The sequence below is a fragment of the Patagioenas fasciata genome, chromosome Z, assembly GCF_037038585.1.
Source record: "Patagioenas fasciata isolate bPatFas1 chromosome Z, bPatFas1.hap1, whole genome shotgun sequence".
Classification (NCBI taxonomy): domain Eukaryota; kingdom Metazoa; phylum Chordata; class Aves; order Columbiformes; family Columbidae; genus Patagioenas; species Patagioenas fasciata.
In genome coordinates, this window is record NC_092560.1 from 11,094,525 (window position 1) to 11,216,420 (window position 121,896).

The 121,896-nt window shown below is 39.0% G+C and overlaps 3 protein-coding genes across 4 annotated transcripts; 1 reads left to right on the forward strand and 2 right to left on the reverse strand.

The window, feature by feature from the left end:
* Positions 1–43,158: 43,158 nt before the first annotated feature.
* On the forward strand, positions 43,159–101,453 carry SHOC1 (shortage in chiasmata 1). 2 transcript variants are annotated; one of them, XM_071802362.1, is made up of 29 exons: positions 43,159–43,236; positions 45,075–45,152; positions 48,903–49,032; positions 49,625–49,706; positions 55,509–55,690; positions 59,571–59,733; positions 61,083–61,185; positions 61,894–62,044; positions 64,105–64,212; positions 67,328–67,457; positions 68,324–68,418; positions 69,397–69,639; positions 71,605–72,054; positions 74,419–74,544; positions 77,278–77,454; positions 81,082–81,189; positions 82,926–83,113; positions 87,860–87,932; positions 89,292–89,361; positions 89,899–90,083; positions 90,525–90,630; positions 92,390–92,501; positions 93,477–93,598; positions 94,511–94,604; positions 95,609–95,740; positions 95,952–96,101; positions 97,191–97,362; positions 97,583–98,140; positions 100,442–101,453. In XM_071802362.1, the coding sequence occupies exons 2-29, from the start codon at positions 45,108–45,110 to the stop codon at positions 100,540–100,542; spliced, it is 4,356 nt and encodes a 1,451-aa protein (XP_071658463.1). In that variant the 5' UTR covers positions 43,159–43,236; positions 45,075–45,107; the 3' UTR covers positions 100,543–101,453. The 2 variants fall into 2 exon arrangements, with proteins under 2 accessions (XP_071658463.1, XP_071658462.1); XM_071802361.1 differs by lacking the exons at positions 97,191–97,362; positions 100,442–101,453 and having other exon boundaries at positions 97,583–97,724.
* Positions 101,454–103,790: 2,337 nt separating this feature from the next.
* Positions 103,791–110,743, reverse strand: GNG10 (G protein subunit gamma 10). The gene is made up of 3 exons (XM_065861453.2): positions 110,557–110,743; positions 106,475–106,606; positions 103,791–104,673 (listed from the first exon to the last, which is right to left on the reverse strand). Exons 1-2 carry the CDS (start codon positions 110,635–110,637, stop codon positions 106,481–106,483), a joined length of 207 nt encoding a protein of 68 aa, XP_065717525.1. The 5' UTR covers positions 110,638–110,743; the 3' UTR covers positions 103,791–104,673; positions 106,475–106,480.
* A 2,516-nt stretch (positions 110,744–113,259) lies between these two features.
* DNAJC25 (DnaJ heat shock protein family (Hsp40) member C25) lies at positions 113,260–121,574 on the reverse strand. Its single transcript, XM_065861452.2, is given in 5 exon segments — positions 113,260–114,201; positions 116,722–117,192; positions 118,848–119,000; positions 120,849–121,309; positions 121,312–121,574. Coding segments are annotated over 5 exon segments (1,362 nt in total). The 5' UTR covers positions 121,466–121,574; the 3' UTR covers positions 113,260–114,078.
* Positions 121,575–121,896: the final 322 nt, after the last annotated feature.

Below are 121,896 nucleotides of genomic sequence, written 5' to 3' on the forward strand. Positions count from 1 at the left end.
TCAGTGTTGGTGATACCAACCTAAACATCAAGGAAGAAAGAGTGGGAACAGCTGCAGGATCCATCAAAATTTTGCCTTGTACAGGAGCATGATCTGTTTTTGTTTATTGAAAAACTGAAGGGCAATTTCCCTCACTTCCTTTGAAGTCTGAGACCTCAGCCCAGAGCGTGAAGGTGAAAACCACAGGGTTAGCACTTGATTTTGTCCTCCTGCTTGTCTGTCTGTGCCAAAAAGCCCCGTGGCAGACAAAACTGCTCTTCAATAGGTTTTTCCTTGAGTGAGCTTGGAGATGTTGTGGAAGCGTTGGCACCATGTCTGTGAGACACGGCTGCTGTGCCCTTTGCCTAAGGACAAGAAGTTTAGTCCTTCACCAGCAAATCACGACTGGGTGGGTTACCTGAAATACAGGGAACAGGTTCATTCTGCATACTTGTCATTGTGAATCACCGTTGCGTTGTGTCATGTATTCCAACCCAGTGGTGTCAGTGTAAGGTGTGACGGTTAATTTTGATAAGTAGGAAGCAAACGTCTACAAATTACGGCATCCTCTGAAAGGGGCTATTACAAGATTGTATCTTCTCATCCATTTCTTAGTGACTTGCTCTGGTTTTTATTATATCAGGCATGTAGTTGTGGTAAGTTTGGATATGGAAATACTACATTTTACTTCTACTATCACACCCTTAGGGACCAAGGCATCTGTAGAAGCCAGTAGGGATTTTATTCTTTAGCTGACTCCATCACAAACATTTTGTGTGCCCCGTCCTGCACTTTCTTTTTTGCTCTCAGGCAACAAATATGTTGTGTGTGTGTGTGAGAGAGTTCAAACATTAGATATGGCTAAATGCACAAAGTTGCTTGGCAGTCTGAAGACTGCACGTGTGTTTATGTGCTCATACAGCCTCCACTTGCTTTTCATTGGGGTGTGACATACTCTGTCAATACCATGAGAGATTGGGAGGCTCACCTAGGAGGCTTATGTCATACAAACAGGTGTGTCCAACAGGAACTTATTCTCCTCTGAGTCTTTTCACAGTTATCTACTCACAAGAATGGAGCTGGTAAACAAACTCTCACTGGGAAATAAAGCTATGCATAAAATCATAGAATTATGGAATCGTTTGGGTTGGAATGGACCTTCAAAGATCATCTATGCATGGCATGAAGTAATCTGTTTTCCCAAAAGGCAAAAAGAAAAACTCAGACTTCTCTGGCTGGTCTAGATATTCACATGGCAACTTACTTCCTATTTGAGATCCCTTTGTAGACCCTTGATTTTTAAAGAGAGCTAGCAATTGTACTCCAGCCTTAATGATACAAATTACAGTAAAATGAAGTACATTGTAAGTCATACTTAAAATACAGGGTTTGAGATTTTCTGCTATAGGTGTGGGCCAGGCAAAAAGAAGGTCATGGTAGCTATAAACTCTCCAGATACTTAGCCCTGCAAGACTAGATGAAGCCCAGAAAGCCTCTGGCATGTTCCTATGTGCTGCAGGTCTGTCTGCAGCTTCCTCACTATCCCCAGCCCTGATCTGCACCAGGGTAGGTTTTCTGAGGAGGTCTGTGGCTCAAAGATCTGTCTTCTGAAGTGCCTGCATGGAAAAAATCCTCTCCTGGTTAGATACAGGAGTTTTCCAGTCCCGTTTTTATCACTCTTGCCTTACTTAGATCTGCTGGAAAGGAGCAAAGAACTCACCCCACATAGCTGAGAACAGAGGAGAGGTCTCATAACAAAAAAAAAGAGGATGAAATGAAAGGGTGGTTATAATCAAAAACCAAGCATAATTAAAAAACAAGCAAAGAAACAAAACCACCAAAACCCAACAATGACAACAAAAACCAGAAACAAAACCAATAAATGTTTGTTATTACAGAGCCAGCTTGGGTAGGCAATGGGAAAAGTGGGTCAATCAGGGAGGTGGAGGCATTCATAAGTCTTGACGGTCACTGAAATACATTCTAAGAATGTCATTCAGAAAAATACATGGCAAATGTGTTTGGAAATAGAGCCATGTGCCGTATGGGTTTGGGGCACATCATTGTTTTTACAAAGCCCATGTGTATGTCTGGCTTGCAATAAGCACTGTGTGTGCAGCTTATCAGAGAAATCCTGATCACCGTTCTGCAAGCAGGATTTCTCACCGAAATGAATGAAGGGCCTGCTGGCATAGCAATGTGCAGGAATGTTTGGCCCACAGAATTACATATTTCTGGTGATATGTAATGAAGTGCAGCACTCGGAGTCATTACTGACTAAGAGCTTTACTGAGAATATCTGCAGCATACACTTGCGTATCTCTCGTGACTGTGATTGTGATGCACGCTGTGCCAACCATACCATCAGCAATACACAGGACGGAAAAAAACCTTCTCCCTCCTTCCCCAAGGTTCAACATGGTTTTCCCACCTTTTTTTTCCAACTTATATTGATGTATGTTTGTTGTTGTTTTGGTTGTTTTGTTTTTAAATTTCCTTCTTTTTCAAGTATACCAGGTCTAGAAAAAACTAGTTTTTGTGCAAGGGACAGGACTGAAATACTGTGCTGATTTGCAGCCAGTTCAGAATGGAGTAGGGTATGTTTCCAGTCCTTCTGTCAGGGCAGAACTTTGGTTTTCTGACACTAAAACCATAGTTGCCATCACCCCACAAGAACTTTTTCCCATTACAAACATTAACCTGAGTCCCAGAATTATGTGGTCGGTCTACCTTAAGAGTCATGCCTTTAAACATCTTTAAGAAAAGTTTCCAAATGTATGCCCAGACCTTTCTTTTTCACTGCCTTTTAAGCCCGTGCCCAGATGGTACATGGTATTTTAGTGCTAACAGTCCATTGCCTTCCTCTTCTACATACACAGCAGATTATTCACAAACCTGCTTACACGTAAGATGATCATATTTATGCAACATCTTTTGCAATCTTAGGTTTTAGAAAAAAGCTTATTTTTGTCCCTGTCAGAGAACATGAATTCAAATGGTGTGAAATTTAGTAGTGCTTAATCAAAACCTGACCACATCGATCTGTATTTTCTGGCGAGGGAAAACATGAGGTTTTATTCCATGCAGATTTAATTCTTTGGCTCTAGCAGATAGGAGAAGCAGGAGAAAGGCTAATCAGAAGAAATTTAACTCAATGCCTGGGAAAAATGAAATGACAACCATTTGGCTGCTGGACACCAGCAAAATATTGACATGAGATGCCCTGACCAAGATTTTAACTTCTCTCTATTACTCTACATCCATTTGGCATTGTTGGATTTTGACTGTAGGCAGAGGCCTAGCACGCCCAGAGCTCCTCATTTTGAGGAACAGACATACATACATTTTAGAAAGTGAAAGCCTTTCTGTATGGATGCAGAAAGCAATCTCAACTTGAGAGTAATGTGCCTTCAAGTGATACCATCCATACCAACAGCCAAGCACTGTCCGTACTGCAGTGGTTTACATGGCAGGGCATGTATCAGGCAATTCGAATGTAAGACGGTAGTGCATTTTGTGCTGTTTTATCTTGCCCAGTGCCTTCTGATGCTTTACTGTCTCTATGGCATTTTGATGAGTCCAGGTGACAGTAATATCTTTCTGTGCCTTTCTTGCTTGTACATGGGTGTATGAACGTGCAGAACCTTGTTTCACTGCTTGCACAGGTGAAGAAACCATGTCCCATTTCCTTTGCAAAGTGTATCACTATCTATAGAGCTCTGCAGTTTACAAATATTGTTAGCAGGACTACATCAACCATAGTATCTCATAACTGCTCCCTATGGAAGTGTTCCCAGGTACCAGGGTGTTTTCAAGGAGGCCTGGGAGGAATACTACCTAAACCCATGATAAGCAACAGCAAATAGACGAGTAGCCCTCTTTTCCTTCGCTCTCGTGTGCATTTCCCACAGCAATCCTGACGAGCCGTGAGCGGGAGTTGCTGCAGGGCTGGTCTGCACTGGAAATCCTGCCCGGGAGTGTCTCAGCACTGTTGTCATCTGCCCGGCTGATTTTGTCCTGAAGTGATCGCTATACTGGGTGAGAAACAGTGGAAAGCTCACCCCTGGAAGCAAGTTTTAACTCTGATCTTTTCTTCCCTGTGCTCCTTTGTGGTTGTTTGGCTTTTTTTTGGTGAACGTTAACTGTTCCCTTCCCTTTTTGAATGTTTAAAAGGCATCCGTTGTCAGCCTGCAAGCTGATTATGAGCAATAATTTATTCTCACAACCCTTCAGTGAGGCAAGCAGGTACAATTATCACCATTTTACTGAAAGGATAATTGAGATGCAAAGTTTAATGGACTACTTAAGGCCACATGACAATTAAGGTCTTATTTTTATTTACAGTTTTTGAACAATTTGGGAAGTCACATTCAGAGAAAAGAATCTCAAAAACATTAATCTACTTCGTAGAGCTGTAAAGATCATTGACCCCAGTCTAAATTACTTTTTTCATGTTAGCCAGTGAGATCAACACTTGGTATAATTCACTTAACAGTCCAGCTGTCTCCCTCCAGACCCTATACCATCATCCTCCTCTGTGGGAGGGGGACTCAGTAGCACAAACTTTAGATTAGTTTGAAAGCAAGGTCATGCTACCAGTGTGAAGTCTTCTGTCAGTCATCTTCACTCAGAGTCAACCTTTCTTCTGTCACTCAGTTCACCTTGGTGATGGACTTCTTAAGCCACCTCACACTTACTGGAGAATAGGAGAACATGCACAACAAATTGTCTTGGAGTAATGATAGTATCTTCCCTCTTCTCACAGATGTTTTACTCCCCTGTATCTACATGACCCAACCATCCAATGTAGGAAGAAACCCCAGAAGATGCGAGCTTCTGCGCTTCTATTTTCATCTTTGCGTCTTATCAGCTATAGAGTAGGGTAAAACTGCGATATCTTGCCTGACAGTCTGTTTCATGGCAAAATAAAGCTGACATGCCAGCCCATGCCCAGTGGAGACCATCATGCATGAGTCAGTCCACGTGCTAGCAAAAGTATCAAACTACATTGCCAAATATATTCCTTTCTGAAGTTCTTTGAGATGCTTCTACATAAGACATAATAGATGGAGTATTTTTTAAGTCCACCGAAGTTGAGACCTCCCAGGAAAGCAGGAATCAGATACCCATTTAGCATTATTTCCTTTAATCCTGGCAGGATTTATCCAAGAATATTGCAAGAACAAACTCACCAGTAAGAACAGTGGTTTCCAATTTTTGTATTATAATTAATGCTTCATAAAATTCCAGGATACAACTGCGTGGTCTTAATAAATATACCGTACAAAACTAGGAAGTTTTGTTTCAGAACAAGTAAGTTCCCCTTTTTGTTTTCATAGAAGGATTCAATCCACTGAGCTATTTCTTCATTTCTATATATATATTTATTTCAAGTCACATTTGTCCTTGTCTATTGTCAAGTCATTATATATTGCTTTCTGTACTTCAGAGGTGACATTCCCTCATTGGGTAACAGTTTTAGTAGGACTGAAAGCACTGCCAGCAAACACCCTCAGGAAGCCCTGCCCCAGCTTTTATTTCTTCCGGGCAAAAATGTACTCCTCATGTGTATGCCCAACATTAGCACTGGTAATAAAGGAGCAGGGGCTAGTGTAATATACAAGAGTGTCATGCCTGGCACTCAAGGAGTCCAAGAAATACAGCGTATTGCAAGGGAAACCCTGGATTGTAGCCAGGCACAGTTTCTCCATGCTCTGGTCAAAGCTAAGGATGCATTGCTGCTTCTTAGTGCCACATGCAATGTCTGTATTACTCATACTTTATGCAGTAAAGTAAATTTTGCCTTTAATATGGCAGTTTTCATAATGCATGGAGCCATAACTATGCTACATACTTTCAGCTGAATTCTACTCTGTTTGTACCGATGGGATCAATAGGCTAAAATATAGATAACTGTTTTTTTGTGGTATACAGATTTCATTTAAAAATACTATAATTTCTTCCATCCTGTGTCCTACTAAAGCTTCCTTTGTTCCTTCTCCTCTATGCTTCATGAGCAGCTTGCAGCTGCTCTTTTAAACTGGCTTAGCTGAACTTTCTGAATCTTTCCTTTCTCAGTTACCAGCAACAGAGCCAGAGGTTCCCGTGGAAACACTGGGGAAAACAAAGAAAAGCTTATAGGAGAGCTGCCTGATCCCCAGCTGTAAGTGGAGCTTCACAGTTGTATTGCGGTTGTGCAAGGGTTGGTGTTTGAAGTGCCCATGCTAAACTGTTAAAGAACAGGCATAGGACAGCACACTGACTTTGGGGATAAGAATTATACACAGACCTACACATTTTTGTCTAGTATCCTGGGACCACTTAAGGAAAGTTGCTATAATGTATGTTTTTTCTCCATTGTCCTGCATGTCCTTGTAATTCTAAGAACAAATCTATTTTCCTCATTTCCATAGCAACACCCATTAGTGAGATGGAGCTCTTCAGCTCATTCTCTTTTGCTGCTGATTTTACCCAAAAGGCTGCTTTTGAAACTAACAGCTAAGAAGAAACATCCAGTTTGTGGTCCTTATGTCTCTGCTCCTCATGTAATAAGTACTGTGGAGACTGGGCAACGTGACCTCTTCCTTCCAGCCATTACATGCTTTATCAGAACATTAGAAAAAAATGAAATTTTCCAACTGTGGTTTTCAATATAAATAATCTTAGCAATGGTATCTTCATTTCTTTGCTGTTACAAGGACTTGGGCAGGACCTATGTCAACTCTAAGTCTTGAGCTTGCAGACTTGTCTGTGTCCTATGAGTAAATTCAAGCTCAGGATCATTAATTTCTCTCCCTTCCTTGAATAACAGTTTCACTGTCTTCCTGAGCTTCCAGAGCTGGCTTGTCACCAGATGGGGGCTGGCTGAATGCCTGTCTTGTCAGTGTGAACTCATGAGTCCCAGGTTCCCATTTTGTATGATGTACAAGTAAACCTGGGGTATAATACCTCTGACAGGAGTACCTGGGGGCTGTGGCCACAGGATTGGTGGCATCTTGGTCATGCATGGTTTGTCAGGTCTATGTTGTACACTGCTTCAAAGTTCGAATGTGATCACAGTGGTGTCATCTGGCCGTGCAGTGTATGGGTCCTTAATCCTTACCCCTGAGCAAGCTCTGTAGTATCTACAGATTAATCCAGGACCATTGTTGCCATTGTTCATATCTAAAACTACGAAAAGTTAAAAAGGGGGCAAAATTCTGTAAAGGGTCTGACCTGAGATTTATAGTGTCCTACTTAAGAAGGGAGGAATCCACAGTTCTTTATGAACTACAGACATAAACACTCCAAAAAAATCTCAGTTGCTGGCACACAGGAATAAAGCAGACAGACAGCACTTACTCTTCTTCTTAGTATTTACATTCTGCATAATGCATAGAAGCTCCAGGCATAGACAAAGATGCCAGAATGGTTGATGTTGCACTGACAAAGGATGGAAAGAGGGCCCCTGCTCTAAAGAGCTTATAGTGTTGTTCTCCACACAGCAAGAAGTGACAAAGAACAGTGAGTGAAATTTGTGATGCAGTCCCTTGCTGTCTGGACAGTGGGGCATTGCTGATGCCAGAGGCTGTGTATCTACTGCCTGTGTGCGCAGAAGAATGGTGCTCAGCTCACACTGAGCCCTGCTGCAAAGGCAGGTGTGAACCTCTGTGCAGGTGTTCTTCAGCAAATAAACTGTGTGTGTAAGTGATAAAGGAAGCAGACTTGATCTAAAAACATTTCATATTCATGGAGTTTTTCTTTTCCCCAAGGGAGACCCATGAGTGCAGATGCCTGAGAAGAGTGCACTGGATTTGTGTATCCCACCATAGTGCCTGCAAAAGGGCTCCAGTAGCTGCAGATTAGAGGTGAGGTCACTGGCTGGTGGGACTCCTGCGGCTGTCCTGCAGATAGACATGTTCCCACAAGATGCCCTGTTCTTATGTCAGAGCTCATGCCATAGATGTCACATATGCGGACAGTTTATTGCAGTGACATGGCCTTTCCCCACAGCTATTGGTGACACTAAGGTCCAGCTGGCCTGAGGGTTGATAGCAGGCTGAGCAGTAAGATGTTCGCTCTCCTCTGTGGCCTTCCAAATAGTAAGTACTTCAAGAAGAGAGCCACAAACAGAAATTTGTCCCCCAAAACACATCCCTAATCAGATGCCTATCCTGGTTCTTAACAGGTGCTGGAATCCACCTATTCTGTGAAAATGAGGTGACACTTTCATGATAGCCAGGAGCTGTTGTCTCTATGAGTACTACATTATTTCCAACTCCAGGAATTTAAAATAAAATAAAATAAAATAAAATAAAATAAAATAAAATAAAATAAAATAAAATAAAATCTTGAAGGATCTGATCTAAATTCTTTTAAGTTTGACTGTTTCTTTCCAATCATTTCTTTAAGAGCATTTACCTTTTAATCATCTCCAAGAGCAAATAAACCAATTTTTGATGGAAGCAACAGCTGAGACTGTAGTGTAACCTCAGGACTACAGAACCTGAGAACTGAAGACAAACAGCACCAGTTACAAGAGTCAAAGAGAGGGTTGCCAATATTGTTTATCTAGCAGTAGTGCGTTAACCCCCCAAGGGTTCTGTTCTGCGAGGTATTGCGTACACCACGTTGAAGGGTGGTCCACCCCCAAAGAGCTAAACATTGAGCTGTAGGAGACAAGCTGAAAAGAGGAATAACTATATTTTAAGCACAGTGTTATAGATAGTCAACTTAGTTTAAACTCAAACTTCCAGATAATATGTTTAACTAAGACCTAGATACATATTACCTGCATCTGATCACACAAGCTAAATATCTGTTCTAAGTGAGCCAGTAGATTTATTCAGTGTTCAATGGAGAGGGGGACATGTCTGTAGAAGGGCATACAACAAAACTTAAATACAGGTGAATAATGCCTTTCTTTGGGAGTAGCTTGTACAAGTAGTTTGAATTAGACATTACTTCAGCAATAGCTGGGTGGGATGAATCACTGTATTTGACTTGCGCAAGTTACACAGGAAGTTACTGATGGACTGTGACCTAGAGTCCTCAGTCCAATACCTCAGCCCTAAAAGCATATGTCTGTTTTAATGTTCTGTTTTTAACTTAGCGTGCTTCAGTTTACCTGTCTTCTGATCCAGCAGAATGTTCAAGTTGTTGATGTAGCCTAAGAAGTAAATGGAAATTAAACCAAAATGTTAGTAATCTTGGGTCATTTCTGTTCCGTCTGGAGTAGCAAAAGATAATTCTTTTCACAATAATTTAGTCTGGGAAAATACTATGGGGTTTCCTTTTCATCTGAAGGTTTCACTAAAGCTCTGTGTGCTGTGCAATGTAGTTTAAAAAAATACTGGTACTGAAGTATGAGGCCAAATCCACACCCAAATCCACACTTAAAAGCAGAGAACAGCTTTTTAAATTTCAGTATCAAGAGAAGTTACCTTTCCTCTGTACTGCTTTCATCACTGTGTGCTTATAAAAATGCTCTAATATTTCTGGGCTGATCCCTCCCTGCCCTCTGACAGTAAGAGATCATCTGTGGTTATTGGAGACAGGCTAGGTCAACGTCAGGCTGGCATTTCATTTAGCAAGTAGGCAGCATTGTGTCATCCCCTTCCTATTCTGAGGAATGCAGCTGTCATGAGTGTCAGGGGCTCGGGGAATGACACACTGGTCACTCATGTAATCCTCTGGTAATGCTCTGGAAGTGCAAACAGAAAAGATAAGGGCTTGTTGTTCCCTGACTGAGGTCCTCTGGCACTGCATTGCACAGAGGTTGCCCTAACATCCTTGCTGGCCTTCAAATCTTTCAGCTGGTAGTCACCAGAAGTCTGTCACACACCTGTGCTTCTTGAGGCTGTAAGCAGAGCATTGAGAGCCTCTCAGTTCTCTCACATGGGAAAAGCTAATGAATCTTGAACCAGATGGAGATTTTCCAGAAGCTGTTCGTCACAAATGTGCAAATATCATGACCAAACTCATATAATCGGCGTTTTAAGATGAAAGGTAGTAGTGAAAACTACATAATACTGATGTCTGCAAAGAGCATAACCATTTCCTAACACCAGGCATGCAGGTGTACTGGAGAGAGGCCTGTGGTTCTGCAGACACAGCTCCAATTCTGGCAGAAGATCATCCAGCTTGCCCAAATTCCTTTTCCTGTCTTCTTTATTTCTTTTTTGTTTGAAAGAGACCCTCAGACCATTGAATCCAACCATTAACCTAACACTGTCACTAAAACATGTTCCCAAGAACTTAATCTATACATTTTTTAAACCCCTCTAGGCATGGCGACTCCACCACTTCCCTGGGCAGCCTGTTCCAATGCCTGACAACCCCTTCCATGAAGAATATTTTCTTAATACCCAATCTAAACCTCCCCTGGTGCAACCTGAGGCCATTTCCTCTTGTCCTATCACTTACTACTTGGGAGAAGAGACCAACCCCCTCCATGCTCCAGCCTCCTTTCAGGCAGTTGCAGACAGCGATAAGGTCTCCCCTCAGCCTCCTTTTCTCCAGGCTGAACAGCCCCAGTTCCTTCAGCTGCTCCTCATCAGACTTGTGCTCCAGACCCATCACCAGCTTCGTTCCCTCCTCTGCACTCTCTCTAGTACCAGATTTGGTCTCCAGTTCCAGAGGAGTTCACAGAGTTTCCCATGATGTTTCCCATGTCAAGGCATGTTTCTGTCAATGTTCCATGCAGAGAAATTGTAGAAGTTGCATGAGCAGTGACATTTCAGACTATTTTGTTGTACAACCTCCCCACCACGATTGAAAGAATATGGGAGAGATCGTGGAGGGATGCCAAAAGCACTACTCTACTGGAGCAGCTTTCTCCACAGTGCAAAATGAGAAAAGCCTACTGACACTGGAAGGAAATGTAAATTTTTATCAGCGTGCCTCAGCAGAGGAGTCATTCACTGTGCTGTTTGGTGGTGGTTTCAGTAAACCTGGGTGGATGCTCTGAGAATAGCTGGGGCTGTGATTACCATCTGGGCTCTTTCATACCTGGAAAATAGCATGCTATGATGAATCTTGCAGTATTTTTCCACAGGTAATAAAAAGCTGCTGTGATCTTAGGGTGAGGAATTTTTCATTGAATTTTTCATTGTACCTGAATTTCCACCCTATTTTTTTCCTCCTAGTTGTATGCCAGTTTTATGTCATCAGTGTCTGGGCTAAAAGACTGTGTGTTTGTAAATAGCTTATTTGCTTTGTTTTCTGTAACTACTCTTATTACAGGAAGAATTTTACACTGAAAATCACATATTTACTGCTTCCTTGAAGAGTTTCTATTTCATAAAAGACTGAAGAAATGCTGCAACTTTCTGCAGAGTTTGCTGGGATATCCAAATCACAGACACATGCTTGTGCAGGATCTGTCATCATTTTGCAGCCCACCTTCTGCAGTTATAACGCTCCCAATATTATGATTTAAAGAGAGAATATATGAAGGTGTTAAAATGCCAGCCTTCTTTTTCCTTTGAATGTTGTTGATTCCTGACCAACCTCTCCTGATGACACTCATAGCTCTTTTCAAAACCAGCGTTTCTCCAGATACACACATCCATGTTGGTAAACTGACCAGATATAAAAACATCTGCAGAAGCCACATAGCGTCGTCTGGGTAAACAATTAGTACAAAAGGCTCAGTTAGATGAAGAGTATCCTTGAATTTTATTTGCTTTTCTCTTAGCAAAAGCTATACAGTTCAAAACCATGAAGTTCTTTGTGCTCCCTGGTTATCTTTTTATTTGAGAGAAGATCATGCAAACATAACTTCAATGCAGGATACTATAGATCATGTCAAGAAGAAAAATTTCTTCCTTCTTGGTTTAATTCCATGAACAAATATGACTAAATGCCTCTCTGATCCTGATTACATTGAAGTTTATATTTGTGACAAATAACTCTCTAGATCACTTTTCTCACAGTACAGGCTTTCCATGTTCTTCAGCATGTGAAGGTTCAATATTTCAGTAATGAAGTTCTATGTCATAAGCAATTGGCTATATTGCTGGGAGAAAAAAAATAAACAAAAAAGAATCCGTCTCCCACCTGTTCACCTGCATTAATTCTGTTCAGATGAAGCACACAACTTCTAAAATTATATGAATGTTGTGCTTCTGATAGACCGTATCAAGAAAACCCAGGAATGTCTCAGCTGTCTTGCATGCTCTATGCTCTCCATAATGAGATCTGAAAATTTAAAGATTGTCAGATTATCTTATTTTACAGTAGGGTTTTTTGCATCTTTTTACCCGCTCTGGCAACATAACAGGAGTAAATAACAGCACTTTGAGCAGGGGACACTTCATCCATGGAATACTTGTAAGGACCATTATTATACTTAATTATAAGAAGCACTGCAAAAAGTTGGGTTTTTTTAGTGTAACTGTAGCCTGTTGGGACACAAACACATACAGGATGTTGACAAGCAGGTTGCTAGTTTTAATAAAAAGCACCATGAGCAGAAGAAAATGGAGTGAAAAAATAAGAGAAATGCAGACCCTGTCTGTTTATTGTGGGCTCAAGTATCGTGGTGACACTCATCCCTTCTCTAGCTAGAAATCCAAGCTCATCTGTGTGGCAGGACTGTGAACCTGTTGCGCTTGCCTGTATGATACTGCCCTCACTTAAGATATCTAAATAATAATACATGCCATATCAATAGCTTGGACATTTCATGTTTCCCACCCACCTCTGCTTTGGAAATGATGCTGAATGAGAGTGACCAGTTTGAACAGATCTGTGCTCCTTTCACACACCAGTCTACCTTTGTGATTATGTGAGCTGTGCTGCTATTAAAATCAATGATTTGTGTATACAAGAGACAGCACAAAACTCGGAATGCAGAAAGCCCATACTTGGGACAGTTTCCAAGCCGGAATTTTCCCAAATGCACTATGCCACATATTTTCTAAATTTTGGGTTTAAATTATGAACACATACAGTTAAATATATCTGTATATATGTTGAACCATTTTACCAAAAAAGTAATGAGTCAGGACACCAAAATTATGATCTGGCTTAAAAATGGTGAAGTTTGCTCTTTTCTTAGTAAAACAAATAGATACCTAGTTGTATTCAGAGTTTTAAACATCTTCAATTTGAATTTTTGACCATACATCAAGGTAGCTCACATGTCCAGGCTTCTCTTCACTTTGTAAAATATTGTATTTGTGGAAAAATCTCAAAAAAAAAAAAAAAAAGGCATCATGCTAAGAAGAAGGATCTTGCATAAAAACAGTGCAAAATATGGCAAAAAAATAAGTTCACTCTGAAAATTAGTATTATTTTTTCTTTTTCTTTGCAACATGTTTACTACACCAGATCATCTTAGTGATCTTACAGTTCAGATGGAGTTTTAGCCCTATGTGTCATTTGCATGATAATGCTAGAAGCCAGTTTCAAGGTATTTTTGCTGATGAAACCTAGTTATATAGGCTTCAGTTCAAAGGAACACTTTAGTGTAAAGCAAACTCAGTGAAACTGCCTTTATGTTTGGAGCTACCTATGCATCTAAATGGTGTCAGTGCCTTTCCTGTTCTTCCCCTTTCCACAAGAAAATGGTCAATATGGGGAAAAGAGAGGTGCACAAAACCTTATTCAAATTCTTCTAGAGGTTATACTTACTTGTGGCACATCTTCTCCGTCACTATGTGCAAAGCAAAAGACAAAAAACTTTTCAGCTAAGATAAACAGAAAAGATTGACAAGCAGAGTCTCATGGCCTTAGAAGGAGTTTTTCTAAAATATCTCACTAGATTAAATAACTATCTTGTATTGAAATCAAGGAAGGTTTGACAATTGTGCATATCTTTACATCTTATTATCATCCAAATGCTTTTAGAAATTCAGTCTGCACATGAGCTTATGTGTTACTTGTTCTTGTCTATCTGTACAGGATACTATATGAAGCAGTAGTTGGTACAGTATTTATTTAAAATTAATAGAATTGTAGAATAGTTTGGGTTGGAAGGTACCTTCAAAGCTAATCTAGTACAAACTCCCTGCCATGAGCAGGGACATCTTCACCCAGATCAGGTTGCTCAGAGCCCCGTCCAGCTTGGCCTGGGATGTCTCCAGGGATGGTTCATCCACCACCTCTCTGGGCAACCTGGGCCAGTGTTTCACCACCCTCACTGCAAAAAATCTCTTCCTCATGTCCAGCCTGAATCTCCGCTCTTTTGTTTAAAACCATTACTGCTTGTCCTATCACAACACATCATGCTAAGAAGTCTGTCTCCATCTTTCTTGTTGGCTCATTTTAACTACTGAAAGGCTGCAATAAGGTCTCCCTGGAGCCTTGTCTTCTCCAGGCTGAACACCCAAACTCTCTCAGCCTGTCCTCCCAGCAGAGCTGTTCCAGCCTCTGATCATCTTGATGTCTCCTCTGGCCCCTCTCCAACAGGTCCATGTGTGTCCTGTGCTGAGGGCTCCAGAGCTGGACACAGGACTCCAGGTGGGGTCTCACCAGAGTGGAGCCTCTAGAGGGGCAGAATCACCTCCCTCCACCTGCTGGCCACGCTCCTTTTGATGCAACCCAGGATACGATTGGCCTTCTGGCCTTCGAGCACACATTGCTGGATCATGTCCAGCTTTTCATCTGCAGACACCCCCAAGTCCTCCTCCGCAGGGCTGCTCTCGATCCACTCATTGCCCAGCCTACACCCATGTTGGGATTGCCCCGACCCATTTACAGGAGCTTGCATTGGGCCTTGTTAAACTTCATGAGTTTGCTCAGACCCACCTTTACAGCCTGTGGAGGTGCCTCTCGAAGACATCGCCTTCCCACTAGAGTATCAACAAAGAAATACTCCTCTGTAAAAGACTCTGATCAGTATTAATCAGGATTCTTGCAAGTTGCTTTCATTTTCCATATATCAGACATGTAACAGTCAGTGAACGTCAAGCTGGTTTTTATTGTCACTTGCTTCAACTGAGAAAATACTTATATACGTTGCACTTCCAAATTATGTGGGGTGTTACCTGACATGGGTGTTCAGTCACCTGCAGCAAATTATCTTTCACTCAGATATAAAATAAATCAGGAAAATAAGTGAGAACATGCAAGCTATCGGTTGCCTGCACTGAGCTCCTTTTTTTCCATCTCATGATCCCAGATTGCACAGTTTAGGACCAGTCTCTTGTACAAATGAGGAGGCATGTGTGGAGAAGAAGTAAAGGAAGGATATTTCCTTTTTTTTCTAACAAAACTCCATCTCTGTTTCCAGGAAAGCTGCCTCACATCAGTGCCTTTCTATCTTCTGTCTGTGAAAGACATTTCCTACATAAAATATTTCCAAAAGCTTTTTTACAGCTTGCAGTTCTTCAAATAAGAGGATTTCCAACTCTTCCTCCATGTGATCACCCTCCAGTCGGAAAGATGTCATTATGAAGAAATGTGTTTCCTGACAACCTACCTACGTATTCTTTAACTCAGTTTATCTTGTTATGCTCTATTGTATGATGGAAATAAAGTGTTTCCTGGTCTTACACCTCTAGCCAAAAGGCTTGCTAAGGCCTGCTAATATCTATGAATATTATTAGAACTACAGGACTGAGCTTGGATGTATTTCAGTAAAGCTGCTAAAAATTAAATCTTCACAGTGTTCTACGTGCTAGCAAGTCAGACTTTACATTTAGCAGTAAATCAAACTTCATATGTAGCACCTAATATAAAGAATTGGGATTTTTTTTATTTCTTGTGTTTATATGTTCACTTTCTTTTAGTTGATTAAAAAGTCTTTTTCTCACCCTCTGTTAAGAAAAGAGTTTTCAGCTTAATCTTCCCCATTTCTTTGAATCTCATTAGTTGTTTACTTGAATCTCTTTCCTGCTAAGAACTGGACTTTTTGGTTTTGTTTGGTTTGGTTTGGTTTCTAAATTTGGGGTAAAAGGAAGACAATGAGCTATACATATTGGCTTACAGAAAAAAAATACTAAAAAAGTTGTGGGTTGGTTTTTTTTAGATCTTATAGGTTCTACATCCCTTAGCTTCCAATGTTTTGTGTGTATGTGTGTGTGATTCGTGATCCTACAACTAAAAATGAGTCTCTGATGGGATGTTGCATCAGCTATGGTGATGTGTAGATTGAGAACAATAGAGCACACCTGAATGTGTTCCCACAGCATTTTTCAGCCAACTGATTTACCTTTTGCAAACATGCTCTTCTTTAGGTAAGACATAATTTTTTAACAGGAACTACGGTACTCTGTTCAAAATTTTGAAGATGACTGAAGGGTGTAAGTTCAGGAAAAAAAAATCAGCTTCAAGCTAGTTTAAACAATATGACAATGTCTTTTATCACATGCTTGTACTGAGGATCTGATCTCCACCATAGCCTTTCAGGGGCTCTTTAATGCCAAGGACAGAAATAAAAAGACATACTTGCAATTGATTTAGGCTAAGAAAGCAGCCTCCATGCAGACTGAAATTATTTTACATGCACTTAGGCAGTCTATACCTGCCTACATGTAGAACAATGACAGACTACCTAAAAACATGAGAATATGAATGAAAAAAATCAAATAGAAAAATCAAAGATAGGCACTAAACAATACTTGTCTTTAGTTCTGTCTTCATCCATGGTGAAACATGTTTAACAATATATATTACTGCCTCCCCAACTTACCTGGGTGGTTCTTTGACCAATACAGTGGAGATTCAAACTTTCACAATTTGAGCCAAATTATACAGAGAATTGTTTGTTGGCTAGAGATCAAACACAAACTATGGATATGGTGTCCAGGCCCTTTTTATATGGAAGTATGAAGTGACTCTCTTTCTCTCCAAATCACCTTACCACTCTGCATAGTGCTCTAAAGCTGAAGTGCTTTAAAATTAGGTCATAGGATAATTTAGATGGGAAAATACACATATAGATCTTTGGTCCCACCCTTTCTCAAAGCAGAGCAACAAGTTGCTTGTGGTCATGCTAGAGCTTCAGGAATATGGTTTCAAATTATTAAAGGGAAATAATCACATCCATTAAGCTGGGAGCACGTTCCTGATCAATGTGTTCTCTATGTCAAAGATGAATACATGCTGATTTTACCAGTCCTCACTGAAACACTGATTATATTCTTGCAAAAAGTTTCTACCACAGGACTGTCTGGATTGTTCCTGGAGAAGCTGATGCTGGCAAAACAGTGTATTAACTGAGATGCAAGAATTCTGTATTTTTACAGTCTGGAAAACAGGCCAGATGGGCCATCTTGGCTATAAAAGACACATTATGGAGCATTTGCTGAGGACTGAGAGTACAAGGTATTGCTCCTTAGCAGAAAGAGACTATCTACAAATTGCTTCCATCAACCACCTTGAAAAACTACTGTCTGAGTATCGTATCTTCATCACAGCAAGACCAGAATTTAGCAGGATATGACAGCTTCCTTTGACATTTATTAATGAACAAATAAATTATTTTCTTGCCCTTTGAAAACACCAGTGTCTTCCAAGGTGCATCGTAACTCTGACTGTCCCTCATTTTAGGTTTAAAAAAAGAAATAATAATAATGCAGCATAGGCATGGGAAACCTCATAGTCTTATTAGAAGAGTGGAACTGCATTTGAAACATCTTAGCTAGCCACCCTGAAAAGTAAAGACCTATGCCAACCAACTAGGGACTTCATGAGAAGGCCCAAAACAGGCTTTTCCAGGCAAATCTGTCATCTTCATAAGCCTAAAGGCTCTATACGCCAGGAAAAGAAAGGCCTTGGACTTCGTAACACGGTCAGCACATTTGCAAAGAACAAGTAGAACCTTTTTCTTCTACCACTGATGTGCTGCACTGACCCGCAGGCATGGAGATGATTTGTATAAGAGAAGTGGTCTTCAAAGGCCAAAGAAAGACCAGAGGAGAAGGGGTCTTCTTCTCCTCACGGAAGCCACAACAATGAGGAGCCATTTGTGCTGAACAGTGTTTAACTTCTTCCACATCCTGACACAGAGAGCAGCCAATGAAAATCTGTGTAGAAACTGCCAAGCTACTGAGCAAAGCATTGGCTTGGATCTAATGTTAAAAGCAGCCATAATAAAAGATCCTGTCAAAAGACAAACAAATGCAAAAGACCGTAGAGAATTTCAAACACCAATGTCTCTTCGTCCTTGACCTTCCTCCTGTGGGTTGTCTTCATCATATACATGTCACTATTTTTCAGTCAGCACCCTGCTTCTGAGCCTCCCCAGAAAATACATGTTAATTCTGTGTTTCCCCAGGATGTCTGTGAAAGCCTTCATTTGTTGAACTATTTTCGGGAACACTAAATACTCTTACATTATTTATAGCATAGCTGAAGCTGTTTCCCAAATTGTAGCTGTTCTGTAATTATTTTCCTTCTCCTTTTATTCAAGGTACATGGCAATTACTGTAGCATTGCTCTTGGAAAATGTGCCAGAAACTCCCATCTCTGGGATTTATGTTTTCTTAGCTTTTGTTTGCTGAAATATTTCTAGTATAGAAGTATTTTAAGCATATGCCACCATACATATTACACAGAAACAATTAATAAATATCCTTTCAGAATATTATTTCCTCTATTCCTTCATACATGCAAATTCATAAAACCTTGCTGATCCAATGTATCTTTTACTAAAGTAGATATAACCACTTACCACAGGGACAAAAGTTGCTAATACTGTATCATAATATAACTCAATCCATCCTGATAACTAAAAATAAGAGGCCCAGCATAACTGGGCCCAGACATAACCAAACAGGAAAAAACACAAGCAGAGATTCTTGGTATGTTTGCAAATTCTTCATATAGACAGGAGCACACACCTGCAAAGCAGAAGGAAGACTCTTCAGTAGTGGATATGCCAAATAGCACTGGAGTTCCTCTAATACCTTGAGCAGACACACACTTCATCCAACAAGAGCTCTGGGTGCAGTGGCTTAAGCTGCCAGGCACACACACACAGATATTCACATTCCTCTCTCTCTTTGCATTGTCAGTGCTTCTTCAAACACTCACTGATGAGACGGAAAAACCAGTCTTGTGTTTGTTTCTGCTTTTTGGTGACATGACACATAGCGCAAGGAACTCAGACTGAAAGGAAGAAGGAGAGAAAGACTTCAGCCAAAACTATAAACTGCATTGGTAAGTTGCAGTGCTGTGGCAGTGTAAGGAGACCCAGCTGCTGGCTGTGCTTTCTGGGTCTGCAGGTTTTCTCCCTCAGCAAAGGGTCCAACAGGTGCCAGAGCTGGCCAAGGGAGGGGCTGGGTTGTACTCTTAGGGTGGAGGTCCAGCCAGGATGGTCCTGTGTCACAGTGATCACCAGGATTAACACCGAACAGACTCATTCCATAGCTTCACAAGGAGGAAGCAAACTGTGTGTTAAGTCTTGGAGCTGAGACCTGCATTAGCTGATATCATCACCAAAGTCAGTGTCTTTTAAATCCAACTCTCATATCCCTTCCAACCAACAAAAAATCAGCCCTTATATGTGAAATAACCCTATAGACCTCTGCAACACCAATATGGAGCCCTATACAGTGATCAAAAGTGTCTTCAATTACGAAGAAAGCATATGCAGGATGTTTAGCAGTTTACACCACAGACTTTCACATTTGCAGGTATGTCTGAGAACAGACATTTTATTCAAATAGGGAAGTGGTTTCAAAAGAGAATGGTCAGAGCTGATATATACTGAAAGCAGGAAGACAGCTATGGGAACTACATCAAAACTCAGAGACACCAAAGGGAAGGGGCAGCGCCTTTCTCTGAACCAAAAAATAAAATAGCTAAGATATGTACATTCCAAATACTCATGGGACAACATTTTTTTCTGTAAGAAAACACGACAGTAAAGCTAGTAGGATAATGGAAAGTTAGGAAAACTACATGACAGACCAACTGACAGTACTGCGTACTGGGTAAGCACACAGTAATGAAACCTATCTTTGTGTAGCTGCAGTATTTGAGGCGTTGTATACAGTTGTGATGCATTATTATAATTACAGTCAGTTGAACAGTGGCAATACTTGGATAATATGTCCTACAATTAAATATCTTCTGATATTTTCTCATCACAAAAAAGGTGGATGACTCATTGATACATTTACTCCAGTGCTGAAGGTTCCCTGAGAACCTCCTGCATCCCTGTTTCTCCTGCTCTGCTGCTTGTCACTGCCCTCCAACACCCCTACACTCTGCCCTGCAGCTGTCTGGGGGCTTAAGAAATTACCTGGGTTAAGGATCAACCATTTTTTCCTATCTGAGAGGGCTTATTTGAAATGCAGATAATTGCAGAAGTAAATCAGATCTGCTTAAGTGTCCACACTTTGCCCCATTGTACTGTCTGAATGCCAAACATGTCATTTGACAAGCCTTACTTATGTTCCGCCTCACCAGAATTAAGGGGTGGGACTCACTATTATAAGTAACACCAGTAATGTGTGTGGGGTAATCCCGAGGTGGATGGTCCATGTAGGTGCCCATGAGTCACCTACACAGTACAAACAATAAATATTAATACTTACCAAATGACGTTAGCTGTTACTCATCTTTGCTGCAGGAAAAGAGGAAGTGCATTCAAGTGGCTGCCTCGTCGGCCTCAGTAAAGACAGCTCCCAGGGTTAGGGTGCGGTACAGGTGAACTACTCTAATTTTGGGCTGCTGCTGAAGAGATCGGTTAAATTATCCAGCTCACCTGATCTCTCCCCTATTCTGTGCTTGCTGCTCCTCTCTCATCATTATTGGTGCTTGTTTGATCAGCCTGATCATAGAGCTGAACTGATATAAAAACCAGCCCTACCAAATAAATAAGTGAGTAGTTTTATCCTTGTTTGGCTTCCTAAACTGACTCACCTCACTCAATTGACTCCTTCAGTGGGTCCCAGTTATTATGCAGTGTTTACCCACCATAATCATGACAGCAGTGCCCTATCTCAGATATCAGAAAGTATCACCATTAGCCTAAATGTATGTAAGCCAGCAAATATTGTTTTGATTTGCCTGGATTTGCTAGCATTTGATCTGAGCATATCATCTTTAAAAGCAACTATGTAATACTGAGGAAATGTTTTGCTGAAAAACTTGGCACAGAGCTTCTGAGGGCAGACAGGACAGGAACTGAATTCCTGTAAGTTCAGAGAAACTTACTCAGCGGTTTCTGCATCAAGCCTGTGCCTTCTGCTAGGTAATTTCCGCACTTCTTTTCAGCAGATCTCCAGTCCTGGAGGAGATGAAGAACCTCTGGATGAGTGTGATTTCCAGTGATAAATTGGCTTCATTGTTAAAAATTCATGCCTCACTTCCAGCCTGAATTTGCTTAGTTTTGAATTCCAGCAAGTGAATCTTCTTATATTGTTGGTCCCTTGACGCTGGTGTCTGTTCTACATAGCTATGGAAACAGAGAACCAGAAAAAGCAGTTTTATGAAACTATTATTTCACTATCAGGCTCAAATATTGCTGATAAGAAGTGCACTGCTATGAATCTTCATATTGACCCCTCCACCTCTTTCCTAAGGGCTTTAGGTAGAGCTCTCAGGGGAGATGTCTTACCATAGCCGTAGCATTTGTTGCTCTGCAAAGTTCATGCAGTCATGCTGTCAAAAAGCTGGAATGATTTTGTTTTTCTGAGAACAGCATACTCAGCTGCATGTATTATGGATTTTTCTTTTTAGCCATTATCTGACATGCTAGACAATGGCCAGAGCTGGAAAAGAGACATCAGGTTGTTGAGACCACTGTGCAGAAGTGATGCCAAAATGTCTATTCTTGGATACTCAAATGATCTGTTAACCTCATCAGCAGACTTACAATCTGGGATGACTTTTCTAAAGTTTGACTGGAAGGACTAGCTGGTTTTATGCTTGTTTTGGAGCTGGAAGATAAATAATCTGATGGATCATCCCTTATAAGGTTGGTGTGCCTTCACTGCATGGTGAGAGGAAGAAAGGAGTCCAGGCTTGCCTTGGTACCCATGCAAGCCATGCTGGTTGGCGATAGTGACTTCTCCATTAGTATCTCATCTATCATGAGGGCAACAGACCCTACCTATGGTGGTCTCCAAGTCTGTGAGAGAAGCCTTTTTCTCATGGCATTGAGTTTCTGTACACAAAGCCCACCTTCTCATTTTTAGAGCTGCAAAAGACATTCGTGACATTCAGTGAGTGAACCCCAAAGGGAAAACAGAAAGAAATCCTATAGAGTGCATCTTTTTTTTAGGTTTAGGTATCAATGAGACTTTGCAGATTATTTTGCCCTTAATGTAATGCATATGTTAATAAAACATCCACAGATCCCTATGTAGACATGTGATATCTAAAAATATAGACAATAAAATTATATTATATAAATAATAAAGAACTAATATAATGTGTCCAAAATTTCCTAGGAAAGAAAATCCCAGAATACATAACAAGCTTTCATTTTAATGTTATGGTTTAACCCTAGCTGGCAACTAAGCACCACACAGCTGTTCACTCACTCCTCCCCAATCCCAGTGAGATATGGATGAGAATCAAAAAAAAGTATAATTTAGGAGTTGAGATAAAAACAGTTTAATAAGTCCACAAAGGAAGGGAAAATTAATAATAATAATAATAATAGAATATACAAAATTAGTGATGCACAATGCAATTGCTCACCACACATTGACGGATGCTCAGCCTGTCCCCAAGCAGTGATTCCAGTCTCCCGGCCAACTGGCCCCAGCCTATATACTGAGCATGATGTTGTTTGCTATAGAATATCCTTCTGGTCAGACTGGGTCAGTTATCCTGGCTGTGTCCCCTCCCAGCTCCTTGTGCACCTCCTTGCTGGCAAAGCTTGGGAAGCTGGAAAGTCCTTGACTTAGTACAAGCCCTTCTTAGCAACAGCTAACACATCAGTGTGCTGTCAGCACTATTCTCACAGTAAATCCAAACCACAGCACTATACCAGCTACCAGGAAGAAAAATATCCCAGCAAAACCCAGTTATGAAATAATCTTCACCATCTTAAAATAAAGTTGTATGCTACAGGGCGTAGTAAGGGTTGCCACAGCCTCTAGGATATTCCTAGGATTTAGTAACGTGAAGAAAACAGCTGCCCCATGCAGCTGCACGTCTGTGTGTTCCCACAGCCAGCCATGCTGAGCCTCCTTTTGTGTGCTGCTCACTAGCAGCAGCAGCTGGGATGACAGTCCTTGCAGGTGCTAAGACATTGAGCCAGTTTCACCCTCTGAATTTTCCAGGCCATTAACCACCAGCTGTCTTGCCCCACTGGGACTGTTCTAGCACCCCAGAGCCTTGCCACACTCACTCCCAGGACAAGCCCTGCTGATGGCTGAACAACAACATTGCCCTTGAAGAGGTCTGAGGCTGCAGGGTTCAGATGCTGCAACACCAAGACAAATGCCCTTTGCAGCCCAGCCTCAGCAGGAGGGTTGAGTCCTGCCCTCTTCTCTTCCAACTTTGCTCTCCTACAGCAGAGGAAGAAATGATTAAATGAAGAAAAGGCTAAGCCCAGATGCAGTCATCTGTTTTTCATGGTGACATCTGTAACCCTTTATCTCTATAGGCACTGTTTAACATCCTTTAAGAGCACAGGAAGTGCTCTACACGGTCATAGGCACAGGATTAATGCACAGTCCATGCAGAATTTCACTTCAGGTATGCTGACAGTATACATAACCCACAGAGTTGCTGACTTCCCCTCACAGGCGAAATATCATGTGCTGACGCACTCTGTGAACTGTTTGTTGGACTCGTCTTCTTATACATTGTCATTCTGTCAACATGCAGTGGATCATTTGTGAATGGGGGTCAAATAATGACTGTTACTTCTGCATGAAAGAGGCCTGATGCAAAATAAGATCTATCATAATGCTACACTGTAAGATCTGTTCAACTGAGGAAGATACACTGCCTTAGGTACAGAACTATTTTCTTGACAGTCATATTCATGTCTGCCTGCAATCCCAGCCTCGGAGTGTAAGTACTCAGCACTCAAGACCCAATGGGCTGCACTGAAGAGTGACGACAAACATCCTTGCCAGGCTGCTTAAATGTTTGAAAGGTCCCCACCAGCTGAAGAAAAGTAAACCTGTCTTCACCTATCCTTGAAAAAGATTGAAAGGACACACTGGGGAATCACAGGGCAGTCAAGCCCACCAAGGCTGGACCAAGTCCTCTTGAAGCACTTTTCTGGGCACAGGAAGGAGCAGTGACTGTGGACAGTCATCATGGACTGTCTACTGGTAAATCATAGAATCAGGATTGTCGAGTCCAACCATAACCTAACTCTGGCACTAAACCATGGCCCTAAGAACCTCATCTAAAAGCCTTTTAAACGCCTTCAGGGATCGTGACTCAACCACTTCCCTGGGCAGCCTGTTCCACTGCCTGACAAGCCAGCTGGGTGTCTTCTGTGATGACTGGAACTGAGGATAAGGGGAGAGTAGTGGATGTCATTTACCTTGACTTGAGCAGCAATTACAACACTATTTCTACAATATCATTGTATTCAAGTTGGGATATTACATCCTGGATGGGTAAATAGATGGTGGAATGAAGGGCCTCAGAGGCTGGTGGATAATGAGTCATAATCTGCCTTGAGGCTGGTAACCAGTGGGGTCCACAGGGGTCTGTACTGGGTCCTGTCCCATTTAAGATCTGTATCACTGCCAAGGTTGACAAGGTGAAAGAGTGAAGTTTCATCAAGTTAGCAGATGACACCAAGTTGCAGGAATCGGTTGATAATGCATGAGGGCAGGCCTGCCACCAAGAGGGACCTGGATAGTCAAGAGAAAGGGTCCGGTAGGGTCTCTACGCATTTGGGGCTGGAGCAATGCATGGCACTGCCTTGGGCAGGCAGTCTTATGGCAGCACTACTGGTGTGGCTGGGGTCAATGACGGGGGGAACGTTCTGGGGTTTGGTGGGCAGCCAGCTGAGCAAGCACCAGCCATGCCTCTGATCAGCAACAGGGGCCAGCAGCATCCGCAGCAGTGTGAGCAGAGCTCAGCTTTGCAACAGAGGTGGCTTTGAGGCACCCACCAGCACTCCGGCAGCTATGGGGAAGGGATGGAGAGGGCAGGAACAGGCTCCTCACTGTGGTGCCTGGGAGGAGGATGAGAATTAACAAGCATAAGCTGGAACTACACAGGTTCAAACTGGAGCTAAGGAACAACTTCTTCTCCACAGGGACAGCTAGACAGTGAAGCAGGTTTGAACCTCAGATGGACAAAACTCTGAGTATCCTGGTCTTCCTGGCAGCGGACCCTGGTTTCGGCAGGAGCTTGGGCTGGTGTCCTCCCGCGGTCACTTTCAGCCTGAACGACACTGTGAAGGTTTCCTATGTTGAGTCGTCTAAATCCTTTTGAGCCCAAAAATTCCTATAAGACTTTTCATCCTCTGTGGTTATCTTTGCCAATGTATGGAGAATGGATGCGTAATTGGAATTATTCGTATGGTTTTATTGTGATAAAAGTGCCTTTGGGAGGCTTTTGGCTGTATTTCCTCCTCATTATTTATTTCTAGAGATTTAACTCTTCTGCAATGTCAGAAAAAGCCCTCTCAGCCTTAGAGTCCTTCATACAAATTCCTGTGGTGTTCTGTGCAGTATTCTGACTTTCTGGTCATTTATTGTGGGGACAGCAAGTGCTTTCAAAGATGTGTCATGCATGCTTTAATACCATAGATGGGGATTTCATAGATGGGAATTTCAGATTCATTTTTCTTTCTCTGTTTTGTTTGTCACATCATCTAAAACGGATCTTCTCCTGATTGAGACAATGCCTCCTCAAAATCAAATCAGCTCCCTGCTGGGCACATTCCCAACATTAGACGGAGTCCTGCTACCTCCTGAGCAAAGGTTTTCAGTGAGACTACTCATGGATTGCAATGTCGTTCAGCATTAATTACAGAAACAAAATCTGCATCCACACAAACAGCATTTTATTAAAAGTACTAAGAGGCTTAATAAATGCATACTGGTAAGCAAGAAGTGTATTACCTTTCGCTAGTAATCCTCCCTCCTATTTCCATTTCCTTCTATAATGTCACCTTTTTAGATCACAACTGACCTAAACTACTAGTTTTTTTGGATGGGTTCTTTCCTTTAGCTGTTCATTTAAGTAGACAACAATAAAACAATGAAGAACTAGTCACAAAACCAGAGGTGGAGATTCTTGTCACCAAGTTTCACATGGCTAAGCACTGAGTGGGAGTAGATTTTGGCAGGCCAAGGCAAAAAACAAGTTGGCTTGGCTTTGTCCTGCACTGTTTTAAATCTTTCAGCCATGTAAGAGTGCTGTCTCAAGACACAGGATCTCAAGACTGTTCTGTGGATGTGACAATTAGGTGAAAGATGAGTGTGAAGCAAAAGACACTGGGAGCTGAGTCAGGAACACAGAGAGTTTTGTAATATTAAAAATGTTTCTCTCTTCTAAACAGATCCTACTGTGTAAATACTCTAGTATGTAGCACTGGGTCTGACTAAGAAAAGCCTGATTTGCTTACAAGCATATTTGGAGCCGAGGCTCAGTCTCTTATGAAGTGTATGTGCCCAGTGCAGCTTAATGGTGTTCTGGTTTGCATCGCTATCTCCAAACTGCTGTAATAAATATCAGCCACAGTGAGGATGTTCACCTTGGGAAGAAAAGACACATCAGTTGATTAATGTAAGACTGGGCAAAACACAATGAAATATCACATGAAGATCAGGGAACAGATCTGACATTTGAAAAGGTGATTTTTATCTTTGGTTTCTGTGATTTTAGTGTCCCTAACATCAGCTGCAGTCACAAATACAGCTGCTCACAGAAAATTACTGTATAACTGAAGAAAGCCTTTGCTGGTTTGATTTTTCCCAGCAGAAACAACAACTCTGTGTTCCATGGCCATAACTCAGGAGGTTTGTCTGTAAATAAATTTTGGTTAAGAATAATAACAAAAAGTTTTTAAATAGAAGTTAACATCTGCAAAATTAATATAAAAGGGAGAGTGTAATTGTGTCACATTGTGTGTAAATCTTGGGGACAACATAGCTGACACAAATTTCAAGTACTCTTTCGAGCTGTAAGTTGCTTTTTTGATTCTGTCTGCTTGCTAAAAAATTTCAAAAGGGAATTACTTTGTTGACTTAACCTTGCTCTTGTAGCTTTTAGGAAACTGTTGAATGTCCCAAAAAGCATTTTGCATATTTCAAGGGTGTACCAATCCACCCCAAAGAACAGAAAGAGCCTGACAACTCACTTTGATACTTGTCTTCTTACAGGACAAGCTTTAAGAAAACAAATGATCAAGACGTTTTGTTTCAAGTAAAAGTTAAGTGGTTGATTATTATAATTCAAATGACGTTAAACCAAAAGAAAAACAAACAAAATACTTTTTTTTTTTTTTTTTTAACTGCTTGAAACTGTAATGTTGCCCATAAATTTCAGTTCATGGCACATGGTATCATGGAAATTTCACTGTGAGTCTGGTGTTAATGAATAACCAATGGATGCTTCTCAGCTTTCACAGCTGAGGGTCTCATTCCCCCCCCAAAAAAAAATCACCACAGCCTCCCAATGCTCCATTACAAAACAGGACACAGGCATGTGATGCGGCTTACTGAACACAACCTGAAGTTGTTTAAAATTGAAGTATCAGAGAGCTATTCTTTAATTCACATTAGATAAACTCGTAAGGGGTGTGAACAGACCAGAAACATCTCTAAATTGTGTATTACCTTCCTTCTTTCTACCAGATTTATGAAAATACAAATTAAGCATTGTTACATTTGCTTCTCTGTATAGAGATTTGATTTTTATGCTTTTGCTATTCAAGATTTTGCTCCAATAGTAATTCTCTGCTTGTCACCCTGCTCAGCAGATGGTAGGGAGAGCTGACTGGACTTAAACTTCAGCTGGACTTCTTAGGCCACACGACACACATCATGAAAACCGTCCCCTAATTTTCCAAAGTCAAACAAAAGCTATAATCAATGTCCTATTGGTTACATGGGAATTCTGACAGTCTCAAGAATTCTGACAGATCCTGTGAAGCATGACATGACATGTCAGCATTGCAGAAGACAGATGTAGATGTCAGTACGCACCTGCCCTCCCTGCAGCGCTGATGGAACACACAATTATGCTCTGCAGGTGTAATGTAACCTGTGTTAGGCAAAACACTTTTTGCATGACTGTGTCATTCTTACACCTGTACATTATAAATCATGCACTGTAAGAAGCTTTCTCATTCAAATAACTTACTAATTTTGTAATTTACCATTGTTGCGTGGCATTGCAGGGCAACTAAACATGACACATGAAAATGGATGGACGCCAGGAAATGGACGTCAGAATGGGATTACTTGGCATGGTGTGAGGATACAGCCTTGGTAGCTTTCTGATCTCGAGACTAGGGAGAGGGTGTTTGGTTTTTAAACTTATTGCTTTATGGGCTTGGCTTTTTATGCCTTCCCGGGGGAAAAATGGTGGTAGTATGAGTCATGGACTAAGCAGTTCAAGGACAGGAGTTAGCAATATTAGTGGGAGTTACAGATGGAGTGTGCTAACTGAAGCTACTGTTCCTGCTGAAAACTGAAAAATGTCTGTACTACTCATCTGACAGTACAGGTGTCTCCAGGTGTGTAGAGAAAATGGATAGAGACAGTGCTACTCACACAGACCTGAAGGAGGGGAAGCAAGAGAACATTTTGAACGCAATTGAAACACAACTGTGTAGAAATTCATCTCAGGTTGATGAAACTCTCAGCACAAAAGCAAGCTGCGATGATACATGTAACAGGGACTTGCCAGAATGTCCATGTGAAGCAGAAGCAAAAGCTGCATGTGACTGCAAGCACAATGCAATGGTATTGGGGACACCTGACAGACCGCACAACCTTCTCCTGTCTGTGGGTGGTGGTACAACAGGAATACTGTGATTTCACTGCAGACGAATATCCTGCTGATCCTCGAACTTGTTCACCTCAGGATTGCCACTCTCTGTTTAGTAACCTTCATACAACTGTTGACACATGAAATTTTTGCTGCTACTACAGCTTTCAAAGCTATGACTCTTTCACTCATGGAAACCATGAGTCACATAGGGGACAGGATGATTACAGCCCATTGGGACAGATTCTGTACATAAGTTTTTCCCACCATATTGACAACCCTAGGAATTTGCACCAGCTATCTTCACCCTCTTTTCCGTGTCTTCAGTAGTTAGCATTAAGTGTAATGTTTCAGCAGGAAGCCAGGCAACATCAATATCATTAATTTCTACAGTAAAAACACTCTGCCCTTATGCGCTGCAGCTAAGATAGGAAGGAAGAGCTCCAGCCAAGAATGACAAATAACCTTGGAAGGTCTCGGTATACCAAATCATTTGCTTGAATAGAGTCATAAGCAGAAACCTGACTTAATGACATTTCGCAATGATTATGACGTTTTTGGCCTGTGATCCTGAAAGTACATACTGATGAAATAATTTACTCAAGGTCAGCCTTGGAGCCAGTGATAAGAATTGGCACCAGAAGTGAGAAGGCAGCACTTAGCAGATAAAATAAAGCATGTTGCATGGTTTTCGTTTTAACTCTGGCTCTTGAGCAAATAACATCCTCGAAATTGTCAGTCCTCCAGATTACATTAGATACTGCATGTTAATAATAACTTGTACCTACTAAAGGTAATATATACATCAGAAGAACTGCACCTATTCCTCAAATCAATCTATCCTTGCTCCAGAATGTATTTTCCATATATTAATTTCTTTTTTTTTCCTTAAACAAAGAAAACCCTTGTAATTTGATTTTACAGACGAATAAAGAGTGAAATCACTGTTGTTTACAGAGATTTGCTAAAGAACACAATTTGGAAAATATTTTACTCAATGACATTTACAGTTTCAGTGATACAATACTTCAGTAAACAATGGAGGGCGGCTTTTCAGTAGTTAATCTTTTACGGCACTTTAATGTCAGCCCAAAACAAATCCTCCCTCTGTGCTCCATCAGGTGTGGAACACGAAACCAAACAGATGACTCACTAAGGTCTGAAGAAAGTTAGTGTAAAAATTCCTGGAGACTCATAGATGACATGTTGCTTCCTGGATTAAATCACTATTACATCCAGCCCAGTCTCACGCGCCCTCCAGCAGTTATCAGTATTCAATGCTTCTAAGGAGTGGCTAAACAGATAATACCTCGTTGGTGTGGAAACACCCAGTGAAAGGTAAAAGGTGAAGGGAAGAGGAATAGTCTGTCATTAATGGTGTATGTGAGGTTGTCTGACCACAACACTGCCTTTCACCACCGCCAGCTGTTGGAGGCATAGTTATCAAAGTACAGCAAAAATAGCATCAGCACAGTCCTAAGGCAGACAGCTGGACATGGACATCTCCTGAGCTCAGGTAACTCCTGATCTTGTTCATTATGTCAATGCTTCTGTGTAGTTAGAAGAACTGAGCTCTCCTCAGAGACACTGCTGCTACTGTAAAGCCTTGAGACTTTTAATTGCAGAACTCTACTTACAATAACTCCATAAAAATCACATTCTTTAAGGCCCCTTCCCTATACCAGACATCACAGTTCCTCAGTGAAGTCCAAATAGCCAGTCTGATGTATTAAGTCACAGGCCTTGTAAAAAGATGCATTTGTTTTGGATTATCATGTCCAAGAAGCTGTCAACACCGTATCCTTCTGGAAGTGTTTAGTGTACAGCTAAGCCTACAAAAAAGGAATTCACTACCAGCTGTCAGTCCTCCTGAGATAACGATGTCACCCCCTGCTCGCTGCTGTGATAAGGACTGGGACACTTACCCCACAGACAAAGGATTTCACATGGCAGTTACTCGCTTCCTCAGACTCTCCAGCTAGGAACAGGCAATCCCAGAGAACATCAGCTTTGAAGTTTGCAGTGGCCACGGGGAGATCTTTTGAATACCTTTTCTAGCCAGATGGATGGCACTAGATGTGGTCATGCAGCTGAAGAAGGCTCTCAGTACACAACGTCTATCCAAATGTCAAAGCCCACACCCAGTCTCCTCCTGCCTCTGTCTGTCAAGAGCATTAGGATTGCCAAACTTCAGACTGTTCTTTTCTTTGGAAATAAGTTTTCAAACATCATATTCTCCTAAGCCAATTCCTTCCCTCATTTATTTACATCTCTGCTGTATTTTTTCAAGACCCTTCATTCTAACGATCACAGGGCACTGCTGACTCCTTTGGCAGGGGGAAGGGGCATTATCATTCTGTGTTTTTTCCTCATTATTATCTGAAGGCCTTGACAGACAACAGCAGGCCATCCTTTCAGCAGAAATGGGATTACTCAATACTCAAACTAGTCCTCCTGCTCTCTCACTTGTAAGTCATTCCTAACCACAGTAGAAACTTCTGAGACAATATCTGAACTACAGTCTTGTTGTGAAGCTGGCACTTATCTGGCTTTCAAGTCTTTGGAGCTGGATGATGCAATTATCTGTCAAAACCAGCACACTGCAGAATGGCAACCACTTGGATTCATTTCAGCTCAGACCAGAAGATGTCTGACTGAGATAAGGAAGCATCCAGAGAAACTGTCAAAAGTCTCTGACAACTCCATCTACCAAGAGGAACTGCTTAATCATAATTACAAAAGCCCTGAGGTTCACACACCTGTGCTTCTTTTCACCCTAACACCAGAAATACCTTCCTCTTTTCCTGCATGGAAAAGATTACTCTCTCTTTTCTATGATGTAGTGCACATCTCTATCATTCAAGCGACTTACAGCAGGCTATAACAAGATATTCTCCATGTTCAGGAGACTTATGTAAACCTCCCCTCATGAGGTACAAAGCTTCCTACCCCTGTCAGCATCTCTTTATTTCTGTTACAGTTTCTGTCCCGGTAAATGTAGCTTACCAGGTATAACAGAAGCGCTATTGTGACAAAATATTAAACATTAGACGGTCTAGATGTTTAGAGATGCAAATCATATTATTCTGTCTTTATTACAGAGTTATTCTTCATTTCATGTGCAAAAATGTTCAGTTAGAAAAGATCTCCATATTGAAACACATATGTAAGCCTCACAAGTTAAGAAGTGTCATGTATAAACCAAGCAGACAGATTTTTACTAAGCTTTTACTTAGTCGATAACTTGCATGAGCCTCACAGATTTGCCTTAGCATCCTATTTTCTACCTACATATACATCGCAAATTATGTGACTTAACAAATGTTCTTTTCAACTGTATTATTCAAAGCTTGTCATTTTGCTATTCCTTTAAAAAATGGCCACATCGGCAATTAATATTGTGGCCAGTGCTGAAGCACTTAGCTTCTCCACATCCAGCTCCCAAAGTGCCTGAGGGTGGCTGCTCAGGCTGGCTTCCCAAGATGCTAGAGCAGTTTTATCCATTCATAGACCTATCCTGAAGGGGAGGACCAGCAGGATGACCATGAGCCAGCACTATTTCCTTGTGGTCAAGGAGGCCAATGGCATCCTGGGGTGTATTAGAAGCGGTGTGGTTAGTAGGTGGAGAGAGGTTCTCCTGCCCCTCTACTCTGCCCTGTAATATTGTGTCCAGTTCTGAGCCCCTCAGTTCCAGAAGGACAGGAAACTGCTGGAGAGAGTCCAGTGCAGGGCAACAAAGATGATGGAGTGGTGCATCTCCTATATGAGGAAAGGCTGAGGGAGCTAGGTCTCTTTAGCTTGGAGGAGACTGAGGGGTGACCTCATTAGTGTTTATAAATATATAAAGGATGAATGTCACGAGGATGGAGTCAGGCTCTTCTCGGTGCTGACCAATAGCAGGACAAGGGGTAATGGGTTCAAACTGGAACACAAGAGGTTCCACTTAAATATGAGAAGAAACTTCTTCTCAGTGAGGGTGACAGACACTGTATCAGGCTGCCCAGGGGGGTTGTGGAGTCTCCTCTGCAGACATTCAAACCCACCTGAACATGTTCCTGTGTAACCTCATCTGGGTGTTCCTGCTCTGGCAGGGGGATTGGACTGGATGAGCTTTTGAGGTCCCTTCCAATCCCTGACATTCTGTGTGATTCTGTGATACCACTGAAGCCAAGAGAACAAAAACCTGCAGCTAATCAGCAACCTTGGGTCATTATTAGTGCTGGCTTATCAGATATGAATAGCCTGTCTATTGCCTTTTCTATTAGTAATGTCATTAGTATCTAACTTTTCACAACTCTGCATATGCAGGAGTAAACAAATGGAAATGCCTCAGATCAGTCACCAAATGAGCTCACAGAAAGTAGCAACCACTACCAATAGTTAGCAAGTACAGGAAATTTACCTGCCTCTTAGGGAAGCAATAAAACACTTAGTGTTTTGATTTCTTTATTATTATTATTATTATTGTTGTTATTATTATTATTGTTGTTGTTGTTGTTATTGTTATTGTTATTATTGTTAGTATTATTATTATTATTTTCATCAGAATTGTTAGACAAACATGGAAATATTTGCAACAGCAAAACCTGGGTCAGTTTAAAGTCTTGATAACACTGCAATGCAGGTCAGCAAAAAGGATGTAGCAAGGGCGCTTTAGGTCTTATTATTTTCATACACACACATATATATATATATTCACACCCCAGCTCCAAAGAGCTATCTTAACTATGTTTGCAAGGAAACTGAAATGATAGGCAGAAAGGAACCATGTTGATACCAAGAGAATTAGTCATGTAGCAATACTAAAGATCACTGCAACCAGCGCCATCAGAAAGGAATCATCGCTGTGCACATCATAAGCGTGAAGTTATTTTAACCATATGTCTACCCTGCTCTAATCTTTAAACATAATTAAATTTTACATATTTTTGAAGCCTAAGGTTATTATTTTAAACTATCTACTTGTAGTGGCACTGTAAGTAGCATTCTGGAAAGCACCCCAGTATCCACAACTTCGACAGGACAGGGTAGTGTGATTAAGCACTGGATCTCTAGGGGAAGAAAAATGAAAACCACCACCTCTCACTTACTCAATTGGAAAGCTTATTACCTGCACTTCCAAAGCAACAGGCTACAGCAATACTGAATGCAAAGCAAACAGACCCACCTGGAATACTCTGAATTCTCAGATCAAAGCTGCACATCTTTCCTTTAGTATTATGAAGGATTAACAGCATTTGGATGCACAGAAACTGTCTTTGGAGTGATGTCTGCGGACCTCAGAGTCATGTGTTAAAACGTCTTCCTAAAAGATAAGAGTCTTGGAACTTCCTCTGGGGGGACTGAGAAAAACACAACCAGAGAAGGAGGAAGAGAGGAAATACCAAGTTTTTTTTCCCCAGAGATAACAAAATCCTGAGAGAACAAGATGTTTTGTGCCGTCAGAAGAAAAATCCCAAAAGAAACAAAACAGTTTAACTTTCCCTTTGAAAAGATGCTTTTGAGTCAAGACGTGCTCTTTTTCTCTCCCAAGCTTGAAACCCCTCTTCAGTTTAAGACTGTTTTCAAAATACTGAGCGAATTAGAAATTTAATGTTCACACTGGAACATGTATAGACTCTCATTCCAAAAAACCCTCAAAACAATAGTACTACACTGGCTAGAAATCTTTGAAGTGTTCTGATGGAAAGACTCAACCTATTTCTAGGAAATAAAGTATCTGGGGCCAAAACCACCATGAAGTTCCAATCAAATGTAAGTTTAAAAAAAAAAAAAAGAAAAAAAATGTTGTATTGGAAAATGCTGTAGAAGAAAATGCGGACAGAAATGAAAAACTGTTCAGGGAGTCAATAGATTGTCACCATGCAATCTAAACATTCTAACTGTAGGTCATATATTCAGAACAAGCGTGTCAAAAGTAGCATACTCCGTGGGAGAGGGAAGGGTGTCTTTCCCCTTCAAAGCAAGATCTCACTGTATTTCGAGCTCGGATGTAGCTGGCAGAAGGCAGCTTTTCCAACAGATCATGCAAAGCAAAAGGATCAAGTACAGCAACTTCTTTTCAGTGTCTCACTCCCAAGCCCCTTTCTTCAACTCTTCTTCTTCTGGTAGTGGGAAGGAAAAGCATGTCCTGCCCCTGGGAGCCCACACCGTACCCTGCTTGTCTACACGAAGAGCCAGCACCTGCAATTCCTCCACAGGGTGTTTACACACAGAAATCAGTTGAGTAGTGTATCAGGGAAGCATAAGCTGCAGCAAACTTGGTTTAGAATCAGTTCTTTTTTGTCCATGATGACAAAATGAAACCAGCAATTCCTTACTGTAAGGAAATTCTCCTAAAGTAGCAGTTGCTCCCAATATCTGTCAAGTGTTTAATATCATGGGAGAACAGATGCAACCAGAAAAACGTTTGCTTTATAATGACTAGTCTGAGCTACACGGGCAGGCACAGGCAGCTCCCAATTTAATTTAGTATACACAGTACCACTAGGCGGTGAGAGCAGAGCCATCGCTGGCGTGAATGGGCAGTTTTAACACAAGCCTTTTTCTTTTTGTGTGTGTGTGGGAGATAGCAACATCAGATCACGGCTTGTGTTTTATATAGACTTGGGCCATAAATAAATGCAGCATATGTAAAAAAACTGAAGACTGACAGCAGCTGAAATATAACTTATTTTCCATTCCATCAACCAGTTATAAAACTATCAATAATGTGCATTTACATAACAGAACACAATAATTAACAAAAATAAAGTCTTTTATTGAGAACAGATCAGTGCATCTTTACAAGAAAGTCATGAGTTCAACATACAAAGTCAGAATTGTCATCAGCAATGCACCTTTCCTGAAGAGGAACTCCTTGTCTTTTATCAAATGTCAGCTGCAAGAGTGTGTAAACAAAACAAAACAAAACAAACAACACACACCAAAACCCACTCATACCCCAAAAACTCTAGTTTACATACACATATATATGAAACATGCCTGCATAGATGAAAACAGTATCAATTTGTACTTCAGGTCCTTCTCCAGGAACAAGCTATAAAAGAATAAGACAATTTTGTGTTAGTGGCATAGATTTGAGTTCTACAAACGCATGCACGACAGTTCTTGCTTTATAAATTTTAGCAGATGGAGACTTCATGGTTGACCACAAAGGTGGTTTTTACGTTCAATGCCGCTTCTGTGCATATTGGCAATGAACATTCACCTTTGAATGCTCTCATACTGCTTCAATGACCACCAGGGCTCAGGAAGCAGGTAGGAGAGATGAGTCCCTGGCTTGTATCCTACCAGAGAGACTATGGGCACAAGCTGGGGAAATCAAGCAATTTTTTTAAGGCCTCTGCTGTTCTGGATACCCGAACTACCAACAGTGGAGTGCGTGTGGGAGACAAACAGGATGATTTTCTAGGTGGTATTGTGTCAGGACAATAATGTCAGTGTTCTGGAAGATGACCAGTCAGACCCAGCCCTGAGCCTCCCCCAGCTGCGCAGCAGCAGTTCTGCCCTGGTGTGCCCCATGCCCCAGCCCCTCACTATCTCAAAGGTGATGGGCACTGGCAATGTGCCAGTGTCCTTCCTGTCCTGGGGACACTGGAACGGGACATAGGGGTCCATATGCAGCACCAAAACTGCCAAATGACAGAGGAGAGCACTTTTAAAATATATACATTGGTATTTATTGGGTTCTATTTTTTTAAACTGGGTTTTATTGGGGTTTTATGGTTTATTTGATTGCTTGTTGGCCAATCTTGCTAAAACTTCTTCCTGTCAGAACTAAAGTCTTCTGCTTCTCCATCTTGAATGTTTCCAGCGATGGGGCATCTATGTTCTTTAATGATCTGGTGCTATCCTCTGCACACTGCCAGGGTGGGTCTGGCTCCATCCTCACCCACCGGTTCGGTATCTGAGGTGAGAGCTGACTGAGGACAGACACCCTCCACTGGCTTCCTCATCCTCAGATGGAAAAAAGCCACCTCAAGGCCCCACTAACCTCCAGTGGCGCTCCAGTGAAGTCCAGTGGTCTTCAGCGATGTTCTGCAGCCTCCAGCAGTGCTCTTCAGTCTCCAGCTTTCTCCAGCAGTGTCCTGTGGTGTCCAACAGTGTCCTTCAGTCTCTGGCAGTCTCCAGTGGTGTCTGTCTGTCTCCAGTGGGATCCAAGGGACTTATCCTGGAGCTATGGGGATACTGGCCAGAGATGGCAGCCCCTCTACTCACCTCTTCTCCAGGTCTCAGGGCAGAGGTGATGCCCCACTCACAAGGGGTGGGAGTGCAGGGCGGGAAGCTGGGCTCATCTGCGGCTTGACACCTGGCTGATCTTCCTGCTGAGCCTGCCAGAGGGAGGTCAGTGTGGATGGCAAATCTCCAGATAGCATCAGTTGTAAAGGGTGGCACCACTTGCTGGAAGCTGGCTGTTTGCAGCATCCCTGAGAGCCTTCGGCCACCCTGCAGTGCCAGTATCCCAGTATCAGTGAGGCATCCACCCATGGTTTGGTGATCCCCACTGGTGAAAGTATTAAAAAACAAAAGAAAAAAAACCCAAACACAACAAAAAACAACACCCCACTTCTTTGTGCTAGAACTGACAAAGAGAAGAGTCTATGTCTAAAACATTTTGTCAGACAACATAAGCAAAAGTCATTAATGATTTGGTGCTACATGGCTGGATGTGCCTTCCCTTTGATGCTGGAGCATGCAGGAGCAGCTGTAAGGGCCACATGTGTTTACAGTGAAAGTAGTTCCTCAAGATGCCACAAAATTAATGGAATTATTTACCTATCAAATGTGTAACCACTGAGCACTAGAACACAACAATTTCTGCTAAGTGGTCTCCCCTTTCTTCCAAACCCGTTTAGCCCCATATGTCGTATTTTAACAGTTATAAGAATCCACTAGGAAAAAGGAAATTGTAAGAAATACTCTGTAGGTTTGTCTGTGGATGAAGTTCCAAATAGTTAATTGGAAGTTTAGTATTTATTCACTAGAATAAGGGGTGTTATGCTAAATGTGCTGCCTTGAAGTTACAGTCTTTCTTCTCTTTCACTGAGTTAGAAGTTTAAGAAAAATCCTCTTGTTAGAGCTATACATTCAGCTGCTCAACAACCACATGGTCTGACAGCTTGATCACCATGTTTTTTTAGCACGAACCATATTTTTTTGTACATAGGAGTATAAAATGGGTCTGTGTCATTGCACACGTTCCAATGTATAGGACATGGCTGACACTGTTTACCCTAACATATTATCAGTTACTTCAAAAAGGCAGGAGAATTAGTGTATCTTTTCAACATCTCAAAGAAATACAATGAACATTTATCATTTACATGGACATTTATAATTTATATGAAACTCTGAATAGTGCAAGCAACTTGTGTTGGCAGTAGATAACGTATAAAGAATGAAGGACAGTGATGGATCAGATCACACTTATTCTGAAACCACCTCATTTTTCCAACACCCAAGTCACAACCATGCATAACTTAAAACAGAGGGGCAAAATCTAGCCCTAATGGGACTTATAGCCAGTAATTTATTTTGTCATGGACAATTTTATGAGCACAGGCTCTTATACATAGCATTTATCTCTCTTGCCTGTTAACTGCAGTTATATAGGAACAAAAAAAGACATCAGGCAGTCCAGAACTTCTGTCCCAGAATAGGTTAAATTGCAGGTTCTGGAGGCCACTATTTACATTCTAAAGCATTACAACTAGAGGGAAAAGACTATGAATGCAAACCGTCCCACATTATCCAAATGTTATTTAAGCACATCAAATCAGTGCTTACATTTTAAATAAGAAAACTGCAAGTAATGGTACAATGGTACAGTGGCAACAAATTTCTCAACAACAAAAAGCATCCTGTAATGGATGTCAGATTAATCTCACACTGCACCTGCCATGCAAGAGCTTCAATATAAAGGTCTAGAAGGAAAAAAAAATAGAAACGGATGCTGTTGGCCTTCTTGGCCACCTGGGCAAACTGTTGGCTCATGTTCAGCTATTGTCAATCAACAGGGTGCTGTACAGTCATCGTACGCTTTGAAGAAATCAGGAAGAGCCAGTTCCTTGTCCAAGATGGACGCTTTCCAATTCTCACCATTGTATGCTCTCACAGCCCCAAAAATTCTGAAAAATTGGCACAAACTAAAACGAGCAATAACTCATCTGCAGAAAGCTGTGTGTAAATTCAAATCCAGCAACTGATGTCTCTGCATTTCTGGATTATGACATAAGGTGTTATCCAGATAATATGAAGACAATAAATACAGATGGCTAATGGATCTTACAAAATATTTCCTAGATTGTAGAGTACACAGTTCTGCTTCAAATCAGCAGAAAAGCCTGCTGGACAGAGGGAACAGAGTGAATCTAAAATAAAGGTTTTGATAAAAGCCCAACAGGTGAGAATTACTGAATGCTACAGGAAGGCACAACAGAGGTGATGGAGGAAGACAGCAAGAGGGAAAGGAGAGCACGAACAGAGAACACATAAGCAAATGAGATCCTTGAATCTCACCCAATGAGGGGAGTAATAGTAAAGTTCCAAAAGACCAGACTCTGAATAAAAAGCATATCTCATAAGGTTTTGTCTCCAAGTCTTTAATATTGTCATCAGCATCAGGTATGCTCTTATAGTAGGCCATATTTCTTTGCATTATTTCATCATCTGGATGCTTCAAAAGAAATGTGTGAGCTGTTGCAATAGCTTTTGGAAGGTTATTAGCCTAAACAGGGACAGGAAGAAGAGGAAAGGGGAAAAAAATGTTAATTGGGAAAAAAAGTCGAAGTTTCCCAGTTTTGGTCAACAAACTTTCCTGCAGCTTCTAGATTCCCAGCAGATACAATGCTACAGTAGAACTGATGTAATTCTTCTCAGTTTTACTACTAGATGTATCAATAGCTACATTTTTTTTAACGTTAAAATCTATTCTTTTTGCAGATAGCATAGATTATAAGTTAAAAAGACTTCTTTTCCCCTTCCTCCTGCCCTGTTCATAGAGCTCACGAGGCATAAGAATGTACTGTTGCTCCTGTGTGGGATTAATCTCACAGCAATTACCGATGCTAACATATGGGTACTGAACAGGAGTCATCTCTTCCCATGTTTACATGCTGTTTGTGTCACTTCTTCGCCTAGCAGCACTAAAGACAATATTCCAATAATGTATCTTCCTGATGGCGTTATGAAGTTAGAGCAATCAGCAGGAACTTGCTCCATAATTGTGTCCTAATGTACTATGTGACTTCCTGCACCCATTTTTAAACTAACTTTAAACGCCATTAAAGATGCTTTGTGAAGTACGTATTCCTCATGTACAACTGCATGTGCCAGATATACTTGTGTGCATGCATTTATATTTTTCATTTAATATATTTACATATTTTTATAAAATATGTGATCTCTATACACATATTGAGGGAGAGAGAAAGAAAAAGTCTCAAATGTTTGTGAAATGTTTAAAGCTTTTCCCTGGTAAGCCAAGATCCAGGTTCAGCGGTGTCCTGTGGTCTCCAGTGGTGTCCCGTGGTTTCCAGCAGCATCCTTAGGCCTCCAACATTCTCCAGAGGTGTCCTGTGGTCTCCAGCAGTGTCCTTCAGTCTCTGACAGTCTCATCTTTTGGCTGGCAGCCCCTCTCCTCACCTCTTCCCCATTAAAACAAAAAGACAAAAGAAAAGTTTTTACAACTTATTGAATTGCAGTTTCTAACTAAGTAGGCCCTGAAACAACAATAAAAATGTGGGTCACACATTTTAAAAAGTGTCACCTAGCATTTACAAAGAAAATAAAACAGATCAAAATGAAGAATCCAAACAAGAACACTGGAAGTTTTTTATTTTAATAAATATCTCTATAAATGTTTTTCACTGGTTAAAAAAAAAAAAAAAAGTCAGGAATCATGTACTGACTGCATTTATTTGAAAATAAACTGGAAAAAAAATACAGGCTAATAAAAACCAATGTTTCTTTAAAAAAATCTTAACTAAAATTCAAAAAAAATAATAAATTATTAGGAGAGGAAGAGATGAAGTGACAGCACTGTTGTCTGGCCTTTTCAATGTTTACAAGAGAGCTTCAAATATTGCCTTATTTAAAGCTTTGCCTTTATCACCTTTCCCCTGTTAGTTTCGCTCAACTGGATTCTGGTTTTTGGTTTGGGTTGGGTTTTTTTAAGTACAGTGTCTCTCATTTCTACCATTTTTTATGTTGACATCTTGTTCCTCTACCCACTGGTGAAGGCCAGCCAGCTACATAACTTATTTGCCTTTTCCTATCTGTAAAGATCTATAATTTCTCATGTTCTTGGCTTGTTCATACACCACAGGTCAGGGCTGGAAACTTACAACATGCATGATTTAGTTTATTTAAAACATGTTTACCTGATAGTTGATTTAACTCATGATCAAAACAGATTAGATCAATCACTTCAATGCTTTACCCTGCATGTCTACTTTACAATTTGTAACTTATACTGGTTTATTGCATTATTCATAGAACCAAGCCAAAAGACCTATAAATATCTTGTTTTCTGATGCAGATTCATTCTGCAGTCAGGGCTAAAACCAAATATTTCATAATCATTTTTGGCAATTCTAAGGAGCAGCCCCACTATAAAACAAGAGGATTAGAAACACATGCAGCTGCCAAATTCCGTCTCATCTCTCCCCACATTCCTTACCCTGACAGACAGTCCTAGCTTGCATTCATCTTATTCTCGTCCAAAACATCCTCAGCTTAACCTCAGCTTAACTCACAAGAAATCCAAGTTAGGTGCAGCATGTAGTATTAGGAGGAAAGTATGTGCTTGCTCAGTGAGTACCAAAGCTGCTATTTCCATTTCACATAGCCCCCACTGGCATCCTGCATGGAGAAAGGCTTTGCCTGGGTTCAGGTATTGAGCTGCAGAGGCTTCTTCCATTCATAATCCTAATTGTAACAGTAGTAATATACCTCATACATACTACTTATCACTTTTTATCAGCCATACGAACAATTCACGTGTATCTGCTTAATGGTTATATGTACTGACATCAGATCTACAGGTATATCTGAGGAAAAGAGTCATGGAGGTAACTATGAATTGCTGCTAGTTTTCTTTTGCAGGATATGTACCCCATTGACACTTCAATCTGATGAAGAAAACCTGGAGATACCACCATCATCATATGATATCTCTATCCCCTTAATCACAGTATGTGTTGTCACATTGTTTCTTGGAGCAGCTGTTCAAGGTACTTGATTCGCTCTAGTGGTTGTCATTACTTTCACATTTTCTAGGTACTTCCAGGACCTTGCTATTGAGGGGCATTTCTCTGCTGCAACGTCCTGTTCAATTACCCATAATATGCTGCTATTTTGTTTCCTGGTTTCGGGCAAAAACATGCATTTGTCTATATTCCAACAGGGAGAGGAGTGTGTAAAATATGGTGGGGAAGAGCAAGCATTCTCACCACATTGTGACATTTGTCAGTCCAGGGATTAATCACAGCCAAGGCCACAGCAGAAATTTTACACCAAATTGCCTGCTGAGAAACACAACGATTTGTTCAACAGACAAAAACCTGAGGGCTGGAGAGCAATTTAGGCAGCCAGTTAAAAGAGATGGCAGGGTGGGAAGCCGTTTTTCTGGAAGTTGACATCTATTTGTAATAACTGACACTTAATAGGCTCGCTGGGCATACAAAGTGGAAGCATTTCTGGAAATTAGATTTTGTCCTCACTTTATTTCTGTTCCAAAAGCAACAGCAGGTCAGAAGCTTTAGATTCTGTGAATTTAAAAACTAACCTTAACTCTTCCTTTCGCTTCTTCTCCCATACAAGCGGCTACCAGCAGGCAGAAGATGAAATTTACTTATTTAATTGCATTTACTGCTTTAAAAATATTTTCAGCTTTGAATGTCATGTAAGCTTTACAATGCACTCCTCCTGATAATTTTCCTTTTATATAAAGATTAGAAGCTACCTGCTTCGGAGCCCTCAGCGCTGCTGCCTGTAAAGCAAAGGCTGTGGCATTTAAGAATAACTCCACATCCCCAGTCAGTTTCAATGGACTCTCCCTGGACTGCTCTATGGAAGTTCCCAATAAACAGCCCTTTCCCTGAGGCAACAAGGCTGCCCCGGGCCCCTCAGGAGCCAGGGCCAGCAGTTTAAAGGTAGGTGGTGCCCCCACCCTCGACACTGGCTGAGGGCAGAGAGCGCAATGCCAAAGAGAGGCGTTGGGAGCAGAAAGGGCGGGAAAACCCCCCAACCCCGCTGACCGCGCTCCCGCAGACGCCAAGGCCGGGAGGGACGGCAGTCAATTGGGGGGGACGCAGCCAATCAGAGGCGTGGCAGCCAATCAGAGGCGCGGATTCCACTTCCCGCGCGGGCGGGGGGCGGGGCGGAGCGGAGCCGTCCTGAGGGAAAGGCGGCCGTGCCGGGGTGCGACAGGGAGGCACTGGGTTCCAGGTTAGCTTGTGTATTTATTGCTCTTCGTTTCTGTTGTACATCGCCACCTAGCAACTGCCGGTTCTTTGCTGATTTTGGGAACTGCCGATTTGAAAACATTTGATGCTGTCAGAAATACCTGATCTTTACTTAAAGGGTTGGTCTCTGCAGTTCTTGGAGAATGAGACAGAAACTGGAACAGGCTCCCCAGGGACGTGTCACGGCCCCAAGCCTGACACTGTTCAAGAAGAGCCTGAACAACGTCCTCAGATGATGTGAATTGTGGGATTGTCATATGCAGGGACAGGAGGTGGGCTCGATGATCCTTGTGGGTCCCTTCCAGCTCAGGACATTCTGTGATTCTTTGATCATATTCTTTACAGTTTTATTGTTTCTCTTAAAAACTTAAAAATTTTTAAGTGTATTTCATTTAAGTGCTTTCATTGTATCCTGACAGACTAGTATTTCTAAGTCCCACTTTTCCCATTTTAAATTGGAAACTTGATGCAGACCTGATTGAGATGTTTTGATGCTTAGTGATTAAGTGACACACCCTTAAGAAACTAGCAGGACCTTATGTGGCTACTAAGCAGTTCGCTACCGTTAGCTGTATTAATTCACAGTTATATCGCCACAAGTAATAGTTGCAGTTCTGTTGATCACTATTTGTATGAATGTGTGGTTATATTGCTACAAAGAAATCTTTAAAAATGATCCACATCAATACTATTCAGTTGCAGTTCTATTCCCTTTTTTCAATTAGTGTTAAGGTACGAATCTGTCCCTCCTCAAAAACACGTCTCTTCTTGCTCCACCCTTCCATGCCAAGTCTGTTGGACATAGAGCTGATGGAGGGTCTAGCAGGCTGTCCCAAGGGTTTTCCTTAGCCTTCCCCGTGTTTTTCATCCACCGGTCAGGTTCTCCACTGTTTCTAACCATCCACACTTCTTCCATCAGAAAGTCCCCTTCTACTTTGTTCTCCATCTGATTTTTAGCCTTAATCCCTATTTCTCTTATTTTCCTGAACCCACACAATTTTAGCCTAATATCACGTTATTGATTGTAACAAGTCTGTGTTACAAGTTTCTCTTGTGACCCTACAATTCGCATTGGTTAAATTTCATTAATGTTTTAGACTTTTTGGATAGAATTATCTTACTTTAGCATTGACTCTCCTACCTAATTTTAATTCAGAACAAGTATTGTCTTACCTTATGCATACCTGAGCAACATTATATCCTGTTTTACACCCACGCAGTATCTCTGTCTTTGTATAGTTTTCACCTCACTCCTAGTTCCCAGCAGAAATATCAACTAATTTAGAGACCTGATGTTCCAGCAGGACCTCTTGCTTATAATTTGCCTGCTTATACAGTCACCTTTTCCTTTGTAAACCTGAAGGAGAGAAAAAATATCCCCTCATAAATACATGAGGCAGTGAAAAGTTTAGGTGGCTGAACTGCTGTCTTTAAAAGCTAATTTAAAATCCATAAAATTAATTTAATATGTTCAATTCTTAAAATTATTTCTTAGGGGAGGTAATTTGTATTGCTTACATTCACTTAATGGCTTGAAAGGTTTTCTGTGAAACAACTAGCAAGAGGCATAGCTGAAAAAAAAAAAGCCCAGTTCCTTTGGATAAAAATCAAGTGTCCATGGTCTGTAGTTGATCTGCTACATCCTTCTAAAAGAAGAATGCTGAATGCTTTGAGTAGCTGCTTTCTATAGAAAATTCAGTCCAAGGTGCATGTGGTAGCAGAAATTAGGAAGTTACTCAAGTTAAACCTTAGTTTCAACTTTCAACGTTCTTGCATGATATGTGAAGTTTTAAACTAATGCATATTCTATATATCTTGTAGACAAATGAAGTGTTGAAAGCATCACAAAACAAGATGTTTGCAGCTTTGAAGTATCACGCAACAGACTACTTATATGAGGTATAGTTTTAGTATGTCTCATAGTATTCTGAAAGAAACATGACAGTAACCATAGAAAAGACTGAGTGCACATTAAAAAAAGATAGAGAGAACTACTTTCTTAGGAATTTTATTTCAGCAAAGTTGTTATAGTGCACTTGCTGGGATAAAGCAGTGGAGAGATTACAGTTTGTTTTTTTTAATTGAAGTACAATTTTGCCAAAACCAAAGAGATGGTTTTTGTTTCTGTTTTCTTTTATGTTGCACTTCTAATTGTGTTTTATAGCCACTTTCCTGCTTTGAGCTTTCTTCAGAGAGTGCACTGTGCCTTCTAATGCTTAAAATTAAATTAATTACCTTTCTGGAGAAATAATCCAATTTTATAGGTACCTTAATATGTATTAGGATAGTGATACACAACACTGTATTCTCTATTGATGGTAAGGAAGAGTATTTATAATGTTGCAGATTAAATTCACACAGAGCAGATGTTTTTTCACACCAACAATCAATCTGGGCTTTATAGACGTTGATGAGTTAAGACATAGAAACCTTATCAAGTTTTGTTTTCCTTCCTGTCTGCATCTGTAGGATGTTAAGAATTGCTTATCACTGAAGCATACTATCTTAATTGAGGTATTACTTACATTTTCAAATAGAGGCTATGAGCCAAATAAAAGACTACTCCAGCAGAATGGTGCTTTTTGAAGGGAAGATATTTCTAGTGTGTGAGAAGAACGATGTGGTAGCAAGACATGATGCCTTCAAGAGTTCAGGGAGAATGCAAGTGTGCATCCAGTGTGCTCCAGGCACATTGCTGGTTAAATGTAGCCTGAGAAGTGGTCCCACAATAGTACTTGCGAGTAAATGGAGATCCACATTGTGAAACACGTTGCCCACATCCCTTTCTTTAGAGTGTGGGAAATGTTTCTTGTAGTACCTGTGTATGTGCCTAGTGTTTTCTTAGACTGTAGCAACCAGAACCACTTTTTCCAACTCCAACAGTATGCAGTCTCTCATTCAGTATTTGTGTGAAAACCAGTTCACGGTAGTTCCATACAGTTTGATCTTCAGATATTCCTGTGTTATCTGTGAATACAAAATAGATGTGCTAGCAACACATATTGTGGGCTGTTGTGCAAAAGAGAAGTATTACAATTCATGGTTTTTCTTACCTGAATTTTGAGTAAGACAGTGCTGACAGCAGGACAAATGAAGAGTGGTAGGAAGAGAAATGTTTAGTGACCTGCTGAATGACTGCTCTGGAACAGAGTGTGAATGTTGCTCTGTAATACCTCCAGAAGGGGTTAGTGTATGTGATCACACATTGAAAAGTATTACAGACCTGGCTGTGCAAGGCATATGCTGTGCTAAAATAGCTCCTTGTTCCACTCTTGTACCTAACTCCTACCTTCCTGCTTAGAAAGTACATGATAGTTAAGCTGGCTTTTCAGGCATCTGATGTATCAAGTCCACTTACCTAATGCTTTGAGTTCTTAGGAAATGCTGGAATTCGATGAGTGTGTCAAACTCTGATTCCTATACACATCTAGCTCAATTGGATGTGGAATCCTGCTCTTAGTGTAGTTGTTATGCATTTTTATCAACTCCAGAGATAGTTTTTCCAGCAGCCCAGTACCTTAGAAAAAAAGGAGCCTATTCAGTGATTAAAGACCCAAGAGTTCGATTCCTCATGATCCTGAGAGTTGCAGGTCTGATTGCAAAGTCATCTTAGAAGTTCAACATTCTCCTATTTTGTTAACTGACAGTATATGCAAGCTGTATGTACCTATAAAAATGCACATATTGTCTCTTTATTGCAAGAGAAATTTGCAGAGATCGCTACATTTCCTTGAGAAATAGGGGTAAATGTGCATTGATTAAGTGCCATCGCCATTTCTAATGGTGTCAAAAAACGTTTATATATTTGAGAAGGGCGAGAAAGGCTATGTATTAGCAGGCTTTGTGAACTACTTCAGTTTAACCTGTACATTTAGAGTGAATTCATTTAAAATGTTTTATAAAATGCGTTTTTCTTGTTTTAAGGCCATTAGCTGTGACGACAGCCCTAGGGTATAATTTTTCCGCTTTACATCTGTGATTGTAAACAATTTTAGCTATTAAGCTAAGTTTAGTCTCAGTAAAACCACATACTGGTATTTAGAAGGTCTTTCTGACTATCATATTATTGCTTGTATTTACATGTTCAGTAGTTTCTACTTAAACTCCAGCAGGTCATTCCTCTTTAACCTGAGAGTACTTTGAGAGCTGTTATGTCACAATCCTTAAAGCTTGTTTTAATGAAGAAAAAGGTTATCATTGGCCTTTCTGTTCCTTTAATCTCTACCAGGAACTTCACTAGCCGTACTTTATTTTATGATAAATACAGTCGTTTCAGTAGTAACTTCAATATCAATTACTTAAACTGATGTGTGGCCAGTAACATGTAGAAGGCCTAGGTCCAGTTTCCTGTAGTTGTCTTGTTTCTGCTTTCTTTGCCCAGAATTTGTAAAGGAGAAGGTCACTGGGGAAGTCTCATGCTTTCACTAAGGCAAGAGGAAATGCACTGGATCAGTATGGTGTTTATCAGTTTTTTAAAAGAGCCTTTTAAAGAAAAGATGCTATCATAGCAGTAGTTTTTACCTTTTTTGTTAAAATTAACTGACACTTACAGAATTGAAACTATTCCACAAAGGATTAAACTGAATTGGGAAAGGATCTGTAATAATGACCTTTCATGGAAGTGACTATGTTTGTTCACATTGCTTCCCATGTCTTCTTTTATTTTCTTTTTTCATTTTCTTTCTGCCTACACAGGAAGGTTTGTAAAGTGCACCAACAGCACTGTTATACTGGTAGTAATTCAAGTCAGTGAACCATTTATAGTTCATCACCTGGGATGTCTAAAGGTACAAGCTGTAACTGGCTTGACAGCATTTGCTGAAATGGGTAGACATTTCTAGGACCTAAAAGGAACAGAGCTGAAGTGAAACAATGGACTTAGAACTAGAGAAAAAATTCTAGTCCCATTCATTATGTTCTCCCACATTTCTATATATAGTTGCCTTTTCCTATATGCCTTTTATACCCCAGAATTGTTGAGGACTACTTCTTTCTAAGCTATAAACTTGTTAAATCCAAACACCTATGTAAGAACAATTTTTCTCTACTTCCTAAACTCACTGTTTTTTCTGTTGTTCTGTGCTATTTTATACAATACTGCATGTAAGCTTCTGGGACAAAAGAAATATTGGATATTGAAGGTGGTCTTCAGTGAAGAGTAACTGAAATTGCCACATTGATAATTTAATTCTAGAATTCAGTTGATTACTACCATGCTCCCCTGTTGTTTTTATTGAACATAAAGGTATGTAGGGTTTTTGCTAGCTGATAATGGCACATGAAAGCTGAGAAACTATAGAAGATTACAAGCACTTAAAACAGCAATAGTAGGAATGATCTTAAAGTATTTCTGGTCAGCTTATACACATGCGTCAGTTCAGGAAACCAATGCAAGTGTTAAGATAAGCACTTGTAATTGCACAAAAAATGTTCAGGGAAGTGTAGGTAAGCATATGTGTAGTTTTGCATATGCAGCAGTGTAGATTAAAAGTTATATGTCAGGTAAATATTAATATCTTCTGTTAGTTTGGACTGTCAGTTTTACAAAAAAAATATGTTGATGACAGTGGGAGTGTTTGAAAAGGTAGTGTAAAAAAAGAAAAAGTGGAACTGTCTCTCATAATTTCATCACATGCCTTTTTTGTGCAGAGCGTGGCAAGGCAGAAGCTTTCCATTGGGAGATTATCACTTTGCTTTCCTCCCTGCTTACATCAAGATGGAAAGTATCATCTCACTGGATTCTTTGCTGATGATAAGTATAGGAAGCCATGGACTAGGAGTAGGTTATATAGTCTTTAAGTTTTAGTTTAGATCTACTGTGGATTAAAGGAAAAGTTTCTGTTCATGCATAATATGATAAGTCTGGTAAAAAAATAAATTATTTCTGCAAGTAGGAGTATGTCAGATCATATAGCTCTTGATGGTAGAACATGTTCATTGCCTAAGTAGAAACAAATAGGTAGTGGATATTTATTTGTGAATGGCACCATAAATAAGGGTGATATTTGATTAGTTTGTAGAGATCTCTGGAAAACTTACTGTCTGGACATGTGGTTATGAAAGAAAAGAAGTGATCAAAGATAAGTAAAATACTAAATCTGATTAGTTGGGAAAGGTTTGAAAGATGATGCTGAGGTTTTGAGATGTTGAAAAAATGGAAATTTGCAAGCATAGAGATAAATATATGTATATGTATTTACATCTTTCTGGTTTATCTGCATTTAATTTTGATAAAGGAAGCTAACAGCATTATTTCTTCTGTATGTCCTGTGTAAAGTTTGGTTAGTGTCTGCAATGGTTTGATCAATACATAAAAATAAAAATTTATTCTAATGTTTTTCTTGTGATTCTTTTTCTCTTTTTTGTCTCAGTAACTCCAACACAGAACATGATCGCTGTTTCAGTACTGGATCAGTGGAAGAAAAGCTTATCTGTGGAGGATTTCCTGGAAAAGTCAGTAACGTTAAGTTTAAAACATGTATGATGCCTTTGATATCATTCAGGTACTTTGTGAATCATAAGCTAATGACAATAATAGAATATCAAAATGTTATCTGACGTTAGCATGTGTACAGTGCACTGGAGATAGATATACACTGTAGGAGACAGCTCAAAGATGGCTTTTTCACTGAAAGTAGCATTCTGTTTAAATGGAGTACTCTGCTTCTTTACCTCATTTTTATAATTCTTGTGTAATCTATGTATGATGTTGGAGAAAGAGTCTGAAATCTGTGCATGATGAGGACATTTTTCTTCTCTCCATCTCTTAAGACAGTTAACTCTTTTAACTGCAGAGGAAGCTCTTCAAAACATGGTCTTTATAAATCTTTGAAAAGGTGTAAAAGGCAGCTGTAAGAAGCCAAAGTTGCATTATAGCAATTGAAGATAGATGTATTTATTTAAAAATCATATATATAAAGTCAGAATGTATCAGATGAACTCTGAAATAGAGTTCATTTTAAAAACCATTTTGCAACAGTCTTTCCAGCATACATGAGACATGAAAGCACATTATGGTTCTGGAAAAAAAAAAAAGGGTGTATTTCTGCTCTCAAACAATTGTCAGTGTGAAAGAAATAGAGAAATTACATTTTGGTTTTACAGACCAGTCTTAAAGCTATGTTATCTTCAAATCTGCATTAGAAAAATGGTTGTGAAGAAAACTTGTGGTTGCAGAATTATGTAATCATATAAACACTAGGCTTGCCAGTACCTTTCAGCATCACACTTTGTGATTTCACTATGATACAGTTTCTAATTATGTTGCTACGTATTATTTTTTCTCTGCTCATTCACAGTACAGAAATGATCATGCTCATAGCGTGGTTCAGGGCTGTGCAATGAATGATGTGGCTGTCTGTGAAATTCTGCTTCTGTTGTGTCAAGAGAAAGATGCTTTTCCTGTAGAAGTGATACTGCATGAAAAAGGAGTGCATAGCCCTTCAAAAACATAGTTACTGCAGAAGAATTAAACTAGAACAAAAAGCATGTAGTGGGAGGTTTCTGGAGAAAAAGCAAAACAAATAACTTTACCCTTAATTTAAAAGGACAGTTAACGCTCTTGGTATTCTTCTGTGTAATTATTTGATCATTAGGTAATAATCATAATAGGCTCTGGAGAGGTTGTGTTTTCCTAATATTATGTAATTCGTGGAACTTGGTTAAAGAAGTCGAAGGCTGTCTGGGGAGCTGATTCTGGGTTTGGCTTTGTCAAAACTCCTGTGTGTCATTTAAACGAAAACCTCCGCAGTTATCCACTGAATATGCTACTCTTATCTTCTGGCAGACCTAGAGAAGATGAGTCCTCATAACTGAAGTTGCTTGGAGAGTGCTAGTGCTTTAACATGCAAAAATGCAGAATAATTTGAAAGACTAGAGGGTTCATGTCTTAGATTCGCACACAGCATGAGTATCTTGGTTCTGTTCTAGTGAATGCAGATTGCAATATTACCATTTTAATGGAAATCTTGTGAACATCGATGAGTTCATTTTCTATTTTTGTCATAATGCTATTAGAAATATCCAAGATAATGTATTTGTATTCAACTTGGGTTTTGTTAAAAGGCCTACAGCCATGTGCTCAATAGTGAAGTAATAGCATTGAACAAGTTTCATGACTCAGTCAACTAGAAAATTTGAAAAAAAAATTGTTTATAAGCACAACTTTACCAAACACAGTACCCAATAGAGCATGACATAGTGTCACCTTTTAAAAAGGGTCAAAGTCCAGTTAAAAGTTTTCTGATGTTTCAGTGACTTCTTCTGTAACTTTCAACATTATTTTGCCTTTTTTTTTTTTTTTAAAAAGAGAGGGCATAAATAACTGGAAAGTGTTCTTGACTTTGGTCCTTTGGTTTCGTAGTACTAGTTTTTGCCTTCTGAACACAACAGAGAGATGAATACTTTGTAAGAGGATTGAGTGGGTTTCCTTGTGATGCTTGCATTCCTCTCTCAGGTTGATGGCAAATCTGTTCTATGGGCTAACAGCCATTCTCCTCTTGTCTCTCTTGGGCTGAGATAAATAACACATGTTGAAGTGTCTAACTTTTAGCTGTGCAGGCCCTTCTTCGCATCTTGTCCTTAGACTCGCAGTACTAAGTAAAGAAATGTGCTATTAAAATTTGGACTTGAAGCCCTAACTCCTCCCTAACATTTGACTTACAAAGAATGCACATGATTTGAAAGCTGGGCTGACTTTAACTGCTGAAGGTAAAAAATCGAAAATTTAAAAAATATATATATATTAAATAAAACAGTTTCAAGTGGACACAGATTTTTTTTTTTGGTGCTATAGAAATAGCAAAATCAAAGTACAAATAATGCACTTACTTGTTTAGGATGCCAAAACCAACACGGAAATGTTATTTTGGAGACTTGCATTTGAATAGCTTAACTAGGGTTAGACTAGATAACCTCCAGAGATCCCTTCCAACTTCAACTATTTTGTGATTCTGTGATCCTGTAAACTGGAAGCATTCAATTGTATTTTCAGGTTTTATTTCAGTCCAGCACCTATCAATGTAACCAGCAGACCACTGCGTTTTTGAAGAAAACTGTGTAGATTTTGAGATTGCATGACAATAATGTAACTACAGAATGAATTGCATCTGAAAAGATTCTGCCTTATGATGAGCTTGAACTGTAGGTTAAGATTAATACTGAAAGGTGCAATGAAGAAAAATTGAAATTACATTCTGCATCTTCAGGAAAAAATAAGACGATTATATGTAATATAATCATCTTTGCACCTTCAGAGAATGATAAATGTTTTGAGGATGCTGCAAAACCCATGCCAAGATGTCACCCAAGATATTGTCTAGTCTAATAACAGTAACAGAAAAAGAAATTCCAGAGTAAGTTGTAAAGACACAGTGTTGTTTAGATATCAACAGTTAACAATCAAGAGTCACTAGATGCTGTCTCAAGGGACATTAATTGCCAAGAATGAAGAAATGTATTAGACCAAACAGCATTTACTTCTACTTGTTTTAGCACGTAGGCTGGTCATAACATCTAGAGAAATCTGAGGAAATCATTGTATATATTGGACTGTAGTTACAGAAAATTTGAGATACTTCATGTATTTTAAATTAACTGGGCTTAGTCTGTGTACCAATGTAAGATTAATTGACGTGAGATTAGGAAAAAAGAAGGAAGGAGTTAAACTTAGGAGAAAAGGATGTGTTTGTGCTTCAGGTTTCAAATGTTTTGCATTCTGTTTAAGGTAAGTAAAGAGAATCTAAGTAACTCAGGTATTTTAGGATAGCGGTTTCCCTGTGAGTAGGACTCAGCAGTATTAATGCACATAATTCATCACAAATCATTGTAAGTATTCCTGATGGGGAACATAATATACTACCATGTGCTTGCAAAGAAAGACATACACAAAAAAGAGGGAAGAATGAGCAGTGAATATGGTAGGTGATTTATTTTGCATATTTAAAACTTGGCCTCCAGTAAATGTTTTTGGTAGATTTACTGTTAGTAAGGAACAGAGCGTGAGTAGTATGACAAGTACATTTTTGAATAATACTAATTTCTTTCTAACAGTCATAACAACAGATTACAGGAAATAAGCAAGATATTATAAATTGGTTGGAAACAAGCACTAAAATGTTCTGCTGTTGTAACTTAAACCAAGGGTAGGCACTGCTGGGTATGGCTCAAAGGAGAACTGTAGTCCTGGAGTTGTATAACAAGGTAGAACCAGTTAAAAGATTCTAGACTTATAGTTTGACATAATAGTTGTGAAAGTATGTCCCAAATATGCTGAGATGTAATACGGTTATAACTGAGTTCAGTATCTTTGAATTGCTTATCATAAGATGCAATACATTCTATTCTAAAACTCTGCTCAGAAGATAACTTTATTCTGTTTTAACAGTAGGCACAAGTTTTTACTATTAAATACGGTCTTTGTGTAGATTTTTTTATGCTTTGTGTTTAAAAATTTAGGCAACTAGAGTAGGAGAGGAGATAATTTGACAAAAGCTTGTCAGCTTGGGGTTTTTGGGACTGTGATCTGTTTGTTAATAGTCCTTCATGTAAGCCCGTGAGGAGTGCGAGTGACTGAACAAAGAGGTCAGTGAACTGGACTGATATATTATGGAAAACCAGTTCAAAGTGCCAGGGAACCTAAGATCTCCTTGGAGACACTAAGAAACAAGAAGAGGACAAGAAACAACTGGAAGAAAAACACTGAGGAGACACAGAGTGCCTAGGTAGGGTTGAGAGGACACCTGGCAAGACAGCATATAAGAAAGTGAGTCTTTAATTCCTAGAAATTACCAAATGACTTAATTAGATAAACCCCTTTAATTGGATAAACTGCCTTACTAACTTCAGTACATACACTTAATTGCTGAAGTACACCTAATACTGCTGAAAGTTTTCCTTCGTATTGTAAAGATCTAATTGAAGATAAATATGTTATATCTAATGTAGTATTTTCTGGGTTCAAAACACTGTACAAGCATAGATGTATGGTTTGAACATATGCTTCCATACTTAGCGTAGCCTGTCATTTAAAGTATTTACCATTTTCCAGAACAGCCTTGCTAAGGCTGGAAAAGACTGGCCCGTGTAGTCTCCTATCAGCAACTCACTTAGGCATGATCTATCTATAAAACTATAGGAAACCTCATTGATTTTAGTTAAGTTGGCCAATGTGTAACTTGGCACAGTGTTCTAAGGTCCATGGATTTTCAAAGACTTAAGCCATGTTAAAGTTTGGACATTAATTGTTATCAATATTGCGTAGTTATTGCTTGTGAACTATACTACTTGTAGTCTCAAAATTAACTTTTGAGCTATACTCAAATATGGTTTTGAAGAGTTGACTTTTTTTTTTTTTAAGATGTGTGGTAGAGGTTCCTTGTCATTACTGCCTGAGCAGGAAGGTCGATACTGAAATTCAGAAGTACACTTATATACTGATTGCATTTATGACATTTACCTTCAGATGGCTAGCAAATAGCAAGACTGCATAATGCAAAAGATTATTAAAAAACTGAATAAATCAATGGGATGCACAGCTGAGGAATCAGTTGTCTGAAATTAGACTATTAACTTCAATAATTATAGATGAGCAGGAAATTTGGGTTCTACAGAAGTGTCAGCACTCATTAGTCAGACTCAAGTTTGTTCCAGTCCATTTATATGAATAACATAGCATTAACATGACCATATTTTAAATAGCAATTACAAATATTTTGTCTGGATGCGTAATTATCTCAGGACTATGATTTTTTTTTTTCAGTTGTCAAATGATTTTGCTATTTATTTGCCGAATTCTGAAAAATAATAGTAGTATTGAGATTATTACGAAAAGTGACAGGAAAATGAAGTGAGTTTGTTTCTTCATTTGTCCTGTCTTTTCCCTATTGCAGTTACCTCCAATATCTGCATGATATTTGAGACACAGCTGTACGTTTAATCCAGCAGCAACTTTTTGTCATGAATGTTATGAAATCAATAGGTTTGATGCTCTTTTCCAGCCTTTATTTTTTTTTTTCCATTTAATGCTGGGGGTAAACAAAAAGGGCTTTTTCTTGGGGAAGATTTAAACATGTATTTTGACCATGGATCTAGTGGATAGTTATAACAACTCTAATTCTGATCTTCCTCAGAGAATATGGTGATTATAAAAGTTCATAGAGGATATTTTGAGTGCTGTTGATTCACTGAGGAGTCAGGGCAGTTACGACAGTGATTTTACAACAGCTTAAGTGTCAGGTGTGTTCTTCTGCTTTTTAGGAAACCTATCTCCTCTCTAGCATTCCATATTAGTAATGAAGTTATTCCAAGTTCAAATCCCTGCTCTCAGACTGACGTAGAAGAACCTTTTTTATTTCTGAAGAGTGTTTTGAAGAAAGAGTCCATCGAAGACCACTATTCAAAGATTGAAAATGCTACTGAATTTAAAGAACGATGGCAAGGTATAGTGTTTTCTAACTTTCTGTGTAGTCAGCTTCTTAACTTCCATAATTTTTGTGCATGATCCAGAGACATTTAAGAGATTGTTTGGGTGATCACAGCCTTTGCAGTTGCAGAAGTTATAACCATTTAAGAGAGATTTATTCCCTGAACGAGCAGGGCTTGTCTTAACAATTCAGGATAGATACAAGCCAAAACAAGTTTCAGGCTGATCAAATATACAGCAAAGGTGATAAAGAGTGTCACAATAGATAAATCTTACCAGGCATTGATCAGAATGCTAATGATCCTTTGTACTTCAAAAAAATTGGGTCCTTGTGGCATGCTCTTTTACCATGTCAAGAAGGGAAAGAAGTAAGCAGTTTCTGCTTTGTGGTTGGGATGATAATAGTTTAAATTGGGTTGTGTTCCTGTGTGTTTTCTGACATTTTGTGATTACTAACACCCTAATAGATATAATGAATTCTGATCAAAGCAAGCAAAATTTGAGAAAGTGTTTGATTCAACTGTATTAAAATATAATATTCTGAACTATTAGGTTTATTTTTTAATAGAGAGCTTTTATATATCTATCAGTTATATTACTTTGGAAAAGCAAAGTAATGTAGTTATTTACTGATAGCCTTTTTCCACAGTCACACAAAGGAGACAAGTGGTTCTTGATACCGTATTGTACAAGACAACATTTACTAGGAACGTAGTATCAACAATGCAAGTGTATTACAGTTAATAATTGAAAGGCAGTAATCTTAATTCATCTGATTAAGTAATTGCCTGCCTTTTTTTTTTTCAGAGTTAGGTAGTGTATGGCAGAAGGTTTCAATAATTAGTAAAGCTCTATATTGTGTGCTTACAAAAACAATAAAAATAATTCAGATGCTTTCTGGTGTTTTAGCTATTACTTTCTTAGGAATAATCAAGAGAGTTAAGTTGCCATGCACAGGAGTCTGGAAGAAAAAGAATATAAATTTCATATGACATTTTATGTATTTTGAAGCTACAGATCAATATTTTGCTTAAACAGACATAATCAGGCCAGTTAAAGAGACTGGTGGGTTTTTAATGGCTTATTGAATTAGCAGATCAATACTATATTTTGATGGAACTCATGTGTTACTGCCAAGCCTTTTTCTAACTTTCTGTTTAAGAAGGCAATGTTAGCAAGTCTGTTGACTTTTAAGGGAAGTATTAATTCTAACATTTTTAAAAGCTGCCATTCTGAAAGATTTGCAGGCTATTTTGTCATTGAGAACCTGCTAATTAAAGCCAGCTAGTGTGCTAACAGCGCAAAACTGACTAGATTTCACTAAACGCATGACATACAGAGATTGCAAAAACATGGAAATTTACTGATAGATAAAAATTATTAGTAGTGGAATATTGTGGGTGATATAACATAAATATCCAACAGGTATTGAAAAAAAAGAACACTAGAGGAAGGTTGGTTTTGAACTCTAAATAGCTTGTTCTATTACTGCAGGAGCTTTTTGTTTTTGTTTTTCTACCAGCTTGTGCATACTAAAATGTTTAATGTTGATTTCTGTTAATGTAACTGTTCTGCCTTTCAGAGAACAAAATTGATTTCTCCAGTCATTTAACTTTTTGAGAAGTAATATAGAAGAAATAGTGTTTAAAGCAAAAAAGTTTCAAATAAGGTTATGAAGTTTAGTATAATCAGTTATGCACACATTTAAAATGTAGCTAATAAATTATTACTGGGCTATAGCAGTGGAAACCAGTAAGAAAGTTAAAACATGTGAAATATGAAGCACATTGAATGGAAAAGCTAAAATCTTAATTTGGTTCAATCATTAACTGTAGAGTTCTAATCTTCTTCCAAATTGCATTAGATTTATATGAGATTACAAACAATTTTTCAGTATTTAACATGCTGTTAATAGCCTTTTTGTTTTGCATAGGCAGTCTTTTATGTGAAAATGGTCACAGTGGAATGATAACCATACCGTTAAACTAAAGAGCACTAACTTTACACTAGCACATGACAGCACTGGCAGTGCAACCCTCATTCAAACATGGACTGAATATTTGCTCCCTGCTTGATATAACTTGAGCATGTGCTTAAGGCTATTAAAGTTATTTTTAAAGTGCTTTGATGAGCAGAAATTACTGAATCAAAGAAAGCGATGATACTGCATTCATGTCACAATTCTGAAAAATAAGCATTTTAAAAATGTGGAACTATACTTCCTAAAATCATCAAGTGGCAAGTGAGTTCAGTTCTGTATTGATTTCAAACACTGGTGTTTATGAGTTTCAAAACCCACCTATTGCTCCACTTGTAAAATTCTGGTTTAGGAAAGCAATTAGGTATGTCATGCAACTATTCCACTTCCAGTGGGCACTTCAGTAAATGTGTAAGTGCATTCTTGCATAGGCATGCTTTCCTGAGGTGGGAAGTAAAAGGTTAAAATCTGTTATAATTAATGAAGAGATGCACTAATTAAAATATTTGAATCATATTAGAGTGGTGAAATTAATTGAAAATGCCCTCCTTTTTTCATAAACTTTAAATACTAGAGCCACTTGTAATTTAAAAAAAACCCTATACAAATGAATATAATAAAAATAATAAAAACTGTAGCTAAATTGGGATACTAAGTGCAGTCAAGGGCAAAGTTGTGCCTTATTTGACCTAATATAATGTTAGGATATTAGGAGTTATCCTGCTGTCTTTGAATTAAGAAAAATCAAATCAGATATTATTTGAGGACAACATGATCAAGTTTATCTAATTGAAGCAGTCTTTTTCTTCTGATTGATTTTAGCACTTAATTTTGTGACCACTATTTGCCTGAATATTGAGGTGTTTCCTACTTTGTTTTCCTAGTTGCCTGAAGAAAAGGAAGAAGAATATATCAGAAATTTTGTAAATTATGTCAGAAAATATGTCAATTTTTAATTGGAGATACTTTAAGCTTTATAAGCTGCTAGCAGTTCTAGTAGTCTCTCCTGAACTGTTCATCTCATTAAGCAGAGGCAATTTATAACATGGCATTTATTTTTCAATTGATAGATTTCTTTATGGGGATCTGTTTGTGTTAGTGTAAAACAGTCTGGGGGAAACATAATCAGTATCTGCATTCCAGCTACTAGGAAGGGAAAGAAGGTGATTACAGATACTCATCCAGTGAGTGAAAGGGGGATGTGGATAGAAGGAAGCTTCCATGTTGGTAAAAAATAAGGAAGAAGAACAAAAAATTCCCTTTTCCTTTCTATATGTATTATATCTGTAAAATATGTGTGTATATGTATGTGTATACCGTATTGCAAATGTGAAGAAGTGCATCAAATAGAGTTGCGATTACTGCATCAGTTCTATCTCATGGAACACAGTAGTCTAAATTCAGAAGAAATTAAGGTCTGTAATGTCATCTTTCTTGAAATCATGATAACTCATAACCTATTTTTTTTGTTTGCTCATTTTGTAAATAGATGTTTTGTTCCTTCAGAGTTAGAGAATCTCTATTTAGATTTTGCTGTCTACAGAGAGACTGCCTCATTTCTACATTAAAAATTGCACTGAACTAAGTTTCTCAGCCAAAACCTACCTCAGAAAGTTCCTTTATCATACATTACAATCCAAACAAAGAAAATATAAGAAAGTACCTATTCTTTTAAAGAGGTGTTATATAAGACAAAAGAAAAAGCAAAAGAAAACCAAAGCTTATCACTTGAACCGCTAGAAGTTTAGACTTCAATACATTTAAAACTTAAAAGTCCTGAAATATTTAAAGTAAAAAGTAGTTATTTTTTTGCTGATATTTATAGCATTCCAACACTAGACTAACAATTCTTTTTATTCTGATAATTCTTGTTATGTTTCTATTGTTTGTTTATGTATTTTTTCTTGTCTTTCTTCAGATTTATGTGTGGAAGAGGAACTTGTTTTTATTGATAATCTTGAAAATTTTCGTAAAAAACTGCCTACTTCATCTCTACTTCTGAGCAGACTACAGTTTTTTTTAGTGAAAGATCCCGTTTCAGATTCTGAAGGACAGAATTTTACAGAAGAGAATATTTTCAGGTATCTACAAATTGTTCTATAATAGTAAACAGAACTAATAGTTGGTGTGTAATGCCATTAACATTTTAACCTCTGTTGTATGTTAACTTTTTAACTAAATTAGATTGGCAACAGAATAAGACTTTAGCTTTTCTTCTTACAAAAAAATGAGTAGGATAAAATTTATATGCATTATTTTAAAAAAAATAGATAAAGGAAGTAATGTCATTTTTACATTCTGTAAGTGTGAACTGTACTGAGGATTTTAGTTTTGGAATACTGAAAAAATGTCCATCTTTAAGGGACCTGGTCTTCCCTCAGACTGATTCCCTATCAGTAAAATGCCACTAAATTTAGTTGAGCCAGGATTTTACACATGCTTCCATGTTTTTTCCTTCTCACGTCTCAGTCATGCTGTCAATAAATCTATGCTCTTACCTTTCTGCATTGTGTTTCTTCAAGTTTAAATATTAATTAGTCTTATGTTTTTCCTCCCTTTCATATTGCTAGGTTGATTGAATTTAATCGAATGATGTCATATAGTATTAATACATTAGAAGAGGTATAAGTTATATTCAGACTGTGCCTAGTATTTTGTAAATATATTCAGCTGTATACATATATTCATGAAGTCTGGCTAAATTTTGTACTGATTTACTCCATGTCTGGATGGCTTGTGTGCTTCCTTTGCACTTGGGACTGAGGGGAAACTATCCCCCCAAAAAGTCATTCTAGAATTAGTACCTGTAATGGCCATGAGGGCCAAACCTAATGAAAGGTTTTCTTTCTGCTTGAAAAATTTTCATCCCTGTTCTGCTTGTATCCTTGCTTTACAAGGCAAGTAGTAGCCTCACTCCTGAGTTTTACTTCTTGGCATTTTAAAAGTTTGTCAATTGAAACAGGGAACATACTTTTAGTTTTCATTTTAGTTAATAGTGAGCACACTCTGCCCTCTTTGGTGCTGAACAGTTCCCGAAAATAGAAATGAAAGATGACAAAAGATGTATATAGCAGAAAAACTTCACATTAGAAGAAAATTAGGTCTGCAGCTTTTGCAGAAAGCATTTTTATAAAACAGGACTTACATGTTGAGATGATGAACTTTTTTTTTTCTGTAACTTTATTAAGGAAGGTCCCAAATTAAGTGGTTCTACTCTGCATATAATGTACTATTTATTGAAAAAGAACTTTGGTTAATTAAACAGATTGGTACAGCATCCCTTGGAATTGCTTTCTTAGAAAAGTATGGATTTATAAAAACAAACAACTTTTGCCACCTATACGGCTATCAAAGCTACTACTAAGACTTTCAGTCTTAGATATAAAGTGATACAAACAAGTGACTTGCTTTGTCTTATGATCTTTTAAAGGGAACATTTGACTTTGCAAAATGAAGTGGAGATGCAAGAGAGTAAAAAAGAATTGCAGGGGATTAAAGAAAACTTCCATACTGTATCTGTAAAAGATGAAGAGGTACCATCGTATTGTTTCCTACTAACTACTATATTAGTAATTGCTTTATGTTATGTATAAGTGTTCATCTGCAAGTCATTTCACTGCATTCTTTTCATACTTGCCAAATATTTGTAGCCTTCGTATTTCTAAGATTACAAAACGCTGATATTATTTGAGGTTTTTTAATTCTTGGATGCTGTTGTTGGGAATCTTCACTCTGATCAGCTGTTTCTCCCTCAGACCTGGTGTGATGGCAGTTTTATGTAGGTACTGTTATGCTAAGAATAAAAATGAACTAGAACAGGAATCGTTGACACCTGCATGGGAAAGGGAAAGTTCTAAAGACATGTTCTGGGACCTGAGGGGCCAGCTTTGCTTCTTTTTTAAAAAGAAGTCAGATGTATTTTTTAGTCAATTTTTCAAAATTCTAGAAAAAACCCCAAACTGCCAGTGAAATAAATGAGGATTTCACTTGATTGGGAACTGTAAGTTCAGATCTACCCTTTATACCCCACTGACTCAATTTGAAATACCGTAACACTATTTCTTTTCCTCTGTATTTACCAAATCTTGTGTATGTTGCGTAAATGTCATATGACTGATTTTTTTTAAAAGCTTTTAAATTGATTTAGAATTAAGCTATTTCAAGATTTTGAAAACGCTTAGACTGTACAGTAGCATCAAAGGAAATTTACTTGCCATTCTGTTGTGATTAATGTTTTCCAGTATTTCATGTTGCCTGTTCAGTTCTACAAACCCAGCAGTGGCAGATCAGATTCTCTTAAGATTCCATCACACTTGGAACTGAAAGAGTTGTTCAATTTAGCTCCAGAAACTGTGGCTGATGAAGACATGTACAAGGAGTTGATCAAAGAAGGTGAGAGCTGGTTTTCTTAAATGCTTCACCTGATTTTCCTTTTATTTGCACACATTTAACACAATACAGCTCTTTTATATCCAGTGCACAGCCTATCAAATGAGAATTTCTCTGAATTAGACTGTCAATGGTGCTGTACCGAGATTTCTGAGTATTAGAAACGTCTCCTCAGGTAGCCAAGGGGAAGTGAACTATTGGCCATTTGGTTCAATCCATGGTTGTGTTGTAATCTTGGAAACAAACATAACACGAGCTGTGATTCATTAAATCCAGTCTACCATGAATATAATAATGTAGTGTTGTGTTTTCTTAATGTGTAACTAATTCTACTTTCAGAGAGATCCTCATGAGCATTGTATGCAGTATTGTCATATCATATGAATTTCTTGTATTACATTGTAATTGCAAACATGAAAGCAGATTTCTGGGGAAAAAGGGTTACATATTTCCATGGATAACAGGAATAATCTAAATGACAGTAGTAACTCTTTAAAGGAATTTAAGAGGAGTTACTAAATGCTTTTATACTCTAGATAAGTACACATTTAGTGACAATTAGTGGCTACTGGATTGAGGTCTATGATAGTATTTTGTGTAGCTAGAGAAAAAGACATTGCCTGAGATATTTTTGGTTTGATTAAAAAAAAAAAAGTGTTTGATGTAGTAAACAAGTGAGGAAAACTGCTTTTTTGGTTGTGTTGTAGTTTAACCCAAGCTAGCAATACAACCACAATAGCCACTCGCTCACTCCCTCCCCCTGCCTCCCAAATAGGAGAGAGAATCAAAAGGGAATTGAGAAACTTGGATTGAGATAAACAGTTTAATAAATTAACAAAATACTAATATGCTACTAGTAAACATATATGTAAAAATATAAATAGAATGTAAAATAAAAGATTCTTACTGCGATTCCTCACAAACTCCATCCACACCGAGCAGCCAGTCCCAGGAAGCAGCACCTGCTCCCGAACAGCCGATCCCAGAGAGGAAAAAAAAAAAAAAAAAAAAGGCAGAAAGGCCCAGAGGCCTCTGCAAAATGATAGGATGCCAAAAGGCCAGACTAAGGAAAGTCCTGAACAGAACTCCCCCTAGCAGGCCTCCAGGAGCGAAGAGCTGAGAACAAGAGAGCGAGTGGAAGATCCTGACTCTCCTTAAATCTGAAGCATGATGCTAATGGGATGGAATACTCTTATTGTTCAGTCTGGATGTCAGTCAATCTCTGCCCCATCCATGATCCCCTTCCTCAATGCCTCACACCTGTGGGCAGAGCTCAGAACGTCCTTGGCTCTCAGACCAGAGCAATTAAAAACATCGACTCTGTCCTGGGGTGTTACCTCTTGTTCTCAAACTAAGTCCAAATAATGTCCACGCTAGCTATGAAAAAGAAAGGTTTCTAACTGCATGAATAAAATTAAGTTGTTTTCAGTCAAACCAGCACAGATAGACATGAAGCAGCTAAAACAAGCTTAATGCTTCTGAGTGTGGAGGGGTGTGCTAGACTGTATTGCTGAAAGGGCAGCAATTTGGAGCAATCCAGTCTCTTATTGAAGACAGGAACAATACTTTTTAAAGTGCGCGTTTGACTAAGGCAGTTTCATGTGCATTCTGCTGATACGTACAGTACATTACAACGTACATGCCATGTTCCAAGCTGAATGACCCAACCTCCACTGCAAAGGATTGAGGATCTTGTACACAGACATCAACCTTTTATTTTTTTTTGTTCTGTTTTAGTCTTTTTTTAGTAGCAAGAGAATCTACATCATACACAAATTCCTGGTAAACTACATTTAGGCTACCTGCTTGTTCCAGAAATCACATCACTGTAGTCATAAGAACTTTGGATAGCTCGGACAATGACTATACTAAATTGTATTTTTTTCTGACACTTTAAAGGGACAAAAAGTAGCACTGCTCTCTGATCAGCTACAGCATAAGAACCATAACTGTAATTTTTCATAGTGATGTATTATGGAGATTCAATAAAAATTTTAAAAGAAAAAATTGCTCTGACAGGAAAAAGGAATAAATGGTTCATTTATGGCACTTTATGTTTTCAGATCTCAAAGCAGAAATAACATACAAAATAGAAACAGCCAGGTACTGTCCCATACCACAAGAGGTTTGCTCCAGTAATAGGAGAAGTGTGTTGGAATTCTGCGAGTCAGGTAGGAAGATCTACATAAATCAAGGGGTGCTATTTAAAATACATTCAAGTCACTATATTCTGTTCTTGGGAGTACATGCACTGTATATCTATAACGAAAGAATGTTTGCTTTGTGTAATCTGCTATTTTGTACCTGCACCTTAAGCAGGTAGAAGTGCCACACTCCTTTCAAGAGTTTTAAAAGCTAAACACAATCAGCTTTACAGTTCCATCATGTTGCTTTTGGCTGCAAGTGGTATCTACATCTTTTGCACTTGATTAGCTTTTTGGATTTTTTTAATCAACTTATCTTGAGTACAGAGGAAAATTAAGGAATATTGATTAAAATTATGGAGTATAAGAACACGGTTTAAAGTTTGTTAAAGTCCTACGCAAATGCTTTCAAAAGACAGTGATGGAGGACAATTCAGGGAGAAGTACTGAGTATACTTCCAGAAGTTAAAAATTCCTGTGCAGCCATTTTGTTTTGCAAATGGTTCAGTAATGCTGTGTGATAGAGAAATTAAGCCACATAGTCACCAGAGCTGTTTTCCACAGAAATAAACTGAAAATGTTGAATATTAGCTAATGTGTGTATGTGTGTGTGTGACATCTAGAAATGGATGTGAACTGGACAGGGTGGCAATACTTGAATAAAAATGTACTTCTTGCCCTAATGTGTATCCTAGCTTGGAGAAACTCTAGCCATTAATGCATTGGACAGTAGTAGTATTATTCTCCAGTGCATGTACACTTGATAATTTTCCATCCAGCAGTTACTAAAATCCTTGAGAAATTTTGAGTTTTCTCCAGACCAAGGCTTCTCTTATCTCAGTTTCAATATGATTTATACTGGACCGATGATTGCTCCTTCAGGCTAATAGCATTACACTCCTTATATTGTATTGTAGTGGCCTTTTTGTGGGAGCAATCATATCAACTCAAAAGTGTCTGATGTAAAAGCTCAAGGCAAGCCTACTGTATGTTGTCCCACCAAAACAAGCATGACTAACTGTAATCTGAGTCTAGTGAACTACCTACAGCTCTTCTAAAGCTTATGGTGAGCAGGAGTTCAGATGCAGTAGATGTGAGAAGTTTGAGGTCCTCCTCCTGTATATATCAATAAGAAGTTGACTATAATTTTATCTAGGATATTATCTCTTCTTCTGGAATAGATTAGTAATCAAACCATCTATAATTGTTTTGAAGAAAGTTGTGGCATTGATCTTTATTACCAGTTTGCTGGCTTAGCTCTGCCTTTGAATGAGGCAAAATTCAATCATTGGGGCACAGACAGTTTCCATATATAGAGAGAGAGTTTTTTTTTTTTTTTTTTTAAGTCTATACTCTACAGATCTGAGTATATACTTAAACAGGTCTCTATCCTGCAAACCTGTGCATGCCACTACTAAAGACACCCTATATGCGGTGTGAAATTTCAGAAGAGATCCCATACAGTCTTCTCCTTTGAATTAACTTTGCTATTTATGAGTTACCAGAAGTGAAATATGTGTGCTTGAACTTAGAGAAGAAACAGTCAGAAAATAATGGCATTTTCTGTAGACGTTTCATTGTTTGCCTTCCATTCCTGGTACCTGTGAGGATTGTTTATTGATACAAGGGTTGAGGGACAGGAACATTCACTTAGTTATTAATGCTCTGAGAAGTGGAATGGCACCCTGAGTGGAGGCAGAGTTTAACTAATGTAGCTTGTCAAAATGTTCCAGTCTCAAAAGCAAAAATAATTAGACAAGAATTAATATGAATAGTACTGCTCAAAGAGAATAAAAGAGAAATAATTTTTCTTTTTGTATATGTCAGGAATTTTTGCTATCCTGAGACCAACTCTCTGTCATGTTCAAAGAAAAGTGGTAGGTTTATTTTTCACCACAAAAAAAGTTTGTGAGCTGAAGTTCACAGCAGAGGTTCATGGAGCTTTTTTTGATCTAAGTAAATGGCAAATGAATTATATTGGTTGAAAATGTGTTTCTTTCTTTTGTAACTTCTTTTATTTCTTACCTTTTTTTGGTTTTTTCAATGTGCACTGTACCTTCTCTGGCTTTCTAATGCTGTCCTTTATCCTTTCTACCGTTTGTGCTGTACAATCTGCTTTTTTGGTTGGACAAGGAACAGCTGTAAGCATCTGGGCAGGTGGCTGATTAATGTGTGCCAGTTGGCCAAACAATGTGTGTAGGGTGATTGCAGCTGCCTGCCACCTGTTGCAATGAATAGGGATTTTGCAACAAGTGTTTTTCCTTATGGAGATACTTACTTAAATTTTTTCTGGCTGTTAGTTTTCACATAACATGGAGGAACTGTGTTCTTTGTGTCCTCTATTTTCTAGTCAAGCTTAGCAAGAAATATGATTAGGAGAATGCCAGAGAGGTGAATACCAGAGGAATCATGTATAGCGCCAATTTTGATGGAATATAACCAAATTAATTGAAGTTTCAAATTCCTTATTAGATTTGAATGAAAAGCAATAACCCATTAAAATGTGTGCATTTAATATGATTGGCAAAAAAAAAGGATATGAAAAGTGACTTGCAGGGGGCTTTTAACATGCCAGGTTTATTTCTATACTGCTTTAAAAAATGTGGTGTTGTAATTGAAGTGATCATCCCTAAAAATTACAGTGAGTACTAATTCTGCTTGAAACAGTAATTTTGTGTTTGAAATTCTGACTTTCTGAAGTTCCCGAGCCCATTCATCTGAATGTTACAGACGCCACAACATTGTCTCAAATCTCTCTCCCATATAATTAACTTCATTTATGTGGGAACTATCTAAGAAGACACACAAGGATGAACACCTAATATCAAAACCTCAGCCATAGTACCTGGTGGTTTAACCATAAAAATCGTCTTACATGGAAGGAGTATATAGCCAGAACTACATTACAGAATGAGTAAAGGAATGTGATCTACACATTATTATCCCCAAACTGTCTGGAAGTTAAATGAGAACTATTTAGGTTTTATTGCTCAAATAGCAAATTGTCCCTTTAAAATATTTTGTATTTTAATCCAAAACTCGACTAATGTAAAATTACTAAGTATGTGTGCTTCATTCGCAAGTGGCTTTGTGATTTAATTTTTTAAATTTTGTTTTGGGTGGGGCTTTATGCAATTTCTAGCTAAATATGTTCCACATCTGAAAGATGAAATGGAAGTACCTTTAACTCCTCCATGCAGACAACAAAGGTCATGGGTTAATTCTCTGTGCACAGGACTTCAAGAAGAACCTATTCTTCTTTCTGGTAACAGGTATCAAAAACTTTGTACTGATAGATCCTGTCATAAATCCTCTAAATCATAAATCTTCAAAATCAATGCAAAAATAACTTTAGTCTATTCGTGAATTGGTAGTTGTGTTCTTCGAGACAGCTGCATATTTTTGTGTTGTGCATGAAAGAGGGAACAGAGTGAATGGTCCATGTCTGTGGCTCTTCAGGGGTGCTTGAGAAAGGAAATGGCAGTTGCTACTGTAGAATTCTTTCTCCTGGGGGACTTCATAGCGTGACAATCAGATCTCTCTTCTGGAGTAGGCAATTGTAAATATTTAAAAATATTTTTGTAATTATGTAGCAAGTATGTATGTGTGTATCTACATTAATTTATACATATGGTAAATACATATGTTGAGCAAGCGTGACCCACAAAATCTGCAAAAGAGATAGAGGAAGAAAGTATTGTCTGTGTTTTGGGGCTATTCCCCAACAATGGAATTTAAGCCTTTTCATGCTGACATAGGATCAGGATTGCTTCATTCTTTTCTTCGCATCTTGTTTGCAAGACTAGCATTTTTGCCTTGCTATCTTTCTCATATACGCACAAATAATTTAAATATCCTTTTGGGGAGGGAAACACAGTCTAGATAGAATTCTTATTTGATGTTGCTTTATTTTATGAACCAGCCTTGATGGCTCCTCTCACTCCTTCCTGTTCACCGTAGTGTTGCGTGGAGTGACCTTGTATATGGACAAGAAAAAATTTTTAAGCATGAGTGAATGAATGAACTGAAAATTTAGAGAGAAAGCAGATCTTTAAATGGTAGTTTTGTATAAAATAAAATTCAAAAGATAATACAGTTAAACTTCATACCTCTCAGTCTTGTTTTATGTTCTTCTTAGTATTTTGATTACAGAGCCCTCTAGGGAATACTTAGAATGTTTGGTATGGCAAGCAGAGAAGTATCGGGATAATATGAACTCTCTTTTGCTTGTTGGTAAGAATTTCTAATTGATGTTGAAAAGTTCCATGTCCATGGAAAGAATATAGCAAAAAAGATAATATTATATTACAGACCACATCTTTTGAATCATTGAGATTTATCCATTATTATTTATCCATTATTAATGTAACTCTCTGAAGTTTGTATTATCTTATTCTTTTAGTACATATACAAAATTACAGTATGGCAACATAACAATTGTTACGTCATGTATCCCTCTATGGAGGTAATTTTAATGAAGTAAATTTTACTTTATTTTGAAAATGTTCAGCTCACTACTACTAATTGTATTCAATAACTGTGGTAATTGAAACTGGGTCATCTGTTAAATTCTGTTCTGTGTACTATTCTCCTTAAGTAATGTTTCAAATCATGTATCAAACATTAGAAAATGCTGTTAATGGTAGATGATAACTTGACAAGAGCTGAGTTCATGTTAGGAAGCAAGATATAAGAAAACCAAAATAAGCTGCAGGTTATTTCTGACAGTATCAGAATACTCATTGCCACTGTTCTTTCATTTTATTTGCCTTCATTTTACAAGTCTCAGGATTCATTTATGTATATTGATTTATGTTGTCCAACTTATTTGTGCGTTCATTTATAGTTGAAAATAATATATGGTAGGCCAACTACTATTTCAGTTCAATTTTTTTTTCAGGTAAGGGTTATGTTGAATCCTTGACAGCATGACAAGTAAACCTACAGATAATGAAGAAGGTCATTTGTAGCTTTAGTAGTGCAGCTGCACGTTGTTAGATCTCCCCCCTTACTTGTACACTCCATAAATAAAAAGCACACTTGCTCTGATAACACTGCTTTGCTATTAGTGGAAGCTGAGTTACAAGTGGAATTATGAACTGTGGATACATGTAGTAGGTCATCAGTACTTGGGAGCTTTCATTTCCAAAATGATGTTGTTTTCATTTTTCTGGATTACTAATATTATATGTTGATTTTTGATTTTTGTAGAACGTCAGACAGTTAAACTTGCATATCAGCATCATTCACTTGTGGAACTGAAGGAATTGTTACCACTTGAGGTAGAAGCACCAGTGCTTAGCTCACTAGAGGAGGGCTGGTGGCTTCGTTTTGGTTTAAATCCAGCCTCCATAGAAACTTTGGAGCAATTAAATATGAATGCCAGTAATACAAACAGTTTGCTTCCTACAGAAGTAGAAACATTCGCACGATTTACATCACATCAGTTAGAAAGTAAGTACCTTCTTTAAGAAAAAAAAATGAAAAGGCAAATTCAGATGCTTTAACAGAGAGTCACACAGTGACAGTTACATAGTTCCAAGAAGAATGGAAATCAAAGATTTCTTATTCTCAAGAAAAAAATGTTTTATAGCAACATGAAGTGGCAGCACTACTACAATTAAATTTAGAACAAATGATAAGAAGTGTTAAACTCCACAAAGTTCTTTTCTATTAATGTGCAGATGAAAAGTAGCCTCCATCAGCCATACTGTTGTTTATTAGAATAGTTTCATACAGGAGAATTTCTTAACAAATAGCAATTTTGCATGGGAATATTTTAATAAGTCTGATATTCATATAGTCCTATATGCAGACAGTTAGTGGGGAGAATATGCTGCAGTGAAAATTCTTTATTTTGTGATGCTATTCAGAGGGGTTTTTATACTGGCTGTGGTTTCAGATGCGAAGCACTCACAAGCTTCAGAATTTCTCATGGACTATTATGCATACTTAAAATCAAACTTTAACAGAAAATGCAAAAAGTTGTTTAGGTTTTACTATGTAACTGTGGTCTGACCACAAATCATGAATTGTGGTTCTAGAACTCCAGGGTCTGGCTACAGCATGATATATTGTGAAACAAATAGCTACTGCTTATGAAAGTACATTTCCACTTAACTGCTTTTTACCTGTCATAAAGTGTTTAGTTACCGTGTTTAACATGGATGTTGAAATAAACAACTTACGCTTTTTCCATGAATAAACAGCAATGTTTAATGCAATTCATTAAATCATCTTCTTTAAAGCATAAGCAAAACAGCGCTGGGTGTGTGGGGGTTCGCTCCGTCCAACACACACACCTTTTAACAATAAGAAGTGTGTTTAAATACAGTAAGGTATTACATATTCATAATAACCCCAAGAATGCCTATACATCTTCATAACCTTTCCCTGCTTCTTATTGAAATGAGTCTCAGATAACCATTTTCATAGTCTCCTCCTTGACCCTCCCCTGTTGTGCCTGCGCAGTGTCACTTGGTGGTTTTGAGGAGGGGTCTTTGAGGGTTTTTGGATGAAGGCTCCTTCAGCTTCGTCACAGTAAACTTTTTACCTTTTTGGCTCATTATGATGAATTGACTGGAACCCAAGCTGCCAAGTTGACTGAAACCAGACTGGTGCCCCCTTTTGCTGTAGATCTTGGTTATCTTGTCTCCTCAAGATTATAGCTGGTGCTGTAAAACTTCTTATCTGGGCATTCGATGAGGTTCTGGTTTTTCGTAACACAATTGGTTACATAGGGCTCTAAACTAGGCATTCATTATGTGGCTTAAAGTGTTAGTTCGTTAGTAGGCATTCATTATGTGGTTGATTAACCCTTAAAATATTAGTTCTCTCTATCAATATAACTTCATAAACAAGTTTCACAACTTTTTACATAGAACTTAACTGCCTTTTCCTGTTTCCAGGTTCAGAGCCCATGCCTCATTTGGTTATATCTGTAAACATTAAACATCTCAGCATGAATCACAACTGCATTTCTCACAATGCGCAGCAGCAGTACAAAAAAATTGCAGTTCTAGTGAGGCATGTAGTTAGAGGGAGCTAATTGCATTCTTTACTTCTTTTATTCCTCTAAAAAAAAAAAAACACCTGTTAATCTTTTTATGTTTTCTTCCTAATTAAATGTTTTACATCCAGTTACCTAGAACTCTTAACACAAATAAGCACCATGCAGACGGTGGAAACTTCTCCAAACAGTACTGTGGCCTACTGTTTCTCAATATTGTATGTTTTTGCTTAGGACTAATCAGTACAAATTTTCTAACAGTGGATTCTAGTGATCTGGGAAGGCAGAAAGAAGAAATTAAAAAAAAAAAAAAAAAAATGCTTTCTCTATAATTACCCAAAATATTTAACCACAGTCAGGAGGAAGAACAGAAAAAAATGTGTTGCACTAAACTAAATTTTATTTTTTAGGATGGCTAGAAGAGAATTCTGTGACAAACCAGGAGCTACTTTCTGCTGAAAGACATCAGTCAGACAAACCAATTGATCTTCACATGTCACCATGGAATCAAAGGCAGTACTTTGCCATGCATATGAATGCTGCATCATCTGCCAAAATTCACAGTACAAATATACCTGTGGAAGAGCTTACCAGAGGAAGGATAAAACAGAATAAGGTAGAAGAGGCAATTATTTTCTTAAACCAAGAGAAGAAAAGCCCCAAGTCATCTGAATCAGTCAGCTGTAAAGATTTGTCTTCCAGACAAGATAACTTCTCCAGTAGTCAACAGCCTGCATCATCTTCACTTGCTACAAAATGGGACAATGATGATTCTGATCTGAGCAACTTTATCATGCTGAGATCTAAACATACACTCACTCAAAGAGAGGAAAATAATGATGTAGATAGTCCTGAAAAAGGTATGTGTACCAGTTTGTTTTGACATTTTTCTAAGTTTAATTCTGCTTTCTTATACCAGCTCCAATGGATGCTAGTTTATGCTAGTAGACTTATGGGGAAAAAAATCCTTTAAATTAAATGGTAACATTTTTATGATCTTTAATGTAACTGAATTTTCAGCTAGCAATCTTACCTTTTCTTTTTTCCTTTAGTTATCTTAGGGGATTTTCTTTGTTGTGGTTGGAAGAGTGCTTTTGGTCTGGGTTTGGGTTTTTTTTGATCGTGGAAGTGGTTTTTAATAAATTAAACATAGAAGCTTATTCCTGTTCTGACAAAGTAACTCTAAATGGTACATACTTCAGAAGATCTCTTCTATCCATGTTCTGAATCAGATCTCCTGACCTCTTTGGATAAATAGTAGTTATCAATTGTATTGACCAAATAGCAATTATCAGGACTCTTACTTTTGTAGAACCAGAATAGCCTAGACAATGAACAAGAGTTAAAGTTCTCTGCAAAGAATCATTTGAGCCAGTTACCGTGGTGCAAACCCCATCAAAGAGGCAGAACAAGTCTTACGGAAAACAGAAAGGTTTTGGTAGCCCTGTTCTTGTTGGTAATAATACTTATGTGAAAGAGTCTCAGGCTATGCATTGACTATTGTAGAATGCAAAACAGCAGAGTGGGGAAAGAAGTACAAGTACGTACTTATTTGTTTGGGGTTTTTAAAAATATTTGTGGCATAAAATATTGGGAGACAGTGACATATTTCCAGATTCACTTTTCAGGATAAAGTTGTATTAAAAAAAAGAATATTTTTCACTTTTGGACTTACATGGCAGGATTTTGACAATAACTTTTATAGCTTCAGATATGTGTCCCAGCATTAAAAACAAAAATAACAATAATAGTAATTGTTACATAAAAACTTTCAGCATTAATTCCTATCGAATAGGGATATTTATTTAACTGCAAGTTTATGTAATCTTGTGGAGCGAATATTTTCTTGAAGAAAATTCTTCTGTTACTGATGCTGGTAGACATGCATGAAACACTTCCAGAAAGCAACAATCCCAATTTTTAAAGTTGATCAAGGTATCTGAAGTTTTATGCTACCATCTAGTGAACTCTGACTAGAACTGCATCTCCTTGTGGATGCACTCGACCCCCTGCCCTTGACACTCTTAACAAGAAGTCCAAATGTATTGAAAGACAAGTAAGTTAAATGCAGTTGAGAGTATTTTTACAGGTACACCCCAGTGTTCCAGATCAGTTTTGTCTGCTATATAGAGAACCTGTTAAAATTTATAGATATTAACACATTGATGTAGAAATTATGTAAAGTATTGTACACCGTTTGTAATAATGAACAGTTTTTATTAAGGGTCATTCTAAATTTAACTGAAAATAAGAAATGCCAGAACTGCTTGTAGCACTCTTTCTCTAATTGTCTTTGTTGTTTGGCTTATTTGTTTGAAATGTCAGTGTGTATAATGTTTAGTTCAGAAAGTACACAGGAGGGAAGTAGTACAAACAGTTCATTGATCTGATTTTGGACCTGATATAGTTTTTCAAAATCAGGAAAGGTTTTTTACCTTAATTGGAATTTTTTTTTTCTTTCTGTTTCTGTATGATTAGTTTGTTTTCTGAGGAAACTGACATTCTTAACTAGAAAAAAATAAGCAATATTTAGGAGACACCTGTTCAGCCAGAACCCCTCTCAGGTACAGAGGTAGAGCTGCTAAAGGAAGACTTGCAGTCAGAAGCTGTAGTTCTTGCATCAGTATTTAAAAGGAAGAAGGGAAGCAGACTTAGAAATACTAACATTTTGCAAAAGATAGCTATAAAACAGGAGAAAGTTCTTTTCAATAAGCATTTTTTTTTCTTTTATTTGTACCATTTGCGGCTTCCCTGTTCTTTCTGGGTCACTGATAGTATCGAATCTCTTCTACTCACACTTGCTGAGATACTTTTCGTACTCTGAGCTTCTTATAGTCAGTAGCATCTTTCCTTTCATACATGTTTTAATCCATATAAGGGCACAGGAGCTTTCCTTTGGAGCTGTATTATAGACCTATAGTGCCAGCTCCTTAGTTTTTCCAGCTCTGTGTTTCTGCCCTAACAAAGAGGAGCCTGATAATGCCTGACTTATCGGGCTGTGAAGGCTGACAGGGCCTCATCTCTCTTGGTGTCTTCATGGATTTCCATACTATATGAGCCCATGAAAACAATAAATTTCATGAAAAGAAAATGCATGTGCCATAGAAACTACTTAGTTTGAAAACGTTTTTGCATGTAAAGTCATGTATAGAATAGTTTCCTTATTTATTGAGCTGGTTTTGTGATATTGTATCTAACTGTTCACTTGTGGTTTAATGATTTAGTACTACAACCTAAAGAACAGCATGCGGATGTTCACAAAGAGGACAGTTCTGTGTGTGATACTGCAAGAATACGGGAGAAAAAACAAGAGAATGAGGACAGTATCACAGTCAGTGTTCAAGCATCAGGTATACTGCTTCAGATATGCTTTTTGTATATAACTTTGCAATATATTTTTTTATTAAATAGCACTAATCAGACAATTATGGAAATTATTAGGCTTATCTACTTGAGACTGCAAATATTCTAAACAGATGGATATTTATTTTGAGGCAGATGTGAGAGCAGACTATGGAATTCTTTCTTAAGGCTAAAGCCAATTGCATGCAAACTAAAAAGTACAGAATTCGACTTATGTCTGATCTAAATCAGTGGACATCAAAGCTCTTCATGCCAATCAGTTCCCTCTAATTATTTTTCTGCATTTTTCCCCTGACAGATCAAATGAGAGAACTGGAGACAGAAGGGTTTGGTAGTCATTTTGGTATGAAGTGTCTTCAATGCAGTAATAATCCACTATGGATTTATCTCATATATAACTGAGCCTTACCCTATAAACTCCTGCTTTTGTATTTTTCAAGACATTGTGTCGAAGAACATGCACAGACAACTATGTCATACAGTAGAAATGGTGGAGAAGAATCTAGAATATGTTTATCCAAGATATTTGACAGCCTCAAATTAAGCATGCTCAGTGCTAGAGAGTTGTAGGCCTAGCACAGATTAGTTTGGTTTTCCGTGGAAATGCATTCACTTCAAGCACGTGCTTAATGGTGAAAGAACCAGTGAAAAGAGTAGAGCATTATCTGTTCCCATCTGAGATGAGTCTTGTGTAACAGTTGACTGATGTCCTGTTACAGTCCTTGAAATAAAGTGTGTTTCACCATCGTGGCCTTGCACATGAAGGAAAGGAATTTATCTCAAAACTAAACTACAGCCACTTTAGAAAAATTCACACAAGTACTTTACTTAACAGTGGAACACCGAAGATGCATGATTTGAAATATACCATAAAAAAAAATATATATATTAATACAGGAATGCCTGAATTAAATTATACAATGGCGATCCGGAATACTATAGTCTCTGACCTATTTCCAGAAAGGCTGAAAAATTTGACATAATAATATACCTTTTTTTTTAGAATCCTTAAAAATATGAAGATATTAATTACTCTTATGAAATAGGGCATTGGCCAAGTGAAGTTAAATGAGCTGCTACTCAAATAATTCCTAGAGATAATTTGAAAATATTTTTGAAAAGTAAATCTTTCAAAATGAAGAATTGCAGAGTTCTGATCTTGTTGATGTGTCCAGCTCAACTATCGTTTTTAGAAATGGTTAGGGAGGAGTTTCACCTTGCTTGAGGAAAAGGACATCACTTTCAACTCATTCAGCAATTGACAGCTCTGTCATGGGTGCTAATGGCAAGAAATTATTAGAAATTTGTAGAGTGCACTGTCAGCAAGTTTGCTTACGACACCAAGCTGGGAGGAGTGGCTGACACACCAGAAGGCTGTGCTGCCATCCAGAGATCTGGACAGGCTGGAGAGTTGGGCAGGGAAAAATTTAATGAAATATAACAAGGGCAAGTGTACAGTGTTGCATCTGGTCAGGAACAACCCCAGTTCCAATATAACTTGGGAAATGACCTATTAGAGAGCAGTGTAGGGAAAAGGGACCTGGGGGTCCTGGTGAACAGCAGGATGACCATGAGCCAGCACTGTGCCCTTGTGGCCAAGAAGGCCAATGACATCCTGGGGTGTATTAGAAGGGGGGTGGTTAGTAGGTGGAGAGAGGTTCTCCTTCCCCTCTACTCTGCCCTGGTGAGACCACACCTGGAATATTGTGTCCAGTTTTAGGCCCCTCAGTTCAAGAAGGACAGGGAACTGCTGGAGAGAGTCCGGTGCAGGGCAACAAAGATGATGAAGGGAGTGGAGCATCTCCCTTATGAGGAAAGGCTGAGGGAGCTGGGGCTCTTTAGCTTGGAGAAGAGGAGACTGAGAGGTGACCTCATTAATGTTTATAAATATATAAAGGGTGAGTGTCAGGAGGATGGAGCCAGGCTCTTCTCGGTGACAACCAACGGTAGGACAGGGGGCAATGAGTATAAACTGGAACACAGGCGGTTTCATTTAAATTTGAGAAGAAACTTCTTCTCAGTGAGGGTAACAGACGCTGGAACAGGCTGCCCAGGGAGGTTGTGGAGTGTCCTACTCCGGAGACATTCAAAACTCACGTGGACACATTCCTGTGTAACCTCATCTGGGTGTTCCTGCTCCAGCAGGGGGATTGGACTGGATGATCTTTTGAGGTCCCTTCCAATCCCTGACGTCCTGTGAGATTCAGTTGTGATTTGAAGACAATTGTCAAACAGCCAGCCAGAAGCTATTGAGAACTGTTAGTATGAAAGAACAAAGAGACCAACAGATTGACTTGTTTAGTCTTTCTAGACAAAGACATTAGAAATTAAATACCAGGGAAGGAGAAGGGCTGTTTAAGTTGAAGTTATAGTAACAAGTGAATATAAAGGGACTAAGTCTAACTTTAGACTACAAAGTAGAGGAAGGTTGTAGAACAATGGAATAATAGTACAGTGTTAGTGGGAATCACAGGAGTAAAAAATCCTAACTTTTCATCATTGAGTTTGATGACTTTATGAAATGCATGGAATAACATGTTTGCCTAATGTGAGGAGCAGCTTAATTCTAGCACCCAGGAGGCTCACTGGCAAGCAGTTGTTTTAATGTTACAGCTTTCATGAGGAAGACTGTGTTTTGTTAGGTCTTCTGAATAGTCTTGTCCGGTAGCCATATATGAAACCAAACTTTATTAATATGTTTTGTTTATTGTGCTATCCAGAAAGCCAATGCCAGGCATACTGCCTCTTGGAAGAAGCAGCCACTCCTGTTCTAAAAGATTTGACATATCTGGGTGTACTTGCTTCTGTAAATTGGAGCTTTAACAGCATTAAATTTGACCACACAAGGTTTTTCTTAAAACAGCAAGAGAAAGTGATATGTGATCATTTTAAAGAAGGTATGTCTTTAATTTTTTTTTTTTTAATCTTCAATATCAGTATGGGTTTAATGGATGACACAAGGTTCAAGATGTTTGATAAATTAATGATAAAACTTCCAGCAGTTTAACTTGTAGAGTTACAGTGATTGATTTCCTCTTTTACTTTCAAAATGCTGCCACCTAATTCTTCAGCATTATGTTTATTAACCTCAATACTTTAATGTAAAAATACTCTAATCTGATTTAATTTAAAAATATTTTAGATATGCTTCAGAAATGTTGCTTCTATATGAAACAATGTTTAAGTTATTTTTTTCATGTTAGATTTTAAAATGAAATCTGTCTATGTATTTTTGTTGTTTCTCTCCTTTTAGTAGCTATTGTCACACCTGCATGATGACAAATGCTAAGCCTACATTTGAAATGAGCAGGAAAAAAAAATTAATATTGATTTGGTTTCTTTCTGACTTTATTTCTCTCCTATCTGATATGTGAAAACCCTGTAGAACCAGAAAAATGAAAGAAAAAATCAGCAAGATTAGTGAACCCTTACAAGATTTTGGCTATAGATAAAGAGAGGGGCAGGAAAACCTTACAGCAAAATACAGACTGTGTTTGAGGAAGATTTAGAAAGCTATTGGGTATTTTGGATTATTTTTTGAGATGTACTGCTCGTAGTGGAGGACGAGTTGTAAAGATAAGGTATTAGGTTGTCTACTACCTGACAGGTTTTTCTATTATGATGTCACAAATTGTGCAATAAGCTATAGCTATCTAAACTTTCTGTGCTTAATGTATTTTTCTCAAAATAAAACTATTGATAAATAACAAATGAGAGAGAAGGCAAACACACAAAAAAAATGTAGTGGTCTCTGCCTAATGACAACCTGTGATCTATAGAATTACTATGTTAAAATTGTCAGTAGCAGGGTTCTTTTAATTTGAGGGAGCTTACAAAAGAGCAACACCATCCTCACAAACATGAGGGAGAAACTCAGTATCTATACATTTATCGGTGAATCACAGAAAGGAAAACATTATGCAGAAGACTACTACACTGTTTTTAAAGATCAAGGAAAAAATATGTAAGAGTCTGTATTTTAATTCAGGATTGATTAAAGAAAACTTAAATCCTTTCAAATGCAGTTTACGTGCTGTAGAAATGTATCTGAAAGTAGGAGCTGGGCCAGGTGACATGCTTATTCGAATTTCAGGTCCTTCTTTACTTGTAGATTGGCTGTGCAGTATATTACCAATTGCTAAAATTACAGCAATGAAATAAATGAAAATGTTCAATACTGAAATAAGGAGGCAAATAGTTATCTCTTGGACCTTCCTTTTAAGAGCAAGTGTTTCCTGAGGAATAGAGGATGATTACCCATCCCTTGTTATACAAAAATAACTGTTGTTGAACAGAAAATTGACCTATAAAATAGATGAGTCTTTGAACTACAGCTCAAGGAAAGCAATAAAAACTTTTTGCTCTTGGTATAAAATACTGAAAAAAGTTAGGTTCATTTAGCTGCTGTAACCTGCACTGAAAAGACAGAAAAGTGCAAGGGAAGTCTTGCATTTTGTTCACAACTACAGAAGCAGGAGACAATTTTCTTGATGGAAGGTCCATAGAAACAAGGAAGACTCTAGCATACCCAATCCATTACTAATGAATATTTCTCTTACTGTATAAAAGATTTTAAAACTTCCCTGGTAAATTACTTTGCTCATTTATTGCCTTCCTGGTTTTAAATAGATTCACAATATCTGATCTCATTCCACTTTACTCCAGAGTATGCCTATGTATTTTCTTATTAATCCTCCAATGAACATAGAAAACAATCACTTATTACGATGATGTTGATCTATTAGAAGATTATTATTCCTCTAATGGTCTTTTCTTTCTGCACCAAATATCACCAAATGCTCCATTTTTTTGTAATAAAATCATAGAATCATAGAATGGTTTGTGTTGGAAGGGACATTCAAACCTCATCTGGTCTAACCCCTGCCATGAGCAGGGGCATCTTCACCCAGATCAGGTTGTTCAGAGCCCCATCCAGCCTGGCCTGGGATGTCTCCAGGGATGGGGCATCCACCACCTCTCTGGGCAACCTGTTGCAACATTCCTTAACCCCCATTGTAAAAAATTTCCTCTTTGTGTCCAGCCTGCATCTTCTCTCCTTTAGTTTAAAACCATCACCCCTTGTCCTATCACAACAGGCCCTTCTAAAAGGTCTGTCCCCATCTTTTTTATAGACCCATTTTAAGTGCTGAAAGGCTGTACTTACTCTCTTGATTTGTTTCTAAGTGACCTGTGTTCCTCACTGAGTTTTTGTGGTGAGTGGTGTCAAGAGCTGGACATAGTCCCTCAGTTTCAGCACCTTCACTGGCAGAGATGAACAGCAACTCTCTGTCTTGATACAAAATAGTGGTAATGTCTTTGTCTTCCATGCTGCTTCCAGGTAATTCTTCTGTATGCTGTGTTCCTAAGTTTGATTTTTCCTTCCTAAGTGCTTCACTTGTCTTTTTAAATTAAAAGCTGTGTTTATCCCAGTATACAGAGCTATCTAATATTTTTCTTGTATAGTGCGTTTTGTTTAGTAATTCCTTGATCAGCTGTAGTCATCTATTCTTAAGTGCCTTCTTCATCCATTTTTAGCATCTTGAAGTATTTATTATATATATTATTAAGTCCACTTACTCTGCACTAGTCACATATTTGCTTTCTTAAGATAATGAACTACACCATTGCCCATATGCAATTCCCAAAAAGGCTTTCCATCTTCAGTCTAGTAATTCCTTCCTGTTCAGTCAAATCCTTGAAGATTTATTCAAAATGGATACATAACACAGAATAGGTAGCCGATCAATTGTTTGATTTACTCTGTGGGTCCAAGAAGCAGCAAATGGCCTCCAAATTTACCTTCTCAAACAGCATTAAGATTCTCATCAGGAGCAGTTAGTTAGGTTTGGGGAATGTAATACCAGAAGTTAAGAGTCTACATGGATCTTTACTGGAAGACAGTAGGATTTTTTCTCATGATATGTGTGAAGACTAGCTGAGTCCAAATCATTTGCCATGAAGAATGTAGCTTTTATAATCTAAAATTAGTTGAAAAGTTTCTGTGAAAAGCTCCATTTGAGGTTATCATTGCTTTAAAATTCCTTATTGATTAGTGCATAATCTACCATTTTGATTTATTAGAAAGAGTTCTGAAATGTTTCGAAGACAAGTTAGATGGAGTTACAGTGCTGTTGATAAATTTAGTGACTTGACTAGTTGGATGAGGAAATAGTAATGTATACAGTAGGGCTGGTATGATGGACAAAAAGATGGGAAATTTATCAGTTTCCTTTAATATTTAAAGATTGTGTCACTAAAATCAGTAAGGCAGTGTGCATTTAATGGCACACCCAGGGGAACTGTTGTCCCCTGCTCCAGCAAGCACCATCTATCCCTACACACCTTTCAAAAACACTTCCCTGTGTGCCACTTGCTGTGTGTCAGATGACATGGGAAAAGTTACACTAGATCATAAGCTATTCACCAAAATTCTGAGATACCAGAATATTTTAAAATGATTACATATGTATAATGCGATTTCTGAAATTGTATACAGACCACAGCTGTGTCTTCTATTTGTAAAGGTAAAATAGATGAGAAGGAGATCATGCTGTTCAGACATGCTGCTCTGGTGCACCTGCTGGTAACAATTCGAGATCTTCTATTAACGTGTGGCTTGGACACAGCACTAGGTTTGTTTTTAGTAGTGAGTAATGATACCTGTAAACCAAATGCTTTGTGTGTGTTCTGCAGGCCGTCCTTGTTTGTAGGCTGTGATTGTTTGTCATCAGTGTAGCTCCAGCATAGCTTCAGTATGATATTCAGCCCTCTTTGCTTCCTTACTTCTGTTCCATCATTAGAAATGAATTCACTGCAGCATGTACTTCAGTAGTGTATATGCTCATTTAATGGCTATATATACCACTGTTTATGTTACATGGATTTGCCTAAGAAAGATTCATATGTGCTTCCACATGTATAATGTTGTCTTGTACCTCAGAATGACAGATTTTCATTAGAATCTCTGTGTGGAAACTGAGAAACATGCAAAAATGTCAGGTCCTTTGTTATTTACAGTCCACCTCCTGTGAGTGTGGAACACTTTCCACTTAAAAATAGTCTTAGGCTCCTTGGAAATGAGGTATTAAAACCAAGGACATTTTAAGCAAAATCTGAAATATTATCTAACATATCATGAGACAGGGAGGTCGAAGCTACAGTCCAATTCTTAGCACTGGACTCACAGAGAATCTTTTTTTTCGAGCTTTTCTGGTCTTATGCTGCTCAGATTTGGAATATGAAAATTTGTCATAACCCAGTTTTATACCTGAAATGATAGCGCCATGCTTGTCAAGTTCCCGTAATTGTGTATTGTGAATTTTCAGATAGATCTATCAGAATAGATTTATAGGGAGCTGAAGTCAGCTTTTATGAATGCCCTAGGAAAGTGAGAGTCCCTCTGTCTGTATACATAAGGTGGTTCAGAGCATCTAACATCAGTCACTATGAATTGTCCCTTGATGGAGGATGTTTCCTTAAAATTGAAGTAAAATGGAAAATGTCTGACATATATTGAACTGTGGGGAAAATAAATTATTTTGTATTCACTTAAATATTTCTAGCAATGAAAGAGTAGGAATAAAAATACGGAATGAATACATAATTAGAATTCTTTTCTACAGTTAGTATAAACAACGTAGGAGGATGGGAGGCAGACAAATGAGCAGTTCTTCCTCCCCTGTTCTAGTGTAGCAAAAGCACTCCTAGATGATATTTCAGAAGTACACAGCACCTGTCCTTCCAAATCCCAGCAACATCTCACATAGGAAACAGTACAAGTAAAAAGGATCTGGAAAAAAATGGAAAAAATTGAGCCAGATACTAAGTAGGCCCTGTAACCTTCACTATTGTTGTGATGTTGTGCTGCACTGTGTGATGCATCACATAGTTGTCTTACATGTGTTTTTTCTTTATGCATTTTCAAATACCCCCAACATTGTTCACCATTTATATACAAAAGCTATCATTCAGAGTTGAGAAACAGTTGTGATAATATGAAGAGTGGTGAAAACACAGGACAAGTAAAGCTTTTGACAATGGGAATATAAATAAAGTTGTTATTTATTATGAATTATGTGGATTAGCTAAATATAATGGTGCTGCTACTGGTATATCCAGCTATAGAATGCAATGTTCTTTAATTCTAGCTGGAGAGATATAGCAGATAATACAGTAGCACTTTTATAAAGGTCACTTATGTACCTGATTAGTACTAATAGTATCCATCCATATTCACAGCCCATTAAATTTTCATCTTTTTTGTGCCAGATACCTTCAAATAAATTTTAAATATATGTGTAGGTTAAGCATAAACCTTAGCAATTATGTTTTGTCACTGCAATTACTTCTTTTGTTGCTTTATTAACAGTTTATTTGTCCAAAGCAAAGGATATCTATAAAAACATCTTAGAATCCTGTTTGAATAACATCTGGAGGCAGTTGAAGATTGTACAGTACAGCAGCCAGAAAAAGCATGAAACAAATCCCAAAATAACAGAGCTTCAGTGTCAAATGTTAGATTGGATGCCAAGTTGTGGAGAGGAGCACAGTGTTAAGGTTAACAACATAAATAATTTCTTTAAGCAAACAAAACTTCTCCGAAGTATGTGAATATTATAAAACCATCTTTAAACAAGGGTTGGTTTATGGAAGAAAGTCTCGTAATTGCCTTTCCATCTCAAAGTATCTATTAAATAAGGGTAACAAAGTTTAAGACCTCTATCAGGAGCAGTTTCTGTTTGATCAAATGTCCCCTTGTTGCATGACTGAAATAACATGCATATGAGTTTTAACATTGCTGGGTCTCCATCATCTTGCAGGTGTTTTTGTTTCATGGTAAGTATATTGTATCCCATCCCTTAGCGAAAATTATATCATAGTCTTTTATTTGAAGGCCTCAGTCTTCTGGTGTGAAGATAATCATAGTCAGGATTGTGCACTTCCTCAGTGTGGCTCAGAGCATGTGCACCATGGAACACTTGGGTATTATTATCCATAGATGACCTCTGCTTAACCCACATCTCAGGCCAATCTCCTGGCATTATGTAAGAAGCAAATAAGTGGTAGTTATGACATGAAGGATAGAGTTGTGGAGGAGACCCAAGTTATCCAAAGATTTTTTTTTTTCTGGCTATGTGAATATTTTGGGCAATACCATGCAGTGCAAAACACCATTTTCCTTTGCAGAACATTTATTATTAATTTACAGAATACTTATCACATAATGAAACAGGAGAGATAAAATATATAGTTTTTTTAAGCTTCCTGACTGTTTGAAATAGAATTTACGCTGCTGAACACACAGCCAAAAAAGACAGATCTTCAAGCTTACTTTCATTTATTTTAATTTCTTTCCATACGTCTCTTCCTGGAGCTTTCTTTTTCTTTTGTTTTTCTTAAGAGTTGCACTAAGAGCTCTGAACATCTTCTGATAAATTTTCCTGAGAAGAAAAATATAATAGTTTATTGTACACCCTTGTAGAATTTAAAATTAACATGAACCAAACAAAACAAAATGCTATTGCTTGTCTTGATGTCTGTCCTTCAGTAGGTCTTCTCAGCTAATTTCAGCATAATTTTCTCCTTCTTCAGAGTAACACATTTTGCTTTGTGATACTAGGATTATGCAATACTAGAAGACATCTGACAACTTTGTCATCTTAATGTCAGCTGAGTGACAGCTTTGCTTTTTTTCTGAACTCTGTTTTCTTAAAATTTTAACTAAAACTTTCCTGAATTTTGACCTGCTTGCTTGTCTTAAGGTCATGCACACATACCCATGCAATGTAAAAATATATATTATTTTATTCATAATTATATGACTGTTTCCTCTTCCCTAACATTCAGAGACAGGTTTCAATGAACCAGAATAGGCAAAAGGAGTATTACAGTCATAATGAGAAGTAAAAGTTATATTGAATTATCTAGTTCCTGTTCTGTCATATTTCATCAGCACCAATTGATATGAAGTATGATAATCTGGTTATCCTTATATTAGCCAAAATTGCAGGATTATAATGGCATGTTTCCTTTGTAAGCAGTGAGTTGCTGGTGGAATAGCATAAACTGAACTTTACTTTTTGTTTCATTAGCTTTTGTACTTATGATTTAGATCAAACATGACTAAAAATGTCAGCTAGGTCACAGCAACATACAATGATTACTCTGATGTATCCTGTGTGAAACAGCAAGTCTGCATTTAAAAGTGCACTTGTCCAAAACTGCTTTGAAAGGAACCAGTGGATTGTTAGGTGTCTTTTTGTACACCAACACGTGGAAATTGAAATCTGCCTTAAGCTTGTCAGCCTGAGTGATATCCAGAAGTTGTTTTCTGACAAGATCTAACACACTATTAGGATTTACATATATCATTATCTTGCATCTGTAGTCTTAGTAGTTGGACAATGCCATGTGCCTCCTTAAAAATCTTATCTTGTGAGCACCATGAAAAGAGTGTATACAATGGCATAAAGGTTCAGAGGTAATCCTGTCTGAAATTATAATGTAAATCCTGTGTATGTGTACACATTCTTCTTTACATACTTTGATTGTGTAGCACAAGTTCAGCTTATATCAGTTGAAATTATGGACAAAGCAAACACCTTATCTGGTAGTGATTCTTTCTAAAACTGTTGGTTTGGTAAGCTGAAATCCTTTTCAATTTTTTAATCTTCACCAGTTTTAATGAGCCTTGGAGAAAAATGATCTCTGGCAGGAACATGTCAGTGTACTCCATCCGTGGTCTGGAAAATCTTTCTAATTAGTTCAGCAGTACATGCAGTACCTCCCTTCTCCTTCCAGTACATCACCATCTTGCAGGCTGAATTCTAAATATGGTCAGTTTAAGTTTTACCTCTATAGGGATATTGCCTCTAATGTGGCAGTGATAATCTGTCTACTGCAACAGTAATAATGTGATATAATGTCTTCAGATAATATCTTTAAATAGGATTTTTACATTGAATTAAATATTCCAGTTTAAGATTTATTCCAGGAGAGCTTTGTTCATAAAACTGAATTCCAATAATGATGTCTTCTATAATGTTGTTTCTCTAATTCTTGTAATCATGCACTGAGTTTCAAATTGTTAGTGACAGGAGAAAAACCTCCAGGAAAACTTCAGCCCTGGATTTGGGGAGAGCAGACTTGGGGCTGCTGAAGGAGCTGGTTAGTTAAGTCCCTTGAGAATCTGCTTTTTAAGGTATTGGGGTCCAGGAATGCTGTTTGTTTTTTAAGAGTCATCTCTTACAAGCACAAGAGGAGACAATTCCAAAGTGTTGGAAGTCAAGCAAGTGAAAAAGGCCAGCTTGGCTTGAGCAGGTACCTTCTTCTAGAACTTAGGCAGAAAAGGGAAGTGTAGGGATATTGGAAGCAAGGACAGGCAAAATGGAAGGATGACAGAGATGGTGTTTGCCACTATAGGGAGAAAATTCATGTGGCCAAAGTTCAGTTAGAGTTCAGGGTGTCCAGCACTGTGAAGGACAACACTAACAACAAATATATATTAACAGCAGAAGCAGAATCAGAGTTAACATTGGCCTGTTGCTTGACAAGGTCAGTCAGCTCACAGATAGGTACGTAAACAAAACAGACATTTAGTGCTTTTTTCTCCTCTGTCTTCAACATCAGTGCTGGGCCTGGAATCCCTAGAGCCCTCGACTGAAGGAATTATAAACTCCCAGTTAACCCTGAACTTATTTGAGACTTGCTGCTCCAGCTGGGTGTACATAAATCTATGGGTCACAGTGGGCTTTATCCCAGGGTCCTAAAAAAGCTGGCCAATGTCATTGTGGGACCTTTCTCCATTTTTTTTAAATGGCCTTTGAAGTCTAGAGAGGTCCCAGTCGACTAGAAGCTGACAAAAGACTTTCAATTTTCAAGAAGGAAAAGAAGAAGAACCTGAGAATTATAGGCCAGTTAATCTCACGTCAGTGCCTGGTAAAATTATGGAGAAGGTTATTCTGGGAATTACTGAAAAACACCTGAAAGAAAACGTGGTCATTCGTCACAGCCAGCATGGGTTCACAAGGAGAAAGTCCTGCTTCACCAGCTTAATTTCCTTTTGTGGCAAACTCACCCATCTAGCTGACCAAGGGAAGCCAGTGAATGGGTTTGGATTTTAGTAAAGCTTTTGATATTGTCTCTCACAGTATCCTCCTGGATAACGTGTCCAGCACAGAGCTGGACAAGTCCACAATATGTTGAGTGAGCAATTTGCTGATGGCTCAGGCTCAAAGGTTTGTGGTAAATGGGGTTTTTATCAGGCTGGTAGCCAGTCATCAGGGGGGTTCACCAGGGGTCACTTCTAGGGCCAGTGCTTTTTAATGTTTTTAAAAATGATTGGGATGCAAGAGTCAAACGTACATTAAGTGAGTTTGCTGATGATACTGTAGGAGGAGCTGTGGACTCCTTTGAGGGTAGAGAAACCTTACAGAGAGATCTGGATAGACTAGAGAGCTGGGAGATCGCCAACTGTATGAAATTTAACAAGAGCAAGTACCAGATTCTTCACCTGACATGGAGTAATCCCAATTAGAAATACAAATTGAGGGATGAGAGGCTTGAGAGCAGCCCTGTGGAAAGAGATCTGGGGGTTTGGGTTGATGGCAAGTTGAACATGAGCCAACAATGTGCCCTCGCAGCCAAGAGGCTGTGCATCCAGCACAGCATCTCCAGACAGGCAGGGAGGGGCTTCTCCCGTAATGCTCTGCACTGGTGTGGCCTCACCTGGAGCCCTGTGTGCACGGCTGGGTGCCACAGGATAAGAAGGACCTCAAACTATTGGAGTGTGTCCAGAGGAGGGTGACCAACATGGTAAAAGGCCTCAAGGGAAACAGAAGGAGTGGTTGAGGTTACTTGGCTTGACCAGCTCATGGCAGTCTTCAGCTTCCTTACAGAGAGCAGCTGAGCGAAAGGTGCATCAGGGAGAGTTCAGATTGCACATTATTAAAAGGTTCTTCACTGAAAGGGTGGTGGAGCACTGGAACAGGCTCCCCAGGGAGGTGGTCACAGAACCAAACCTGTCACAGGTCAAGGACTATCTGGACAACGCTCTTTGTCATATGGTTTGTGTTTAGGTAGTCCTGCGAAGAGCAGGGAGTTGGACTCAATGATCCTTATGGGTCTCTTCCAACTTGAGATATTCTATGATTGTTATTCTGGGAAACTCCGAGTTTTCTGTTTCTCCTACCTGCTTAGTCAGTCTTGGGCTTTCTGTATGGAGGAGAGAGAAAGAAGTATGTGTTCAGACTGAAAGAACATTTTATTACAAGCCTAGAGTTTCTTTTACTTGTCTTCTTCCAGATACTAATCATAACAAGGATGGACTCTGAGAGAGAAAAGGCTGCCCTCATTCACACTTTATCTAGAGTAGAAGGTAAATAATTATTTTTATGTGTACTTTTGAAAGAAGAAGTGGCTGTTATTCTGTGCTTTGGTGCATTCCCGCTTGTATGCTTTTTGCAGGTGGTTCCCCATTTTCTCCTCATCAGGAGCCTTTCTATATACTTTTCTCATTGTTTTCTGTTTCCTGTCTCTTCCACTGGCCTTTTTTCTTTCTTGTAATTTTATTTTCCCCTGATTAAGAATTCTGGTGTGATGTTTTCTTTTGCAAGAGAATGGTAGTTCATCTGTCAAGTCAAAGATCTACTTAACAGGACAGAAAGGAGATGTTACCTAATTTGTCTTGGTCAGGCTGTCAGACTGTCTCACTGGTTTTAACTGATGGGTGATCTCAAGTTTTCTTACTTGCAAGCTTTTTAAGAGCAGTTAGAATTTAAAAGTTTTAACTAAGCTCCCTAGCATAAAACCTTAAATGAGCAGTTAGGCAGACATCATGATTTCCCTTAGCCTTTTTTTGCTGATCTTGATTGCTAATTTGCTAAATATGTAAGCATAAGCTGTAGCAATCTATTAAACACAAGGAAAAAATAATGCTGTTTCCAGTATCCTGGCCTCTCGCTGGTCTGAGCAACATTTTCATCAATTCATCATTTTATATGTGCAATTTTTACACAAGCCTGTACTTATGTTTAGAGCAAGTCACTGATTCCTTTCATATTGCTTTTTAAAACCCGTTTTTGTAACTCCTCCTTGCTTGAACTTTATAACACTGTGGTGTTCTTGTGTTCTTTTGCCTTTAAAAATAAAGTTAGATTTCCCATGGTCTTAAAAGAAGAAAGCTTGTCTTTTAGAATGTTTTGGAAGGGAGGAGGCATTCTCACAATGCTTTTACTAATAATAATATTCCATGAAAAGTATTTTATTTGTTTGAAGATCTTAGCAGGTGGATGCAAACACAGGTCCAACTAACTAAACTTTTGAAGAGACACATTTGTGTCATACAGATATCCCTTTTTAGCTACATCTTCCAGTCATACTTGTAAAACTTGAAGTGTACTGAAAGTCTAAAGGAATATAAATGATAAAATGGAAAATATGCTTCCTTTTGTACTAGCCTTTAATTTTTCATTTCGTGATAATTGGGTTATGAGTTTGTGAGACATTTAACTTTTTCATATGAGTTGTTTCTTGGGTCTGAAAATTGAAGTATAATGAAATCATTATACCCCCCACTGGAATACAAACTGAAATTTTGGAGGACTCCATCAAGACAAACAATGTGATACCTAAAATTTTGATATCCTGTGCTGTTCCACATCTGCTTCTTATCACTGTGCATTGATTCAAACAGAGGCTCACTTTTTTGATTGAGGCTTTAATTGTTTTTATGCAGGTTTAAAAGCTATGGATTTGAATTCTGAGAGAAAAGGAACCTCTTTAGGTTGTAAAGATATCATAAGCAGGTAAGTTATGTTATTGATTTTTGAGAACAAAGTCTTTACTTCCAGACCAACATCAGGGAAACCTGTTACTTTTGTTCATTTCCATGTCACTTTCCAGGCCTGAGTAAAAATTTCAGAATATGGATCTACTCCATTCTGGGAGTGGAGAGTTTTGTCCACACTGTAGTAAAATGCTTAGTTGTGAGGCTCAGAGGAATTTTTAGAAAACATGAAATTGCGTGTTTTTAACTTCTCATTTTGTTTTGCAAGTTTTAGAAAAAGGTGAAAGGGAGGATGTAAGAGAAGTAATGACAAAATATGACATTGTGGGAAAATATTAATACTTAAGTTAGGTAATTGGAAGGGTGGAAGAACAGCTTTTAATTTTTTTATTAACTGTTAAAGAAATTAGAGTTTTAAATTCAGGAAGGGTAAATACTTTTTGATAAACAGACTTAAACAGTGATAATTCTTCAAAGTAAAAATGTGTTTATTTTGTTCTGAGGGTAATTCTACCTGAACTTAATTTTATTTTTTTGTTTGGTTGGTTTTTTTAAGCCTTAGTAGATATTCCTGTGTCATTGTACATCATCAGCAAATTGGAGCTGACTTCCCTTGGACACACTTCTCATTAGTAATGGAATATGATTATTCTGAAAACTCTTGCTGGAAAAATATATGCAAAAATCTGAATGTTACTTACATGACTTTTAAGACCACCCTTCCTGAAACATTAAAAATGGGTAAGTGCTCCCCAGGATTTTAATGAATGATAAATAAATTATGAAGACTAAAACTAAGCAAACAGGGATGATTTCTCTGTACAGCAAGACAGGAAGCTGTTTTTCTTAGGGTGTGAGCCTAGTTTTGGCCAGGATGTAGTAGTAAATGTTGGTTGATAAAAGACTTACACCAAGTTCACAGGTTATTTACAGTTACTACAAGCTGTATCCACCCTTCCTCATGCAAAGGGAATGTTGCTGTAGATCTAAATGAATATAAATCAAAGCTTAATTTCAAAGAGATTCAGATGAATTTAATTTTTTTTTTAGGGCATATAGTGGAGGCATTTTAATGGGGACGAATAAAACTGCATTTTTAAAATATATGTCTGTTTAAATTCCTAAATGTATCTTTAGTTTTTTCTTATGATACTGTTATCTTACATATACAAAATATTTCAGGGAATCACTGTGGTTCCTTTCTTCTGGAGGTACAGATTCCATATGTATTTCTGACAACTGAAGGCCTTCTTAATATGCCAGATATCCTTCAACTTCTGGAATCCAAGTCAGTGAAAATAACCTATTTAATCTTATTGACTATTTATTTTCAGTTTTCCAGGGTGTGTATCTTGTTCTACTATATCATGTAGCAGCCATCTACTTGGCTAACACGTACATTACTGCAATTACACTGTTAGCATTTCAAGAGACAATGATAATTTTTCTGCTGAATTTGATAACTTAATTCTATAGATTCACATAGATGTGAACCAGGATTAAATTGGGCAATTTGTTTTATTTATGAGCTGGCACGTTTAATCAAAACAACTTTTTTGATTTTCTGCTTTTCCCTGAAAATCATAATGTTATCCCAAGACACCTTTTTGCATTAGGGCTTATTGGTGCTTGGTAGACTTTGCATTTAATTCTTTCAAAAATGGGTTTAGATTTTTTGTTTTTTAACTACCAGAACAATGCTAAAAAACAAACAAAACAAAACAACAAATAAACAGTAGGATGGTCACATTTTCTGATGCATCACAGCTTTGGGGAGTGGCTGAGTTAAAAACTAATTTGTTTGGAATTCAGACCTGATATTCACTTACTTTAGAATATACTTTAACCTGTACAAAAATTTCATCTTTATAAATCGTTGCATATGTGCATTATTTTCTTTGACATAATTTTACTATGTTTTGCCTTCACAATAATAAATACCTGATAAAAGCACCTTTTATCATGGGAAGAAAAATAACAAACCAAACCAAACTAAACAAACAGAAAGAAATAGGGAACAGTGCAGCAGCATTTCTTAGACATAGTGCCAGATATACAGACGTTTGATTTCACCATGTTGCTGAGGAGACACACCAGTTTTGATCTTTGCTGTATTCTCAGGTCAGCCATGAAGGCATTTTTGAGCTGCCTCTAATTACAGTTCAATAGTAAAAAAAAAAAAAAAATTTGAGCATTTAATTTGACATGCACTTTTAAACTCTGACCTGTTCAAATTCTCTGTTCACCCTGGCCATAAGCTAAATAGCCAGAAATGCTTTATGGTAGTTTCATGTAAGCTCCTTTTAGAACTCATGAAGTAGTTAAATAGGTGAACAAAGATCTATATAGTTTCAGAAAGGGTCATTTTTTTCTTAATGTCTAAATATACTGTCCATCCAAGTTTCTAGAGGACTTACTGCTGGCAGATTCAGATTTATATCTCCTGTGTTTCCTAGGGATGAGGCCAAGTAGTGTGACAATTGTACCTTCTCAACCTTCTCCTTTAGTCAGCCAGGACTCCCTGAAGGCCCCAAGTGTGTGATGTTCATTCAGTGACTCTGCTCAGACAGCTGGTAACAGGATCTTCTGCTGATGGCAGTTCTCCTTCACTCAGAAAAATCTGGGATCATACCAATGGCAGTCAAGGGGTTTTATCTCAGTTTGGTTTCCCTGTGCTGCACAATCATGAAAGGAAGAAAAGAAATGCAATAAACATTTAATTACACAAAAGGAGTAGCTATTTTCTTGATTCATCTATCGTAGTTTCTGTATGTCATTTTTTTTGTCAACTCAGAAGCTGTATATCAGATCATATTTGGTGTGGTTAGCAACATAATTTAATCCAGTAATATTCCATTAAGTCACTGCTACATTGATGTGTATTCTTGGCATGTGTCTTAAAGTGAACTTGAGCATTTGAGAAAGATCAAGGTATGAAAAGGCGTGCAACTTTAAAAATTGTATTGAGAGAAGTATGTTATTAATTTCTTTTAAGAAAATAGTATTTTACTTAACTGAGTTTTGATAAAATAATTTAACTTCTTCAGGTACAGCATTACCTTTGTTGAAAGAAGCAGTAGTTTCTCCTTAAGGCTCTTTGGAAGTACAGATCGATATGTTGTGTTGACAATAGATGAATGTACTGCTATCTTTCTGCAGGTACAAAATCAAACTAGTATGTCCAAATTCTGTTATGTATTTGGTCACTTGTAGACCATATCTGCAGCCTTCTAACATGTCTTTTCTTCCTCGTAATCATATTTAATTCATGCATTGTTTCACCACACAAATTATTTCCAAATTAATTAACTCCAAAATTCTGTGTCAGTTTGACTAGTTTAAAATGTTCTTATGTCTGTATCTACATTTTTCACAGAGGCGTAAAATTTGACCTGAAATTGAATTGTATTAAATCTAGTTAAATGATGCATTCTTGAAAATAAGGTTACATGAAGGAATAGTTTAATAATGAATTAAAGATATCTGTCACTATAAGCTTTTATCAATGTGCATGTTAATTCCTCCCATTTCAGATAGTTATCCGAATTAGCCTAGAGAATACCATGTCTTACTTTAGCAAAAAGTAATTGTTTAGACAATAGCATAACATTTAAATTCTGGTATGCAGCGACAGATGACTTTACAACTAGAAGAACTGCTACTGAAAGATAGATCAAGAATAAAATAATCAATTAGTATTACAAACACAACACAGATATTCCTACGTGTTACTGAAAATGCCACTGCAATTAGCGATGTACTTGATTCAGTGTAGGTATAATATGATTTGTATAGGTGAAGTAAATACTTCAGAGGTTTATAACAGTATTGTACATTATTAAAGTTCTCAGAAACCTTAAGAACACCCTGAAATGTTAGTAGCAGTGTTTCCTTTTTACAGGAGCAAAACAGAGACATGACGCAAGTGAATCAGCTATTAAATGTCAAACAAATAAAAGTTGCGAATGCAACCTAGTTTTCCTGACTACCAAATGCGTATTTAATGCGTCTATTATTTACCTGTATTTTTGTTTGATCTAACTACTGCATAATACAGTAATGCACATTAAAAGCTTGTGACAGCCATGGTAATGTATTTCTTTAGTTTTTACTTTTTATATTAATTTATGGTAGGGTATGGAAGAGCTAAATTATGATAAATCCTATGACAATGTAATATGGAAGCTGATGGCATTATCGCTCCAGTATACATGCTGTTGGATCATTTTCTATTCCAGAGAAAGACTGAGTTTAGAGTAAGTTATTAAATTCTTCTGTTAACTTGGTATTTTTAAAGCAAACTTACTACTAAATGAAGCTGCTTATTAGAACAAGCTAACACTCTTTGTTCTTTGAATCTCCCTATAGGAACATATTTCTCTTAGAACAATATTAATATTGTTAGCTCATATTTCTAGTGTGCTTTGGACTTTTTGCTTAGTTACAGTGTTGTCATGAAAAACTCTGTGGAATGATAGAAGTACCAGTAATCACTGGGGACCCCAAACAACAGTCAGCAAAGGTGTTTTTTTGTATTAGGATGTTTTTAGTGTTACACAAGAGGTAAAGAAATGGTGGTTGTAACAGGATTTGAGGCAGGTAATGCTAATATGAGGTGTATTTCGAATTAACAGCTCCAGAAATTTCATAAGGCGTAAGATATTAACCACTGGAGTTATTTTTCATAACTGTTTGACGTAAATTAACCCCTACAAATACATGGTTATAAATTACCCTGTTAGCCTCACTGTATATAATTTGCAACAGGGTTGCACTCTTCAGATGTTCTAACCCATCAGTAGTTCTCCTTTTGCTATGGAAGCACAGTTTTTGTTGATACAGTTTATAAGCATTCCTGTATTACCTATTGTGAGATTTCTTTCTATGAGCAAGTGGTGAGTTTTCCATGCATCACTTTTCCTCTCTGTGTAATTTTTCTCCAGTGACTGACCCCCATCCAGTCCTTTTGCTGCAGGCCAGGCTCGCTTTGCTTGAACACTCAGTCAGTTCATGTGTCCTAGTTCTTTCACAGATATTAATTCTAAAACTGTACTAGTATTCTCAATTCCAAGAAATGAAACAGACATTTATTAACACATGGAACAAACATTTTGGTATTATTACATGTGCATATTAAATATTAATGGGCAAATGAAACTGTTTTATAGGTACAGTCTCAGGGGAGATACTCTGCTTAACCTTGTCTTAATTTATGCTGCTCTAATTGAACTTACACAAAAGTCAGAAGACTTTGAAGTGAAGGTAATATTTTTTGTAACAAACTTTCTGTTTTAATCTTCATCATATGACATTTTTTAAGTGCCTAATCAAGTATGCATTCTACATCAAAACCTTATAATAGCTTAAAATTATAAAAATAAGAGGGGGAGCTTAATTCAGTGCTGCCAAAGTCAGTGAAAAGACTGTATTGACTGCAGTACAAGTTGAATCAAATAGCACCTGAATTGTTTTTATGGCTAGGAGTCAAGAAACGAGATCGTACCTTCAATTTTATGAATTATTAGAATTAGTTATGTTCATGTCTTAATTTGATGTTTCAGATTAATATTATGTTACTGATGTGGTAGAAGAAAAAGACAATTTTCTCTGGTGTCAGCTGGTTGTTTTTGTTTGTGGGGTTTTTTTATGTGGCAAGATAAATTAACTTTTTCATTATAAACCAGAAAATGCAGTATCTAGAATAAACAACATTAGAAAATGGGGCAGAAGTTTAATTCAGCTCGCCAAGGTGATGTTTGTAACAGTACTTTTGAATGAAGTAACACCTTTTCAGACAGTTTTAAACTTATTTGCACATTAAAATTTGTTTCAAATTTATCTGGGTAAACAAAGGTTAAAGAGAGGACAAGGCTTTTTTCATTCCGTGTACTCAGCAGTGTCATTTGTGTGGAAATCACTCACACCTCCAAAGTGTTATACATCTTCTTAAACTATATTAGGTGTTTCCAAATTACCTGATTTATTAGCAACTCATACCCATAAACTTGATCACATATAAAAGGCCTATAGGATAAACTAATTTCACTTACATAGGATTTACGTAAATGAGGAGTGTAATTTGCAGCTAGGCTAGTGATCAGAGGTTGGAGTTCCTCCACATGGTAAGCAGGGATCAGGTTTAATTACTCCACATTACCAGCTGTTGTGCTCAGGGTCACCTTTAAGCTTTCCCATTTAACTTCTGGAGCAAATTAAGATATTCCTTAGTATAAGTTGTAACCAAAAATTGTATGTATCATTTTTAGGTAGTTCTTACACCAGGGATTGAAGAGGCAGCACTGCTAATTCGTCAGATTGCTGACAACATTTTGATAACATCTCATGTCAGTCCTCATCAGTGGCTGGACAAATCCTGGCTTTCTGTCTTGCCATCTGAGGTTTGCTCATCATTTCATTAAATTATACTGTTTTCTTCCTGTTTTTCCTACTCATAAAATTCTAGGCTTTTTTTGTTGTTCTCTTAAAGTATATTAAGGTAAGTATTATTACATCTATATATGTAAAATTTGGTTTTATATATATATATATATGCATATATATATAAAAGTTTGTCAGATATCAATCTAACAAATTGATTTCCATTTCCAGACAGAGAAATGCCTACTTAGTTTTCCATGTATCAACCCTCTGGTTGCTCAGGTTATGTTAAAGAAGGGATCTTCACTGAACAAATTGTTTCTTGCAAGCTTTGATCAACTTCAGGAACTTCTGCCAGAGGTTCCAAAAAAAGTTTTAAAGGTTGGCCAGAATTAATTTTTGTATTAGATAAATCTTTTTGCACTGCTGTAATACATTTTTTTAGCTGATGCTACCTACATATTTGGGGGGTATCATTATATGCTTTAGCGTATAATTCAAATTTGAAGTGTTGAGCCTGCAAATCTCATCAGAGTTTATCAAGTCACCATGTTCTTGTGAACATGATTAGAACATTTCCTTACCTAGAAAAAATACTTGTTTGATCAACTGCTTCTTCAAGCTTCATTGTATGAAGTATTGTATCAACATACAACCTTATATGTTTCCCTAATATAAGAAATGTTTTCCATTTAAGTATTTTCAGGCCTTTTTCCCTTCCTCCTTCTTCCCTCTCTTCTTTCCTTCCTCATTTCCTGCCTTATTCTTATACAACAATAAACCCACCCCTTATGAATTCATAGTACTAAGCATTTGAAAGAGCCCCAGGGGTTAAGATTAAGAATTCCATTCACTGAAGTGTCCACTCTGCACCTAGAACTGTGTGGTCCTACTGTTTCAGTTGGGCCAACTCTGAGAAAATTATAGGCCGATCATAGTCAGCTAATTAGATTTTAAAATGCACAGTTTTTATCAGTCAAGAAAATGGAAGGACAAGCTTCTACATCAAAAACATAAAGTTAATGTGAAGGATCAAGTCAATAGATATTTGGGCACTGAATATCAACGTGTGTGTGTTATTGTAATAACTGTGTATGTGTAAAGCCATGTTTACTGATAGAAAAACAGAAAAAGATCTCGTCAGTTTAATTCCTCTTTGATGTATGGTATGTGCAAATCCATTGCAAACACTACTTCCTACAGTCCTGGACTAATGAAAGAGAGTAAAGTATATTGAGATATTGAGATTTTCCTGTGTTTCAAGAGGCAGGCTATTACTTACCCTGTTTATAAATTTGAGACAGGTACATGCCTCTCCCTATGTATTGGTAAGTTATTTTTCTTTCCAGTAAACAAAAAATTATACATCTTAGAATCCTAACAACTGGTTTAAGTTTTGAATTTGACAGTGTAGACGTGTACCATACACACTCCTCAGACATCCTCAATTATCAGGTATTTTGGTTTCAGCATTTTAGTGACATGACATCTTCGTACAACGTAAACGCTGCTGCTCCACTAGAAACAACAGTGAAAGGTCCATCACCCCCAGAAAACAAGAATAACTTCAACGCATTCTGTCTAGACTATAAACAAAATCATCAGTCTTTAGAGCTGCTTAGTAAGGCACAGAACAGCACAGGTAATATCTCGAATTACTAAGAAAATGTGTTTCCTTTGGAAATGAAGTGAAAATCTTAGTGTATTAGAAACTTTGTCTTCTAATTATGGAAATGTCAGTTATTCTGCAGAGACAGACTGCAATTAAAATGCTCAATGGCACCTTGGTCTTCTCTAAAATGTAGAGAAATAAGCTGAGTTTTCATTCTCCAAACGTAATTGTTCGAATTTTTCTCTGCCAGGAGCATCTCATATGAATTCTGAAGGCCTAATTCCTCCATTGAATCGTCGTCAGGGTTTTTTTGACCCTGATCTTCCAAGCTATATGCAAAAGAAATCATATTCTTCAGACGTAATTATGGGAGGGGAGCAGAATTCCTTTGCTGTGCAAAAGGACTGTGAAGATTTCGCTCATCTTGATGTTACAAATTCTCTTCATGTTCAAAGACAGCCTTTCAAGACACACTGTAGCTCTGATCATTCTTCCAAACACTCTGAAAAAGAGAATTTCTTTGCAACTTTCAGTGGCTATGCACCTCAGGAGAACTCTAAGAGTTTTCTAGAAGAATTTGGAGATACAACATACAAGAGCCCAGGAACTCTGATTGACCAGACCCCATGGAATGACTCTTCATCCGCAGGCGCCCATGATTCCTTTGCATCTGATACTTTTCTCTCTGATTTTTTTGTTGACCCACATGAGCTTCAAAGTCTGAATTTTAACCAAATAGGCAGAGAATCTAAAGGAAAGAGAAAACAAAGTCTAACATTCTTATGGACAAATGAGAAAAATAGAACAGGTATGTCCAAGGCAAGCAGAATTTTCTGAAACTCTGTTTGTAACTCAGTTGGACACAGGAATATCTCTAAGACTAGATTTTGTGTATTCTTCAAATAGTTGTTAAATCCAGTCCAGCCCGACAGTTTCATGTTTCCTTTACTAAAATCGTACTTGCATATCTATTTCTTCTGTGATAAAATCTTCCTAAACATTTCTTTTCTGTGTTGAGTGTAAGAATACTTTTTAATAAAATAGGATTGTGTTACTACTGTTATTTTTCCTTGCTGAAATATTGAAAAGTGTAGTTCTCCAATATTGTAAGCTTCAGCTTCTCCTCTCTTTGGCAGTGCCTGAAATGTGCATAATGAAGGTGCCAGAATTGTTTTAAAAGTTACGGGAAAGATTATTTTGTAAACAGAGGTTTGGACAAAAGGGGGAAGAACAGACTAGAAAGTGTTTTCTCTGTAGGACAAAAAGTAGATTCGGCAAATTCCGAGAGTGAAATTTAGATACCGCTAATGGCTGTGATTTTGCCGTTGGTGTTCACGGAGTAAGAATTTCACTCTTGACACCTTTCTAAGTTTGTTTTATACAGTTCCCATATTCTTGGAATATTTTTTAGCTGTTTACCCTGAAAGTGTGTACAGTCCTTGTATAAAATCTTCAGGCTTCTCTTTTTTTTCTTTTTTTTTGATCATTTTCTTATCCCTGGTTTACTTTCTCAAAGATAGTCAGCTTCAGACCTTTTTTATAAGCCATGATATGTATCCATGGTGTCTTAAAAGTAAGAAAGCATCACTAGTCCCTGTCAAGCTAAATATTGCTGTATCATATATTGTAGTATTTTTTTTTTATTCTGACACTTCCCTAGAGGTGAAGTGCCACATTCTTTAAAAATACAAGGTTAAGCTTCTCAAATAAAAGTGCATGACTCCTAGCATGGATTATTTAATTTATGTTTTCTGTGTTGCTGCCTGTCCCTAAATCTCTTGGAGGTACAGCAAGGTCTGCACAGCATTAAAATGCTTTCACTAATTAGACCAGACTCATTCATGAAAACACAAGTAACTAATTGATATCATTATGTTTCGTAGGCTGCTTAAGGCAATTATGGTAGCAAAGAGAGGAAAATTTAATTGGATATGGTGAACTGCTTTTAAATTTCAGCCTATGGAAATCAAAGTGTTCATACAGAAACTCCTAACAGACCTGTTGCCCTTCTGTTGGGATTAAAATTGAGACCTGGAGTATTACTGGGTAGATAACACTATTTCAGTAACCTGTAACTGACACTGACAGTATAAAATTATAAATACAAGAGTTTCAGTAGAGATGGGGGAGATTCTTCTGGTACCAATTTTACAGTATTCTGAAAACACTGTGATCTCCCACTGATAAGCTATCTAATACTCTTTCCCAGTAGGGTAAAGGTATACTTAAACAACATGAATCAAATCAAAAAAAAGGAGGAGTGATTTTTGCTATAGATTTTTGAAGAATAGGCTTGTTTTACTTTATTTTCCATTTACTAGGGCAGGGGGGAGAAAGTGTACTAAATAGTTGTGCACACTAATGAAAGTGAAAGCCTTCTGAAGTGCCAGATTTAAGAAAGGCGGAATCCCAAGTTTAAGAAATGTATACAAGGTCAAGTTAAAAAGACACATTGGGAACCCCCAGGTATATCTTTAGGCTTCAGTTCAAGCTTTTATTAAACCACAAACAATTAATGCTAATATGACAAGTCAGTATTTCCACAGGAACAGATGAAGCCTTTAGGTCAGTGTTAAAATTTTCTGACAATACTGTTTGTAAAGACTAAACAGAATTCAGAATTTTCTTACAGTAGCTTATTTTGAATAAGCAACCACTCAAATATTTTATTGTAAAGATACTTGAATCTTAAGAATGTAAGTGGCTTTTTTAAATAACTAACAGAAACATGAACACGTTTCCAGTTAAAAAGAATTAACTTTCACAACTGCTGAATAGTACTGAGTGTATAGTTAATGAAATAGAAATAAGCATTTATAACTTTACTGAAATATTGTGGTTAAGCATAGTGCAGGTAGATGTATTTATTCTGTATAAGGTACTCTGTTATTATTACAGGACAATATGCATTAAACTGATCAGTTGTAGTAAGTAGTAGTTAATATTAATCTTTACATATTTAATTTTATGGCAGTTGATACTTTTCATTTAGAGTATCCTGGTTAAAGCTAAAGTCTTTTGTTGTTTCTGAGAAACATATAGTTAAGTCTGCATTCGTGTTGTATTTGCAGTTTATTGTACATATATTTTCTTTCCACTTCTTTTACAGATTCAGGATTTGCGGAAGTACCAGAGTTCAAAAAAAAGAGACTGTCATATGAAAGAGTCCCTGGAAGAAGTGATGGACAAACACGTCTCAAATTTTTTTGAATGAAATGGGGATTTGCTTACTATGCATACTTTTTAAAATTCTTAAACTCTTTGAAGGGAAATAGATGAAATTCATTTTTTTTGTTTATTTTTAGAGAAAAATTAGGGGTTTGAAATCCTTAATAATTCAGGCTTCTTTTGTATGTTTTTAAGATTTTACTAAACAAACTAGTTCCTTGAACCTGCAGAATTACTGCTTCTCTGTTTGCTCTCATGGGTGATATAAAGGTACTTTATCACTCTTTATACAAAAATAAAATATTAATTTTAAAAAAGATAAGAATATAGAGGTTTCAAGGCACCTGTGTCTGGTCCCAGAGCATGCAGCTTCCCAAAATTAAAGATGGACCAATCTGCCAAAATCTGAGGGCTGCTCTTGAAATTTTAGAGCTTTCTCTGTGACCCTTTGTATTTGTCCCTTGGGCTCAGTTCTGCTTCTTCTGACAGCTCCTTTAGAACCCACATGGTGAGTTCCTGAAAAACGTATTTGTTTTGTGGACAACATGTGAAAGACATGTTGAATTTAGAATTCTGATATATTGCATTGGGAGAACTAAGCTGTGACCCTTAGCTCTCTCCATAATCTGGTGGAAGGACATTTGTTGGCATCCACATCTTTCAGCCTGCTACAGTGCATCAGCAAGTAGGGAGATGGGAGTCACCTGGGAGGCAGTAAGAAAGAGGATAGAGTAGTACTGGAACCGTCACTTTCCATCAAAAGATTTGGCAGTGAAACTGGAAATACGTGTGCGAGCCGTGGTAGACAGTAACTCCATTCTGCTGCAGGAATGCATACACGGTTTGCACAGGAATGCCTGTCAGCTCCAGAATGTCTGTGTCTGTTCAGTGGCCTTCAGCTGACGTGATTCAGTTTTCAGACTTAGAAATCTTTTTAACTTTGATGCAGTAACAGAAAGGGGGGGGGGGGGGGGGGGGGGACACTAAAACAACCACCAAGTTTAAAGTTTATGCTTGCAGTAAAATAATTTCTTGACATTGAGCCTTCATTGAGTGCATATTCTTTATTTGGATAACAAAATCCAGCATTTAGGTGAGAAAGCTTTGGTCTCTCAAAGAAAATGTAGTGCTGATTTTTAGCTGAGAATTCCTAAAGATGTGATGACACGACTAATAGCAATTTTAGTTCACAGTAATATCCCCAAGTTATTTGTGCCCAAATTGTTTGCAAGACTTTAGAAACCCCTTTCAAGTGTAACATAAGACCTTTAGTAGAATGCAAACAAGCCAGCTTTTCTCTACTTTGCTCAGAATAAGATTTAAATAAAAATTGCAGTTTGCTTACTATTTCTGGCCCATTTTTGTGGTTACTTGACCTAACCATTTTCCATCTCTTTGCATCATGGGTTTGGCTCTGTTTTTCAGCACTCTCCTAGACTGAAAGGCCCAGGAATCTGTTCTTTTAGGAGTTCAGCTCTACGAAGTCTCAGTCACAGATGACCACAGTGGAGAATATTATAGCTGCCACTCCCAAGCTATGTATTTATGTCCTCGTTTCCCACAGCTAAGGGCTGACACTACATTTCTCATGACCATGGAAGACTAGCTCAGATAAGCTGTAGATCACTTTGAAAACAAAGGCATGTCACCTGCTTTAAGTAAGTGAAGCAAATTCAGGTGCTATCTGCATTGGATTTCGATTAGGGAGAAAAAATGTCTTCAGCAGACAGCCCTCTTGGATGGTCTTTGGCAAAGGAAGGCAAGATGTTTTCAACCCCACTGCAGATGACAGCTGTAGGAGCAGGGGCAGCATGTGCAATGCTGTTCAGTGTTGGTTCAGTGAAGCAGTGCAGACCCAGGTGCACCTGCAGCTGGAGATGAGACACTGTCCAGTTGACCTGGCAGGGATGAGACACCCTGTTCTGCTCCTGCAGAAGCAGACAGTCAAAAAGGAGACCTGCAAAAGCTCACCTGCAAAGATGCAGGCTGCTTCGTTTAGCCAACACAAAATGACCTGCAGCGGCATGCTTTGTAAAATTGACTCCCCACAGAAACCCAAGAACCTTAACACCAACCAACTCTGTTCTGGAGCTCATTCTGACACCCAACTTTTGTTACAGACCATGCATGGGAGGACAGAGGTGGCACTGATGTCATCCCTCTCCCGGCTTGTACCCAGCAGCTCAGCTGCACTGCCCTGAGCACACATGGGTGCAGCAAGCACGCTCCTCTGAAGAGACTGGAATCTGTGTCCTTCTCCTGTGGGACTGCAGAAGAACCACCACGCTCGCAGGCACACCAGGATGAAGCACTCCCACCCCATCTCACAACCGTTGCACAGCTCTTCCCATGCACTGCTGGTGCCCAATGCAGATGCAGTCAGGACCTGCTGTGTGCCCACGCTGGTGCTCCAGCTGGAAGATCCCACACAGAGATGGACACGGCAGCCAAGAGACAACAGCAACTGGTGAGCAGCAGCCAGTCTCTCCTGCATGCTGTGGCTTGGCAGTTTCTCATGCCAGCTCAGCAGCCACTGCAGAACTCCAGCTCCAAGTGAGGACACTAAGGCGTATGCAGCGGAGAAGCCCTGGGAGAGAAACAGATGTGGGGATGGGGGGAAGTTAAAGAAATACAAAGTGTTTGGTGGGGAGGGAGTGGCCAGCAGCCTGTTCAGAGGCATTTGATGGACACTGTCATCCCTCCCCGACTCAAGCTTTGTGACCTCAATCTGAGCCTCTGATAGTCTCTGTGCAAGAATAACCATGCTTCCTCTAGACTTCCGCAGTGTGTGCATGCGAGTACTAAAATAAAAACTGCCATATTCAAACAACCTACAATGAAAGGAAGCCAGAGCGAAGAAAAGCTCTGAAGGAAGGATGTTCTCATCTGTGTTTAGAGGCACAATACATACTGGTGGTATTATGACTCTCATTTCAATGTCTTCCTGCAGCAAGAATAAAAATCTTGTGGCAAAGACTGAACTGCATGAAGGACTCTCATTGCCCCATTTCAGTGAATATTAATGAAAATTAAATGCTCAGATTGCAAACTTCTTCCTTACAGTTTCAAAATGTTTAAGTGAGCAGGGTAACATTGTTACTATTTACCACAAAAACAGTAAATAACTATAAATACGATTTTTTTCTATCAATAAGACACATTTTCTAAAAATCCAATAGCAGCCTTCCGAAAAAGCCAAATAGCTTGAGGCCTCCCACTGCAAAATCAAAGTATCCTCTTCCTTGCAGTATCTGCTCTTTGTTACAATTAAACAATGAGTTCAAAGCCAGTAGGGAAAGGAACTTTATTTCCAAATTTCTAAAAGAGTAATACAAACAATAGAAAGTAGACAAAATTAAAAACCTATTTAAAAAGTTGGTTGTCCTTGTAAAAGAGCTCTATAAAAGAATGAAGGCAAATCACCAGCACGTTTTAGTAAGCTTTGTGTATGGCAAACCTGGACAAGTGTGCATGCAACTATCATTTGGTGTCCATGGATTTTTAGTGTCTGTTTGGTCACATTTTAAACATGTCAAGGAAATTCCACCACGGCAGTACCTTTACAAATACAGATTAGAAGTATTACAGATTAGAAGTCTTGTAAGAAACATGCCTGTGCTACACATTGTGCCCAGCAGTTTCTTGTATGTGTCATTTATGTAGTTTGATGCACCTGAAAAAAATGTAGTTTGTTCCACCTGTTGCTAATGGAAGCAAGATTCCCCCTGGGCCCATTACTTCAGTACTAACAGCATTTAGTTTTATTTAGTTTTTACACATTAACAATTCACTTTTTGGATGTTTAATTTTGGAAAAAAATAAATAGATTTTACGATCATTCCAGTGTAACAGTTTACCAATACAGGATTAAGCAATTTGGTAAAAATTCATGTGTTTTTGTTTTCTAAAATGTAAACTTCTCAAGTAATATTTGTATAGTTAGCATAGTGCAGTAACAATGGTGACGATTATTAAAAGTACAAGAGTTACATTAAAAAAACTGTAAGAACATTAGCAAAAAATAGTGAAGTACAAATTCAGAAGAGCAAACATAAATATCAAGGACGTTGTTTTAGCCATACAAATGTTGGGACACAGAGAGAGACTTTTCTTTTGAAGGAAAGGCAGTTGTTATTCATGTCATGCTCGAAGGCAGCTCTCCAGTGACCTTCCCTATAAGAGGAAATAAAGAAGTTTATTAAATGCCATTTTCCTAAGCTGATACATTTCTCTTACAAATCATAACACAAAACCTTCTTTGCACTGAAAACAAACAAACAAACAAACAAACAAAAATAACCACTTTCCTTTGTTGGATGTTGGCATCCTTGAATACCACACATTTTTTTGATTGGCTTTTTGACTTTGCTTTCATTTTTTATGATCATAAGACAGATAAATAACATTAAACCAGAGAACTGATCTATCAGCAAAAGATAACTAAATGACATATTGGACTGAGCTATGAATTTCTTAAATTAACATAAATTAATCAAACTTGTTTGAAAGAATGTTTCATATCCTGTCTGGATGTTCCTAGAAATACATACTTGAATCCTAGAAATACATACATACACATGCAAAGACAAAAAAAAAGTGGAGAGCTGCTCCAATAACAGAAGAACACATGCAACAGTCACTATGAATTTTATTCTATTTATCTTATTTTAATCATCTATTAATTTTATGTTATTTGCAGGAAGAATTATGGGTAGCACCTAAATTAAGAAAATCTTCTGTTTGTGCCTTCTCCCTGCGCCAAGTTTTTCCAGAAGAGTATCTCATGCTCAGTTGTTCAGTCTCTTCATCTCCAATCCTGTTTAGTCAAGCCTATGTAGCAACAATCAAAACTGCGCTACTGATGAGGCACAAGCATATCTGGAAGCTCAGGAGCCCTGGCAGCAGGAAGGGGAAGATTTTACAACCACTTTATGTTCTAGTGTAAAGTCTGCCCTTAAAGAAAACATTCCTTTTCACTTTGATAGCACTCTCAAAGAAAGAACAAAATTCAGTGGTTCTTCCTCTCTCTGTAGTTTTTTTCATAGCTCTAGCAGGAACTATTTTTATTTTCAAAGAGTAACCCTTTCTGAATATCCTACTTCCACATTTGTTTGTCATGCAAAGGCAACAAGATTTCCCAGCGAAAGTGACGGTGTGATCCTGGCCAAAGCTACCAGCACACATGGCCCTTCTTCCTCCTGCTGCAGTGGCTGACATCTGAGCGGCAGATGGGAGAGACGACAGCGGGAACCCCGGAATTGCATCCCAAAGATGTGCAGACGCTGGAGGGTCGCCCACCCCCTGGCTCAGGCTGCGGGTGTTCTACAGGTACAAGCAATGCAAAGTGCCAAGGCAGGCACTGTTCAGGGAGCAGCTTATCCTCCAGACCTGTGCTGAGAAGGGCTTGGAAGGCTGCAATGACAGATTGCCTCGGCTCCTCTCTGCCTCCACCACTCTTGGTGTTGCATCAACAGCAATGCAAGAGCCTCAGGACACACACAGCCATGGGAGCTGCAATAAGGCATTGAAGACGAAATGTATTTTCACATGGTTCTTGCTTAAGCTGTGAGATAGTAATCAGAACACGTGCAACTGCCACAGCTTCGTCTTATTTCTTCAAGCTGGGTACGTGACTGGTTTTTGTAGCTGGCTGCGTCAAATACAGCCGTGGGTCACAGAGTTTTTTACTGTTTTGGATGCTGCTGATTACCCTGGAGCGGTTCAAACACAAAAACCAACCAAACAAAAACAACTCATAAACAAAACACCTCTAGAAAAAGTTGTAGGAGAGAGACATGCTTCAATTGCCACACTTGAAAGAAACAGAAAACAATTTGTAGAGCCAGCAGGGAAGTGATGAATACTTTGCTACCAAGAGCTCGACATTCAAACAACTATTACCACGTGCTCTTGTCCCTCCTAGGGCTTGAGCTTCAAATTAGAATGGTTATCGTGGTATCTGTGGCTTTATTACCTGATTTCAGAGTAGAGCACAGGATCGAGGTTCTCGGAAGGGGTTGCTCCCCGCAGGAACTCCAACAAGCAAGGCATCTTTGCAGGCATTTTGCATACAGTACTGCTGGAGCTCTGCAGCTGCCTGAGAGACCTGTGTAAAGGAGAAAGAAAAACAAATCCAGAGAGGAAAATAATTCATTCACAAGCATCCATTAGGCATTTCCTCCTGGATAATCATTATCAAACAGAGCTGGAGAGCAGCCAAGTCAGCTCTTGGATTTGAAAACACCAAATCAATCAGCACAGACACATATTTAGGAAGCTCCGATGAAATACACATTAAATAGTATGCCAGTGATGAGCCAGAGGCGTGTAGATGACTGAAGTGCAAGTGCAATGGAATCTGACCTCGTTAAAATGCACAGTACTGTGACCACAATATTTTGCAGTCTACTGTACTGTTTACAGTTTTATATTTGAACTCTTATATCCTCAGATAATTTATAAAAAGAATTTTCATATCCAAACTGTTAAGCAAGAAGGAGCATAATAAGGCATGAAAGCAAAAAGGTGAGGATGAAAAGCTTTTTAAGACCAAATTGCAACCTTCCTCTGGCAGCAAAGTGAGGGCTTCAAATCACAGTCCAGCCCCCCAAGAGGACAGTCCAGAGTTGCAGAATACACTGTGGAACCCAAAGGGAAGAGGCCTCCAGCATTCAACTCCCCAGATCTCCCTATGGATGGCAAGTCAGTCGTGTGCCTGTATTTTTGAAGTAAAACACAGGGGAATTCCCAGTTTCTCAGACACACATTGCTAACAGCTGCAGGGAACTGTCAAAATCCATGCTGTCTGCTACATTTTTTACAAAAGTAAATACTGAGCATATTGGTGGGAATACAAGTCCCCCTCTGCCTTTATTACAGAACTCCTGAAATACCCATTTGCTTTCTGACACAACTTTGCAGTCTTGCCAGCAGAGGGATGAGATAATGGCCAGAAGGACCATCCCCACTTCCCAGCCTCCTGATTGAAGAGGCCACTCTCTAGCCCTGATGGGATTTTGGTTCTTGGCCATCCCATCTAACAGCATTGCGAAGCCTGTGGGAAATCTGGCCTAGTGTGCTCTTTCATTCGCGCTTTCACTGCTGTCCTGTTCACCACCTCCCAGCTTTCCTCCACAACATTCATCCTGGAAACTGCCCGAATTTACCCAGCAGCTGTCAGCATTTCAGGGAGTTGTTAAGCAAATCATTTTCCCATGGCCTCCCAGGTTCTCCTGAGCGGAGTACAGGGACAAGCACCCGCAGCAAGGATCCCTCCTAGTCGGTGTGATTTGTCACTCTTTTCCTTGAGGAGAACCTCTTTCTGGAGGCTGCGAAGGTCTCCTGCCCAGCCCCTCGGGCCCCCGGCACATTAGCACTCCCACCTCAACCACGGTGCCGACCCCTTGCTGGTACCCAACTGTGCCACACGGGTACGTGCCAACGCTGATCAGACCAAGGCTGCCTGGAGCTTCTTCTGGAGAAAATGAATAGCAAGTCACTCATGGCATGGCTTGCCCTACGAGCACAGCACAGTCAGCTGTTCCTCACTGCATCTCTTTGCACTTTGCTGCCAAACTGGCAGCCAAGAGGGTCCCGTGTCCTGGTGCATCCAGCACAGCATCGCCAGCCGGGCAGGGAGGGGATTGTCCTGCTCTGCTCTGCACTGGTGCGGCCTCACCTGGAGCATTCACTGTGTGCAGGGCTGGGCAGCACAGGATAAAAAGGGTATAAAGCTGCTGGAGAGTGTCCAGAAGAGGCTATGAAGTTGGTGAAAGGTTTGGAGAGGAAGCCATATGAGGAACGGCTAAAGCCAATTGGTTTGTTCAGTCTGGAGGAGACTGAGAGGAGACCTCATGGTGGTTACAGCTTCCTCACAAGGAAAGGAGGAGGAGCAGACACCAAACACTTAACTTTGGCAACTGATGACAGAAGCTGAGGGAACAGCAGGAAGATGTGCCAGGGGAGGTTCATATTGCACATTAGGAAAAGGTTCTTCACCCAGAGGGTGCTGGACACTGGAACAGGCTCCCCAGGGAGGTGTCACAGCCCTAAGCCTGACAGTGTTCAAGAAGAGATGGACAACACCCTCAGACACATGGTGTGAACTGTGGGGTTGTCCTGCGCAGGGACAGGAGTTGGACTTGATGAGCCTTGTGCGTCCCTTCCAATTCAGGACATTCTGTGATTCTATGAAACGGTGCAAAATGTATTGAGCTGCGTATGTCCTGGTGCTCACAGAAAGATGCACACCTGATTTTTGGCATCTGTGTGAGAGCAGCAGAATGTTGTTCTAGGACAGATCTGCCCAATCTTAGACCTACTGAGGCCCCTAGAACATTCTTTACTCCTCCAGTCCACACAGAAGGTACGAGGGTTTCTGCCGTATTTCACCACAGGACAAACACGCTCCCTGCAGCAGCCTCCTGCGTGCATGATGTGTGTGGGTACTTCGTTCCCACTTAGTTTCCTCTTTCTGAAAATATTGTTCCTGTCTGCTTTTTTAGCTGCAGGGTAAACAAAATCACCATTGGAACTTTGTAGTATTGCATGTATTTTTAAAAATCCTTTCATATCCAGCTTCCTTCTGAGACCACATTGTCTACTCCAAGTAGCCAAAACAACATTTTCTCCCATCTCGGTGTCTGCTAAAACTGATCCAAATGGGTTTTCACCAGCTGAATATATTCCTCAATGGTTTTAGACTGCATGTCAAGAAACTCAGATGACACTTTTTATAAGACACATTTTTAATCATGCATTTCATTTGCGCAAAGGCACTAACAGGTTCCTGGAACAGGAGAGCTGCACAAAATCCTGCAAGATGAGACTGAGGTCTCACCAAGGCCAAACCTCCCTGACATACAAGCAAATCCATAATAAATATGTAGCCTTGAGAAGTCTGGCTCCAGAATATGTTACTGCCAGAAAGTAACCTCCAATAAACTACAAACTATATTTTCTATACCCCACCCAAAAAAACAACAGGGAAAGGCTATACGCCTCAAAATGAACAGGAACAGAGATCCAGGCTATTGCTGGCAGTATAAAGCAACAGAAATATCTAGTCAATCATTTCTGTGTTAAATATCCCTCTTGCCACAGAGTCTCTATTTCTGCTCTGCATTGTGCCATCTCACAGATTCCCACACATCATTGCAGTGATAAACCACAGTCACTTTTGATTAATCAAACATCTGCTGACTCAGTGTTTGCTTATAAAATTTAGTATCATTAATGCACTCATCAGGGTGATGTCCAAATGCTATACTGGTTTCATCTTGCAATGGACACTTCAAATTTTCAACAGCTCAGGACAGGAATAGTGAGAAAAGGTATTTTAAATTATTTTTAAATAAATAAGCACGGATCCTGCAGCTCAATATACCAGCACTGTTGTCAGATTATGGAAGCTGCTGTTTTGCGACTGCACAGAGAAAAATGGTGATGATGAGGGAAGAGGAAAGGGCAGAATATAAATTAATCTGCTCTTCATCACAGCCTATGCTGGATTTTGTGTATAGCTGGAAAGAACTGCCTTCCCAAAACAGCTGTGGACCCCACCACATGCTGGGAACCAAGAGCTGTCGTGGACACGTCTCCACGAGTGAATCCGGGCTGCCAGGGGAAAACCAAACCGAATCTCAGGAGCTGGCAGATGACAGCGCTGCCTCGCTAGCCCGTCTTTGTCTGGAAGTCTGCAAGCGGAAGGTGCATGCATGCGTAGAAAATTGCCAGCTTTCCCCAGCGTGTCAGCTGGTACCAAACACACCGCCCCTCCTTGAGAGCCCGCCAGCGCTCAGAGCCGGGGGAACTCGGCTGGTCCCGGCTAGGGACCTGCCCTCGATTATCGTGCTCGCTGGTGCAGAACTAACCCGGCGCTGCTGCACTATTTATCACAGCTCCTTCCAGCAGAGAAAGCCACTGAACCCCACCGCGGGCGCCCCTCGTCCCCTGCCCCCCGACCCGCTCCCAGGGCGGGCGACACGGACAAAGGGGGAAGAAACAGCAGGAGCAGCTCGTCCGCCCCTCCTGCCCCGGGGTGCGCACCCCGCTCACCTTGATCCTCTCCACAGCCGCCTCCAGCCTCAGCTGCTCCACCAGCCGCTGCATGGTGCTCAGGCTGCCGCCCGACGACATCGCGGGCTGCCGACGGACAGACGGACGGAGGGAAGGAAGCAAGCAGCGGGGCAGAACGGCTCGGCTTGGCCTGGCGCGGATCAACCCGCCCTCGCGGAGCCGCCCCGGGGAGGGGCCGAAGCTGCCCCGGCCCCGCCCTGGCGGCCACAGCTGGTCTGGGAGTAGAAAACCTCGGTGGTTAAAACCGGACAGGGAGGAAAAATAAAAAAGGAATTGAAGAGGGAAAGGTTGAAAAAAGGGGGGGGGGGTCGAGAAAAAATATAAAAAAGAAAAAAGTGGGAAGGGGAGAAAAAGGTGGGGAAAGGAGAAAAAGAGGGAAAAAAAAGTAAAAAAGGCGGCTGAAGGGGGGGCTGGAGGAAAGGAAAAGAAGAAAAAAGGGGGGAAGGTGAAAAGGGTGGGGAAAGAGGAGAAAAGGGCAGGGGAGGAGGGTAAAAGCGAGGCAAAGGGGAAAAAAAAATAAAAAAGAGAAAACAAATAAAACCTTGATCCTGAACAGCTTGCAAAGATTGAACCAACAGCCTATCCTGCCTACAGGCAGCTGTTGGGCTCAAACTGCCCCACCACTGCTGCTAGGGTTGCTGGGTCCCCCCCGCACTGTTTGTCACTTCTTCATGAGTGACCGTGAATAATTAACTTGACTTTTCAGTGTGGTTTTGCCAGCCATCAGTTTGCTGGCCTGTTAGAAAGCTGTCAGGATGAAGCTCATAGCCTTGAATGATTGCTCAGAACATAAGGACCAGCAGTCACAGACATGTTTGAGCCTCCATCAGACCTCAGCACAGTCACGGAGACGACTCACGCTGAATGTGAAAGGCTCTGGCTCTGCACACCTTGCACAGGTATGTTTCACCTTAGATAAACTATGTATTCGAAAGTACATACATGCAACAAAACAGACCCAGTTATTTGAAAAAAAATTGGAGGCCAGGTGGTTCTTCTCCAAGACCTTATTGCCTTGACACACTTTTTCACACAAAGATCTCACTGCTACCCAGTCCCAGCAGTACGTGTTCATGCAAACACTTCTCTCTGGTCATCTCGATCTTTGCTGGCATTACCAGCTGTAGTATTGTAACTCTCAGCAGTTTCATTCCTGCTTTATTTTTTCTTATATATACTTGTTTTGTCAACTTAACTTCAAGATAAAATAGGGCCTGAAAATTTATACCCAGAAGACAGACATCCTTTACACGTAAAATGAGACATTAGGCTAGAAATGTTCATTAGCTTTGGCTAATGAGGTGTCACTGCAATGCTGACAGCTTTGTAGACACACCATGCCTGTGCCTGGTTATTTTCAAAGGGCTCCTATGTCAAGAAAAGAAGCAACTGTGAGCTGGCCTGGCAGAACAGCTCATTTCCAGCAGCCTGTACAATACCTGCTAACTTTCCCTTCTCCAGTCAGTATCAGGCCAGTTTCACAGAGCCAGTACTGTCCTCCCCAGGGACTGCAATTCTGCTGTGCTGATTTCGTACTGTAGTGTCAGGTCAGGAAATTAATCCTGATTAGAACCAACCTGTGCAAAACAGGAAAACAGATCTGTGTTTTGACTGCTTATTTGTATAACCCAGAAACTTGTCTTGGGAGGGAAAGGATGGAGCAAAATTGGGCACAAGGGCAAGAGCACCAGAGCTTTTAGCCTATGAACCTGTGGCAGGTTTAGATCCTCTTGCATGCACTTGCATAGTTCTTTTCCAGGTATAACTGTCTTACCTAATAATCAACAGCATTTTACTTGTGCTTACCTTTATTCCCTTTGTTTCTATCACAGCAACTTAATCTTCCCCCTTCCATTCTCGCAGAAGGCTGACTTGTGTTTTGGGGGATGAAGTTGCAACACACCCAAGCTGTGAAGGTCTCTCTTCATTAACATCTTTGTAGTGATTACTTAATGAAAGTAAGCACAGCTTATTCTAGATAACTTCTTTAACAAGTTTAAAATTTGAATTGACCATTAAATATAAAGCAAATTAAGTTTATAGCTGCACTACATGCAGCAGAGATGCAGAACAAATCTAGCAGTCCCTCTTCAATTTACTAATACGGAAGTTAGCCATTTAGTATAATACTACTAACATGCTTCTGAATATGTATCACTTCAAATAGAAAACTGAGACAGCACTCCAAGAACCAGTGAAAGCTAAAATAGCAAAAGAGGCTCAGAGAACAGTAACTCTTCCTCAAAGAATGAGGATGGGTCACCTGTGCAGAATCAGAAACATCTCGCTTCAAAACTTCAAAACTTTTAGCTATTGTGGGTTTTCGCAGTAGCCAAGTTCAAGAGCTTCTCTCCCAAAACCAGTCTCCACACAAGCCAGCTAACCTAGCACTGTTTTCAGCAGAAACACTTCTGAGGAACTTGCTTTTACAAATGTGACAAGTGACAGGAGAGGCCCGATCTGGCTAAGCTCCACACCTGACCCTTCCCCAGTAAAACTCCTGAACAGAAATACGGTAACAGAACCCCTTTTACCAGCAAATCATGCGAGTTCTGACCTGGGCTGCGTTGCAGAGGAAAACACAACGCTGTTGTGAATTATTTATTCTAAGTATTCTGAAGCCTGATCAGAAGGGATAAACATGAAGAATAATTTAGATTTAGAATTTATAGAAATTCAGAATGTATATTACATAAACTTTTATTTACATAAGGCATCAAAATTGCCCTTTTAAACAAAAGGGTCATTTTCCCTTTTACCAATGCTTTGGTGAAAGAAATGTCACATTGAGTAGACTAAAATTCACTGGTACACTTGCTCTGAACAAGCAGGTATAACCCAACATACAAGATGAAAAACCAAACACAAAATATCTAAGCATACTATTTCATTAATCACTCTGTGAGGCTTGTTTGCATCACAATGATCATCAGTCATGCATCATTTATTCCCACCAATAATAACATTCATTTCCAACTGATCAGGAATAGCAAAACAAGAAGTCTGGTATAATCCCCATATTGTCTACATCAAAAAACAATTTGACATCTTAGAAATTGGATTGAAAAGTACAGGGAAGGGGAGAGGAAAACAGAAAAAGGCCCTTGCTTCAGAATCCTTTATAAGCATTTCCAGTGTCCATTTGCAGGAACCCTTCAGTTTAAAAAGGAAAAGCAGGATTTTCAAGGACTGATCTAAAAACATTTTCAGAAAGACTAAAGTTATGGTTGCATTGATCATGAAATGTGTAGAGAAAATACATTGTTTGGAATTATGAATTCCACACTGAGATCCCCAAGTAAATGGCATATATACATTGAGCTGAGCCTGTTTAGTAAGTCTGACTTATAAAAATGGTAAACCTGTATTATTTTTCGGCCTGATTTAATAATTCCTGAGTTTTAGATCACTGCTGAGACACAGCAGACAAAACTCTGAAAGATGTAGTGAAAAGTTTTGCAAATCACTTTCAGCATCAGCACAGATTTTGTTCACCAACTTTCAGTCATCAATAAAAGTCAGTCTTCCAGGTCCTTCATTTTTCATCCATCTCCGGTACCTCTTCCACCGGGGATCCATGGCCATCTTCTTCTTTAACTCCTCCTCTTGTTCTCTTTTATAGACCTGACAGACAGACAAACAAAAGTTTTTAATAAGGTTGAAGAGATGGATGAAGTGAAATCTCAATGGGGGTGTAAGCATTTGTAGTTCAACCATTCACCAGATTATTGCTTTTATAGAAGACTGAGTTACAGTGTAGAAGCAGATCATGACCAACATAAAAGCGTAGGTGTCCCTCCAGCTGAGATGGTGCTGCAAGCTCCAGAACCCTGCTGTTGTTTTGTTGTGGTTTTTGTTTGTTTGTTGTTTTTTTTGTTGTTGTTGCTAAAGAACTATATGCTCATGCATTCAGCAAATTAACATTTACAGTAAAGAACTGCTAATGCTCAGAAAGCCAAATTTTGAGTCCCTTCTCAGCACACATGCAGTTCAATGCAGTTGTTCAGCTCCCCGCTCTAGCTGTTTTCCCATTTCAAAGTCCTAGTCTGGATAGAATACTACTACGGAAATCTAAATTTCCAATTAAATTTCTCAACTAAGAACTGGTGCCATTGTAATAAAAACTACAATTACCAGCAAAGACGAGTATCTGAAAAAAGCAACAGCATCTGCCTTTTTATTCTGGAAGGCAGTTTATGTAGATAAAACCAGAATAAATCTCAACACTATACAGGTTTATGTCATCTCAGTGTCATCTGACTTCTTCCCAGAAAGGAATTAAATTTAAGGTTCTTCTATGCATGAGCAAAGTTTTTAAAATATTATAGATGGCTTTATAAATACACCAGCTCGATGGTCAGTGACCATGGAGGTTTTACAAATCTTTAGGAAAGCAAAAGAGCGGAAAAAAAAATATTGTGGAGAACCTTGGTGTATCTCTGTATGAAATTACTGGTCTTTCCCATCCTAAACGGACAATGAAAAACTGAACAATATGCAGATATGCATCTCCAATGATCCAAGTACAGAGAAGCTTTTGGGGAGAAACATCTAAGCATATTTTTCAACATAAGACATGAGTTTCAAGTAAGCATATGGTAGTGGCACACAGGAGCACAGGTAGCACGAGAAAAGAGAATAAAGCATGATTATTCTCCACTTCCAATAATAGAAGAACCAGCAGGTGTTTGGGTGGCTTCAAAAAAACCATCTACTCATACTGCTGAACTCATGACCAGATGGTACAGCAGACACTGAAAGTTTTAATACATTCAAGTAGTGACTAGATAAGAGATAAGTTAATTAAAGAAAAACTCATTAAAGCTATTACCTACAAAGACACACTTTCCTTTTCAGGAAGTGTCAAAGCTGCAAATTATACTGGATAAATATTGCTATATAGGTGCAACTTTCATGTATTCTTCACCAAAAATCAACTGCTGGCCATCACAGGAGATGACTTATGACTAAACAGACTTCACACTGGCAAATACAGCTCTTTCATATTCAGCTCTTTTATATCACTAGTTAGAGATAGCATGGAACCCAAATCATGTCCCTTTTTTCTCTACAACAGGATATCCATCCTATCTTACTTATTCCATATAACATCCGCTTTAACTGGTAACATTACTCGATCTTTGGACTTCCAGATTGTTTTCTAGCAAACCCATCATAATTCAACAAGAATGTATACCTGTCGGCTAATCCTTTCCTTACATTAGCATCAAGTTTACTATTTTCTTCTTCTAGTTTCTAGATTAATCCACCTCTGCCTACTTCTAAAGAAGCATTTTCTTATCTTTGGTGCCCTGACACCAGCAAAGGCAGTTCTGCTACCATCCCATTTCTTTTCCCAGTGTATGCAGAGCAGCAGCAACATCTCCTTTTCCCCTTAAGCAGGCCAAGTTCATATTCTCAGTTTCTCTTCTAAAACCCTCCCCTCCAGATGGCCCACAGATGAGCTTCTGTGGAACAAGGAAAGCGTTTTGTCAATCTGTCATCCCAAGTCATTCTGGACTGAAGTTCCATGCTGTGGCTAATGTTCCTCCACTGCTCTCACAGAACACTTAAAAAAAAATATTACATATCAACTATTTAGTAAGCAGCTGTCCATGGCAAGAGCAACAGTTGTAGCCAATGGTATTTCATACACCATCTTTACTTGAATAGGTATAGAGCACATCAAGAACAGTCCATGATTCACTGACAGCCAAGGAACAATCAAGGGACAGTTTAGAAAAAAAGGAGCTAAGAATTAATGGCTTAAACCACTAATGAAACGGGAGTTTCAGATGATTCATGTAATCCCTATTATAAATTATTACTGTTGGGAGAAGAGTCTTCAATCTACTGTATTAACTTTGACCTACCACATTGTTGTAAGAATGCCTTTCATCAGATTCAACAAAATCTTGTACACACGGATTCCAAGCAAATTCCTTCCTGTATCTATGGAGCTGTTGTCTACCAGCATAGGAAGTTGAAGAAAACACAACGAGTGGCTGTCTAACTGCTCTCAGTTCAGAAAACAATAGCTAAAATTGAAACAATACTTCACACAGCCCCATCCCAAGCACTTTCACAAAACAGCTGTTCTTACTCTGGATAACTAATATCAGCATTTCCAACACAGATACCCACCTCATAGTTTTCTCGTATCCACAGCTGCCGTTCCAGAAAGGTCTCTTTTTGATGATCTTCTAGGCTGTCAAACTGAGACTGAGACATCTTCATGTACCTTCGTATGATATACAGCTTCTCTTCTACACCATACTCTTGCCCTTTAATAGTGAAACAATAAATCCACCAACAGTACCAAACTATGTATTTGCACAAGTAAAAAGGGGCAAGAAGGATCTGAAATAGAAGGATATCATATATCTTGGGCTTCTGATAACCGCCTTTTATATCTATTTTATTTTTAATAATGTCTTTGATGATTTCTTCCTCTTCTTCACGAATTTCTTCTTTAGACCGCCTGTTCTTGCCTTTTTCTTTAGTCTTGTTGAGTAAACCTTGTTGCCTGGCAATCTCAGTAGCTTGTATGCGGTATTTTGGCACTGTAGCTAGGTAGCTGATTGCTTCGTTGTAACTACTCCACCAGCTGAAGAACTGTAATTGAAGAACAGTGAAAGTAAAAACCCTGGTTTTATACAGACACATTCCTATTGCGAGGTTTGCCAGGGGAAAAAACCCCGCTGTCATACACCTTTAACCACAGTTACGTTACAGCAAGGGTAAAAACTGAAGGTAACGGTACTTCTGCAGTGTTACTGATGCTACAATTACTCCTCCAAATTTAGTAAAGCACTGGGAAAACAGATACATAGATGTATAGCTCACAGCAATATATAGTGATGAGGAAGGACAAGCAACTGGTAGATCGGTTTTGTTCCTGGGAAGATGTTAATCTCCTGAGGCTAAAGGCCAGGCTGTGCTGGACATTCTCAGGAGCTCCCTCGGATTTATAAATAAAGTAGCTGGTATACAAACATTTCATTATAAAATTGTTGCCCATTTAAAATAGTTAATGAAACACAGATTAAGCATGTTAAAATCTCATTAGTCTGACAGGATTGACTTTACAGGATTCAACATCCCTCTCTAATCTCCAGCTACTGAATTTCAACGGGAAAAACAAAACCGAAACAACCAAAGCCAAACAAACCAGAAATAAAGGTGGCAGAACTGAACATGTCTTATTGAGGCAACTTTAAAAAAAAGGAGAATTTCACTTGGTTCACCAAGACAAAAGACATGTACAAACAAATTATACAACTTTAAGAAAGGTCAAGAAACAGAAACAACAGAAAGCAAGAGAAAGGCAAGTCAGTTTACACAGACATTTACACGGGATTTGCAACCATCTGGCAGCTGGACTGCAGGAAAATTAGTCTCTTCACTTACACCCAAAATAAGAGGTGAAATGAAACTCTGCCATTTGAAGTTAGTCTGAAGACAAATTAAGTATTTGGCTGCATATGCCATTGGGATTTATTATTCCAAGCTCTCAAATTTTGATAAATGTATTTTGGTTTAACTTCCAGTATCCCTCTAAAAAAGTGATCTATCTGCGCCACATAATGAGCTTTATCTTAATCTCTTAAATTTTTAGGCTATTTTTAGTGATGTTTTGAAGCAGTAATCTAACAGATGGTAAGAGAGTCATGCATCTTCTTCACTTAAATATTTGTCAGCAGTAGCACAAGTTTTCCCCTCTACAACACAGGCTGTTTTCTTGACCTTGGAACCACCACCTTCAGAGCAAACTTCACTGAACTCAATTCACTTCTCTCCTTACTTCACTGTGGTGTTTAAAATACACTGCAATGTATGACTCACACATTGGTAAACCGATATTCAGCCCTGTCATCTGAAATGAGCCTTGAATCTAGTTTGCAATTAGTCTGTTTTTTTAAAAAATTATTTACGCAGCTTCACAGACTGACTAAAGCTTATTTGTAGCACTAGCCCAGTCTGTATCTGCTAAGTATCTGCTTTAAAAAATCTGCACTAGTCTCTATGAAATATCGTACTGTTAAAATAAACTAATCTCTACCTTTGTCCAAGGTCACAAGGGCAGCCAAAACATCTGCTCAATACATCCTGACTTCAGATTTGTGACAGATACCACACAGAAGTTTACCCCAGCAGACAGGGACAGTTCTCACTGATGCTGTTTAAGGCACATTAAAGGAGCTGCAGACACTTCTCTTCCCATTCAGAAACTCACCACTGAGCAGCGTCATGTAAACGTGAAATTTTACCTGAAACACGGAGATGGCACACACCGTAACTAGAATCACTATTCTGACATCCACTTTTGGTGCCAGTCTCCTGCTGTAGTAGTGATAATAATGCCTGTAATACTCTTCAGGATGATCCAACATGTAGTCATAATCTTTTCGTGTCTCTTCATCCTGCAGGATGAGAAGAAATACATGCATAGGTTCAGATTCCTGTTTTCACTTACTCTGTTATAGCTGTGTTTTATGTCTCATTAATGACCATGCTGCTATAAAATCTGCAATAGCCCAACCAAGTATGAAACACACAGGAAAATCTTTGATCCTTTTCTCAGGGGACCTTTTTCTCTTCTTAGGGACATGGTTTAGTGCTAGAGTTAGGTTATGGTTGGACTTGATGATCCTGAGGGTCTCTTCCAACCGAAATGATTCTATGATTATGATTCTCAGTTAATTTGTTCTTGCACTTATCTGCCCACACGCATCTGACATGTGGTCTTAAATGCATGAGCACGCACTGCATGAAGACATTTAATACTGAAATGAAGACAGGCAAATGAAATCCACATAATAAGTATTTTTAACTTCAGAATGCGAAATCCAGATGGACAAGAGTTAATAAACATCACTCAGGGAAAGATTTTCAGATGAAGAATGTATTAAGAGATTGTTTTACAAATCTTTTATAATTAGCTTACAGGGCTGTGGAATCTGTCCAATGAAAGGCCGTTTCAAAACCTCATTGTTCTCATCTTCTCTGAGTCTTTCTCATTTACAACCATGCAACTAAGAGATGAGAAATTTAATTTTGTCAGCCTCAACTGCATTCCTCTCCTACTTCCCAAAAAGTCCCTTTTTTTCTCCCTCACAGCCTTAAAACACTTCCAGGTTTCTTTCTTCCATTCCTGAGTTGCATCTTTGCCAAGCCACACATATTTTGCCTTGATAAGCCTCCCTTACAGACCCCATATGCTATTCAAGTCACTGTTACTTTTTTTATCTCAAGGTATACCTCTAAGATAAAACCCAGCTGGTTCACTTTAAATACAAATGGATCTTCAAAAGCGCCGTACCCCCTCCATGCACTCTTGGACTGGCTATTGAAGAGAGTTTAAGGATTTTTTTCCCCCTCCTTGACTGCTGGTAGGAAGCAAGCTGGCTGAGTCCACACAAAGGAACACAAAACTGATGCTGCAGAGCCTGCTGCGATACACACAAGTGTAAACCTGAGAGGTTCTGTTCCTGTCCCAGGAAGAAGACACCTGTGAGGTGTGCATGGCCAACGCTGGGCAGAACCCTCATGTTCAAGCCAGATTTAATATCCACTTCAGAGGCAGATGCAGCTGATGAGCCACAGCTGCCAAGCAAAATTTGGAGGAGATTATACACCTCTCACAGTATTTTTAAGGCCACAATTTTTCTTCTTGCAACATGCAATTGCTTAATTTTGCTTCCCGCAGTTAACACATGAGTTGCCCATAGAATAGTCTGGGTTGTAAAGGACCTTCAAAGCTCATCCAGTCCAACCCCTGCAATGAGCAGGGACATCTTCACCCAGATCAGGTTGCTCAGAGCCCCGTCCAGCCTCGCCCGGGATGTCTGCAGGGATGGCTGATCCACCACCTCTCTGGGCAACCTAGGCCAGGATTTCACCACCCTCAGTGTAAAACATTTCTTTCTCATGTCTGGCCTGCATCTCCCCTCCTTTATTGAAAACCATCACTGCTTGTCCTATCGCAACAGCTCCTGCTAAGCAGCCTGTCCCCGTCTTTCTCACAGGCCCACAGGTACCGACGGGTCTCTAAGGCAGCAACAAAGAGCGCGGCCACACGCGTGTCCCGCCGGCGCAGCCCCGGCCCCGCGCCTCCCGAACCAAGGCCGCCGCGGGAAGCGGCAGCGCGGGCAGACGCGATGCGGGTCCGGGGCCCTGCCCGCCCCGCTCCCCGCACGGCCCCCAGGGCGGCCCCTCCGCTGTCTCTTACCGGAGCGGCTCCGGCCGCGGCGGCGGTCCCGCTCTCTCACCTTGAGGGTCTCGTAGGCGGTGGCGATGAGGAGGAACTTCTCGTGCGCCGCCTGCTCGCCGTCATCGCCGCCCGGAGCGGCTGGCTCGCCGCGGTAACGGTCGGGGTGGTACTTGCGGGCCAGCTGCCGGTAGGCGCGGGCGATCTCCGCCTTGCTGGCCTGCCGGCTGACACCCAGCACCTCGTAGCAGACACGCCGCCCGCAGTACAGGCCCTCCGTCAGGCCCCACGCCGCCTGCGGCAGCAGCACCGCGCACAGCGACAGGCACAGAAGCCACCGGCCCGGCCCCGCGGCGCCGCCCGCCGCCATCTCACCGCCAGCACCGGGCCCGCGCAGCGCGCAGGCGCGCGCAGGCGCCGGGGAGGCGGGGCCGGACGGGAAAGGGCGGGGCCGGGCGGGAGGAGGCGGGGCCGGGCGGGAGGTGGGCGGGGTCACGTCTCGGCCGCACGGCTGCAGTTCCCGGGGTTTTTGGTTCCCTGAGGGGTGGGATCGCGGTAGGAAAGACGTCGTGATATACCATTTTTTCCCATGATTTCTTCTAACCTGCTTCTGCTTATTCCTTCTTCCAGGGAAGAATATTTTGAAATACTCCCTGAAGTCTCGTGCTCTGGAGACATTCAAAGCCCTCCTGGACACCTTCTTGTGTAACCTCATCTGGGTGTTCCTGCTCCAGTGGGGGGATTGGATTAGATGGTCTCTTGAGGTCCCTTCCAGTCCCTAACGTTCTGTGATTCTGCAATTCTTTGAAGTCGTATTTAATTTAAGCTCACTCTTACAGAGTTCAGGTTTTGCTGTTTCGTGTCGGATCAATGTGATTTAACTGGCAGCCTCCAGCACACTTCCCTGTATGTACATAAAATACGTACCCCACAGAAGGTGTGTTGGGGAACACCCCTCCTCCTGCTGTTGTCTGAAGTATATACAGCTACCCTTGATGCTAGTGGTGAAGGAAAGCGGGTTAAAATCCTTTGAAAAGGAGACTGGGCTTCATATGTGCTGTCGGAGGTCAGGGCTCTTACATCCTTTTTACCCAAACACTTGTTTTGAA

Coding starts and splice junctions, on each gene's coding strand:
- SHOC1 (XM_071802362.1), top strand. CDS start 45,108: ATGTTTGCAGCTTTGAAGTATCACGCAACAGACTACTTATATGAG. Junction 69,640..71,604: donor TACATCACATCAGTTAGAAA/GTAAGTACCTTC, acceptor TTTATTTTTTAG/GATGGCTAGAAGAGAATTCT. Junction 98,141..100,441: donor AAATGAGAAAAATAGAACAG/GTATGTCCAAGG, acceptor CTTCTTTTACAG/ATTCAGGATTTGCGGAAGTA.
- GNG10 (XM_065861453.2), bottom strand. CDS start 110,637: ATGTCGTCGGGCGGCAGCCTGAGCACCATGCAGCGGCTGGTGGAGCAG. Junction 106,607..110,556: donor CGGCTGTGGAGAGGATCAAG/GTGAGCGGGGTG, acceptor TCCTTTACACAG/GTCTCTCAGGCAGCTGCAGA.